The sequence below is a fragment of the Xenopus laevis genome, chromosome 9_10S (assembly GCF_017654675.1).
Source record: "Xenopus laevis strain J_2021 chromosome 9_10S, Xenopus_laevis_v10.1, whole genome shotgun sequence".
Taxonomy (NCBI): Eukaryota; Metazoa; Chordata; class Amphibia; order Anura; family Pipidae; genus Xenopus; species Xenopus laevis.
The window spans coordinates 100,653,811-100,759,080 of record NC_054388.1 but is presented as its reverse complement, the minus strand read 5'-3'; the positions used below and the strand labels follow the sequence as shown (position 1 = coordinate 100,759,080).

The window sequence follows — 105,270 nt, the reverse complement described above, 5'->3', positions numbered from 1 at the left end:
AGGGAATTTTCTAAGTAAAAAAATTCGAAATTCAAAGTAAGTTTTTTGGATACTTCGACCATCGAATAGGATACTTCGAATTCGATTTGAAGTAAAATCGTTCGAATATTCGACCGTTCGATAATCAAAATACTGTCAAAAAACTTCGATTTCAATACTTCACCAAATTTAACCTGCCCAAGTGCTATGTTAGCCTATGGGGACCTTCTAGAGCATTTTTCTAAGTTTTTGGAAGTCAAAGTAAAATCATTCAATCGATCGCTGAAATACTTCGAAACGATTTTACTTCGACCGCAGGATACCCAAATTCGCTGAAAAAACTTCGACTTCGATAGTCGAAGTATTTCAATTCGATGGTTCGAATTTCGAAGTATTTTTAACTTCGAAATTCGACCCTTGATAAATCTGCCCGTAAATGTGCTTGGTTCTGTTCATGTGGATTTGTAAGCAGTGTGCAGATCTCCCTGTGTCTCAGGCAGAGTGGAAGAGTCTTTATATATGTGGCAGTGAGGAAAGCTGAGGCTCCTCCCCCTAGAAGTGAGTTTCTCGGAACTCCGGGGGCCGCTTCTCTTGTGTTGAATGAACAGAGTTGCTTAAAGGAGAAGGAAACCCCCAGGGCGCTAAACCCCTCCCCCCCTCCCCTGTGCTGCCCCTCCTCCCCCCAGGCCTACCTGTCCCCCTGGGCAAATGCCCCTAACTTTTTACTCACCCCTCTGCGCAGGTCCTGTCCACGGAGTACGCAGTCGCCATCTTCTCCCACGCGCGTCTTCTTCCTGCTCTGATCGGCGTTTTCTGGCGCATGCGCAGTAGGAACAGGTACCGGTACGGCTCTACTGCACATGCGCCGAATGTCACGAAGTTTTCCGATTTCACTTCGTGAGCAGGAAGAAGACGCGCGTGGGAGAAGATGGCGACTGCGTACTCCGTGGACAGGACCTGCGCAGAGGGGTCAGTAAAAGTTAGGGGCATTTGCCCAGGGGGACAGGTAGGCCAGGGGGGAGGAGGGAGGGGGGCAGCACAGGGGAGGGGGGGAGGGGTTTAGCGCCCTGGGGGTTTCCTTCTCCTTTAAAGTCTCCTTCCTGTGACCAGGGTGGCTTCTCTGTACAAAGCCTCTCATGTGGCTGAGAAATGCACTTGGTTATGTGCCGCCAGCCTTTTCCACGTCTATATTAGCCATTCTCTTCAGGCCTCCTCCTATTCACTCTTTATTCTGAAATCCACACACAAGCTTGGTCTCTAATTTTACCAATCCTATAAACCTAAGCAGTGTGCAGCCATTACTGAGACTTGTAGAATTTATTCCCAAACCACACAAAATAAAGATCAGCTGAAGAATGTTACCGTCTGCGTCGTACCAGGGCGAACAAGCCACTGAAAGGGGTTGTTTACCTTTAAATGAACTTTTAGTATAATGTAGAGAGTGATATTCTGAGACCATTTGCTATTGGTTTTCATTTTTTATTATTTAAGGTTTTTGTTATTTCGCTTTTTATTCAGCAGCTCTCCAGTTTGCAATATCAACCATAATCCGGTCCAAATTATTCAGAGGCCTGACTAGAAAGACGACCAATAAAAAGTAACAATAACAATACATTTGTAACCTTACAGAGCATTTTTTAGATGAGGTCTTAGCAAATAATACAAAATGCCATTTGAAAAGTTGTATGGAGTTAGCCATTCTATAACATACTAAAAGTTAATGTTAAAGGTGAACCAGCGCTTTAAGCCAACATCTGCCTGAGTCAGAGCCTAGTTAATAAGGCCACAGAACCACTCCTTTCCATGTCCAGCTGGAGGACGGCTGATAACATAGCTATCCCCCTGCAGTCATGGAGCTTTATCTGTCCACGGCTATTGGAGGATGCTGGGAGTTGTAGTTAAAGGAAAACTATGCCCCCAAATGAACACTTAAGCAACAGATAGTTTATATCATATTAAGTGGCTTATTAAAGAATTTTACCAAACTGGAATATATATTTAAGTAAATATTGCCCTTTTACATCTCTTGCATTGATGGTCCTTGTGCTGCCTCAGAGATCAGCTGACCAGAAATACTGCAGCTCTAACTGTAACAGGAAGAAGTGTTGAAGCAAAAGACACAACTCTGTCTGTTATGTGGCTCATGTGACATAACATGTATGGTTTGTTTGTGTGAATAGTACGATCCCAGGGGGCGGCCCTTATTTTTAAAATGGCGATTTTTTTTTTTTATTCAGGATTACCCAATGGCACATACTACTAGAAAAGTATATTATGAAAATGGTTTATTTACATGAAGCAGGGTTTTACATATGAGCTGTTTTATGCGATATCTTTTTATAGAGACCTACATTGTTGAGGGGGTATAGTTTTCCTTTAACAACAGTTTATGGGCTGGAATATCAAATATGAATATTAATATCCTTGTTGTAATGCAGTAGCACCTGTTTAATTTCTCACAAACAAGTCCTTGCATGCCTTCCATCCTGCCTGCCATTCAGGTCTGCCCAGCTACCGAAGGAGGGTTGTCATTCTGACATGCCATTGCTGCCTTCCCAAAAGCTCCTGTCTTCATCTCATCCCCATAGGCAATGTGACATTGGCCAGTAGAGTGAAAGTATGAGGTCTGTGTCATATTTCACGCCATATATACCCAAATGGTTGTAACGTTTCAGTGGATTAAAGGAGAACTAAACCCCCCGCGATGTTAAGTCCCCGTTGGCCCCCCTCCCTGCCTCCCCCCTGCACAATCTTACCCCAGAATTCTGCCCCTTCTTGAAATAGCTCTGCTGCGCTCACTCTGCGTGTGCGGTCACTATTTCAAGAGGGGGCAGAATTCTGGGGTAAGACTGTGCAGGGGGGAGGCAGGGAAGGGGCCAGTGGGGACTTAACATTGCAGGTGGTTTAGTTCTCCTTTAAAGTGGCTATTCACCCTTAAATTAAATGTTAATATGATGTAGAGAGGGATACTCTGAGACAATTTGCAGTTGGGTTTCATTTTTTATTATTTGTGGTTTTTGTTTGTTATTTAGCTTTTTATTCCGCAGCTCTCCAGTTTGCAATTTAAGCAGTCTGGTTGCTAGTGTCCTAATTACCATAGGAACCATACATTGATTAGAATAAGAGACTGGAATGAGACTGGAATATGAATAGGAGAGGCCTGAATAGAAAGACGAGTAATTAAAAGTACCAATAACAATACATTTGTAGCCTAATGGCAGAGAAACACACTGCAATTCAGGGAGATTAGTCGCCCAGCGACAAATCTCCTCTTCTTCGGGGCAACTAATTTCCCTGAACTGCCTCGTCTGCCTTCCCGTTGGCTAGAATGTAAATCACCGGCGGGGCGGCACTCGGAGCAATTTGTTTTCCTCTTGAGGCAACACCGTACGACTTCGGAAAACGAAGCTCTCCGAATGCCATCCCACCGACGATTTACATTCTAGCCGGCGGGAGGCAGTTCTTAGTCGCCCTGAAGAAGAGGAGATTTGGTGACTAATCCCCCCCGAATCTGAGCGTGTGCCCTGACCTTGACATTGTCTAATCACTGATTGGTTGGCATTGGCAGTTTTGGGTGTTATCACTTCTTGCTATGAATAAGTCTTATTTCTAATTAAATTTCGGGCATTTACAAAGCTGGGGTAAGGAAGGATTATGTACCATGGCGTCTTTGTCAGGGCAGTAACAACAGCGCGCTGCCCCACACCAGAAAAATATTCGGTGGACCTGGTGCTCATAGGGACTCCTGTGTGCAAACCACTAAGGCGCGAGCACTTCAATTTAAAGAAAAAGATAGCGTGCCCGAGCCTGAATTCCGGGTTCCTTTTATAGACCCGCTGATGATGTCACAAAAGGGGCAGGGCAAGCACACGCGCGGCTATAAAAGTGGAAGTCACAAGCCAGCAGTATAAGGTGGCAGGCAGTGAGAGCAGGAAGAAGAGCTGGACCCGGACCCACCAGCCACCTGCAAAGGGGGGTCCGAGGTCGCACATCACTAGTATAAACCCATATGCTAAATATAAGGATATTTGCATCCGTCTGCTCTAATCCTGCTGCCCAGCCAATTAACTCCTATTTTTTTCCCCTACGTTTTGCCTGAGGTGTTTAAAGGAACAGTAACATGCAAAAATTAAACTGCTTTAAAGGAATGACAATATAATGTAGTGTTTCCCTGCACTGATAAAACTGGTTTGTTTGTGGTGTGTTTATAATTCATATAAAGAAGCTGCTGTGTAGCCATGGGGGCAGCCATTCAAGCACAGGATACCCAGTAGAAAACAGATAAGTAGTACTATAGTTTATATAAACAAGCTGCTGTGTAGCCATGGGGGCAGCCATTCAAGCACAGGATGCCCAGTAGATAACAGGTAAGCTCTGAAGAATCACATTGTATACTACAGAGCTTTATCTGTTGAGTATCCTGTGCCTTTTCACCTTTGAATGACTGCCCCCATGGCTACACAGCAGCATGTTTATATAAACTATAGTAGTGAAGCAAATACACCATTTTACCAGTGCAGAGCAACAGGACATGATATTTTCATTACTTTAAAACACTTTCTTTTTTGTTGTTACTGTTCCTTTAAAGGTAGAACAGGAAGTGATCATTACAAAGATAACTGGGGAAAGAATAGGTAGAGGGCAGGACCCTAAGGGCTGGGACACACTGGGCGATTTGGGGAGATTTAGTCACCTGGCGACTAATCGCCGTGACTTTCCACGACCAATCTTCCCCGAATGCCTCCCCTCGCTCTGCGCCTGGCTAAAATGAAAAAATGACCTGCGCTAATCACGCGGCGATTCGTTTTCCGAAGCCGCCTGAAGTTTCCTCGTGAGGCAACTTCGGGCGACTTCGGAAAACGAATTGCCGTGTGTGATCAGCGCCGGCGACTTTTCATTTTACCCAGGCGCAGAGTGAGGGGAGGCATTCGGGAGAAAAGTCGCTGCGATTAGTCGCCAGGCGACTAAATCTCCCCAAATCGCCCAGTGTGTCCCAGCCCTAAATGTACCCTATGTACACATCAAACGTACAAATGACATAGCAATACTGATCTATACAAGAGGAGAAAGGGCCCAGCTCATTAGACTTTACAATATGAAGCAAGAGCTTTGTATTTGGGCATGTTGTCCTGCCCTCTTGCATGGCTGGCATTGTGCCTTATTTTGGCCGCCTTACATGCTGGCACTGTGCCCTGTTTCCTTCCTGCCCGTAGGAATGTTGGCCCCTCTGCTCGGGGATTACAATAGAGATCCCAGTGGTTACAAAACTGGGTTCCTTCATATCTAAATTTATGGAAACAATGCTCATTTTCTTTCTTGTTTCGCTTACGCCCACTGGGTGTATTTATGTGTTTATGTATGTTAATTGGTTTATGTTGACTCAACTGTATAATTTTCATTTCTATGTCCCTATTCTGTCTGTCTGTTTTGACGTTTGTGATATACATTCTCGTGACTGCATCTTAATAATAATATTCTGCTTGTTTTATTGTAAAACTTCAATAAAGTTTGAAATACAAACACAGGCGGGCACTGACTCTATCCATGCTCCGTTTTCTATTCTGTCCCAGCAGTGGCGGGAGGGTGTGAGCGCACACTCGTTGCCGTGAAGCCGGATGGGGTACAGAGGAGACTGGTGGGAGAAATCATCAAGCGCTTTGAGCAGCGTGGCTTCACACTAGTGGGACTAAAACTACTCCAGGTAGATATACTTTCTAATTAGGGATGTGCCAAATCCAGGATTCTTCGGGATTCGGCCGAATTCTTGTGCATGGCCGGACCGAATCCTAATTTACATATATAGGGGGCGGGAATGGGAATCACGTGACTTTTTGTAAAGGAAGTAAAAAAAAAAGTTTTTTCCCCACCTTTTCCTTTCCTTTTCCATTAGCAAATTAGGGTTCAGTATTCGGCCGAATCTTTCACGAACCATTCAGAGATTCAGTGAATCCCATATAGTGTATTCTGTGCATCCCTATTTATTATGGAGAACAAAATGAGCCATGTGGGTCAAAGCCTTTGGGCTATGCATAATGCCGTGCAATGTAATTGGAAATAAGATATCCCACTCAAAATATTATTTATATAGAACCTTACTTTAATTTCTACATACCAGTGGTACCTGCCATTTTGCCTCTGTTGGATGAGGCATTCTCCATAGAAACAGGTAGCACCAAAAGTTGTCAATCTTCATGCTTACCTTTGTTTGAGCTGCTAATAGGACAGCTTTTCATATATGTGTACATGGAGACAGAATTTCCGTGTATTAATCAGCTGTTGGGTGGAGTTCCCCTTTACAGGGCCGCTGCAATCCACCTTTTCCCAGCAGAGTTGTGATTACTACAGGTGAATACTTGTGCAGGCACAGGTTTATGGAATCTGTTACTACAGGTTATTAAAGGCACAGTAACATCAACAAATGAAAGTGTTTTAAAGTAATGAAAATACAATGTACTAAAAAATATACTAAATGTACTAATGATAATAAAAAATATAATGCCCTGCACTAGTACATCTTGTGTGTTTGTTTCAGAAACTCTACTATAGTTTATATAAACAAGCTGCTGTGTTGCCTTGGGGGCAGCCATTCAAGCACAGGATACACAGTAGATAACAGATAAGTACTACTATAGTTTATATAAACAAGCTGCTGTGTAGCCTTGGGGGCAGCCATTCAAGCACAGGATACACAGTAGATAACAGATAAGTACTACTATAGTTTATATAAACAAGCTGCTGTGTAGCCACAGAATTCTGCTGGAGCAGCACTATTAACTGATTCATTTTGAAAAAAATTTTTAATGTTTTTATTGGTACACTTGAGATTGCATTATGTTGGGCTTCTGACACTCACTGCTTTTGTATCTTTCCATTGTAGGCCTCGGAGGGAATACTAGCAGAACATTACCATGACCTGCGCAGAAAGCCTTTCTACCCGGCTCTTCTGCGATACATGGCCGCTGGACCCGTGGTAGCCATGGTAAGAAAAAATATTTATCCTAACACATACCTGTAGTATGCAGTTGACACTCTTAATGTAAGAGAGGAACTTAATCTGTCTGCCAATTTGTTGCTCTTGAACTACATTACCTTTAATATGCACCACTTCAATCTGGTGCTTAAAGGATAAGCAAAATTAGACTCGCTGGAAGCCTGTGAGCAAAATGGCTAAACCCTTCCCTGAACTAACTGTCAAATGGGAGAGTCCCTGCCCTTAGATTGTAAGAACCACTGGAGCAGGAACTGATGTGAATGGTGTATAATCTCCGTTGTATAGAAGTGCTAGAGCATAATAAAAACATTACATGGGTGATTCAACTTTTAGTTAGTTTTTAGCATGCTATTTGAATGACTAATTCTAAGCAACTTTTCAATTGGCCTTCATTTTTTCTTAACATTTTTGAATTATTTGCCTTCTCCTTCTGACTTTCTTCAGCTCTCAAATGTGGGTCACTGACCCCATATAAAAACAAATGCTCCGTAAGGCTACTAATTTGCTGTCATTGCTACTTTTTATTACTCATCTTTCTATTCAGGCCTCTCCTATTCATATTTCAGTCTCTCATTCATATCAAAGCATGGTTGCTAGGGTCATTTGGACCCTAGCCACAAGATCGCTGAAATTGCATACTAGAGAGCTGCCCAATAAAAAGCTAAACAACTCAAAAACCACAATTAATGAAAAATGAAAACCGATTGCAAATTGTCTCACAATAGCACTCTCTACATCATACTAAGGGGCCAATTCACTAACTTCGAGTAAAGGATTCGAAGGTAAAAAACTTTGAATTTTCGAGTGTTTTTTTGGGCTACTTCGACCTTCGACTACGACTTCGAATCGAAGGATTCTAAGTAAAAATCGTTCGACCATTCGATAGTCGAAGTACTGTCTCTTTAAAAAAAACTTCGACCCCCTAGTTCACCATGTAAAAGCTACCGAAGTCAATGTTAGCCTATGGGGAAGGTCCCCATAGGCTTGGCTAACTTTTTTTGATCGAAGGATATTCCTTCGATCGTTGGATTAAAATCCTTCGAATGGTTCGATTCGAAGGATTTTATCGTTCGATTCGAAGGATTTTATCGTTCGATTCGAAGGATTTTATCGTTCGATTCGAAGGATTTTATCGTTCGATTCGAAGGATTTTATCGTTCGATTCGAAGGATTTTATCGTTCGTTCGAAGGAATTATCCTTCGATCGCTCGATCGAACTATCTGCGCTAAATCCTTCGACTTCGATATTCGAAGTCGAAGGATTTCAATTCCTAGTCGAATATCGAGGGTTAATTAAGCCTCGATATTCGACCCATAGTGAATCGCCCCTAAGAGTTGATTTAAAGGTGAACAACTCCTTTTAAGAATGTGCACTGAAGAAAGAAATTTAGCTTGCTTAGGGGAGTTCTTATCCATTGTTTTTCCACCAGTAGTCAAAATAACCTATTGGAAGAGAAATGGGACACCTGATAATGAATTCCTCCTGACGCATTTAATGTGGGCCTATCATGTAATTAAGAACATTAGATGAAAGTGGTAATAAGCTCTGCTAAGGCATCAATAATTATATACGTAGGTTCAAAGGCGCATGGTTAAACCTCCTACATGTTTTGTAGCATCAAGAAGCTTCTAGTTGTGATTCGGCAACACAGATCACCGTGTTCATTGTACAGACAGAGGATGCCCAAAATATGAAAACAAATCCAAAAGATGATAAATGTTACAGATAGGGGTGTGACCAAGAGGATGAGCGCTACAGCAAGACTTGCAATGTTCCAACCTGTCCTGGTCCTGCTACAGGACACCTCAGCCATTACCAGTTTCATCCTGTGCGCCGTTTGGGAAGTCATTATGCCCACGGGCAATGTTCTGCTCGCTAGAATGAATAACAATATTTAAAAAAAAAAAAAAAATTAAAGGGGAGTTACACAAAAACATAACTTAAAGGGATCCTGTCATCGGAAAACATGTTTTTTTCAAAACGCATCAGTTAATAGTGCTACTCCAGCAGAATTCTGCACTCAAATCCATTTCTCAAAAGAGCAAACAGATTTTTTTTATATTCAATTTTGAAATCTGACATGGGGCTAGACATTTTGTCAATTTCCCAGCTGCCCCTGGTCATGTGACTTGTGCCTGCACTTTAGGAGAGAAATGCTTTCTGGCAGGCTGCTGTTTTTCCTTCTCAATGTAACTGAATGTGTCTCAGTGGGACATGGGTTTTTACTATTGAGTGTTGTTCTTAGATCTACCAGGCAGCTGTTATCTTGTGTTAGGGAGCTGCTATCTGGTTACCTTCCCATTGTTCTTTTGTTTGGCTGCTGGGGGGAAAAAAGGAGAGGGGGTGATATCACTCTAACTTGCAGTACAGCAGTAAAGAGTGATTGAAGTTTATCAGAGTACAAGTCACATGACTTGGGGCAGCTGGGAAATTGACAATATGTCTAGCCCCATGTCAGATTTCAAAATTGAATATAAAAAAATCTGTTTGCTCTTTTGAGAAATGGATTTCAGTGCAGAATTCTGCTGGAGCAGCACTATTAACTGATTCATTTTGGAAAAAATTTTTTTTCCCATGACAATATCCCATTAAGCTTTTTGAAAAGTAAACATAATTTCAAGCAACTTTGCAATATACATCAATTGAAAATTCTTCCCTGCCTGGATTTCAAATGATGCAGAAAGAGAAGAACTGTTAAACAGCTGGATTTCAGCATAGACAATGGCATTTATTCACATAGACAAATACAAGAGTCCTCTGCACTCAACCCATTATCAATATATTAAAGGACATTGAAACATTTTGTGCCTTAAGCTATTAAAAATGCCTTACCCTTTAAACAAAACAGGGATTGTTTGTCCATATATTGCAATATATTTAAGCTGGACAACTACATCAAAGTCATCCCATATCTGGCCAGTCCTATGCTCAATTTTCATCTGATTCATTAAGAATTCCATTGCGTCATTATATATTTTACAAAGGGACTAAGTTTTAGTCATTTATTCATACTGTTTGAAGAAACAGGTAACTGTGATGAGTATAGTAGGGGTTCTTGTGTTATGTGAGCCTCTTTATCAAATTTTGGTTTGGAAGCCGGAGTTCCCCTTTAACTTTTTTTTTTTTTTTTACTGTTCGAAAGAAATGAAAGTGGGAGGAATGATTTCTGCACCCTCACCCACAATACATTGTGGTTGAGCACATGTAGAAAGAATTGCCACGAGCCTTTGCCTCTAACCTGATGTTTCAGGGGAAAAGGTTAGGGGGTTTGAGCTCTTTTCTTTATAGTCAAAAATATGGTTGACTCAGTACCTTGTTTTTTTTTTAATAAAAAAATATTTACAGTCAAATAAAAAGCTTTTTTATAATAGATCTAGGAGTGATCTGAAGAGCAGCTCATTGTGTGCCCCCAAAAACTCGATGCAGTTGTCGTTTCCTGCTGTGTACAGCCATATTGGGACACAGGCCTTTCCCTTGGGTGTCTCCACTCTTAAAGGAACAGTAACACCAAAGATTGAATGTTTTAAAGGAATGATTATATAATGTATTGTTCAAGCACAGGATACACAGTAGATAACAGATAAGTACTACTATAGTTTATATAAACAAGCTGCTGTGTAGCCATGGGGGCAGCCATTCAAGCACAGGATACACAGTAGATAACAGATAAGTACTACTATAGTTTTTATAAACAAGCTGCTGTGTAGCCATGGGGGCAGCCATTCAAGCACAGGATACACAGTAGATAACAGATAAGTACTACTATAGTTTATATAAACAAGCTGCTGTGTAGCCATGGGGGCAGCCATTCAAGCACAGGATACACAGTAGATAACAGATAAGTACTACTATAGTTTATATAAACAAGCTGCTGTGTAGCCATGGGGCAGCCATTCAAGCACAGGATACACAGTAGATAACAGATAAGTACTACTATAGTTTATATAAACAAGCTGCTGTGTAGCCATGGGGGCAGCCATTCAAGCTGGAAAAAGGAGACAAGGCTCAGGATACACAGCATACACAGCTGATAACAGATAAGCCCTGTAGTATACAATATGATTCTACCCACTACTACTATTTATCTTGTGCTTGAATGGCTGCCCCCATGGCTAAACAGCAGCTTTTATATAAACATAATATAATATTCTTTCTATTATTCTAAACCAAACACCCTAGTTTTACCAGTGCAGGGCAACACTACATTATTTAATCATCACTTAAAAACACGTTCATTTTTTGATGTTTCTGTTCCTTTAATTAGTGTAATTAGTCTTTTGGGTAATCTTAAGTAACTGGCTGGTGGGGGTGTGATCTTGCATTGTTCCTTTTTGCAGGTCTGGGAGGGACACAACGTGGTACAGACCTCTCGTGCGATGGTCGGAGATACTGACTCTTCCCAGGCCAAACCCGGCACTATCCGTGGGGACCTCAGTGTACATATAAGCAGGTGGGTTCTCCTAAAGTTCTTTGTACCACACTCAGTTATGTCTCCTTCTGACTCTTCTCTCTCTGCCCCTCAGGAACGTGATTCATGCCAGTGACTCTGTGGAAGGGGCCGAGCGGGAGATCAGCCTGTGGTTTCACAGTGGGGAGCTGATCAGCTGGGAGACCTCTGACCAAAGTCACTTGTTCCAGGGTTGATGCTGCTGTGAGTCCCCCCACCAGTGCAAAGAATCCTGCTGGGGGGGGGGGGGGGGCAAGCCTTTTGTAACTTCAATATAGGAAGGAGTGTTATTAACCTATTTTTTGTACCTACGTTTACTAATGAATCCAGTCCCGTGCCAAGAATCTACTCTCAGGATTAAGAACTTTATTTAATAGTTTAACAACGGTGCTACCACGGAGCATGTAAAGGAATCACCCCCTGCTGTATACTTACTTCAGACGACTGGCTGCTTCCCGTCCTATCCACCAGACAATATTGTATTGCACACTTAATGTTTCTTTTTGATCCAATGCCAGCTCTTCATTTAGGCATAATAAAGTGATGTTTGTACTGAAGGCACCCCATGGATTGTTACAAACTCCCAGCCAACTGTGCAGCTTATGCTGATGGAAATGTTTGTCTATATTGCAGGTGCTTTGCTAAATGAGTTATACCGTATATACTCGAGTATAAGCCGTCCCGAGTATAAGCCGAGGTACCTAATTTTACCTCCAAAAACTGGGAAAGCTTATTGACTCGAGTATAAGCCGAGGGTGAGAAATGCAGCAGCTTCTGGTAAGTTTCAATCTCGTTTTTGGATGACTATTCTTAGGCGCCGGCGACTATTCTTAGGCGCCGGCGACCGTTTTTGCGCTTGACCCGAGTAGAAGCCGAGGTAGAGTTTTTCAGCATATTTTGGGGGCTGAAAAACTCGGCTTATACTCAAGTATATGGTATATCTTGTATGGTGCCTTATAGCAGCCATATCCAAACTCCGGCCCGTGGGCCAGTTGCGGTCCATTTTAAATTTTAGACTGGCCTGCAGCCTTAAACAAGGATTTGCTCATTCAAGGGCAGGCCTGGATAACAATTGGCACCCAACTGCCAGAGGCTGTGCTGTGGATTAGGTGCTAGTTCTCACCAGAGGCTGCCACGGAGCTGAGCGCAACAGAATCATACTTATGGAATGCGAATTAGGCTGCTAGTGCCTCTGCCTGGCTGTAATCACCTGCAATTTAAAAGCGCAGCCACAGGAAGCGGGGACGCCGCTACAGTAGTACTGTATTTCAGTAAAAAAGTTGAGAGGTTAAAAGGTTAATAAGGTAAATAAATGAACATTAAATACTGTGTATTCTGTGGATATAATGTTCTAAAGAAGGCACAAGCAATTCATCATCTCCCAAACAGCATATTCCCAGGATGTTCCCTTGGCACAGATCTAGCCACTCCTCAGACTGTCACACACTCCCCCCATGTATTGTTTACCCACTGACTCCCGTAATTCACACCCATAAACCCTCCGGGACTGATCTCGATAAATCAGCAGGACTATATTTCTTCTGTGGACGCTGCACAACTGAAAATCTCATTTAATTTCCTACAGATCAGGAAAGAATGGAGTCACAGCCGTATTAGTGGTTGGCCCCGCACACATTTTCACCAATTCTGGCCCTCGTTGCAAAAAGTTTGGACACCCCTGCCTTATAGGGTTATTTTATATCAGACACGTTTAATTTTGCAACTGTTGCTGGGAGCTCGTGGGATTTGCAGTCAACGCAGTCGGTAACACTCTGTCTGTTCCTTCCTCTTAATGTAAAAATAGCCGTGTGCCAACGTCCTGTTTATATGATCAGCCCCAAGGACATAGCGTTGCATTTTGTATCTCTTGACTCGCGTCCTTCCATGAGAGTATTCCCTGTTCTTTCACGCACTCTGACCTTATGTCTCAATGTCCATCTGCTGAGGGAGTAGAACATTATCATATTATGTATACGCATTGACATTCTGTAAGACGACTTTTCTAAAGAGCAGGTCCTTGGGTTTCTTCGGTCAATGAGCCCCATTGTTGCAAACACGTACACTTGTGATCTCTGAGTTTTCTACAAGCACCTTGTATGACTTGTGGTGGTCGATGCCAAACAAAATGCCTTTTAGGGGAGAATGTCTGATTTCTTCTTGGGGGTCCAGCGTGAGTGTCAGATAGGGATGAGGATGACTTCGCTGTATCTGTCACATTGTTATAAGCCAAAGGGCAAATAACGTACCAGAAAATGGGGCTTTCAGCCAAGGTGCCCCATCTAGAGTGGGTGAAGTGCATTTGTGTGCAGAAACACATGAACTTTCTTCCCCCTTCTACTTGAGGGCCATGCCTGAAGAACTTCCTTAATTAGGATGGATCAAAATTAGTCCTAAAGGACCAGTTCAGCATGCTTTAAAGAGATATATAGTAGAGTAACACTTGGCCTTCTGCCCACTCTTATATTGGTAATGTCCGGAAGCGGGAAATAAAGTCTAAAAAAGAATAAGGCTAGAAATGCTGTATTTTGTATACTAAACATGAACTTACTGCACCACAAGCCTAATCAAACAAATGATTTATGATTTCAAAGTTGGCCACAGGGGGTCACCATCTTGTAACTTTGTTATACATCTTTGCAAGACCAAGACTGTGCACATGCTCAGTGTGGTCTGGGCTGCTTAGGGATCGTCATAGAGTATCAAAACAGCACAAGTCAAATAAAATCTGCCAGAAGCTGATACAGCAAAGACTGATTAATAATCAGAATATACAGACTGCACCGGGTCCTGTGTTGTCATGTAATCTAATGTGGATTTTATAGTTTTTGTATTGTTTTATACAAACTTTCTCCAACTCTGCAGAACCAGTGGCGGGCGGCAAAATAATCCTCCAAATAGAATCCCTGTTTATATGTCGCTACATGTTCTTTCTCCCTGCAGCTGGAGTTGGAAACAATAAACGGGATGTAAAGGCAAAAATAAAATCCAATACAAATCTCTACACAGTCGCCGACTGCTCTACACGGAAACAAACAAAGCTGCTTGAGTTCTGCATGTCTGGGAAGTAAGGCGGGGGCTCCCCCTGCTGTTCATAAGTATGATTGTTTCCCTGCAGAGCAGTTAGGGATCATCTGACAATTCCTATCCACAGCAGTAAATGAAGGGAGAATTTCACTGCATACAGATAGGATTCTTATAAAAACTATACTCATTTTTTAATTAAAGTATATTGGAGATTTTTCTTTTTCATTAAAGAAAGTAAAAATGGGATTTTATTTTTTGCCTTTACATGCCCTTTAAGTCTGTGTAGAGTGTTAAGTATTGAGGCAACGCTCACCTCATACTGCGAATGCAGGAACAAGAAGTCAGTGGTGGTAGGACACATCAGGTAAGTGGAGAGAAGTTATATACAATATGGCATAAGGCTGTGGCAGGTGATATAGTAGCTTTGTACCAGAAGAAGAATTAACCCTTTCCCTACCTCTTACTAAATACAAAGTCCTTCAGAGGTTAATGAGAAGCATGAAAATATAGACTCTGGTACGTTCATGTTGGTGCCATAACTTCCACATAAAGGAGTAAAATAACCTGGCTTTAGTATTCAGCTGGCCAATTCCTAATTACAGTAAAAGAACCCTGACAGACTTGATTCCTAAGGGTGGCCATACACTGCAAGATCCACTTGTTTGGCAAGGTCGCTAAATGAGCAAATCTTTCACCCGACAAAGCCAGCTTGGGTGGGCGATATTGTGCAAATAAGATAGTTTGTCCCTAGGGTATACAATCAAATTACAATGAAGGGGATACGGAAAGTCTGTGTGATGACCACATAGATGAGCCAATGTGTTCCTAGATCTGACAGAAAAATCAATATTGATTGGGAAGGCCTGTCAGACGACCCCAAACACGGGCAAATAAGCTTCCGAATTTCTCCAGGCGCTGAGCCCTGTGCTTGAAGGGCAAGTCAACCCCAAAATTAAAAAAGCCTAATAAAAGAAAACATAATTCTAAGTAGGAATGCGCCGAATCCAGGATTCAGCAGGATTCGGCCGAATCATTCTGCCCAACCGAATCTGAATCCTAACTTGCATATGCAAATGAGGGGCGGGAGGGAAATTGTGTGACTTTTTGTTAGAAAACAAGGAAGTAAAAATGCTTTCTGCTTCCCACCCCTAATTTGCATATGCAAATTCAGAATTCGGTATAAAGAATTGCTATTGAAAGCAGCAGTTGCTTAACTCCTGGTTGTTTTTAAAGGAGAAGTAAAGCCCAGCTAAAGAAGTAGGCTAGAATAGAAATGTCACAATATAAGGCTGATTAGTAATTAATACACATAATTACTACATGGCAGTACAGAAAACAGTGCAATTAACATCAGAATTTAATAATCAGCAAACCTGTAGCATCAGCTTATATTACAGGGGAAGCTCATTTTCTGCTGGATAATTAGAGACGAGCCCTAAGCTTAGCTTCTCAACAGCCAATCAGAGCCCACTGAGAATGTGAGTGTCACAGACACTTTCCAAGATGGTGACCCCCTGTGACAAGTTTGAAGTCCTGGATCATTGCTGCTATTGACAAGCTGAAACTTTAGGCTGGTGCAAGAAGTTCAGTTTATAAAATATGGCATTATTAGCCCTATTTGTTTTTAGGGTTTACTTCTCCTTTAAACAATACTGCAAAAGTATTAGTTCCCCAGCAAAGACTGGTCTGTGAATCAGCTGCATTGCCTTACATTGTTTCAACAGTCTGAGACAGAGAATAGAAATGGACAGACACTTCTTTCAATAGCAATAAACTCAGCTTATAAGCTATGTGGTGTTTGTATGTAATTGTATTTTTTATCGTAACAGATATGTTCACACCTCGATGAGGGGGACAGCAACAGAGTTCTTCGGCCGGCCCTCTTGCAGAACCACGGACCAACCAGTCCTGTATGCGACCGATGACCCAATAGAGCGTGACAGAAAGGCGTTGTGCGACTGTAGCTAACGAGAAACAGCTCCCTAGTAAGCACACCACACTGTACCGTGAATAATGTATCAGTCAGCTTGCCCGTCATGCACATACAGCCTTAAAACTGCCCACCAAGGAGTGAGCGCGGGGCTGGTATGTTACTGGCTTCCCGCTGACACACCTGGACGGTGCTGTGTGGACGGTGTGACAAGCCCCACAAATACCCTGACCACTGAAGGGGACTGAGTACCCCTCGCTCCGAGGGATTCCCTGGCTGGGTTTGACAATAAGAGGTGTGGAGACTAAGGGTGGCTTGCGATAGGACGGAGCTGCTCAGACGCTATGAAGGACAGCACACGTCTTCGGCTTGGGGCCGCGGACTGAACCCCGACTTCTCGGAGGTACGAGCAATCACGGCTACTACAGTGACACAGATGGTTGGCCCGCTGCCTGCCTTAAGGGGCGAAATCGTTAGGGTATATGTGCGATCCCTCTCATCGGGTAAGTGGTTTACTTGTCTTCAGTTGCGCCTCTCACATACTGGCTGTGCACAAACTCACGTAGGGATGCAGCACTTAGTGGAGAATTGTTTATTTTTCAGGCGCTAGCTTTGATACTCACAATGCTGGCCACTCCTGGGTTCCTGGGCACAAAGCACTAAGATGATCCACTGACACATTACCTGATACACTATGTCCAGCGCACTGACACATTGTACTGTCTTATACTTAACTCTATGATGTCACATCCTGATTGCTGGCGCCATTTTAGGGTTCAAAAGGGTTTGTTGTGTTTGGGGTTTCACTTCCTGATGACGGCTCGAGTTTAGGAGCCGAAACGTCGTAATAAAGCCTACTATTTTTGTTTTTCACTCAAAAGACCTGTGTGTGCGGTTCTTTTTGCGTATGGATTACTGTTTATAACCAGCACCCAGGCATTAACATATAGTGATTGGTGCACCAGCTTTGAACTATATATATATATATATATATATATATATATATATATATATATATATATATACATAACTTAAAGGGATACTGTCATGGGGAAAAAATTTTTTTTCCAAATGAATCAGTTAATAGTGCTGCTCCAGCAGAATTCTGCATATTGTCAATTTCCCAGCTACCCCAAGTCATGTGACTTGTGCTCTGATAAACTTCAATACTCTTTACTGCTGTACTGCAAGTTGGAGTGATATCACCCCCCTCCCTCCCCCCCCCAGCAGCCAAACAAAAGAACAATGGGAAGGTAACCAGATAGCAGCTCCCTAACACAAGATAACAGCTGCCTGGTAGATCTAAGAACAGCACTCAATAGTAAAATCCAGGTCCCACTGAGACACATTCAGTTACATTGAGAAGGAAAAACAGCAGCCTGCCAGAAAGCATTTCTCTCCTAAAGTGCAGGCACAAGTCACATGACCAGGGGCAGCTGGGAAATTGACAATATGTCTAGCCCCATGTCAGATTTCAAAATTAAATATAAAAAAAATCTGTTTGCTCTTTTGAGAAATGGATTTCAGTGCAGAATTCTGCTGGAGTAGCACTATTAACTGATGTGTTTTGATAAAAACATGTTTTCTGATGACAGGATCCCTTTAAAAAAACTGAATTTGTAATGAATGTGTATTACAAAGTTGCTTAAAAGTATGTTTTCTTTTATTAGGCAAAAAACTTTTTTTTTGGATTGACATTCCCATTAAGGAGACACCGGTCAATGAGAGGATGTCTTCAGACACAACTCTACCTCAGACACTCCATGCTGCTTTTTGTGCATTTATTGCCCTTTTATACGCTAATGCATCAATGTAAATGATGAACCAATGATGGTCCAAGAGCTGTCGTACAGTGTGGGTTTTAGTGGTGACATCTTGTGGTACTTGGCAGCAATGACAGCTGTTTGCTTCTTGACATGGTAGATGCACAATAAATATATACGAAAATATTCAGTGTGTGTATGGCTATAGACCGAGCTGACCAGATATCGGTCGGCTCGTTGATTGAGCAGGTCAAAAACTTTGATAGGCACCCAAACAACGGCCACTGTTACTGATGAATCGTCAGATAGAGGTAGAATTCCATTGTTTCTACCTGTATATCTGACGATTCAGCTCTAACATGTCTGTATTGAAAACAATCTTTCCTGCAGAAAATTAAGTCAGCTTATTGGGCAGTGTATGGGGCACTCCAACAATCTTCCCTGATCGATATCTGGCTGAAGTCTGGCAGATGTCAATCAGACAGGTTTATTGTCGATCCAACCACCTGTATTCTCATTGTGATCCAATTGTTGGGCCCTAGGGTCCACGATCGGATCATCCCAATATTGACCATCTCAAGGTGGGTGTGTCAGGGAGAGATCTGCTCATTTGGTGACCTCGCCAATGTCTTGAGTGTTGTTCTTAGATCTACCAGGCAGCTGTTATCTTGTGTTAGGGAGCTGTTATCTGGTTACCTTCCCATTGTTCTGTTGTTTGGCTGCTGGGGGGGAAGTGATATCACTCTAACTTGCAGTAAAGAGTGACTGTAGTTTATCAGAGCACAAGTCAAATGACTGGGGGCAGCTGGGAAACTGACAATATATCTAGCCCCATGTCAGATTTCACAATGAAATATAAAAAAATCAGTTTAAAACTGCTTTTTGGCAGGCTGTTGTTTTTCCTACTCAATGTAACTGAATGGGTCGCAGTGGGACCTGGATTTTACTATTGAGTGCTGTTCTTAGATCTACCAGGCAGCTCTTATCTTGTGTTAGGAAGCTGCTATCTAGTTACTTTCCCATTGTTCTGTTGTTAGGCTGCTGGGGAGGGGAAAGGAGTGTCGGGACTGGGCCTCAGGCACTTGTGGGCCCCGCCGGGCCAGATCTGCTTCCCAGTGGCGCGACCCCTCTTTGTCTGGGCAAAATCAAAATTTCACACTAATGTGGTGCGTGCGCACTGACGTACATACACATACCCGGCACCGGAGCGCCAGGGGGTGTCGGAGGGGGGCCCGGGGCCAATAGCCCTGGTGGGCCCCAAGCCCCCAGTCCGACCCTGGGGGAAAGGCAGGGGGGTGATATCACTCCAACTTGCAGTACAGCAGTAAAGAGTGACTGAAGTTTATAAGCGCACAAGTCACATGACTGGGGTCAGCTGGGAAACTGACAATATGTCTAGCCCCATGTCAGATTTCACAATTAAATATAAAAAGAAAATCTGTTTGCATTTTTGAGAAACGGATTTCAGTGCAGAATTCTGCTGGAGCAGCACTATTAACTGATGTGTTTTGAAAAAAAAACAAAACATTTTTTCCCATGAATGTAACCCTTTAAATTAGTGGTGTTTGGTTAAAGCTGGCCAGCTGTGCGTTTGTAATCTGTAATTATGTCAGAAGCTTGTTCTGAGAATTTCCTGTATAATTCAATTTTATTGTACTTGAAGCTTTTATACAATTGTTCATCAATTACTCCATTAAATGGGAACTAAAACAGAAGCAATGTATGCAGAAAGGTTCATGGGAGGGTTTAGAGATAGGGTGATTGGGTATAGGGGTATGCAAACCAACAAAACTCTACTTGTCCTAAATGTAAATTGAAAAAAAAATCTATTTTCCATTATATATGACAATGTCCTACGAAACTTGAAATTTATTTTAAGAAAAAACTGGGATCCATTATCCTGAAACCTTTTATCCAGAAAGCTCCGAATTATGGAAAGGCCCATAGACTCTTGTTTTCTAATGGTGGCACTGGCCTGACTTATCGAGTGGGGAGCTGGGAATTCGCTGCAGTTGTACGTATGGTGCCTGCATAGCTGAACTACACCCAAATGCTTCTATTGTACCCAGGGTCGCCAGCAGGGGGGGACAGGGGGGACAAATGGCCCGGACATGAAGGGGGGAAGTCTCGAACAGCCTAAATGTGGAAGTGCCGAAAAGCGGAACAGCCGAAGGACCCGAAGCCACGAAAACAGCCGAAACCGAAGTCACGCATCAGCGAAAAGACCCGAAGTCACGAAAGGAGCCGAAGTTGAAGTCCTGAAGCCACGAGTTCAATTCTACCGAATGCTAATTAGTGTTTTTTTTTGTTTTTTTTAATTCCCTGGCCACAAATGTATTATTTTAATATTCTATAGGCCCCTGCCACCAATGTTTTTCTAAAAAATATCTTTTGGGGCCCCAAATTTTTTTTAACTTGTAAGGGGGGCCCTGGCACCAATGTTTTTTTTTAAAAAAAATTTTGGCGCCCCAATTTTTTTTTAACTCTTAAGGGGGCCCTGCCGCCGATGATTTTTAATTTTTTTTTATATAGTTTCTGTGTTATTTGCCATTTTCATTGACTCCATCTAAAAAAAACAAATGCTCTGTAAGGTTATGAATATATTGTTATTGCTACTATTTATTTCTCTTCTTTCTATTCAGGCCTCTCCTATTCATATCCCAAATCCCAAATCAGTGCATGGTTGCTAGAGTGATTTGGACCCTAGCAACCAGAATGCTGAAATTGCAAACTGGAGAGATGCTGAAGAAAAAGCTAAATAACTCAAATGAAAACCAACTGCAAATTGTCTCAGAATATCACTCTCATTGTAAATATATATTATATTTGAGCAACTACGATACACATGCAATATACAGCCTCGCCACTAGGTGTCGGACTCCTCACTGAACAGGTGTCCCTTTCAATAGAATAAAGTGGCTCCTGCTCTAATTTAGATGATCCAATCCTGTGTCGTCATTGCTGCAAACAAACAACGCTAGATTGTGTTACCTGAGGGTCAAGTTGCAGGGTAGTGATTACCTTGTGTGTATCAGCCTTACACTGCATTCCGAGGATAATGTGACCTAGCTACCCATTCATGCATCACGTAGTGTTATACAGCACATACAGTATATCTGAGTATAATGTAAAGTATAAGCTCTACAGCCTACATTCTGTAGTCCAAACACTATCGCTTAAAGCAGTTGTACGTGTAGATAATGTACCATGTTGGTGAAACCCTCTCAGGTGGGCATTATGGCTAAAATTTTAATTTGTACACTGGCCACTGCTCTTTAGCCAGCCCAAGAGGGCCATCAGCTGTAAGACAATCGGCCCTTACTTCTGAAGCCAAGCCCATAGCCCCCCGCTTTTCTTATCTTGGTTAGGCTCTTTCCCTTTCTTGCACATGCTCAGTATTGTTAGTTTGCCTCATGTCTAGGGAGCAGGGAAAAATAACTGGTGATGCAGAAGGGGAGATTTCAGGGTCTTTTACACGGAAAACTGAAGTTGCACAATCAGGACCGCCACCAGAAATCTCAGGGCCCCATACGACAAAATTTCCTCGGCCCCCTGGGCTGCGCTCACCGCAAGCCCCACCTACAGGTCCGCCCTCCCCACCCCACAGGTCCACCCTCTCCAACACAGTAAAAAAACAAAAAAAATATTGGTGGCTAGGGTTCCCACATGTTAATAAAAAATAAAAAGATATTGGTGGTCAGGGCCCCCCATAAAAAAACATTTGTGGCCAGGGCCCCCCATAAAAAAATATTGGTGGCTAGGACCCCACATGAGAAAAAAATTGGTGGCCAGGCAGCCCCCCCCCCCACATTATAAGAAAATTGGTGGCTAGGGCTCCTTAAACGTCCATGCCTTCCCGAATTCAGCAGCTCTAAGAAAGATGGGGGGCCCGTGTAATCAATTAAGTGTGGCGTGGCCCAGGCCCCCCTTACCCTCGAGGCCCCCTACAACTCTCCCCCCTGTCCCCCCCTGAGGGCTGCCCTGTGCACAATTATGCTCACAGTTGTTACAATAATAAAAAACATTTATCAACGGTATTTACACTCCTTTGCAATTCTATATAGTAAAGCTACTTGATCCGTCCATCCCTTTTGTTCCAAATTTAGCACGGAGCACCTATTGACACAGGTAAACCTTGCAGGTGGAGCTAGTTCCAGGGTTCCCACAGCGGCCTGCCTCAATTGATGCAGCAAACTTGCACCTATAGCTCTGGGCAATGGTCATTGTATGCTCAATGTGATGCCAATCGGGCAGCAATATTTTATCAAGTTGGCAGCAAGAGTGTTACGTTTTTTATGCAGTAACCCCTAGTGAAAGCAGATACACGGAAGGAAAACACTGCATTGTGGGAAACAAAATATGGTGTCTCCATTCAAAAGCCTACTTTGCACTCTGCAATTGCTGGTCATTAATGGCCCCAGGTCAGACGTATAGGGCTAGGCCTACTAATACACATTAATGCAAAATAATTTATCCTCACTAGACACAGAATAGAGAGAACTAAACATAGAAGCATCAGGACCAGTGACCATAACTAGTGATTGGTGAAAAATCCGCCACGTAAAAAAAATGTGGTCGCGCATCAGAATAGTCAAATGTATAAACATTGTTGCGCGTCGAAATTATTCGGACGACCATTGACTTTAATGCATTTGGCCAAAATAGCTGAGCGTATAACAATTGTTGCGGTCGTAGAAATTGACGCATGTCAAAATAATTTTGATGCCCATTGACTTCAATTGCGCTTTGCAATTTTTTCGCTATTTCACAGGAAATTTGCACATTTTTCGGCGAAGCGAAATTGGACAAATTCGCCCATCACTAGCTGTAACTAGAGGAATGGGACCTGTTATCCAGAATGCTTGAGACAGTTATAGGAGGGCATGCAGTACAATTGCACTAAGCATTGTAATTAGCTTAACAAAGCAGTTATTTTATATTTTGAAATGATTTTCCCTAGGGCAAGCACACACTCTCAGTACATAGACCCCCTGATCTGAGTATGTACTGGCCTGGCTGTGCAACTGTATCTATGTTACAACTATGTTAGAACCAAAGCTGTTTGGTAGATGGGGGCACATCGCATGAATTAGCGCTGGGCTCAGGGGCCTCATTATGTAAGAATTTGTGTCCCTCTAGGGCCCTGATGCAATGGAAGCCTTCCGTGTGTGCGTTATAAACAAAGCTGCTCACTTGTCATTAGCTGCTGCTGTGTCTCAAACACACACACTGGGGGGAACTGCCTCTAAATACAGAGACTGCCTGCAGCACTGGTACTTATTATCCGCTTTACTGAGAACTCTCTGACGCACCTTCCATTCCCTGGTTAGTTATATTCCACCCTCCAGCTCTCTGGCAGCTGCAGCACCAGGGACACCACCACCTGGAACAGACGGGGGACTCAACTTGTGCAAAGGTCCAATTCACTGGCTGAAAGGGGGGTAGGCTTTCATGGCAGGGTTAGGGTGAATAATAATTTTAGAAAGTTAGTGTAACCTCAATAATTAAAGGTACACTGTGCCCGGGGGAGGCTGAGAGTACCTGGCCGAAAAGAATCCAAATTCTAATTTGCATATGCAAATTAGGGGCGGGGAGGGAAATTGCATGACTTTTTGTCAAAAAACAAGGAAGTAAAAAAAAATTTCCCCTTCCCACCCCTATTTTGCATATGCAAACTAGGATTTGGATTCGGTTCAGTATTCGGCCCAATCATTCATGAAGGATTCGGGGGTTCGACCGAATCCAAAATAGTGGATTCGGTGCATCCCTAGATTGTAGAGGGCTCAGTGGGTTCTTAATTATTGAGGTTCTCAGGGTGTAGGGCCCAGTGGGGCTCTTATTATTGAGATGATTGCGAGTGTAGAGAGTTCACTAATTATTGAGGGTTTTGTGATTGAAGAGGGCCCAGGGGGTTCTTAATTATTGAGGTTCTCAGGGTGTAGGGCCCAGTGAGGCTCTTATTATTGAGATGATTGCGAGTGTAGAGAGTTCACTAATTATTGAGGGTTTTGTGATTGAAGAGGGCCCAGGGGGGTCTTAATTATTGAGGGTCTCAGGAGGTAGGGCCCAGTGGGGCTCTTATTATTGAGCTGATTGCGAGTATAAAGAGTTCACTAATTATTGAGGGTTTTTTGAGTGTAGAGGGCCCAGTGGGGTCTTAATTATTGAGGGTTTTGTGGTAGGGATGCACCGAATCCAGGATTCGGTTCAGAATTCGGCCAGAATTCAGCCTTTTTCAGCAGGATTTGGATTCGGCCAAAACTAATCCGAATCCTAATTTGCATATGCAAATTAGGGGCGGGAGGGAAATTGCATGACTTTTTGTCAAAAAACATGGAAGTAAAAAAATGTTTTCCCCTTCCCACTCCTAATTTTCATATGCAAATTAGGATTTGGATTCGGTTCAGTATTCGGCCCAATCTTTCGAGAAGGATTCAGGGGTTCGACCAAATCCAAAATAGTGGATTCGGTGCATCCCTAGATTGAGGGTATAGTGGGGTCTTAATTATTGAGGGTCTCAGGATATAGGGCTCAGTGGGGCTTTTATTATTGAGATGATAGAGATAGAAAGTTTACTCATTATTGAGGGGCTGGGGAAAGTAGAGGGCCCAGTTAGGCTCTAATTTTAGAGGGACTAAGGAGTGTAGAGGGCCCAGTGGGGATCTAGTTACAGTATTAAGGGGTTTGGGAATGTAAAGGGTCCCGTGGGGCTCTAATAATTGATGGGGTTTGGGGATGTAAAGGGTCCAGTGGGGACCTAATTATTGAGGGGCACAGGTGTGTAGAGGCCCAGAGGGACTAATTGTTAGGGGGTTTGGGAGTGTAGAGAGCTTGGTTGTGCTCTATATATTGAGGGGTTTTGGGGGAAGGGACATTTTGGGGGGCCCAATTGTATCTAGTTGCACCACGGTCTCTTCAATCATCTCCCTTTATACATCACCTCCAAACAGAGCAACAGAACCTTCCTATCTGCACTGACTCCAAACACACAGGCTGGAAGTCAGAACAAACAGGTGTGTTTGTCACCAATGAGACCCAGGGCAGTGACGTGCTCAGTGCCTCCAAGGAAAAGCGCAATAATAACTGGGATGCTGTAAATATCCCTTAAACTGGAACGCCATTCTGCATAATGAAATTAAAAGCATCATTCTCAAAAACATTCCGGCATACACTTATAACAGAAATGCCAGTGGTTTTAAAAGTTATGTGCATACGCAATTGCGATTGAAAGCAGCAGTTGTTTGTCCCTTTCTGTTGTCTGCCAGCTGGCTTGTGCTACATTGTTTCTGGAATCAGAACCAGCAGTGCAGAGAATGAAAAATGACGTAATGTCTATTGAAAATGTACTTAGAATGATATTTACTTTCATTATGCAAAATCACAAACAAAAGCATTCCAGAAGCAAAAGTCTCATGCCGCATTGTCACGCTTCCTTCCTTTCTTTCTTTTTTTTTAAATTTCTGTTTTGCTCCCTTTTCCCCTTGAAGGTAAATCGGTAGAACAGTTCAGGGAAGCTGAAATACAGGTTTTTTTCTCACAAAAGCAGGCAGGTGCTGGAGCTGCACAGAGATTTTGCCGAATATGTAGCAGTGGGGAGAAATCGTTTTTAGTAGGGTTGCCAGGTTGGCGGTTTTGCAGCCAAATTGGGCTACTAATTTAAAGCCCAGGCCGGTTTTGAAAGTACTAACTAGCCAAGGTACGGATTTGGGCTACTTTTTGGGCCTTTGGCTGGTTTGTACTTTGGAAACCAGCCAAAGTTTTTTCCTGCCCTAATGAGCCGAGCCTGCGTCTCCCAATGCATGTTGGGTAATGTAGTTTTTGTTTAACAATTTGCCAAGTTTAATGTAAGACTACAATACCCAGCATGCAACGGGACTGACTTGCGTAGAAGTCGGGAGTTACCAGATTTTGGATGCTAACCCAGTCTCCCGTCCCTCTTAAGTATTCTAACAATTTCAGGTGACTTTCCTCAATTTCAGACAATTTTGGGGCAAAAATCTGCTGGCCGCCAAAATGTCTAGAGGTTGAGCTATTTTACCAATTTGTATTGAAATTATATAAGTATTACAGGGCCCCTATACCTCCTGGGCTACGTGCAACTGTTTTTTGTTTTATTTAGCTTTTTATTTATTTTATATTTTATTCCGCAGCTCTTGACTTTGCCGTTTCAGCAATCTGGTTGTTAGGATCCATATTCCCCTAGCAACCATTCATTGATTTGAATAAGTGACTGGAATATGAATAGGGGAGGCCTGACTAGAAAGAGTAGTAATAAAAAGTAGGCTATATTGTCCGGAAAAGGGCAAGAGTGAGTGGGTTTGTATAGTAAAGGCTGCTGTGTTTTACTGGGGCCAAGCAACTGGGATCAGGAGCAAAGATGAAACAAATTTCACCAAAGATTGCTCCATAATTGCCCCACTCAATATGTCTGACATAAGTTCTCTTCACAGGTTACTGTGCCCTCTCTGCGTGATACAGCTGCGTCATGACTCCTCCCCTTTCTGATTTCTCTCCCCACCCACCATTTGTGGTAATGACAGAGTTTGCAGGTTTCACACAAGTGTTCAGTCACATCCCCTCCCTGCACTTCACCAGCTCCTCGCCATCATGTCAGGGGACTGGAATGCATTTAAAAGGGAACTCCACCCTTAAATAAAAATCCTTTTTTTGGCATAATGAAAGAAATAAAACAGTGCCGAGAGCTGCAGTTGCAGGTTGTGCACCCCTGATTCAGCCACTGGTTTGGCCGGGTCTCACAGCTTCTCTCTATCTCATGTGATGGGGCCACATTAACCAGCTATAGAAGGAGGGTGTACTACAACTTCCAGCATCCCTGGGCTGGGAACTAGACCGACCCTTTGATGAATTAGTTCTACCGCCCCGCCCCTTCATTTTATCCCTCAGACCCTCGCAGCTCATCCCTCCTTGTTACCTTAGCCCCCTCCATCATTCCCACCATTTCCCAGCCCCTCCTTCTCCCTGTGTTTCAGATTCGTCTAACCCCCTTCTCTCGGCTCCTCCTATTTCTCCCAGCCTCCCCTGTACCAGGCTGCAGTTGGATGGAGAGTCCCCATATCAGCTACCGTTTCACCCCCGCTACTACCTAAATGCACTGATCCGCAGCGCCTTGGCATCGGCGCGGCCAGATCCATTAGCTACCGGGGAGGGGGGTTGCTGGCACTGCAGCCACATTAGAGAGGGACTGGCTGAGCCGGAGGATCTACACCTTGCAGTTGCACACGGATTGTCAGCAGCTTGGGATCCTGATGTGACCGCGGGATTCTACCCCCCGAGACCGCGCGGGGACCATGGCACTGTTTGGGCACAGCCTACTGAGGACATGACGGCAGCGCGGGTGTAAAGACCCAGCGGAGGTTTCTCTTTGCTTCTCCCCCTCCTCCCTCAGGGTCTGATGAGGATGGAAGGGGACCCTGATTTGACTGCCTGGTGGGAGATGAGGGGCAGAGTGGGAGCTGGGGATCGAGAGGGAGCTGGGGATAGAGTGGGAGCTGGGGATCGAGAGGGAGCTGGGGATAGAGTGGGTCAGGAGTACATTGAGATGATGGGAAAGGAAGGAAAGCAGCCCGGGCTGGTGGAACAGGATGAACAAGGCGGCAGAATCCCGGCAGCACCGCACCCTGTGCTTCTCTCCCAGTTCGGCCAATCCGTAAAGGCACCGGTGGGACATGTAGGCCCTGGGCACTACCAGCCGGCTTGTGCCAATGACATGTGGGCGGAGGATGGGCAGAGCCTTTGTACCTACCCTGCAGCCCCCCAGCTTACCCTGCCAGACATTTATTTGACTCCTATAATTAGTGCCCCCTCTTTGCCCCATTCAGAGAATTCCTGTGACCCCATTGGCCACCAGATGCCATCGCTGCACAGCTGCCCACAGCATGTCCTTAGTCTCTTCTCCCAGACAAGTCTAAATGACTTGGCACCAGAAGAACTATTGCCCCCATTTCAGTCTGCCTCCCCCAATAACATGGAATCTGTGCCCCAGTCTAATGGGATACCAGCCCCCCAGTCAGATCCAAGTTCCCTCATTCACCAGCTGGCGCTTATTATACCCAAAGAGAGTGATCTTGTGCCCCTAACCTCTGACATTCTGCCCACCCCCCGATCCAGTTCCCTAGAATATGACCAGTTGCCCCTTCTAGAATCCTCAGCTCTTAATAATGACTTGTCGCCCACCCACGGATCTTGTTTTTCCCTGGAGTCTGAGCCGGAGTCTGATTTCCCCCCCATCCCAGGATCCTATTTTTTTAAGACGCCTGACCAGTTGCCCCAATCTGAGACATGTCTGAAAACCGAAACGTTACATATGTCACCCTTGGATACAAGAATTTTTCAGCCTCCTCTGTCTAAATCCCCTGAAACTGACCACCTGTCATGGACTAATTCTTGTTTGCCCCCAGATGCTGACCAGATATTTTCAGATGAACCCTCCCATCTACAAAGCGACCAGTTTTCCCTTTCTGAAATGTGCTTGGCCTCTCCACACGATCAGCTTCCCGAATCCGTTTTGACCCCGTTGTCCCCGTCTGTATCCAGCTTGGTGACTGAAAGTGTTTATATGCCCCGGTCTGAAACCTGTTTGGCTCCTGAAAATGGTCAGGTCGTTACAACAAGTTCCCTTTTACCTTACGAGCCTGACCAATCGCTTTCATCCAAATCTTGTTTACCGCCAGAAATGAATCAGTGGCCGCCATGTGGCCCCCCTCAAGATGGCAACCAAGTGAACTTACCTGCTACCTGTTTACAGTACAAGCAATCTCTTTTACCTTGGGACTGGACTCCACACCAAGACCAACATTATGATAATGGTTTAGATTTGGGGTCTGGAAACTTAAGGCCATTTCCTCAAGAATCTGATGATCTGCCCTTTAATGATGCAGGAAATCAGTTTGCAATATTCCGATTGGATACTCCTCCTCAAGCTGATCAAGTGGCTGAATCTGACCATCCAACCATATCTGAAGGTCTGCTATCTCTGTCTGATGCTTTTGCACAATTGGAGGTGCCCCATCCCCAAAAGGAAAGCGAGCATTCCAGTGACCCCTATGACCCATTCCCCTTTATGATGAGGGATCCTTCATCTAGTAAGGAAGAGTTGGTCCATATTGAGAAAGAATCCCACTCAACTGAGCTTGTTCTTGATGCATGTGATCAGATCCCTTGTACTCTCCCAGGCTTTGGAGATGACCACATGTCCCTTATAAGGGGAAAGGATGAATTGACTAAAGATAAATGGAGGCAGCCGGCCCCTAGCAACGTTGAAGGCCTATTTCTTCAACATTCGAGTGGTAAACATTCTGAACATGACCATGGACTTCATAATGGTTGGAGTGACCAATCACAGTTCTATTATCTGGACTTGTTATTTGATACTGATAATTTGCCGGGTGAAGATGATTGTTGCCCCCTTAGTCGCACACATATATCCCCTCCTTCTTTTGACCTTGTCCACGATGACTTGTTGCCTTTAAGCAATTCCATTGGACATACAAATAATTCAGAAGTCCAGTGTTCCTCAGACTCTTATATTGAGACCAAACCCCCTCTTTCAGTTGAGACATCACCCGAAAAAACACCCCCCTTAGCTATACCTAATGAGCAAGAGCTTAAAACTTTGGACATTAAAGGCAATATTTTGGACCAGTCTACTGTTGGCTCATCCATTGAAATAGAAGGTTCTCTAGAAGAATTTCCCGGGGAATCTAACAAGCTGCCTTTGATTATTGTAACTGATCCCTTGCCTCTTGCTGAACAGGCCCCATCTCATAAAAAGGACCAGTTAAGAAGTTTCCCAGAGGCCTTACCCAATGAATCCTTTGAGTTGCCCCATTGTCAAAAAGACACACCCCTAGAATCGTCTCAGGTTCCTCTTTGCAGCGAAGCAATAGGACAATTACTGCTGGCTCGGTCAGACACCCCACCTGAAAGTATCCAGTTGCCTCTGTTGGAAGCCTCCTCCTCAGATTTACAGGACACAACATGTCAAATGCCTCTGTCTGAGACAGATGGGCCCTCCAAGGATACTCAGTTGCCCCTGTCTAGTCCCAGTCTTCAGTTGCCCCTGTCCCCTTCGGAGTCACCCCTAGAAAATGTCCACTTACCACCTTGTGATGACATGGGCACACACCTACCCCCGGCTAACCCCCAGGAGCCAGCCTCTGCCCCCACCCAGGGCAGTGATACAATTTTGGGATTAGCTCTGGAAACAGAACCTTCAGGCCTTGGAGATGAGCTGGCCCGTCTCCGTGCTGTGTTTGATGCTCTGGACAGGGATAAAGATGGCTTTGTGAAGATGGAGGATTTTGTGCAGTTTGCTACTGTCTATGGAGCAGAACAGGTGAGAAAGGAAGCTATTAATTCCATTATTATAATGTTTTTATACAGTGTTGCTGTTCCATGGAGCTGTATCAAAAAGAGAACGATAAGAGGAGAAAAAAAGCAGGGCAACGGTCCAAAGCAATTGTACAGAGGGTTCTGCTTTTGCAATACAATGGGCTATTTGTGCTAGGGAGTCAAACATATTGCCTTGCACACATGAGCTGTTTCTAATGAGTCACAACTGTAAATAGGGGTTTTAACCCCTTTGCGATTTATGCATTAAAGTATGTTATTCTCTGTTAGTATGGGACCTGTTAATCAGAAAGCTCAGGACTTAAGGTATAGAGGTCCAAACAACTTTTCTAAATCTCCCTCCTATTTCATTCTTTTCATTCAGATAGTTATTATGTTAAAGTTACATAAGAAATAGTTGTGTGTGTGTGTGTGTGTGTGTGTGTATATATATATATATATATATTATATATATATATATATATATATATATATATATTGTTGTAAATATAGCAATATACACTTTCTTATAAATCAATTTAAGTAATTTTTCAAAGTAATATCTTCCATGGAACAGAATGGTAATAATGCTTTTATGGATGTAGATCATAATGGGACAACATCACTAAAAGTAGACCTCGCATTAGTAAAGTGTGGACACTCCTGCCTTAAGTCTACTAAGAAAAATAATTTTAACATTCATTAAACCTAACAGGATTGTTTTGTAGCCTATAATGGTTGGTTATATCATAGTTGGGCTCAAGTACAAGGTGCTATTTTATTAATTTATAAAAATAAATGAATCTTTTTTTTTTTTAGAAATAATTAAAAAGAAGAAGAATTCTTTTGCTAAAATTGGAGATGGCCTTCATGTAATTCAGAGCTTTCTGGAAAATGGGTTTCCGGATAACAGATCCCATACCTGGGCATCCAATAAGATTAGCTAGTGCCCATAACCTAGTCAAAATGTTGGTTATACCCAAATTCACTTTGGGTGGCACTCTATTGAAACAGAAATCCTTTAAGGATTTCTCAAGCCATTTAAATCTGTTCCAAAAGATTTAACATTTGGGGTGGGGGGCACACTGACTATTGTACAATATTGGCATAAGGGGATTCTATCCGACCTTCAGTAAATGGAAGGCTTCAAGAACCAACAGACTTAGAATTCTGAAGCTGTTGTACTGGCAGATACTCTAGCTAGCTTCAGGAAAGTGCTGGGGCACATTTTTTTTTTTTGGAAGTGAGAAAATATTATTATTATTATTATTATTAACATGTATTTTTAGAGCGCCAACATATTGCGCAACTCTGTAAAATAAATGTGTTTATACAAAGAAATAGCATCAATTACATACATAGAATATACAGAGTGAAATACACAATGACCAGTACCGGTAGAAAAGGTGAGGCAGGCCCAGTGCAAAAGAGCTTACAATCTAAAGGGGAAAATACAAGGTTACTTAGTACAAAGATGATCTAGGGACAAATCTTTCTGACTGATAGGAGAAATTTGCTTTCCTCTGGCTCATGGTTTAACTTTTGACTTTTCTTAATTGAAACTACTATGTTATTTTACCAAAATATGTTTCCTTCCTCTCCACATAGGCGAGCAAGGATCAGGATGTGACTTGTTATTTCAGTGTTTGTGAAGGCAGGGCGAATGCTAAATCACCACCTTTTCCCTTTGGGTATCAATGTTCCGTGCATAATGCACAGCGGGATTGAGAGTAATGAGAGCCTACTGGGAGATGCTCTGGTTACACGGCTATTGTGTGGCGCTGCCAGGGAGAGGGCACTGATGCAATGCCACCCACTTTAAAAGGAACTCCAGTAGCCAAAATGTACTTCACCTATTTATAGCAGTCACCTAGGGTCATAATTACCCATAAATCTGTAATGGGAAAATACCAAAATATGAGATATTATTGGTGCTCCCTAGGCCTCAAATAGACAGACATGCAGTCTGGAGATTCAAGGAAATTCATCATATAAATTTCGATTAGGGCTGAAAAAAGCCTGTGAAAATATGATATAGTTTCCTCTTTATATACTTGCCCTCCCACACACCAACACTTATTTTTAGTCCCTACAAATGCCTTACGCCATGTTCTAAGAGGGAATTTCCATGTCTGTATGTGCCATCGCCTGCATGTACAGGTAGCCAGAATGCTTGAGACCTGGGACTTTCCAGATAACAGATAAAATAATTTGGATCTTCATACCTTATGAAGAAAATCTTGTAAACATTAAAAATAAAATAGCCTGGTTATTATATATATTATATCTTGGTTTGGATCAAGTACAAGGTACTGTTTTATTATTAGATGGGAAAAACCGGCACCTCCAATGGGAGCAGAAACCCGCAATTTTTTGATTGAAACTTACCAGAAGCTGCTGCATTTCTCACCCTCGGCTTATACTCGAGTCAAATAGCTTTCCCAGTTTTTGGAGGTAAAATTAGGTACCTCGGCTTATACTCGGGACGGCTTATACTAGAGTATATACGGTACCCTAAATTCCAGTGCTAGCAATTTTGACCGTATCCTTGCCTGAAATTCTGTTTGAGATAATTTATGGCCTTTTGAGTAGTGAAAAAAAACATGGAGATCAAAATACCCCAAATCTTTAAGTACATAAGCTGTGTGGCTACTTGGAATTCATTGTACTGCCATAGACTGGTGCTGCTAATATCTTTCCTGCGGTGGTATTTACTAACAGGGGTGCGGGTAATCCTACTTATAATATACCTAATTGAAAAAAACAAGTGGAGTTGATGAGCACAGATGTCAACTGTCCACTCGGTTGTCCTTTACTTTTTGTGGTTCCCGAAGGTTCGGACCTGGCACCACTTGTCTACTTGACCTACCCCCTTCACTCTGTGTAAATCCTACTATGTTATGACTTTAAATAACACCTTTGTGCAGATAATATTTAAACCTGCCGTTCTACTCACAAAGGTCATAGGATGCCCAACTGCCATATTCTTGTGGAATGTCCTTGTCCATCTTAAATATGACCTAAAGGCATTGGTCTACCTAACCTGGCCTCCCAACACAAACCATTATATTAACCAGTTCCAGGGGACACACTACTAACAGAGTAAGCAATGCGGCAGCTTTTTAAACTACTAAAGATTAGCCATGCAGCATGGGTATTTATCGATATCCAGTTTTTGCTGGCCAAGCACATGAAACACCACCTATTGACATTGCTGTAGGCTTTCTTATTACTATTACCAGTTGTATAGCTGTTATCCAGAATACTCGGGACCTGGGGTTTTCCGGATAATGGATCTTTCAGTAATTTGGATCTTTATACCATGTTAACATTAAATAAACCCAGTAGACTGGTTTGGTTTCCAATAATGATTAATTATATCTTACTTTGGATCAAGTACAAGCTACTGTTTTACTATTACAGAGAAAAAGGAAATCATTTTTAAAAAATTTGGATTATTTGATTATAATGGAGTCTATGGGAGACGGCAATTCGAATTCAGAGCTTTCTGGATAATGGGTTTCCAATATAACAGAACCCATACCTGTAGTACCTATACATGTAAACTGATTGATCCTCCCCATCAATTTGGTAAGTAGGAGTTCACCCTTTAAAGGGCAAAGCAACAGATTTTTTACCATTTTGTCTGGTGAAAAACGGTCTGACCCCCACCTTTTGCGTAACTGTGTATTTCAACTACATAGGCACTGGCACACTTGCCGCCACTATATTGGATTTTCTTCAGAACATTTGCATTGTTGTCTCATTAATGCATGTCATTGATGATGCCACAATTATCCAATATGATTGGAGCGCGCACAATCCTTTAGGATGTTGAACTGAGCATGCTCCATGCCTAGAGTAAGGGTGATTGTTTTTACTGGGCTGTGATAACAACCAGGCCCGGACTGGCAATCTGTAGATTCTGGTAAATGCCAGAGTGGCTGCTGTGAGATGCCATAGACACTCACTATTTATCAGACTGTTTGGGCCTCTCTTTGCTTGAAATCCAGAGCCTATTTGGAATTCCAGTCTAGACCTGATATCAGACAATGTATAAGATTAGAATCTGCCATGGTGGCAGCCATTCAGGCTATAATAGGGCTGTATGGCACACATTTACACAGCAGATACACATAAGCTACATATAATAGTTTATCAGTGCATAACTATCACACACACATCAGGAGACATTCAGCAGACTGGTCTCCTAACCCCATCCCAATGCAAGGCCTATCTCACCCTTTGCTCAGTACCAGGCCTGAGAACGGCTGGCAAGTCTTAAATATCCTCATTTCTCATGAATAATCTATTATTGCCCCCGTACTGCTCCACTGAGCATCGATGAGGCAGCTGCTATTCCTTAGTAACCAAAAATAGTTGTGCTGTGGCCATGAATTAAAACAGACTATAAATAAAGGAGCCGCGGATAGAAAAAAAGGGGGGAGTGTGATTATGGGATGTCAAAACACCTTGATCTCTTAGTTATTTTGTACCGAGGGAGAATAATCCCTGTAAAGCATATGGGAGTAGGGCATAAACCTAAGTGAAACCCAGTGAGGGAAACCATACAAATGACCTCACAAAACAAGTGGATTAGTGATAAGTGCGGGCCTGCCCGATATCCACAGGACCCACGGTTCGGTCCGACCTCACATCCCTCTTCGCGGGCGGGTCCGGGTCAAACTCTTCTTCCTGCTCTTCCCGCCACCTTACACTTACGGGTTCTGTTATTATAGCCACACAGTGCTCGCATCGCCCCTTTTGTGACATCATGGGTGGGGCAGCATGGGTCTATAAAAGGAACCCGGAAGTTGGGTGCGGGGGGAGAGAGGGCGGCTATCGGGCAGGTGTGGGTCGGGAAAAACATGCACATCACTAGAGTGGATCTTTGTCTGATTAGGCCTCAGTTGTGCTGGGCTAAAACAAGACAATCTGATGGTTTGGTCCCATGATCAGATCATACTTAAGACCTATAGTCATGTCCTGACAGGTCTGCAAAGGCCCTGTCTGACCTGATATTTCAACCTGCCCCATATATATCAGGCTGATTATCTGTCAGACCCAATACACTGGCCAGTAAGCAGCCAGCTTTGTCTGGAGAGGCTGAATTGGCAGCTGATATATATTTTTTTTTAAATCCACGAGATTTATTTATCAAAGGTCAAATTATAGAGTAATGTGAATTTTTTTTTAAACTCTAATATATTCGATCTTATTCAGTTGGAATGGTATGTTATTTATGAAAAAATGTGAACGTCTAAAAATCGATCGAATAGTCCCGACCCGAAAATTCTAATTGAATCGAGTTGATTTGCGACATTTTTTTTTCTCCCATTGAAGTGTATGGGGCGTCATTTTAGAGGCGAAACGTGGCAAATATTTGGCACATGGCTACTATTAACATCTTCAAATAGTTCAAGAGACCCCTGCCGTTGACTTCTACGTGAACTCGCCAGGTTTTAGGTGGAGAATAGTTGAATTATAGAACTGTTTCCAGGGTTGAGGTTTGAGAAATCTCAAATTCAAATTCGAGTTGGCGGTTTTAAATTCGGAAAAATACAAATTTACCATTCGAACCTTAGTAAGTGTGCCTCTAAATGTGTGACATTTTTCCACACTTGCTGCCCTTAAAAAGAACAGGAGGGAATGGATTGGCACTTTAACTCTTTATTTCCCAGCAGGGTGTTATTCTTGTTTCTTGCACAGTAACCGCAGCAGCACCTTGAGCAGAGGGATACGCGTTGTACTCATCCCTGTATCTCACAGCCTGGGTTGCCTGGATACAGTGCTGAGTGGGCTACAAACAGGATTTATTCCCCACCGCCCGTGTGACAGGAGCGGGTCAATGACAATATTCCTGACTCATCAATTCAACTCAGTTCCTTATTGCAGCAGTCATACTGTTTCTTTCACAGTTAGCTGTGTTTAATGCTTTGGGTGTCTGACCTGTTGTCTCCCAGCTATGGAGAACAAAGACGCCGCAGCTGTGGATGTTACCCTTTATAACTGAAAGGCGACAGTTTTGCTTTCTGTCACAGCTTTAATTGCAGCAAAATTAAGCTGTGTAATATATAAAATAATATAGAGCAGAGCCTTCCAAGAAAGTAAAGCACAGCACTCACTACTGTGCCTCCATTTTCCGTAATTCTCTTTTTGCTCCTTCCCGAACCAAGGCACGTTGGGAGTTGGAACTTAGCAGCAGCTGAAACAGAAACACAAAATGAAGATCCCTGTCAAAATTCAACTGCATTCAAAAATTCAAAGATATATTTCCAGTCAATTCTCAAATATTAAAAAAGTAGGCATACAGACCAACCGATACTCCGCCCATTCAACTGCAGACATTCCTACGGGAACGGAATACACATTATTTAACACATGAGAGCTTGTTTACAATTGCCCCTGCTGTGAGCACAAGAGCACTAGCAGGTGCAAAATTGTGCCCAGAGCAACAGTCTGTGCAAGTTATGAATTGAAAGCCCCTGCATGCCCCAGCCAAACTCACACCAGGGGCTCACAATCGCTGGCCAAATAAAGGTGCCATCGGAGTTTCATGACAACTGACATTTTGGAAACTTTAAAAAAACAGAATAAAAACACTGGGCCATCAACACTGAACAGTCAGAGGACATGTTGGTATTAGGGATGCACCAAATTCAGAATTCAGTTTTGGATTCGTCCCTCAAGGATCCAAGTGCCTGACTGAACTGAATATGAATCCTTAAAATCATGAAATTTTTTGTCACACAAACTGGAAACTGCAATTTTTCTTATGCTCAAGCAGCTCACGGTTCTTTTTGTCCCCTTTACCTTAAATTAGGCTTCAAATTGGTTCATGATTTGGCAAACCCATCATGAAAGATTCTGGATTTGGCTGAATCACAAAATAGTGGATTTGGTGCATCCCTAATTAAAGGAGAAGGAAAGTCATCTTGAACTTGGGGGGGGGGCAAATGTTAGGCACCCCCAAGTAATGTCCTGCAAGCAAAAACCTGCGGGAGCGGGTTGGCAGTTCTCAGGGTTCGCGGGTCAGGTTGCGGGTCTTCTCAGTAGCGAGTTTTACTCCTTTTTTTCTGATCACGCGTACTTCTAATGATATCACTTCCAGTTTACAATGACAGCACTTCCTGTTTCTTGATGGTCAGCCGGTCGGGTAGCGGGTCCAATCGGGTAAGTATGCGGGTTGCGGGGCGGGTTCAGGTTTAACAAATAGGTTCCGCGCAGGACTCTACCCCCAAGTGATTATATTTACCTGAAACCCTATCAGCAGAAAACTGCACCGGCTCGGGGTTCTTCCAGCGAGCACCACGGACCAATCCTCTTCCGGCTTCTTTCTTCAAATTTCCCGGGGCATACGCATGCACAGTCGAACGAAATAGCCGACTTTCGGCTGTTCGTTGTACTGCATGTGTGCAGCCGCGCAAAGACAGAGGAAGACGGAAGAAGTTCGTTCCGTGGTGCTCACTGGTATAACCCTGAGCCGGTGCAGTTTTCTGCTGATAGGAGCACCGGCCTGGGGTTTCAGGTAAGTCAATACAATCACTTGGGGGTGCCTAACATTTGGCACCCCCAAGTGCACCAAGCCTTTCCTTCTCCTTTAATATGGCTTTAGGCTATGGGCACACAGATCTGCACCATGCCCCTACTCCATTGATTTGAATCCAATCAGCCTGTGTGCAGTCACATACAGCTGGAGATCAGCCCAAATACTGACCCCAGCTTCAGCTCTTCTGAATGTGACCGCAAACAGGCTGATCAGATTCAAATTAATGGAGTAGGGGCATGGAGCAGATCTGCTTCTGCAAAAATACACAGGCTGACAACAACCAGAGCCAACAGCCTGTGTGCCCATAGCATAATAAAGATTGTTGCAGTTGACATAGTCTCACTCACTCCAGCCTGACTATTAACCACACACAGCTCTACCCAGAATGGCCGCCTTAGAATTGAGTGGGAAACATGTGAAGGTGGCAGTACTCCTTGGGATAATGGTGTTTTTCCATCAAATACAACCCAGACCTGTCCAGTGTGTATAATGACAGTAATGAATGAGATCCATTGGTCACTGGGACCTATCGGACTTTTCTCTGCGGGCAGTTTGTGGGTAAACAGGTAAATTGCCGGCGGAACTTGTCCACCCACTTCTTCTAAAGGAAAACAATGTTGATCCATCACCCACGGTGACATCAATTCTGGTTTACATGGTTCCTAGTTTTGGATAAGGTTAACCTCCTACAGACAGAGTTGGGCAGCAGTTCCGGGGAGAGCAGGTAGGTGCTTCCCAGTCTGGACACAGGTCCACCTGACCGGACACATGGGGTCCTCTACAGTGTCTGTCTCCATACTTTTCCAGACATTGCACATAACAGACAAAAGAAATACATAACATCCAAAGTGCCTGTTTGTTGTTGCCTGTGGAACGTTTGCAGATTTACTCCAGGAAAGCTGGGGGTAGAATTTTCCATGATCACACAAAGTTCTGCATACTTTACTGCCCATTTTAAGGCAACCCTTTCTGGAGCAATGTGTTCCCTGTTGTAAGGAAGGATTCCCGATCCACTCCTATTTCTGTGTGTATTGGTGGGGTGAAAAGGGGATTCCAAAATAGCAGGTGTACATTCTAAGAGTTTCAGGTGCTGATTTGCCTTAAAGTGTTCTGTACTTGGTGAATACAGCCCCTCTTTGTTTCATAGGAAATTCCTATGGGTATCAGGAGACCTTCTGACACTGGAGGAGTGAAAAGATCAGAAAGTACTTCAACTAGATTATACAGATGGAATAAAGACATTTAGAGCAATAAAGAGCAGCTGCACAGACATTGTTACAGGCTTTTGCGTGTGGGAGGGTGTGAGCCTGTGGGTGCAAGTCACATGGGATCGCTTATGTTACAGTGCCTCTGCACCCTTCCTCTGCATTAATGATGGGGGAATTCACTGTGAGCTTGCAAAGGGCTCTTGGTTAACCAGGCACCCTCGCCATACACAATGCCTTCAGAGAGGGTTTTTTTTGTTGCGGATAAGAAGAAAATTGGGCTAAAAAGCAAATATTTTAATTGTCATAAAGGAGGGGTGGGTATTCTTTGTGTTAGTGCTGCAGGCTGCCCCGTCCCATGCATTGCTCTGGTCCTGCCTACTAAGGCCAACCAGGGCCTCCACGATGAATCACACCCATACTATTTAGTAAGCAGGGCCCTCCCCTCCAGGGGGTCCCAGTTATTAACTCAATAGACACCTGGGCAGAGGGGCCAGCCAACAAGTGGAATCTCAATGAAAAAAATTACCCACTCATTTACACCCCATTCGGCTGAACTCTTCCCACTTCCCCACAAGAATCTCCATGACCAGTGAATACATCTCTTGGGGCCCCTCTGCCACAGAACCCTATCTGCTGACCCCCTGTACCACCCTGATGGCAGCCTTGGGTTTAAACCCCCAACCATTGGAAACTACTGGCCTAATAGCTACCTTTGTACCACAGCATTCCATCACAATGGACACAGAAACTCACTGCATCACTGAAGGATCTAGAGCACTTAATAAGATTAATTAACAATCGAATTAAGATAAGAAGACTCAGCCAGCTTAATGGCAGCCATACACTGTTTGATTTAAGGGCAGAGACACATGGTCAGATTCTGGGAGATTTAGTCGCCTGGCGACAAATCGCCTCTTCCTTGGGCGACTAATCTCCCCGAACTGCCTTCCCGCCTGCTAGAATCTAAATCGCAGGCGGGATGGCACTTGGATCGCTTCATTTTCTGAAGTCGCCCGAAATTGCCTTACGGGGAAACTTCAGGCGACATCTGTAAACAAGCGCTCCAATTGCCATCCCGCCGGTGATATTTCATTGTAGCCGGTGGGAAGGCAGTTCGGAGAGATTAGTTGCCCCCGAAGAAGAGATTTGTCGCCGGGCGATATCTCCCCGAATCTGACCAAGCTGGCCATAGACGCAAAGATCCAAAGCGCGCGGAGTGTCATCCCACCGGCGATTTAGATTCTAGCTGGCGGGAAAGCTTTTCTGGGTTATTAGTTGCCCGAAGAAGAGGTGATTTGTCACAGGGAGACTAAATCTCCCCGAATCTTAGCGTGTACCCTTACCCTTACAGATGAGGTGGAGATCATAATACAGTAGGGATTAACTGTGAAGGGTCATGTGCTTACATGCCTCCTCCTCGTCCTCCCGCAATTGCTCTGAAGAACCACAAGTTTCAAAAATGGAACAATGAATACATTCAGATTGATTGTATCACAGTATCTCTCTTTCATTCTGCACAAGTGAAATCAATCTTTTTAGCTAAATGTCTTAACTACTATGACTATTTTTTGTGCTTTGCAGGTGAAACACCTAACTGGTTACCTGGACCCAGCTGGGCTGGGGGTAATTAACTTCCGAGATTTCTATCGAGGCATCTCAGAGATCCAGAATGAAGGTGAGAACATAATCTAATAATGATTTGGCAACACTTTACAGCATGACTGCATTTTACTGGCAGGTGGATTTGTTCTTTTAAAATATATGTTAAAGAACTAAACACTCTGACAAATAGATCCCTTCCCCCCAACCATATTGCTTGGTCCATTCTAAAAGTCCAGGGGCCCCTGTACCAACTCTCTAAGTGCTGAGTTGTTCAGTATTGATGGACGCCATCTTTGGCCACGTCAAGTCTAGCATCTGCCTCCCTCAGAGCAATTGTAGGCCAGGAGCATGTGCAGTGGAAGTCAAGACCTTGACGATGGACATCGGATATTATATGACCGCTGCCAACCATTCCGACCAGCCCTGCAATTGGAGATTCAAAACGGGGATCATGGATTTTAATGTGCAGACAGCTGTGTGGTTGGCTGGGGGGCCCTTTTGAAAACATAGGGTCGTGGATTTAGTTATCCTTTAAATCCAGTAATTCACCATTTACTCCCTTGTATCTCAATCCCTTCCCCTTTTAAGTACCCTCATTTTAAGTTTTCCAGATTTGACATTTTCCCGGATTTTACATAATGTTTTCCTGGTCCCCTGAAAAAATGTAAAATGGGGGTTCTATTGTAATCATAATAATAATAATAATAATAATAATTTACTAGTAATGTAATGGGTAAACTGCATTAAATTATATTTCCATGACCTCAGGGCCCTGTTCCTGAGAGCTTGCAATCTATAGGAATTGATAGGTCAGCTGGTTTTCAACAGTCATATCTTTCTTAGTACTCAAATAATTTGCCCCACAAGGCATTGGGTTATAACAGAGAGCAACCATTCATCCAAGAGGGGTAATACATAAATCTTCATGTTACTGTAACCCTAGTCAGTGACTCCAGCTGTGGCTTGCAGCAGCTCATGTCATTTATAGGGATGTAGCGAACGTCGGAAAAAAAGTTCGCGAACATATTCGCGAACTTGCGCAAAAACGCGAGCGGTTCGCGAACGGTTCGCGAACCCCATAGACTTCAATGGGAAGGCGAACTTTAACATCTAGAAAAGACATTTCTGGCCAGAAAAATGATTTTAAAGTTGTTTAAAGGGTGCAACGACCTGGACAGTGGCATGCCAGAGGGGGATCAAGGGCAAAAATGTATCTGAAAAATCTGCCTGTGTGTGCTTGGAAGAGATAGTGTAGGGGGAGAGCTGTTAGTGATTTCAGGGACAGATGATAGTAAGTTTGCTGGCTAGTAATCTGCTTGATACTGCTCTGTATTGGAGGGACAGAAGTCTGCAGGGATTTGAGGGACATTTTAGCTTAGGTAGCTTTGCTGGCTAGTAATCTGCTGTTCTCTTTAAACAACTGCCATACGTTGACCTTGTAGGCATTGTTTGCCCAGTTTTTTTGGACGCAGCCACTGAAGCACAGTTGCCAGAAAAAATATGCCATATAAATGCTGAAAATAGTCATTTTTCGCCATACGTTGACCTTGTAGACATTGTTTGCCCAGTTTTTTTGGACGCAGCCACTGAAGCACAGTTGCCAGAAAAATTATGCCATATAAATGCTGAAAATATAAATTTTTTTGGTTGCAGCCACTGAAGCACAGAGGCCAGAAAAATTATGCCATATAAATGCAGAAAATATGCATTTTTTTGGTCGCAGCCACTGAAGCACAGTTGACAGAAAAATTATGCCATATAAATGCTGAAAATATAAACTTTTTTGGTTGCAGCCACTGAAGCACAGAGGCCAGAAAAATTATGCCATATAAATGCAGAAAACATGCATTTTTTTGGTCGCAGCCACTGAAGCACAGTTGACAGAAAAATTATGCCATATAAATGCTGAAAATATAAATTTTTTTGGTTGCAGCCACTGAAGCACAGAGGCCAGAAAAATTATGCCATATAAATGCAGAAAATATGCATTTTTTTGGTCGCAGCCACTGAAGCACAGTTGCCAGAAAAAATATGCCATATAAATGCTGAAAATAGTCATTTTTTGCCATATACGTTGAGTCAACGTATGGCAAAAAATGACTATTTTCAGCATTTATATGGCATATTTTTCTGGCCTCTGTGCTTCAGTGGCTGCGGCCAAAAAAACTGGGCAAACAATGCCTACAAGGTCAACGTCGTTGACCTTGTAGGCATTGTTTGCCCAGTTTTTTTGGCCGCAGCCACTGAAGCACAGAGGCCAGAAAAAATATGCCATATAAATGCTGAAAATAGTCATTTTTTTGGTCGCAGCCACTGAAGCACAGTTGCCAGAAAAATTATGCCATATAAATGCTGAAAATATAAATTTTTTTGGTTGCAGCCACTGAAGCACAGAGGCCAGAAAAATTATGCCATATAAATGCAGAAAATATGCATTTTTTTGGTTGCAGCCACTGAAGCACAGAGGCCAGAAAAATTATGCCATATAAATGCAGAAAATATGCATTTTTTTGGATGCAGCCACTGAAGCACAGTTGCCAGAAAAAATATGCCATATAAATGCTGAAAATAGTCATTTTTTGCCATACGTTGACCTTGTAGACATTGTTTGCCCAGTTTTTTTGGTTGCAGCCACTGAAGCACAGAGGCCAGAAAAAATTAAACCAGTAGGGTTTGCACCCTAGTTTGTAACGGTGGCGGAGGGAGGAGGAGGACGCTAAAGGACAGCTGTGTGTGGAGTCATGAGGCTTGAAGAGAAGGACAGCTGCATAGAAGTCAGAACAAGTCTTCCGGCGTGCAGTAACCCTCCGAGATCCACCCCTCATTCATTTTAATAAAGGTCAGGTAATCGACACTTTTGTGACCTAGGCGAGTTCTCTTCTCAGTTACAATCCCTCCTGCTGCACTGAAGGTCCTTTCTGAGAGCACACTTGAGGCTGGGCAAGACAAGAGGTTCATGGCAAATTGTGACAGCTCTGGCCACAGATCAAGCCTGCGCACCCAGTAGTCCAGGGGTTCATCGCTCCTCAGAGTGTCGATATCTGCAGTTAATGCCAGGTAGTCCGCTACCTGCCGGTCGAGGCGTTCTTTGAGGGTGGATCCAGAAGGGTTGTGGCGCTGCCTTGGACAGAAAAACATTTGCATGTCTGACGTTACAGACTGGCCAAAGGGCTTTGTCCTTGCAGGTGTGCTCGTGGCAGGATTACTGGCACCTCTGCCCCTGGAATGTTGATGAGTTCCTGAAGTGACATCACCCTTAAAAGCATTGTACAACATGTTTTGCAGGCTGGTTTGTAAATGCCGCATCTTTTCGGACTTGTGGTATGTTGGTAACATTTCTGACACTTTATGCTTGTACCGAGGGTCTAGTAGCGTTGCGACCCAGTACAGGTCCTTCTCCTTAAGCCTCTTGATACGGGGGTCCTTCAACAGGCATGACAGCATGAAAGACCCCATTCTCACAAGGTTGGATGCAGAGCTATCCATCTCCGCTTCCTCATTATCAAGGACTGCATCATCCACGGTCTCCTCCCCCCAGCCACGTACAAGACCAGGGGTCCCCAAAAGGTCACCACTAGCCCCCTGGGAAGCCTGCTCCTGTTGGTCCTCCTCCTCCTCCTCCACAAAGCCACCTTCCTCCTCTGACTCCACTTCTGGCACCTCTCCCTGCGTTGCAGCAGGTGCCTGGGTTCGTTCTGGTGATTCCGACCAGAAATCGTGCGCTTCCAGCTCCTCGTCACGCTGGTCTACAGCCTCATCTGTCACTCGTCGCACGGCACGCTCCAGGAAGAAAGCGAAGGGTATTAGGTCGCTGATGGTGCCTTCGGTGCGACTGACCATATTTGTCACCTCTTCAAAAGGTCGCATGAGCCTGCAGGCATCGCGCATAAGCACCCAGTAACGGGGGAAAAAAATCCCCAGCTGTGCAGATCCAGTCCTACCACCCAGTTCAAAAAGGTACTCGTTGACGGCCCTTTGTTGTTGCAGCAGACGTTCCAACATAAGGAGCGTTGAATTCCAGCGAGTCTGGCTGTCAGAAATCAAATGCCTGACTGGCATGTTGTAGCGCTGCTGAATGTCAGCAAGGCGTGCCATGGCTGTGTAGGAACGCCTGAAATGGGCCGACACCTTTCTGGACTGGGTGAGAACGTCCTGGAATCCTGGGTACTTGGAGACAAAACGTTGGACTATTAAATTTAACACATGTGCCATGCAGGGCACATGTGTTAAATTGCCTAGTCTCAACGCTGCCAACAGATTGCTTCCATTGTCACACACCACTTTTCCGATCTGCAGTTGGTGTGGGGTCAGCCACCGATCGGCCTGTGACTGCAGAGATGACAGGAGTACAGATCCGGTATGGTTTTTGCTTTCCAGGCACGTCATCCCCAAGACAGCGTGACAACGGCGTACCTGGCACGTCGAATAGCCTAGGGGGAGCTGGGGGTGCACAGGTGTGGAGGAGGAGAAGGAGGACCCAGCAGCAGAGTAAGAAGAAGAAGAAGACGAGGTAGAGAGCGATGGAGGAGTAGAGGTGGTGGCAGAACCGCGTGCAATCCGTGGCGGTGACACCAACTCCACTGTTGTTGTTGAGCTACCCATTCCCTGCTTCCCAGCCATTACCAAGTTCACCCAGTGGGCAGTGTAGGTGACATACCTGCCCTGACCATGCTTGGAGGACCATGCGTCAGTAGTCATATGGACCTTTGGCCCCACACTAAGTGACAGAGATGCGGTAACTTGGCTCTGCACATGTTGGTACAGGTGTGGTATTCCCTTTTTAGAAAAAAAATTGCGGCTGGGTACCTTCCACTGCGGTGTCCCAATTGCTACAAATTTGCGGAAGGCCTCAGAGTCCACCAGCTGGTATGGTAAAAGCTGGCGGGCTAAGAGTGCAGACAAGCCAGCTGTCAGACGCCGGGCAAGGGGGTGACAGTCAGACATTGGCTTCTTACGCTCAAACATGGCCTTCACAGAAACTTGGCTGGTGGCAGATGACTGGGAATGGGAACAGGTGGTCAAGGTGGAAGGCGGAGTGGAGGGTGGTTCAGACGGGTCAAGGAGAGCAGAGGTAGAGCAGTAAGATGCTGGACCAGAAGGAGTGTGGCTTTTAGTTTGCCTGTTGCCTTTGAGGTGTTGCTCCCAAAGTGCTTTGTGCTTGCCGCTCATGTGCCTTCGCATAGAAGTTGTACCTATGTGGCTGTTGGGCTTACCAAGGCTCAGTTTCTGACTGCACTCATTGCAAATTACAATGCTTTTGTCAGAGGCACACACATTAAAAAAATCCCACACTGCTGACTTTTTGGAAGTGTGCGATCTGGCAGTAACAGTAGAAGTTGGCGGAGTTGGCGGTATTGGCGGCAATGGCGGGTGCGTTGGCCGGCTGAACACAGGTGCCGATACATGTTGTTGCCCTGCTGATCCCTGCGGGCTGTCCTCCCTGCTTCTTCTAAGTCTTATTCTCCTACTGCCTCTCTGACTCTCCGTCTCTCCATCTGAACTACCCTCCTCTTGCTCTCTTCTACTAGGCACCCACAAAACATCAATCTCCTCATCATCATTCTCCTCAGATGCATCAATTTCTTCTGACACATCACAGAAGGAAGCAGCAGCGGGGACCTCCTCCTCATCACTCATTATGTCCATCTCTATCGTGTTCTCTGCCAGAATTAAATCTGGTGTAAGGTCCTCATCTCCTTCATCTTCTTCTGGCAATAATGGTTGCGCATTACTCAGTTCAAGAAACTCATTGGAAAATAACTCCTCTGACCCCAGTGAAGAAGGGGCACCGGTGGTGGAGGAAGTGTTACGTGGGGTGGCCATAGCAGTGGAGGATGAGGAGGATGTTGTGGTAAAGTTAGAAACGGTAGAGGATGGGGTGTGCTGTGTAAGCCAGTCAACTACCTCTTCAGCATTTTGGGAGTTCAGGGTCATTGGCTTTTTAAAACTGGGCAATTTGCTAGGGCCACAGGATTGCATAGCAGCACGGCCCCTAGCACGGCCTCTGCGTGGCGGCCTGCCTTTGCCTGGCATTATTTTTAAAAAAACAACAACAACAACAAAAACTCAGTTGGTTTTTCTGGAAACGATAATACACACAGCTAGATGGCGGGTTGAAGAAAACACTGTGCAAATAATGCCTACAAAGTCAACGTATACACTACTACAGCGGTGGATACGGATTACGTAAAATATATGAATGCTGCTTGAAAAAAAGTAACTCAAGTGGTTTTTCTAGAGACGATAATATTATCAATATTTAGACAAAATGTGAACAAGGTCACACAGCTCGATGGCGGGTTGAAGAAAACAGTGTGCAAATAATGCCTACAAGGTCAACGTATACACTACTACAGCGGTGGATACGGATTACGTAAAATATATGAATGCTGCTTGAAAAAAGTAACTCAAGTGGTTTTTCTAGAGACGATAATATTATCAATATTTAGACAAAATGTGAACAAGCTCACACAGCTCGATGGCGGGTTGAAGAAAACAGTGTGCAAATAATGCCTACAAGGTCAACGTATACACTACTACAGCGGTGGATACGGATTACGTAAAATATATGAATGCTGCTTGAAAAAAGTGACTCCGGTGTTTTTTCTGGAGACGGTAATATTATGGATATTTAGACAGAATGGGAACAAGGTCACACAGCTCGATGGCGGGTTGAAGAAAACAGTGTGCAAATAATGCCTACAAGGCCAACGTATACACTACTACAGCGGTGGATACGGATTACGTAAAATATATGAATGCTGCTTGAAAAAAGTGACTCCGGTGTTTTTTCTGGAGACGGTAATATTATGGATATTTAGACAGAATGGGAACAAGGTCACACAGCTCGATGGCGGGTTGAAGAAAACAGTGTGCAAATAATGCCTACAAGGTCAACGTATACACTACTACAGCGGTGGATACGGATTACGTAAAATATATGAATGCTGCTTGAAAAAAAGTAACTCAAGTGGTTTTTCTAGAGACGATAATATTATCAATATTTAGACAAAATGTGAACAAGCTCACACAGCTCGATGGCGGGTTGAAGAAAACACTCTGCAAATAATGCCTACAAGGCCAACGTATACACTACTACAGCGGTGGATACGGATTACGTAAAATATATGAATGCTGCTTGAAAAAAGTGACTCCGGTGTTTTTTCTGGAGACGGTAATATTATGGATATTTAGACAGAATGGGAACAAGGTCACACAGCTCGATGGCAGGTTGAAGAAAACAGTGTGCAAATAATGCCTACAAGGTCAACGTATACACTACTACAGCGGTGGATACGGATTACGTAAAATATATGAATGCTGCTTGAAAAAAGTAACTCAAGTGGTTTTTCTAGAGACGATAATATTATCAATATTTAGACAAAATGTGAACAAGCTCACACAGCTCGATGGCGGGTTGAAGAAAACACTGTGCAAATAATGCCTACAAGGCCAACGTATACACTACTACAGCGGTGGATACGGATTACGTAAAATATATGAATGCTGCTTGAAAAAGTGACTCCGGTGTTTTTTCTGGAGACGGTAATATTATGGATATTTAGACAGAATGGGAACAAGGTCACACAGCTCGATGGCGGGTTGAAGAAAACAGTGTGCAAATAATGCCTACAAGGCCAACGTATACACTACTACAGCGGTGGATACGGATTACGTAAAATATATGAATGCTGCTTGAAAAAAGTGACTCCGGTGTTTTTTCTGGAGACGGTAATATTATGGATATTTAGACAGAATGGGAACAAGGTCACACAGCTCGATGGCGGGTTGAAGAAAACAGTGTGCAAATAATGCCTACAAGGCCAACGTATACACTACTACAGCGGTGGATACGGATTACGTAAAATATATGAATGCTGCTTGAAAAAAGTGACTCCGGTGTTTTTTCTGGAGACGGTAATATTATGGATATTTAGACAGAATGTGAACAAGGTCACACAGCTAGATGGCGGGTTGAAGAAAACACTGTGCAAATAATGCCTACAAGGTCAACGTATACACTACTACAGCGGTGGATATGGATTACGTAAAATATATTATGGCTGCTTGAAAAAAGTCACTCCGGTGTTTTTTCTGGAGACGGTAATATTATGGATATTTAGACAGAATGTGAACAAGGTCACACAGCTAGATGGCGGGTTGAAGAAAACACTGTGCAAATAATGCCTACAAGGTCAACGTATACACTACTACAGCGGTGGATACGGATTACGTAAAATATATTATGGCTGCTTGAAAAAAGTCACTCCGGTGTTTTTTCTGGAGACGGTAATATTATGGATATTTAGACAGAATGTGAACAAGGTCACACAGCTAGGTGGCGGGTTGAAGAAAACACTGTGCAAATAATGCCTACAAGGTCAACGTATACACTACTACAGCGGTGGATACGGATTACGTAAAATATATTATGGCTGCTTGAAAAAAGTCACTCCGGTGTTTTTTCTGGAGACGGTAATATTATGGATATTTAGACAGAATGTGAACAAGGTCACACAGCTAGATGGCGGGTTGAAGAAAACACTGTGCAAATAATGCCTACAGGGCAAATAATGCCTAAAAGGTCAACTTATACACTACTACAGCGGTAGTAAAATAAAAAAAAGTAAAATAAAAAAAAATGAATATTAAAAAAAAAAAATTAAAGTTGGTGCTGCTGAACTACTAGGAGCAGCAGATTAGCACACCAGTCCCACTCCCCAACACTGCTAGACTAATAGCACTGGGCTCTTATAGTAGTAGTAGTAGTAGTAGTAGTAAAACAACAAAAAAATAAATAAAAGCAGTCCTTACAAGGACTACTGTTATTGCAGCAGTCAGCAGATGAGATCAGAAGCAGGACAGCTGCCCACTGCAGCTACATACAGAGCACTGCAGTAGAAGGTAGATTACTAGCCAGCAAAGCTACCTAAGCTTAAATGTCCCTCAAACCCCTGCAGACTTCTGTCCCTCCAATAACAGAGCAGTATCAAAACGATTACTAGCCAGCAAACTTTCAACTGTCCCTGAAATCACTAACAGGCAGCAGCTCTCTCCCTACACTATCTCTTCAGCACACACAGGCAGAGTGAAAAAACGCTGCAGGGCTTCGGTTTTTATAGGGAAGGGGAGTGGTCCAGGGGAGAGCTTCCTGATTGGCTGCCATGTACCTGCTGGTCTGGGGTGAGAGGGCAAAAAAAAGCGCCAACAATGGCGAACCCAAAATGGCGAACGTCGCGCGACGTTCGCGAACTTCCGGCGAGCGCGAACACCCGATGTTCGCGCGAACAAGTTCGCCGGCGAACAGTTCGCGACATCTCTAGTCATTTAGCCATTTTACTTCCATTTTGCCTGCCAGAGCACTTTGCATAGCATTTTGGTATAACAGCCGTTACTCCACTGGGAAGGCTTTTCACTACTAGAACATTGTTTGAGGGATTTGCTTCCATTCAGCTACAAGAGCGTTAGCGCTGATGTTGAACGATCATGCTTGTCTCAGCGTTCCAATTCTTCCCACAGGAGTTCAGTTGGGTTGAGATCATAATTCTGAGCAGGCAAGTATGGACCTGGCTTTGTTCATGGGGGCATTATAATTATAGTGCTGAAACAGTAAAAGGCAAAGCTGGGCCAGCACAGAAATCTGCCCAAGGCAAGCCTCACCCCCCCAACTCAATAACTTTTCCCTCATTCGCCCTCTATGGTCCTAGCGTCCCATCTCCACAGCTGTGCCCTCAGTACATGACCCTTCTGGCTACCCCTAGTTATGGCCATGGGAAAACACTTTTCACAGATTATTGCCAAGTAGGAAATGCAAAATATTCATTGTATGATTAAGGGCAGAGACACACGCTCAGATTCGGAGAGATTTAGTTGCCCGAAGAAGAGGCAACTTCGAACGACTTCGGAAAACAAAGTGCTCCAAGTGCCATCCCGCCAAAGATTCAGATTCTAGCCGGCGGGAGGTAGTTTGAGGAGATTAGTCGCCCTGAAGAAGAGGTGATTTATCGCCGGGCAACTAAATCTCCCCGAATCTGAGCGTGTCTCTGCCCTAAAGGGACTCTTAGCCCTGCTGTACTTAGGTTTGCCACCCAGCCGGTATTTTACCGGCCTAGCCGATAAAACACCTGCCGGGCAGCTGGGAAATTGACAAAATGTCTAGCCCCATGTCAGGTTTTAAAATTGAATATAAAAAAATCTGTTTGCTCTTTTGAGAAATGGATTTCAGTGCAGAATTCTACTGGAGCAGCACTATTAACTGATTCATTTTGAAAAAAAATTTTTTTCCCATGACAGTATCCTTTTAACAAAAGCCCTTGCCCTCCGGTGGAAAGTACCTTTTCTTAGCCCTTGCGCGATGTGGCCCTGCCCCTTTTGATGCACGACCCCCTGTGGCTCTTCCCCTTTTTCCATCACGCCCTGCCCCTTAAGTTCCCGCCCCCACCACTGCCCAGTAACATTTTTTTAAAAAGGTGGCAACCCTAGCTGCACTCCACTTTTCTCTGCTGGACTACAAATCCCAGAATAATTTAACCTATTGTCAAGCTTAAGGCATGCTGGGAGCTGTAGTCCAGAAACATCAGGGTTGTAATCCTAAAGGAATATTGCTCAATAAAACTTTTCCCCAGCTCTCCAGGGTAGCATTAAAATATAAAATAATCCTGCAATGAGCATCCCAGTTGACCTGTGTAAATCTGGCTCCATATTGTTTCTTATTGGAATTGGAATTAAGCACAGTTTCCCAGAACTAAACAAGTCTGTCCTTTACCTCCAAGTCTGATTCTAGTGTAATATAATTCCCCCCAAAATGACACTTATAAATGATGAGAGCAAGATGGCTGAGAATTAGCATTAGCATACCACCATAGTTCACCAGAATTACAGAAAAACTCAGTTTATTCCAAAAAAATCCTACGCGAGTGAATACAAAGCTAGGACATTTCCCTCTGAACTTTATTTTCACCCTTTATTAAATATATATTCCAAAGGGCTTTGCTAATAGACAAAATCACCCCCAGTCTGTAGCATCTGTTCGACATAAATCACGCTCTATCATGCACGGACCATATGTATTGTAGAATCGCTGCTTCTAATTATTAACCCTGATGCAGTCATAATTATCTATTAAGATTGATGCTGTTGATTTTGGGCAATTAGCTGTGAGTTTAGGCCAGTTCTATAAAGAGGGGAATACTGGATTCCTGTTTTGGGCCAATCCTGGGCCACACTCGATAGATAAAAGGGCAGTGGTCAAAGGGCAGGCAGTTAGATCCCATTCATAGTAGCAGTAGTGATGGGACAAGGATATGAAACATGACAGTTTCTTTAAAGGCCTTTAATGAAGCGTTATAAATACCTTCCAAACGATCCCGTTTATCCTGTCCCTTTTAGGCGGGGCCCGAAAATCTTTAATGAAAAGGCTTTTTTTCTTTGTGTATCTCAGCCTTTATGTGTTCTGTCATTTCTTGGCTGTCTGTATGAAGAACTGCAGCAATTGCAGTCATAATGCTGGCCCCAATCTGCCAGTTGCGAATCCTTATCTCATTACCGTAATTAGATCTAGTAAGAAGCTTTATAGACTGCCGGGAATGTTTATGCTTGTTATGTGCACGGAAAGTTTCTCTTTTAATTTCATTTTCTCAAATGGATGAATTAATAATATGAATTGTCTTCATTTGTCTGTCTGGGGATTAAGTATGTTGCTCGCGGGGTTAGATGGTTCTGCTCTTGTCTGCCATGTTCCCTGAATGCCCTGCGTCTTGTGCCGTACATCGCTTTTTTTGCACAGTGGAGGCAGATTATTAAGATACATTAATGGCAGTGATTTAACTTGCATTTTCTTGTTAAGAGAGACCTAAATTCAGCGTCAAACATCAAGGGGGTTGCATAGTTACGCAATGACTGACCATACATAGGATGATCACCTTATTTAGTGATTTTTGCTTAATTTGGCCACCCATGCACTGGGCCTGATTGGGCTGATCTGACCATTAGCCAAAGGAAATCCAGAGGGTGTGGGTTGCATCAGGCAACTGACAGAAAGGCTCAGTACATACTTAGCTGCCAGTTCAGTTTGAAGGGAGAAACAAGGTGCCCCAGAATAAATTATAGCCCATGACTAAGTGCCCCAAGTGGGTGCGAAATGCGTAGGGTGGATGGAGGTGCAAATATACACTTTTTAACTTACTTTCTGTGGTCCTATGGATCTGTCGAGTGCCGGTTGGCCCTGCTTCTTCTTCATACCTCTTCAGTGGTATGGTTGCCATCTGGCTGGTATTTGGCCAGTAAATACCCAGCTAAAACCATGGCTGTTATTGCAAATTTACATTACACAAAAGTTAATTTTGTGTAGTGAAGGTGGTCACCTAGCAGCACCTTCCTCTGTAGGCTGGTTAAAGTCCATTGGAAAGATGGCAACCCTAGTCAGCAGATTTCATTGGCCCATGTTTTGTGACCTTTAGGGGCATTATTTATCAAAGAGTGATAACAGAGCTGACCAGTTGTAATGTTACCCGAAAAATCTTATAAAAATGGATGCTAGTGGTGCAGAGGTTAGCGCAAAACCTGCAGGTTCAGACAGACTTACTAGTCGTGATGTGCAGGTTGACGCAGTGACCCGTGGGTTGACCACTGGTTGGGTGAGTTCAGGGTGAAATTTGGCAAACCATAGTGGGTTAGGGTTGGATGCGGGTCAGACTGGAGTAGTAAACTGTACTTCTTCACTTGTCCTGCCTTTTCTAGTGACAAAACCATCAGTGAGCCCATCCTTCTATGCTGTTATATCTAACATCATTATAGAGGAGGAATCTGTATAGGTTCTGAAGTTGCTTAACTTCAGGCTGAATTGTAGTAATGTGATGGCCGGGCTGATACCTGCGGGACACAGCGGTTTGGGCCGACTACTGCACAAAATGTTCGAGCTCTTCTCCTGCTCTCCCTGCCCGCGACCTAGCAGTTCCAGCGCCAGAATTTATAGACTCCCGCCCCGTTTGTGATGTCACTGCGGGCAGGTCTATAAATAGAGGACAGCAGCGGGCCCGGGCCGGTTGCGGTTTGGGAGGGGCACATCACTACTGAGTTGGATCCTGGTCAAGAAGGAGTGGGAGAGGAGAAGTGCATGCCTCCAATATTTGGATGTTGTATTTCAGTGTCTGGGAACAGGTTTATGGGAAAAAAGTTCCCCTCCCCACATATTCATCCTAGGCTTGGCCCCTCAAATGCCTACACAGAAAATATGGTCACCAGTAGCGATCCTAGAGGGGGGCAGGCCCTGGTGCGTGACGCGCAGCCGGGCCCCGCCCCCCTCCGTACGGCCGCATTTTCAGCGGCGAACGGACTGCCGTGGGGCCCTGAGGGGGTGCGGGCCCCGGCCCGCTCGCACCCCCTGCTCCCCAGGTAGTTCCACCACTGTTCACTTTCTATTATTCCAAGTACAGTTATGAGACCTGTTATCCAGAATGCTCGGGACCTGGGGTTTTCCGGATTAAGGATCTTTCCATAACTTCACACTTTGTCTACTAGAATGTGAACATTAAAAATAAATAAAAATAAAAAATAAGCCCAATTCTTTTGCTTCTAATACCGACTAATTATATCTTAGTTTTAATGGAATACCAAGTACTGATATTATTACAGAGAAAAAGTTGTTTTTAAAAATTCGGAGATGGCCTGCCAGTAATTCAGAACTTTCTGGATAACGGGTTTCCAGGTAACAGGTTTCCGGATAACGGATCCCATACCTGTACCAAGGGCTAATAAACCCATAGGTCTTTATTCCTCTTCCTGTTATCAGAATGGTATTCTGGGCATGTTTTGCTGCAGAGCTCACCCCCATTCCCTTTATGCCTAGAATACAAGCATTTTGTTGATGTACCTGGTGCATAAAAATGAGCCAAGCAGTTTAGCAGTGTGGAAGAGAGCAGATTAGTAATCAAGAGCAGTGCTATAGGATAAGTAGCTCTTATTTAGAGAATATAGGTGGAACAGAATAGATTTACAGTCTTATTAAAGGGGAACTATCACAAAAGTGAAAATGTAATATAAGCTTCAGCATACTGAAATAAGAAACTTTCTAAATACAATCAATTAAATATTCTGCATTCTGTTTCTGAAATAATCAAATTTATCTTCACTATCCCTCTCTCAGCATCTGTTTCTCTTCATTCTGTCTTCATGCAGCAATTGGGTGTCAGATATTGATTGACAGTTAGATCCAATATATCTTATAGGGGGGCTCCTTTTGCTTAGAAGATGTATTAGAGCTCACTCTATTAAAGTCACCAGACATCACGTCTCTCTACATGCAGGAATTGTGCAAAAGGCACTTATTTTGTTTGTACTGGAATCAGTTATTTGAGTGAGTTCTAACACATCTGCTAGGAAAGGGAGCCCATCCTCTAAGATATATTGGATCATTCATCTGACACCCAACTCTTGAATGAAGAGAAACAGATGCTGAGAGAGGAAAAGTGAATATAAACTCAATTATTTCAGAAACAATGCAGAATTTTTAAATGATTATATTTAGAAAGTTTCTTACTTCAGTATGAGGAAGTTTATATTACATTTTCAAGTTCTCTGCGTTTCAAGCCATCTATAGATATTGGGCAATTTTTATTATTCTATTTGCATTCTGGAATATCTCCTTGAGAGCTTTCGGTGTTTGTTTTGGGAGAAACTATGGATTCCAGAGAGGCTTCAGGAACCTCTGGGTGAAGTCAAAAATCAATTCTGAGGTTCCTGAAGCCCGTGTACAATCCATATTTTGAGGTGTTGTCTGTTTGACTCCATTGTGGTGCACCTTATTGACTTTGTGTTTCTTGAATGTGTGTTTATTGTAGGGATGCACCGAATCCACTATTTTGGACTCGGCCGAACACCCGAATCCTTAGTGAAAGATTCGGCCGAAGACCAAACCGAATCCAAGGGGTGGGAAGGGGAAACCTTTTTACTTCCTTGCTTTGTGACAAAAAGTCAAACAATTTCCCTCCCCGCCCCTAACTTGCATATGCTAATTAGGATTCCGATTCGGTTTGGCCGGGCTAAAGGATTCGTCCGAATTCAAATCCTGCTGAAAAAGGCCGAATCCCAAACCGAATCCTGGATTCAGTGCATCCCTAGTTTATAGGATAGTGGTTTCCAAACTATGGGGTAGTGGCCTTCCCAGTTGCGGTTAAGAGCCTCGACTGGGGGTGCCCAGACTAAAGGCCAGTTTAGAAAGATTAGGATAAAACGTTTTCTTCACTGGCTTAGAGGATAGATACATCTGGGGTGAAAATATGATCTGCTGCCTTCCACCCAAAAATCTGGCCTTTGTGTGCACTTAAAGTCTGATGCTGTACCTGTCAGTGCCGGTGTATCTAAGCCAGCAAAGAAAACGCACCATATGGCAGTAGTCGGGTAGAATGCCCTTGGGTACTCCTGAAAGCCCAACTTGAAGGTCATTAAAGCTGTAAATACATTATAAGAGACACTCGTTTGGCTAGGTCACCAAATGAGCATATCCTTACTTGATGTGGCCATCAGTGTGCTGAGCCAAATCACAATGACTTGATCTTCTGGCCTCCAGGCCAATGGTCAGATCATAATAGGGTCTATGGAGACACTTTATACAAGGTACACAATATTGGGCTTCATTCATTCCTACTCTACCTATATCATTCTACAGGTGTGGAACCTATTATCCAAAAAGCTTAGGACCTGGGGTTTTCTCAGAAAAGGGATCTTTCTGTAATTAAAGGGATTCTGTCAAGATTTATATGATGTAGTTTTCATTTCTAAATTACACTGTTTACACTGCAAATAATTCACCCTACAATATAAAATTTAATTCCTGAACCAGCAAGTGTATTTTTTTAGTTGTAATATTGATGTGTAGCTGCATCTCAGGTCATTTTGCCTGGTCATGTGCTTTCAGAAAGAGCCAGCACTTTAGGGTGGAACTGCTTTCTGGTAGGCTATATGACTATGAAGATTTTCATTCATCCAGGTCATGGTATATCTAGTATAGGTCAATCTAAAAACAACTGGACTTGCTGAGTAATCAATGAAGACGTTTCACTACTCATCCGAGCAGCTTCTTCAGTTCAACTGACTGGTGTGGGAAGAGGTGATTCATGTCAAGGTGGAGAAACCATCCCTGAACAGAGGTGGGGGCCTTCTTCTTCAGTTCAACTGACTGGTGTGGGAAATTCTCGACATATAAACTCTTCCACTAATCCATTTACAATGGCACATTGTAACTCTTCAAAGAGGTGACATCTGAAGAAACTCACAGAGGTGTTGATTCTGTGTAGTTACTGTGATAAGATTATCCAATGTGTCATGCAACTCCTAGATACAGGTGTTACTTGTGAGAGTTGCATGAATGGATGTGTGAAGTGTTCTGAATCCGCCGGGGTACAGATGTTAGAACAGCATTGTATGTAGCAGACAGGTGGTGTCGAAGGCCCCCACCTCTGTTCAGGGATGGTTTCTCCACCTTGACATGAATCACCTCTTCCCACACCAGTCAGTTTAACTGAAGAAGCTGCTCGGATGACTAGTGAAACGTCTTCATTGATTACTCAGCAAGTCCAGTTGTTTTTAGATTGACCTATACTAGATATTTCTGGTAGGCTGTTGTTTCTCCTACTCAATGTAACTGGATGTGTCTCAGTGGGACCTGGATTTTACTATTGAGTGCTGTTCTTAGATCTACCAGGCAGCTGTTATCTTGTGTTAGGGAGCTGCTATCTGGTTACCTTCCGATTATTCTGTTGTTAGGCTGCTGGGGGTGGGGGAGGGAGGAAAGCATACAGCAATAAAGAGTGACTGAAGCACAAGTCACATGACTGGGGGCAGCTGGGAAACTGACAATATGTCTAGCCCCATGTCACATTTGAAAATTTTATATAAAAAAAATATGTTTGCTCTTATGAGAAATGTATTTCAATGCAGAATTCTGCTGGAGCAGCACTATTAACTAATGCATTTGGAAAATAAAAAAAATTCCCATGACAGTATCCATTTAAGTCTTGCAAAATATCATTAAACATTCATTAACCTATAGGATTGTTTTGCCTCTAATGACAATTGGGATTGAGTACACATTAATGTTTTATTAATACGTTTTTTTCAAGCAATCTTTTTTTAAAATTTTAATTATTTGATTAAAATGGAGTCTATGGGAGATAACCTTCCCGTCATTCAGAGCTTTCTGCATAAGGGGTTTCCGGATAACGGCTCCCATACCTGTATCTGGCTTGGACAGTCTGTGGGTGTACTGTCATGGAGAAAAAATTGAACACTGGCCCCTAGGTGGCAGACTTAGAATGTTTAAGGGGGTAGTTATTAAACGTAGCATATACCTGATTTATATTATATGGGCGAAAGGGATCCGACACAGATGTAGACATTCATCTAGCTTGGACGTTAAATAAATCAGCAAATAGTTTCTATATTTGTATTATTATTCATGCTATGTGCAGGATTTATATCTAACATTTCTTTTCTGCCACCTACAAATCTGTCATATTGTACGCCAGCTGAGCACGCCAAATAACTGCCTCCTGCTGGCATTGGTTCATTAGTCCTGAATAGTGAGGCTGCGGCTCGCAGTGGGAATGAGACATTTGCAGCAGGAAATAAAATATTTGGTTGCGGGAGCTCACAAAAAAAAATCATTAATCAGCAATACATTGGGCGCAAGAACAATCCATTCATATAAAACATATTTTTAATATTTTATTCAGCATCAACTACAGTAGTGCATTAGAGGTTCTCTTTAAGTCCAGTGTCTGGGGTATAATCACATCACAGTGAGCCTTTTAAATGTCTCGCAGGGACTGGGCATATTTACCCTTGGTTGTTCAGGCAAACTTTTTGGCATACTTACATGCATCTCAGCAGACGCTGGAGGACAGCCAATCACGCGAGTACATCTTGCTAATGTCATATCAGGCCTTTTAATTTTTTACTGCAGAGAACAGGCTGTATTTTCCCTTTACCTGGGTCAGCAAATACAGATTTGGCAGATTGCTCTGGACCTGGGGTTTTCCAGACAATGAGTCTTTCCATAATTTGGATCTCCATATCTTTAAAGGACCAGTAACATCAAGTTTTTTTTTTTGTTTTTTTTAAAATTGTTGGTATACCACGAAAAAAAACCCACCAAGGGGCACATTTACCTTACTAAGCTCCAGTGAAGGATTCGAAGTAAAAAAACTTTGAATTTCAAAGTTTTTTTTTGGGTACTTCGACCATCGAATAGGCTACTTCAACCTTCGACTACAACTTTGAATCGAACGATTCGAACTAAAAATCGTTTGACTATTTGACCATTCGATAGTCGAAGAATTGTCATTAACCCTCGATATTCGACCCTTAGTAAATGGGCCTCCAAGACTAATTAAACTTTAACACATTTTTTTTTAAACTTTTATTAGCTAATTAACTTTATCGCACAGCCTTTATTAAGAAATAATTTACCGAAACTCCACTTGCGCTCCTCTTCAGAAAAGGCAATCCGCCGATCCATTGTGCGGCACTCAGTTTCTCCTCCCTGCCTTTCTTATAGGAGATAGCCAGGGAGGAGAAATCGAGCGCTGCACGATGGATTGTCACCTTTTCTGAAGAGTGTCGGTAAATAATTTCTTAATAAAGGCTGTGCAATTTTAAAGTTTAATTAGCCTTGGTGTTTTGTTTTTTTTGTGGTATACTAACGAATTCTTTTTAAAAAAATGTTGATTTTACTGGTCCTTGAAAAATTATTTATACTTTAATTAAATTCAGTAGGATTGTTTTCCACCAATATAGATTCATGCAACTTCGTTAACATCAAGTAGTGGTAAAGGTATTGTTTTATTATTACAGGTATGGGACCTGTTATCCAGAATGCTCTGGACCTGGGGTTTTCCAGATAATTTGGATCTTCATGCCTTAAGTCTACTATAAAATCATATAAACTTTAAATAAACCCAATAGGCTGATTTTGCTCCCAATGAGGATTAATTATATCTTAGTTGGGACCAAGTACAAGATACTGTTTTATTATTACAGAGAAAAGGGAAATACTTTTTAAAAAATTTGGATTATTTGGATAAAATGGGGCCAGTGGAAGATGGCTTTTCCGTAATTCTGGACTTTCTGGTTTCCGGATAACGGATCCCATACCTGTACAGAGAAAGGAAATCATTTTAAAAAATTAGAATTATTTGCTTATAGTGTAGTTGGAAATGGCCTTCCTGTAATTTGGAACTTTCTGGAAAACTGGTTTCTGGATATCAGATCCTATATATGTATCACATAGGCAAGTATAAAAGCATATAGGAATTATGTGCTGATCACAAAGGCCTATTATACAGAATAATTTGGGGGTGTCTGTGATTGAGCTCCGACATTATTTTTAGATGATCTTCTATGACCCCTTTTCAACAGCAACTCCCTGTGGTGATGTCAGAGGTGGGTGTAGGTTTATTCATCATGGCGGCTGGGTTGGGTTAAAGGGGTGGTTCATTTTTAAGTTAACTTTTAGTATGTTATAGAATGGCTGATTCCAAGCAGCTTTTCAATTGCCCTTCATTTTTTTTTTATAGTTTTTTAATTATTTGCCTTCTTCTTCTGACAATCTCCAACTTTCAAATGGGGGTCACTGACCCCATCCAAAAAAAACAAATACTCTGTAAGTCTACAAATGTATTGTTATTGCTACTTTTTATTACTCATCTTTCTATTCAGCCCCTTTCCTATTCATATTCCAGTCTCTTATATATATTGGTCCATGGTTGCTAGGGTAATTTGGACCCTAGCATCCAGATTGCTGAAATTGCAAACTGGAGAGCTGCTGAATAAAAAGCCAAATAACTCAAAAACCACAAATACTGAAAAAAAAAATTGCAAATTGTTTCAGACTATCGTTCTCTACAGCATACTAAGGGGCACATTTACTATGGGTCGAATATCGAGGGTTAATTAACCCTCGATATTCAACCGTCAAAGTAAAATCCTTCGACTTCAAATATCGAAGTTGAAGGATTTACCCCATTTCCTTTGATCGAAAATTCGAAGGATTTTAATCCATCGATCAAACTAAATTCCTTTGACCAAAAAAACCTTGGAAAGCAAAGGGGACCTTCCCCATAGGCTAACATTGATGCTCAGTAGGTTTTAGGTGGCGAAGTAGGGGGTCAAAGTTTTTTAAAAGAGACAGTACTTCGACTATCGAATGGTCAATTCAATGGGCGAAGTAGCCAAAAAAATACTTTGAAATTCAAAGTTTTTTTTATTCTAATCCTCGAATCCACTCGAATTTAGTAAATGTGCCCCTTAAAGTTATTTCAAAGGTGAACAACCGCTTTATGTTTGAAAGAGGGCTGGGCATAGTTTGTTGACCGCACTTCACTAGTGGCTTCCATAGCCGGGCATGCATGTGCATGGGTGATAGACTTCCTTTTTGGCACTGTCTGACAGACAGGAGCCATTGCCTCCTGCTTGTTCAACTGTCAGCCCTTCCCACAGGCAGTGCAGAATAGCAATACCTAATACACCTGACACTCTGGAGAACACAAAATGAAGACTTCGTATCACATTGAGGTGTCCATTTGCCAACTGATGTTTGCTTTCAATGATTAGATGCCGTCACACCTTTCTTTACAGCTCTAACACCCTTGCAAAATCCTTAATCCCTCGTGCAAATTGCAGGATTCGGATGAGTCTTTTCATCCTAGAAATAGCTAAACAGGAAACTGGCATTTAATACCAAACAGTAACCGTCATTGGCAGTTTGATCATTACTCAGAAGTTGGTAGAGCAGGATTTTGCCGGAAAACCATGTTTATTTAGTGAATATTAGCTGGCAGTTCTTTTCACGGGAGCTTGTCACTCTTGGCGTCTGTCCCGGGTATGCAATGCCACCTAAATACCGGTGCCCGAAAGCGTTCTCCAGGATATCATCAGGCTCTTTGTTATTAAATGCTCAGTAACCCAACACTATGCAAATCAGCTCCCCTACTGATTTCCTTATTTTACTTTACAGCAAATTTGCGGGGCAGCACCCAAGATTCATTTCAACAGCTGCTAAATATTCCTAAACTGGTCATATACAGGGGCCCTCTGCAATCTGATCAGGAGGGAAGGGGCGGGAGCAAAGATTGGATCAGACCAGTATGAACCACTTTTTTGGCCAAAGATCCTTTCTTTGCAAACTCGCAAAACTAGCATATGTACCCATGCATGGCCAGCTTTATTCTTAAAGGGTCACACTGGGCGTTTCGGGGAGATTTAGTCGCCTGGCGACTAAACGCCACATCTTTTCGGCGACCAATCTCCCCAAACGCCTTCCCTCACTCTTGCGCTGGCTAAAATGAAAAATCTTCGGCACACGCGGCGATTGGTCTTCCGAAGTCGCCCGTAGTTGCCTCACGAGCAACATGTTTTCCCATGACAGTTATTTATCAAGCTCCAAATGTATCCAGTATTTCTAATATCCAACTCCGATTTCCCGAATGGACCTTATCTATGAAGAAAAAAGCCAGAAGAAATAGGGTCAGGCAAACTTCGTAGCTTTCCCGAAAAACTCCAAATTGTTCGGAGTTTTGTGCAAAAACTAAGTTTTTTTCGTAGTTTTCTGAGTTTTTTGCGCAGAAACCACAAATCCAACAGATATCGGTACGGACATCAGCGCAGACACTGGGACCTTCCCCATTGACTTATACAGGACCTTGAGATGCTGCGGTTTCTGAGTTATTAGACCATCGGACTCGAAAACTATGAATTTTTCAAGGTTCAGATATTTGGAGCTTGTTAAATAACTCCCTTAGTGTGTTATATGGGTAATTGTAAGCAATTGTTCAATTGGTCTTCATTATTTATTTGTTATAGTTTTTTCATTATTTGTCTTCTTCTGACTCTGCAGCTTTCAAATGGGGGGATTACTGACCCTGTCTAAAAAACAATTGCTCTGTAAGACTACAATTGTGTTGTTAATGCTACTTTTTATACCTCCTCTTTCTGTTCAGGTCCTTTCCTATTCATATTCCAGTCTCTTATTCAAATTAATGCTTGGTTGCTAGGGGAATTTGTACCCTAGCAACCAGATGGCTGAAATTGCAAACAGGAGAGCTGCAGAATAAAAAGCTAAATAACTCAAAAACCACAAATAATAAAAAATGAAAACCAATTGCAAATTATCTCAGAATATCATTCATTATACATTATACTAACAGTTAACTCAAAGGTGAACAAACACACTCACTAATCATCTATTGTTTGGCTGCTAATTGACCACTATCAGAGCAGACCAAATTAGGATGATATGATCATTTGACCCCCAGGTTAACAGTTGGCTCAAAATGGGACTCCATGGAGACCCTTAAATTAGGCCCTTAGGAAAGGCTGCATCTCTTGTGTGTTGAGTATCTAACCTTAGTGAGATATCTACTATATCTAATCAGCAGCAGAATAATATCTGTCCCCTCTCCTACTCAAGGATAGCTTATTCCATCAGGCTCAGGTGCTTCTGTGTGCCATGAGCCTCATTCTGCAGCTTATAGGGGCCCCCCCATAACAGACCAATAAACTGCCGACAGAAGCAACCTGATAGGGTAGCCTGTCCCTTGCATTAATGCAATCCACCTGTCCAATGTAAAGGGCAGGCTGAGCAGCCATATTCAACAATTCTTTTTGGAAAACATCTGCAGAAAATACATCTCGCTGCCTATGAGCCTTAGGAGCTTTGCTTTGTTAAACAGGGTGGTTCATTTTCAGGTTAACTTTTAGTATGTCATAGAATGGCCAATTCTTAGCAGCTTTTCAATTGGCCTTCATTCTTGATTTTTTTATTAAGGTAATTCATTTGCTTCCTCCTCCATGGGGCAGCCCATAAAACAATTGCTCCGTGAGGCTTCATTTCTATTGTTATTGATACTTTTTAATACTTATATTTTGATTAGTGCCTCTCCAATACATCTTCCAGTCTCATTCAAACCACTGACTATGTACCAGCAAAAACCTAGAGAGAACCTAGATACAGTAGCTGCTAAACAAAAACCAATTCATTCAAAAGCCACAAAAAAAATGAAGACCAGTTGCAATTTGGCTCAGAATGCCACTGTCTTCACCATTCTACATGTTGATTTAAATGTGAACTACCCCTTACAGGATAGTGGATTCGGTGCAACCCTAATTCTAACAGCTGTCTTTAATGAAACTCAGGGATTCTGCTCAGCAGGGACAAAGATAAGAAATGTATCAACTAAATGTATCAATTAAGAACAGTTTAGAGGGTCGGCGACCCCCCCAGAGCTGCTTTAGAAGGTGAAAAATTACACTTTACACTTCAATATTAGAAAAACAGGCGCACATAGAAAATAGAAAGTAATTGGAAAAAGTCTTTATTTCTGGTGAACTATCTGAAAACAACTGAACTGAAAAAAGTGTTTAAAGGTGAGCACCCCGTCTAACGGGAAATAGTTTATTAAAATTAGATGCAGTAATAGTGGAACATTCACATGCAAATGTGTGCATTGTAGGGATGTACCAAATCCACTATTTTGGATTCGGCTGAACCCCCGAATCTTTTGTGAAGAACCAAATCTGAATCCTAATTTGCATATGCAAATTAGGAGGGAACATTTTTTACTTCCTTGTTTTGTGACAAAAAGTCATGCGATTTCCCTCCCACCCCTAATTTGCATATGTAAATTAGGATTCGGTTCAGCCGGGCAGAAGGATTTGGCCGAATCCTGCTGAAAAATGCCGAATCCTGGATTCTGTGCATCCCTAGTGCCAGGTCTGGATTGAGAACTGAAATAGGCCCTGGCATTTCAGGTACACAGAGGACGAATCAGCCCACACAGAGGCCCAAACAGCCCTCACCAGCCCACTAAACACTGACTTTCTATGCGACCTTATAGCAGCCCCTCTGGCATTTTCCAGAACCCACTGATTGCCACTCTGGGCCTGCCTAGTGCATTGGTATATAAAGGCCAACTAAAGCCTGACTTAGGGTTAGGAACAGCCTTATGATAGTGAAGGTCCATGCCTCCCCCGATTTTTCACTGTAGCTTCCAATCCTTCTTATATTACTAGACCTTCTGAAAGGAACATGCTCAGCAGCCCTGAGCTTTTTGTAGTGATTTCATGATTTCCCTTCCATCTACTGAATAATGTATATCCCCAATCACCAGCATTGATAGCTGATGCAGACTGCGCTTTTTTCCTATACAGTGATGTAAAGCACATTTTACCATCCCATAATGTGAAAAACAATGAAGTCTAACTGTGTGTGTGTCCTCTTCCCTAACAGATTTGGACATGCAGCTGTATGACATGGGATATCCCTCGGAGGAAGAGCCGGCTTGTTTGGTGGATTTTGATGATCTTGCGGCATTTGAGGTGAGTCCTGTGTCCATGGGAAGGCGACGACAGCCGTTGGCTTGGAGCTATCAAGAAGGCAGGATTTTATAGTAACATGGAATCTCCAGGCAGCGGAGTCAGCAGTGTGCAAATCTCATTTCATTCCCTCGGGTCGTCCTGCACTGTCACACCTTGTTTTACCTGTTCTTGGGAGAATCAGTCCATTAAGCCGGGGCAGAGTGCAGTGAGCCAAGCCACATGTTACCACTGACCTTTTCATGGTGTATGTAGTGGCGTCTGGGAATTTACTTGGTTCTCAGGTGTCACTTGCTCTCTATGTGCTCCCGGTTCTCTCCTGGGCATATAGGCACCAAATCACTGCAGTTGCCAAGAATTGCTCCTCAGGAAGCGTTTGTTATAAGGAAATAAGGCAGTAATGATTTGGGTTGGTGGCGCTACTCTGTGTTTAAAGGCGAAGGAAAGTCGGTATTTACTTGGGGGTGCCAAAAGTTAGGCACCCCCAAGTGATTGTATATACTTACCTGACTCCAAGTAGTATTACAGGGCTGTAGTTGAGTAATCTGTTTCAGCTGCCAGTGCAGATCTGCAGCACCCAATAGACTGTCCCCCCTACACTGGGCCAAAGTGCAGTTCAGCATGTAACAGAGGAAATTAATGGCATTACACATTATACTGTAAAGTGCAGCCAGCACAGGGTTCAAGGGGCATCGCCCTCCAATTCTCTAATACCCCTGCATTAATGTGATTTGTCAATCCTAGGATTAAAGGGCCTGCCTTTAACAATCAGTTGCTAATGTACAGACAGTGATTACATTTTCATGGAGATGGTTTAACTCACAAAAGTGTGTAATAATGGCTGGGAAAATAGAATTATTTAGTAGTGTTTACATCCATTTTCCATTCAGCCGCAACTCAAGTCTGTATGGATAATTTAAACATGATTTAATTCTGAGTATTACATGTTAATGGAAGTTGCCATATTGCATATAGATTTTAAAAAAGTCTACAGAAAAGGCCACATCTGAGGCAAACATTATGGCAGCTCCCTCCTCCATACAGTGCTAATATGCAGTGCACACGAGCTCTGATTTCATATTGCATTTACTGTTAAAGGGGTTTACCTTCAAACAACTCGTTGTTTTCAGATAGATCACCAGAAACAACGACTTTTTCCAATGACTTTCCATTTTCTATGTGTGACCGTTTTTCTAATATTGAAGTGTAAGGGCACACAGGCAGATTCGGGGAGATTTAGACGCCTGGCAACCAATCGCCTTTTCTTCGGGGCGACAATCTACCCAAACTGCCTTCCGACTGTTAAATGAAAAATCGCCTGCGGCAATGCACTCGCGGCACTTCGATTTCCGAAGTCGCCCAAAGTTTCCTCGTGAGGCAACTTCGGGAGACTTTGGAAATCGAAGCGCCGCGAGTGCCATTGCACTGGCATTTATTATATTATATTATATTATAGCAGGGGGAAGGCAGTTTGGTTAGATTGTCGCCCCGAAGAAGAGGCGATTAGTCGACAGGCGACTAAATCTCCCCAAATCTGCCTGTATACCCCTGCCCTAAAGTGTCATTTTTCACCTTCTGAAGCAGCTCTGGATGGGGGGGTCACCAACCCTATAAAACTGTTCTAAATTGATACATTTAGCAGAAGCTCTGGGTTTCATAACAGGCAGCTCTGCTTTGTGTGACAAGCAAAATTTTTTGGCATTTTTTAGCGTACTGCAGTGCTGTGTGCTTGTTACAACCAATCAGCAGTTAGCTTTCATCTGTCAGAGCAGCAGCATAATGAAAGCAGGTGTCTGACTGGCTGCAGCAGTTTAATTTCTATGTTAGTAAAACAACCTCTTAAAGGGGTTTTTCACCTTCAAACAACTAGTTGTTTTCAGATAGATCACTAAAAATAACGAAGTTTTCCAATTATGTGCCACCGTTTTTTCTAATATTGAAGAGTAAAGTGTAATTTTTCACCTTCTAAAGCAGCTTTGGGAGGGGGGGTCGCCGACCCTGTAAACTGTTCTAAATTGAAACATTTAGTTGATACATTTCTTATCTTTGTCCCTGCTGAGCAGAATCTCTGGGTTTCATTACAGGCAGCTGTTAGAATTGATATACAATAGTTACTGATACTCCAGAGATGCTGCTGAGAAATGGATCAACTAAATGTTGTAAAATTGTAACAGTTTAGAGTCTGCACCTGAATTACTGAGCTGCCAGACTCAAACACCAGAGACACGAACATTCAACTTAAAACTTATATTTTGGAAAAACATTAAAAAATAAATAATGGAAAGTAACTGCAAAAAGGTCTTTATTTCTGGGGAACAATCTGAAAACAACTGAATTTAAAAAAATGTTTGGAAGGCGAACAACCCCTGTAATCAATAGGTTCACAGACTCTTTTATTAATGAATCAGGAAGATTAGAGATAAACAGAAAAACACCACTTTTGGGAGGAAAGTTTCTTTGCAGGTTCAATGTACCAATTCTTCTTTGTCCATATGGATCCGTTATCTGCTGACATAGCACCTGATCTGAGTGTCCTCATTCATTTCTGCCATAAAGCAGGACAGAACTGCTGCTTTGTGAACGAGAGGAAGAAAACAAAAACCTAATTAAATTCCTTTCAGATAAAGTTCATTGTTACCTATGAGAGCACACCAGGCTGCTTTAAATGTAGTCCGTGTGGCTTGCCTCATACATGACAATGAAAACCATAGATATAAATAGATAAAGGAACTTACTCTGTTTCCTACCCTTGCACAAGAGGAGGGATCAAGAGAGTAGAACTGACAGTTGAGCCGCTGGGAGGAAAGCAATTGGACAGGTCACGATAAGAGACAGTCCCTTCCCAGAGATAATTTGCCATATAGAGCGGCGGTAGAAACAATGAGCAACCAAAAACAGGTATATTTTATACACAGCTTAGATATTTCTGATTGATATCAATCCTCAAACTATTTAAATACAAGCTATAAGCTTTCAGATGCCTGACTGGCACACGGAGCAAATACATGGTACAGGGGTGGGCAGAGGATGGCAGTGATGCTGGGTGCAAATAGTGGGTTGTGACACAGTGGATAAATTGGGGCAGGATAAGTAGACTTGGAGTGTTAGAGTGGTGCAGGGCAGAAATTCTGCACTGGCAGGTTATTGGTCCACTCACTATTTATTGGGCTGTTTGGGCCTCTGTGTACTTGACATGCCAGGGCCTATTTTAAATCTCAATCCAGGACTTGCCCTAGAGGTCACATGATCAGCATCCAAGATATACAGCTATGCAATAATAATAACAACTGTGGCTACAGCTGTAAGAATACAAAAAGCCAGCCCGTGGCCTCCCATATGCTGCCAAGCTACGATTCCCAGCTTCCCACTGGCAAACCAATAAAATTCTGTAGTTCAACAACATCTTGGGAGCCATGGGAAACACATTATTGTGGACTTGCTAGTTAGTGTTTTTTTTTTTAATGAACTTTTCATGTAATGTGTAGTATAATATAGACATAGTTGCGGTTGCTCTTTATTATGTTTTCTTTGAGGTTTTTTTTTTTTTTTTAATAATGTCTTTATTTGCACCAATTAAACATATCAACAAACAAACAAAATGGAATGCCATATAGTATTGTCATTTTACATAGGGTTACAAATAAAAAGGAAGTAGACCTACACACAAGGGTTTCCCCCGGCCTACTCCCACATTCCTCAATATATATTACAAAATAAACCACCCCATCTCTGTTGATCAATATCATTAAATATAAAAATTATATTGATCTTTGAGGTTTTTAAATACAATCACCTTTTGTTTGGATGCAATTACCTGGTTACCATGGTGCCCCTTACCCTGGCAAGCAAACAATGGTTTGAAGAGAAAGCTAGGTGATAAAAATAATGAATAATAAACAGCCTGCCTGAGCTGCCCAGGTATTGGGATTTGAGAAAAAAGGCAAATAATTTAAATATGTTCATTGTATCATAATATCTAAAATAGAATTCAGTCCTGTTGTGACCTGCAGTGTCAGACTATGGGGGTCCGGGGCTGTTACATCAGGGTCCTGAACACACCTGCTGGGGCCCTCAATCCCCCCCCCCATGCTAACTCCAGGGCCCCCCGCAGCCCTCCTCCATCGCCCTCCCCCCAGCCAGTGTGTGCCTGCTATAATGCTGTCAGTCAGGGAGGGGGGAAGTTTGGGAGCTTCAGGCAGGAGCACTTATCCGTATCTAGTTGATAAAGTTCTCTTTGCCCTGTTGCTTTGCCATTAAGAGACACACTTGGAGATTTAGTTGCCCAGCAAAAAATCGCCTCTTCTTCAGGCGACTAATCTCCCCAAACTGCCTTCCCGCTGGCTAGAATCTAAATCGCTGGTGGCATGGCACTTGGAGTGATTAGTTTTCCGAAGTCGCCAAAAATTGCCTCACGAGGAAACAAATCGATTTAGATTCTAGCTGGCAGGAAGGCATCACAGCGAGATTAGTCGCCCGAAGTAGAGGCGATTTGTCGCCTCTAATCTCCCTGAATCTCCATGTGCGTCTCTGCTCTTAAAGCTGTAGCTTATGGCTATTGGCTAGGCTATGTGCTTTTAATTCCCAGGAGCAGTCTCTATGTCTGGGAATTTTTATCTCCCCTGGTCTCCAAATGGACCATCTGCATAGAAAAATCATGACCAGAAATTCACTCTCACTCTGTAGCATAAAGGCGCTTAAAGGGACGTCATAGCCAGCAGTCAGTTGTTATAAATGGCACAACATTTACACCAGGTCTAGTAACCCATAGCAACCAGCAAGTCGTATTTATAATACACATCTTTTAAAGCAAGCATCTGATTGGTGCTGTGGGTTACTAGCTCTGGTGCAAGCATACCCTTTACTAAATGAAGCCATTTCAAGGTATTTCTTCTAGAGCAGGGATCCCCAACCTTTAGAACCCATGAGCAACATTGAGAAGTAAAAGGAGTTGGGGAGCAACACTAGCATGAAAAATGTTCTTTGGGTGCCAAATAAGGGCTGTGATTGGCCTTATAGTAGCCCCTATATGGATTGTCAACCAACATTGAGGCTCTGTTTGGCAGTACAACTAGTTTTTCTACAACCAAAACTTGCCTCCAAGCCTGGAATTTGAAAATAATCACCTGCTTTGAGGACACGGAGAGCAACATTCAAGGAGTTGGAGAGCAACATGTTGCTCACGAGCTACTGGTTGGGGACCACTGTTCTAGAGCAATACCTCTACAGCCATGAGCATTAAAGGGACAGTTCACCATAAACTTAGACTTAGTACGTTATAGTTCTAAACTTTTCAATAGCTTTTAAATGATTTGCCTTCCTCTTTCCTGCATTTTATTGCTTATCTCTCTATTCAGCCCTTCTCCTATTGATCTCCCAGTCATTCAAACAACTGCCTATGTGTTACGGTCAGGCGGTCCCTAGCAACCAGATAGCTGCTGAAATTTCAAACTGAACCGAAAAACTAAATAATTCAAAAACCACAAAATGAAGACCCATTGCAAATAGTTTCAGGATATCTGCATCATACTAATAGTTAATTTAAAGCCGAACTACCACTTGTCTGGCAGGGGTGGCACATTGTGCCCCTTTCTGTGTAATTCTGATATGCTGCCCAGTGATCAATGTAATAATGGCCTAATGTTGGCAGCCGCGCTCCATCTGTTGGTGCAGTAGAGCATTTGGCCCTGGGAATGTTGGAAGCTGCAGTTTAGCAACAATGAAATGTTCTAAATAAGCCCATCCAGCCTTATCCTTGGTTTAGTTTGTAAATACAGGCAAACTTTTTATTGTTAGCAGCTGTTCTGCAAAAGTTTTATGGTTCTCCCTGCTTTGGTTGGGAAGAGGTTAACAGAGTGTGCAGTATTGTTGCCAGTGTAGGCAGCAGCAGGAGCAAGGTGCTGTGCATGTGAGGGGTTAAGGGCAGGAGGAGTGTACCTGAGCTCCATGTGACACACAACAGGTCTGTCCCCTCCCAGCTCCAGGGAGACGCTGGAGGTCAGAAACAAAAGCCACTCTATATTCCCTGCTCTCACTCACTGGCTTCCTGGATTATTCCCCTTCCCGGCTTCCACCCAGTCTCACACTGAAGCTGCTTTCTCTCCCCAGCGCTGGCACAAGCGGGCGGCTGCTAGGCCTGTCAGGGGGGATGCCATGCAGTCCTGTAAGGATGGAATATCAGGTGAGTTTCAGGGAGCGTTTCGCTCGGGCGTGATTAACTGGGCAGGGAATACAGTAAGGAACACGCAGGTGTAATGTACTGTAGTGGGACCCAGGTGTAATGCAGCCCAGTGGCACAGGTGGGACGCAGGTTTAATGCAGCCCAGTGGCACAGGTGGGACGCAGGTTTAATGCAGTCCAGTGGCACAGGTGGGACGCAGATGAAATGCAGCCCAGTGGTACAGGTGGGACGCAGGTTTAATGCAGCCCAGTGGCACAGGTGGGACGCAGGTTTAATGCAGCCCAGTGGCACAGGTGGGACACAGATGTAATGCAACCCAGTGGCACAGGTGGGATGCAGGTGTAATGCAGCCCAGTGGCACAGGTGGGACACAGATGTAATGCAGCCCAGTGGCACAGGTGGGACGCAGGTGAAATGCAGCCCAGTGGCACAGGTGGGACACAGATGTAATGCAGCCCAGTGGCACAGGTGGGACGCAGGTGAAATGCAGCCCAGTGGCACAGGTGGGACACAGATGTAATGCAGCCCAGTGGCACAGGTGGGACGCAGGTTAAATGCAGCCCAGTGGCACAGGTGGGACGCAGGTTTAATGCAGCCCAGTTGCACAGGTGGGATGCAGATGTAATGCAGCCCAGTGGCACAGGTGGGACGCAGGTGAAATGCCACCCAGTGGCACAGGTGGGACACAGATGTAATGCAGCCCAATGGCACAGGTGGGACGCAGGTTTAATGCAGCCCAGTGGCACAGGTGGGACGCAGGTTTAATGCAGCCCAGTGGCACAGGTGGGACACAGATGTAATGCAACCCAGTGGCACAGTTGGGACGCAGGTGCAATGCAGCTCAGTTCCACAGGTGGAACGCAGGTGATGCAGCCCAGTGGCACAGGTGGGACACAGATGCAATGCAGCCCAGTGGCACAGGTGGGACGCAGGTGATGCAGCCCAGTGGCACAGGTGGAACGCAGGTGTAATGCAGCCCAGTGGCACAGGTGGGTAATTTAGTGTGTGACTCACTAGGTTGATGGATATCAGGGTATGCTGTGAATATATTACATGTCTGTATTGAACTGTACTTGGGATTCATATGTATTGCCACATATAAGGGCTCCTCTACCAACACTGTCCAAAATTTGGTTGCAAAACACCATTATTTTTTTTGCCAGAATGTATCAGTGTATTTTATGAATATGCTAATACAATACTCTAAATCACCTTTCAAACTAGAATTCCCAGCATTCACTGGAGCATTTCAGCAACACACATTGGTCCATAGGGTGGGCAGACCTGCCTTAGTAGGTGCTTATTGGTGTGTTTGCTCCAGGCTAGTAAATAATATGATTTCCTTGCCCTGCATTAGCTGAATAATGGGCTGCATGTACAGCGCTGTGTTTCTGGGTTTACATAGATGAGGAAAGCAGGCTAATGAGCCGTGGCTGACGAGCTGATTATTAGCTAAGCGTTCAGTTAATGTAGAAACCAGTGTGTTATTAAATGTCTCAACTAACAGGGAAGTGAGATAACCGTGTGATCACTAGTCATGTAAGGCTGCAGGATGTTGACTTACTAAGTGCCTTATTGCCCTGCTCTCTGTATGGCTCCTTTCTGCTTTGAGACATATCCAATGTAAGCTTGGGCATCAGCTTGCTCTCTTATACATGCATTGCCCAGGTGTAACCCGCTGTTTACTGAAAACTGATACTTGGCAGGGGCTGCATTATGTAGCCAGTAAGTAGGCCACTACAGCAGTGCAGGATCCCAGAAGCATTAGCCTATCGCAGTGATTCCCAACCAGTGGCTCCTGAGCAACATGCTGCCCACCAACCCCTTGGATGTTGATTTCAGTGGCCTCAAAGCAGGTGCATGTTTTTCAATTCAGGCTTGGAGGCAAGTTTTGGTTTAATAAAAAACAGGTGTACTGCCAAATAGAGCCTCCTGTAGGTTACCTGTCCACATAGGGGCCACTCACAGCCATTATTGGCATCCCCAGGGGATATGTTCATGCTTATGTTCCTCCCCAACTCTTTCTACATTTGAATGTGGCTCACTGGTAAAAAATAGTGGGGACCCCAGGCCTATTGGCTAACCGTATGCTGGATGTTAGCCTGCAGCAGCCTTTGATTGGCTGACCTGTTAGCCGTGTGCTGTGTAGAGCAGTGGCCCCCAACAGTAGCTCGTGAGTAACATATTGCTCTCCAACCTCTTGGATGTTGCTCCCAGTGGCCTCAAAGCAGGAGCTTATTTTTAAATTCTTGGCTTGGAGACAAGTTTTGGTTGTATAAAAACCAGGTGCACTGACAAACAGAGCCTCAATGTAGGTTGACAATCCACATAGGGGCTACTGAATACCCAATCAGAGCACTTATTTGGCACCCCAAGAACATTTTTCATGCTAGTGTTGCTCCTCAACTCCTTTTACTTCTGAATGTTGCTCACAGGTTCAAACGGTTGGGGAACGCTGGTATAGAGCATATAAATGCTATTCCTAAGCCCACTGCTGGGTGCGACTGGTGATCTCAAAGCCCTCCGTTGGTACAGTTGTACGCCCATGGCTTGCATTTGTCCTCATCCACTCACATTCCATTTCAAGCGCAGGTTTACCATTTCATGCCTTTGTAAAGGCACCCCAGGTGTTTATTCAGGGGTTTGGCAAGAGCCAATGGCGTATTTATGACGTTCTTCTGGGAATATTTATATCTTCTTTATATGTTATACATCACAGAAGGACCTGTAAATATGTGTGTGAATGGGACCATCAACAAAAGGGCCAATGGCGTATTTATGACGTTCTTCTGGGAATATTTATATCTTCTTTATATGTTTATACATCACAGAAGGACCTGTAAATATGTGTGTGAATGGGACCATCAACAAAAGGGTCACAGGTGTGGAAAGGTTTGGCAGTGAAGGAGTTAAAAGGAAGCCAAACCTCACATAGAGTCTCTTGCTCCTTGAGCTTTAATGCTTTTGTTATTCTAACAGCCATAGACTAGTATAAACTAACTTCTGATTGGTTGCTTGTAAATTCCTAGCCTGGGGTTCTGTTCTGCATACCTACAGCCGTCCTACTCTTGCTGAACTACACTTGCTGAACTACACTTGCTGAACTACAACTTTCTTTATTCATACACCTCCATTAATTACTATGCTGATAGCTGAGCTACAAATCCTATGAGCATCTGTCTGCCGTAGGCTCACTGCCATATTGTGGCTTGTTTGTTCTAAAACTGCAGGGCTGCCATTCCTTGAAGGGTCCAGAGCTTATCCTAGAGGGGCTAAGACTGAAAATGGTCAGTGCAGGGGAGAATGTCTGTTTCTTTTTTAAAGGGATTCTGTCGTGATTTTTATTATGTTGTTTTTATTTCTAAATAACACTGTTTACACTGCAAATAATTCACTCTACAATATAACATTTCATTCCTGAACCAGCAAGTGTATTTATTTTCATTTATAATATTGGTGTGTTGGCACCATCTCCAGTTATTTTGCCTGGTCATGTGATTTCAGAAAGAGCCAGCACCTTAGGATGGAACTGCTTTCTGTCAGGCTGTTGTTTCTCCTACTCAATGTAACTAAATGTGTCTCAGTGGGACCTGGATTTTACTATTGAGTGCTGTTCTTAGATCTACCAGGCAGCTGTTATCTTGTGTTAGGGAGCTGCTATCTGGTTAACTTCCCATTGTTCTGTTGTTAGGCTTCTGGGGGGAGGGGTGATATCACTCCAACTTGAAGTACAGCAGTAAAGAGAGACTGAAGTTTATCAGAGCACAAGTCACATGACGGGGGGCAGCTGGGAAACTGACAATATGTCTAGCCCCATGTCAGATTTCAAAATTTTGAAAAATGGATTTCAGTGCAGAATTCTGCTGGAGCAGCACTATTATTAACTGATGCTTTTTTCCCATGACAGTATCCCTTTCAGGTACCCCTATAAGTGATACCTCCTATCAGAGCCACTACAGCGCTGCGAAATATGCGCTATATAAATACATGTTAATAATAATAACCTGACTAATGCCCTCTTATGTCCTTCAGGTGACCGAGGTGACAGACAGCGCCTACGTGGGCTCAGAGAGTGCTTACAGCGAGTGTGAGACATTCACGGATGAGGACACTGGAGTGCTAGCTCCACATGAAGATCCTGAAACAGAGGGAGTTGGAGGGGTATCGAGGTTACCCCCACCTGCAACGTGAGTATTAGTGGGTGAATGACAGCAAGAGACCCCTCTGCAGGGGAGAAACATATCCTTAAGTTGCCTTAACCCAGGGATCCCCAACCTTTAGAATCCATGAGCAACATTCAGAAGTAAAATGAGTTGGGGAGCAACACTAGCATAAAAAATGTTCCTAGATGCCAAATAAGTACTCTGATTGGCCATTTGGTAGCGCCTATGTGGATTGTCAAGCGACATTGAGGCTCTGTTAGGCAAAACACCTGTTTTTATACAACTAAAACTTGCCTCCAAAGCTGGAATTCAAAAATAAGCTCCTGCTTTGAGGCCACTGGGAGCAATATCCAAGGGGTTGGAGAGCAACATGTTGCTCACGAGCTACTGGTTGGGGATCACTGCCTTAACCCCTACCATGGACCACTAATAACGTTACCTTGATGCAGTGAAGCACATTAGCCAGTATATGGCCACCTTTACTTGTGCAGAGGGTCAAAGGTATCACTTGCACTTTAGTAAATATAACCTGGTGCTTAGTGGTGTCACTTGTCACATGACTCATTGAATCTTTGCAATTCTAATATAATATAGTGAATAAATTACGCCCTATTGTAAAATATAGGGATATTATAAGTCACCGAGGAGTTCCATGACTATATAAAAGCACAAGGCCAAAGGCCTCACATTTTCCAACACTGGGTACTTTATTTATTATAATACACAAGTTTGTCATGTGACAAAAATGACATCACTACTCACCGTTTATAACTGATGACATCACTAGTCACCATTTAAAAGGATATAATTTACAAGAGTTTCATGGCTTTTGTGTATTATAAGTAAATAACTTACAATAAATAAACTATAAATAAGAATTCTAATTGTCTTATATCTTACAAAGAGGGCTGCATTATTCTCTATCCTCCCGTGCAGATTAAATCCTTTGTATTGAATTTGCTATGATGCCCTTTTGTATTTGATTTTACTTGCCCTTTAGTGATTTTTAAGGAGAAACATTAGATAGAGACTTAATCTTCCTCTTTGCATCTTGACATTCAGCCTTTCCCTTAGCAGCAGGGAGGGAGCTCATCTCTTCTGTGGGATCTATTGTGATGTGTCTCTTTGCTTCTGAAGCAAGAAAACTCTCTTCCTCCTCTTCTGCCTCAGATCGCAGGGAGTCAAAGCTACTCTCCAATCAGACGCTTTGATTTCCATGGTCAGGGTTTCGCCCCCATCATCTTGAGAGCAGGTGATACCAGGCTCTATTCTCTAGTGCTTACGGCAGGAATTAAATGTCCAGATATCAAGAAATCATCTAACAAATCGGGTTTTGCCGGTTTATCAGCTATTAGAAGCTTTTTGTTTAATGTGTGTCTATTGTAAAGGCATGAATCATACAGGGAAGTCGTGCAGGTGGGGGTTTGAAAGGTTTTTAGTTCGCTAAGAGGAATTAAGAAATATCACTTGTAGGCAATACTTGTTCTCTTCCAGAAGGCCATAGTCTATCTATAACGTGCATGGCTGATTGTGTGCACTGTATCATGGCACCTTAGGTGTCTGCTGCTTTAAAATGTGACTTGGTTCTGTTTAATCTTTACCAGATCAGTTTGTGTTTCCACTGAAACCTGCACCCAGTTAAAGGGGAACTAAAGTGTAAAATAGAATAATAGAAGAAATGCTGTATTTTGTATACTAAACATGAACTCACTGCACCACAAGCCTAATCAAACAAATGATTTATGTTTTCAAAGTTGGCCACAGGGGGTCACCATCTTGTAACTTTGTTAAATATCTTTGCAAGACCAAGACCGTGCACATGCTCAGTGTGGTCTGGGCATCAGTTGGGAGGTTAAGCTTAGGGATCGTCACAAATTATTAAAACAACACAAGTCAAATAATATCTGCCAGAAGCCGATACAGCAAGATTGATTAATAATCAGAATATACAGACTGCATTGGGTCCTGTGTTGTCATGTAATCTCATGTGGATTTTATATTTGTATTGTTTAATACAAACTTTCTCCAACTCTGCAGAACCAGTGGCTGCAGCAAAATAATCCTAATGAGAATCCCATCTGTTTAAATCTGGCTCCATGATCTTTGTCCTTGCAGACGTAGTTGGAAACATTAAAGGGGATGTAAAGGCAAAAATACAAATCTCTACACAGTTGCCGACTGCTCTACAGGGAAACAAAGAAAGCTGCTTGAGTTCTGTACGGCTGGGGAAGTAAGGTGAGGGGTTGCCCCATGCTGTTTGAAAGTATGATCGTTTCCCTGCAGAGCAGTTAGAGACCGTCTGAGGTTTTCTATCTGCAGCTGTCAGAGCAAGTAAATGAAGGGAGAATTTCACTGCATACAGTCAGGTTTCTTATAAAAACGGTACACATTTTTCAATTAAATTATGTTGGAGATAGGTGCTGACGTTCTGCGTGTGACGTCACTTCCGCATTCTTCCTCAGCCCCCTTACCCCTCAACTCCATCACCTGATTTCCTATTGAAATTTTTATATTTCAGTACGAGGAAGCTTATATTAAATTTTCATTTTTGCGATTGTTCCCCTTTAAGGAAGCAGAAGAGACAGGGACTAGTTTACTAACTTGCCAAAGGCAGTAAACCCATAGCAACCAGTAAGACACTTGCTTCCAGTATTCTCCCTGCAGTAGACTGAAGCTAATTGCTGTGTGCTTTGCCCACCGTTAATATCTCCCAGGGTGGAGTTCAAGACATCAGCCCTGAAGTTTCTGACTGCCGAATGGGTTGTCTCCTGCTAATGTTTTTTTCCAGGAGCCCTGAAACGTTGCCATTATGGCCGCTACTGCGTGCATGCAGTTTATGAAGGACAGACTCCTTTATTGTGTTTGGCCAAGGTAGTACCCAGTCAGCACAAACCCTGATAAGGGATTCACTAAGTGCTGAGTGTTGTGTATGAGCAGCTCCAGGGTTATCTTGTCTTGTCAACATGACACAATCCAGAGAACATCTATAGGGCGCGCCAATAAAGGGGCTATTTTTAAAGATAATGTCATTTTTTAGCACCATGTAAAAGCAACACCATATATTTCTTCATTTATCCTATATGTCTCCTTTAAAAATCCCAAAGAAATGAATGGAGAGTGTCGGAATTTCACTCTAGAGGACTGTGGCGACCTCTAACTTGACTCTTTGATAAATGTACCCCTAGATCCCCTTCTATACCTTCTTACGCTTCTGTTTCGCCCCTCACTCACAGGCCCCTTGTTTCTCTTTCCTCAGGCCAGAGGGTTTGGAGCTGTCTCTGTGTGACATTTCGGCTGTCACAGTAACGAGCCAAGAGGAGCAGTTTGAGGATTTTGGGGAAGGAGCTGAACCGGACCTGTTCAGTAATCACTGCGATGAAGAAGAGAATAACTTCACCCCAGCACCTAATGTCACCCAACGGCTTTCACCTAGGTGAGTTTCTATTTGCCCCTCCCATCAGCCTGTGGTGGGTGGAGTCAGTACGGAGCAGTGCGTGTGTTTATGGGTTAATGCTGTGACCAGTAAGAAATCTCTATTAGGGTTCCAGCATTGCCTCTGTGCTATTACCCTATAGCAGGGGTGCCCAAAAGGTAGTACAAAATCACCTTTAGTTGGTGATCAGTAGATCTCAAGACAATTTTAACAAACAGCTTCTGTTAAGGTTACATAACATAAATAGTAAATAGCAATCTAAATTTTCTTATAAATCAATATAATATTTAAGTAATATTTTCCATGGAATAGAATGCTCACATTGATATTATGGATGTAGATCATAATGGGACATCACAAAAAAGTAGACTCCTCATTAGTAAAGAATGAGCACTTCTGCCCTATAGGATTAATGTTTGATACTCGGCAGCTTCATAGCTTAAAGCAGGGATCCCCAACCTTTTGAACCTGTGAGCAACATTCAGAAGTAAAAGGAGTTGAGGAGCAACACTAACATGAAACATGTTCTTGGGGTGCCAAATAAGTGCTGTGATTGGCCATTTAGTAGCCCCTATGTGGATTGTCAACCTACATTGAGACTCTGTTTGGTAGTAAACCTGGTTTTTATACAACCAAAACTTGCCTCCAAGCCTGGAATTCATAAATAAGCTCCTGCTTTGAGGCCACTGAGAGCAACATCCAAGGGAATGGAGAGCAACATGTTGCTCACAAGCTACTGGTTGAGGATCACTGGCTTAAAGGCAAAGTATCACTCCGGTATCTCAGAGATGAGACTTCATGTAAAACCCCGTCACTGTATAACTGTCTGACTTCAATATCTTCTGATGGACCATATTTGCGTCTCCATAGTGGCGCTTCCCTGTCGGAACGACAGCTCCTGGCGCCTCCTTCATGCTCCTCTCTGGGTGGCTTATACTGCAGCCAATGCCACAAACATGTCAACCGCCTGGAAGACCTGTCCACCCGCCTCCGCTACCTGGAAATGGACAGGTGACACTGCATGCCCTTTTTTTCCACTGGGGACGGGGAGAGACATTAAGTACGTGGCAAAGTCATCCAAATTAACCTTCTCATTTGCAAAGCATTCTGGGATCGCACCTTCAGGTCATTATGGTTTGTGATTTTACTGTATTGTGATTCATCAAGTACTATGGCCATGTACAGTCTCTCCCTGTCCCGGCCCTGCATGCTGGGTCACATGTATAATGTACAGTGTGAGTTCTGTTGTGCTTGCTCTTATATATAACAACGCTCTGGTGCCTTGGGTTCTGGTGTGGGGATTTTCAGTCGTGTTGTTCCCCATATATAGGCACTGCTTGGTCTTAAAGGAGAAGTAAAGCCTAACTAAAGAAGTACCTGAAAATGTTCTACATTATGTTTTGGGCTTCTGTACCAGCCCAAGGCAACCACAGCCCTTTAGCAGTAAAGATCTGTGTCTCCAAAGATGCCCCAGTAGCTCCCCATCTTCTTTTCTGCTGATTCACTGCACATGCTCTGTGCTGCTGTCACTTACTGAGCTTAGGGAGCCACTCACAATATACAGTACACATAGAATAGAAATGTCACAATATAAGGCTGATTAGTAATTAATACAGATAATTACTACATGGCAGCACAGAAACCAGTGCAATTAGCATCAGAATTTAATAATCAGCCCTGTAGCATCAGCTTATATTACAGGGGAACCTCATTTTCTGCTGGATAATTAGTGACGAGCCCTAAGCTTAGCTTCTCAACAGCCAATCAGAGCCCACTGAGCATGTGAGTGTCACAGACACTTTCCAAGATGGTGACCCCCTGTGACAAGTTTCAAGTCCTGGATCATTGCTGCTATTGACAAGCTAAAACTTCAGTCTTGTGCAATTAAAGCAAAATATGGCTTTTTTGGCCATATTCATTTTTAGGGTTTAGTTCTCCTTTAAGCTGTCTCACCTGTCATAACTGAGGGGTTTTATGCTGTGCAGTATACTGAAATATAGGTATGGGATCTGGTACTGGAAACCTGTTATCCAAAAAGCTCTGAATTACAAAATTTTATATATATATATATATATATATATATATATATATATATATATATATATATATATATATATATATATATATATATATATATATATATTAAAAGGACTCTGTTTTATCCAAAAAATCCAAATTTTTAAAAATCATTTCCTTTTTCTCTGTAATAATAAAACAGTAGCTTGCACTTGGTCCCAGCTAAGATATAATTAATCCTTATTGGAAGCAAAACCAGCCTATTGGGTTTATTTAATGTTTACATGATTTTCTAGTAGACTTAAGGTGCGAATATGATTTTGTAGTCATTTTCTTATTGATAGACAGGTCCCACCTATCTCTGACAAGTAGTTTACATTATAATTAACATTTTGTGGCAAGGTGCAGCGTCACCACATTTTTTTTTTCTCCCAGAATGCACCATGCTACCCCTAAATTGTGCCTGGCACCTTTAGGTACAACTTGGGATTGCAAAGGTTGATCTGTGTGTGTGATGCTGTGAGGCCTACTGGAGCTCCTCTACCTGTGCTGTTTAGGATTCCCAGAAGACTGTATTTAACACCTGCTCAGGACAGGCATTCAGTATGGGCTCCTGTGCAACTGTCAGCTCTAGTACTACCAGGGGTAGTGGTGCATACAGGAAAGGCAGGCAGCCTCTGGGCATGGACTTGGGCATCTCCTGGAACACTCTAACTTGTGCATCATTTAGAACATACATGGTGTGGAGTTCCAGGAGACAAAAGGCATAAGGAGCCCTTTCAAAAAAGGGGATCAGCTCCTAGGGCAATGGAGAGACCAGAAACAAAATTCAGTGTAGTGTGTTCAAACGGAACTCTTTTTATTTGTGATTCCTCAATAACACCTTCCTCCTCCCTTGAGTGTCACACCACTGGTTAATTAAAGCAGCCTTCGCCCGTTTGGCAGAAATGCCTACTTACAAGAACACAAATGGGGTTAACGCATGTAGTATTTCACAAGTGTGGATTCTCCTCGTGGTATACCTTTAAGCTCCAAAGAGGAAACATAGAAATCCCACAGCGTAAAACTCATTTATTTATAAAAATATTTAAAAGGTTTGTTTTGCACTCACATTTGTTTTGAATTCCGTCACATAGAATAAAAAGTCTTTATGGAGCTGAACAGCTTTTTTGTGAACAGCTGGGAGACTGTGAAAGGATCGGAAGGAATAGTTAGCACTAAAGGACAAACTAACTTTTCTTTTTCCCTCTTTTTACGAAGGAGCCCTTTACTTATGTCTGCTGATGGTCTGCCAGTGCTGTACTCAAAGGGAATCTAATTGAAAATGTAATGTAAGCTTCAGGATACAGAAATAAGAAACTTTCTCAAAACACTTCTGTACTGTTTCAATCAAGTTTATCGTCACTATTCCTCTCTCAGCATCTGTTTCTCTTTATTCTCTCTTCATTCAGCAGTTGGGTGTCAGATGAATGATCCAATATATCTTATAGGAGGGCTCCTTTTTCCTAGAAGATATATTACAGCTCACCAGACATGTCTCTCTACATGCAGGATTTGTACAAAAGGCAGTTATTTTGTTAGATTTTGTTTGTACTGGAATCAGTAATTTGAGTGAGCTCTAATACATCTGCTAGGAAAGGAAGCCCCTCTATAAGATATATTGGATCATTCATCTGACACCCAACTGCTGCATGAAGACTGAATGAAGAGAAACAGATGCTGAGAGAGGAATACTCAATATAAACTTGATTATTTCAGAAACCATGAAGAATATTTAATTGATTGTATTTAGAACGTTTCTTATTTCAGTATAAGGAAGCTTATATTAAATTGTAATTTTTTAAATAGTTCCCCTTTAAAGAGCTAGACACAACTCTTTTGGGATTGAGTGCTACTGGTTCTCTAGCTCTCTTGCAGTTGACGCTAACCCTGGATAAATGAGGCCCTGTATCTTCCCATAGATATATGTGTCCATTCCCCACTCCTAGAATATAATACAGCCTTAGTGCAGGATCACCCCATTCTTTTTCCATTTAGCTTTTTTTGTCATATTCTGCCGTTTGTGAGGGCAGTGGAAATATTATTTGGCAAAAGATGGCCGGTGACAGGTTTATTGCAATATTTTGTTCAGTTTTGAGATCCATGGACTGTACCAGAGAGCATGGGGGGGGGTGCTATAATATTGGCTTCACTTGTTTCCTGTCTTGTTCCTGGGGAAGGAAGCATCCATGCATCCCCAGTTTATCTACTTGTCATTATTAAACCTACGCAGATCAGCCGCTACCTTCATTAGAGTCAGGGTTACACTTTAGGGCTTATGATATTTCCCCTTTACTGACTGCCTGCCTGTGCTTTCACTATTCTCGTCTGATGAGGTGGAGGGCTCACTAACCCCTGTGCTTCTGGGTGATGCAGTTTCATAAATCCGGACTGTTGTTGTGCTAACGTCTTTGTAGCCGGTGCCGTCAGCTTGAGGCAGATGGGAGATGTAGTTCAGCAACAGGCAGCAGAAGCTAAATATTTGTAGTCTTACATCTCCCACTGCCACATCCTGAATCTGTATTCATTCACTCCCCCTACTGCTACTTTCACTTATTCACTTGCTTATATGTCTTTTCCCCAGCCCAGACAAAAGGCCTTCGAGCAGAAAAGAAGCTCGGTGAGTATTTCCTGCATGTTTTATATAAACAGACTAATTCTCTGGCCATCAGAAAGCTCTACAGCCCTGGACGATTAAGTGGAGCTCTCTGGTTGGGCAGGTCTTCGTTCTGCAGTATTTGAGGAGTTAATGGTCGTTTTTTTTTGTGGTTTTTTAGGAGGTTACAACACAACAATTTCCTAGAGGAGGACTCTGCCGAGCAGCAGTTTTCCGACATGGCTTGTGATGAGACAGATCTCACAGACAAGGTATCTGGGGAAGGCAATAGCCCTTAAATATTAAAGGGGAGCTGCACCAAAATAGATGTCTTTCTAAGAAACTGTCCAATATACATTCATTACATCTTTTCAATTGTTGTTAAGGTATTTGTAAATGCAATCGCAACTGAAAGCTGCATCTGGATGGCTGTGTGTATATTCTCTGCACTGCTGGTTCTGACTCCTATAGTACCCTAAACACAGAAAGCGACAGAAACTGTTTTCAATAGCAATTACATTTACACGTAACCCGTAATGTGCATTAGAATAACAATCTTTCATTATGGAGCTCCGCTCTAGTGACTGGTTTAAGGATTTGTGGAAATGGTTAAATATGGATTTGGCGCACTCGGATCTCTTATGGGTGGTATCATTTTTCCATTGAATAGACAAAATTGCTTTGTCCGTCTGCAGCTTTTAATGCGGTTAAAAAAAATCTGCCCGCTCACATATATCTGACTAATCCTGTACCAGCCACAAGACTTTGGAATGTGAAATATGTGCTTGCCAAGAAACTCCATTGGTTGGGCCCCTGAGCTGGAGAGATGTGGGGAACGTCCCGGCCCCACTTGTGCCGCAGGTGAATCTACAGAACAGAAGTCCCAGGAGTTATAGAATAAGGGGTACAATAAACCTATGTATGAAGTAAAGTGCAGAGAAAGTCATTGGACCGAGTATCTGCAAGCTGGAGAGGGTGCAAGCAGAAGACTTTATAGTACAGTTGTCCCCTTTTATCAAAACCTCAACTTACGTCTTGTATTCCCTTTACAGGTTCTGTTTTTGGAGCAGCGAATCAGCGAGCTTGAGCGAGACGCAGCCACCACCAGCGAACAGCAGAATCGACTTCGACAAGAGAACCTCCAGTTGTTACACAGGTAATTGATGGAGATCTGTAGCCATGTGGTTGTTGAGGTGGCCATACATGGTAAGATCTGTAGACCTGGGGCTTTGTGATTAGCTTGGTCACCACAACTGATCAGATTTTCAATCCTGCCCAATGGATATCTATTAGATCATGGGTTTCAATCCCTGAGATTGGTTGGGCACTACACAAGGTGTAATGGTTTTCACTTGCTCGCTGTTGAACTGACTTACCATATTGTAACCTTATGCTCAAGTTGTGGGTGTAGCACGATGTGTGTTCTGATCAATTTATTAAAGGGATACTGTCAAAAAACATCAATTAATAGTGTTGCTTCAGCAGAATTCTGCACTGAAATCCATTTCTCTAAAGAGCAAACAATATTTTTCTGTCAGTTTCATAGCTGCTTTGAGTCATGTGACTTGTGCTCTGATAAACTTCAGTCACTCTTTACTGCTGTATTCTTCCCCCCCTTCCCAGCCACCTAACAACAGAACAATGGGAAGGTAACGAGATAGCAGCTCAAGATAACAGCTGCCTGGACGATCTAAGAACAACACTCAATAGTAAAATCCAGGTCCCGCTGCGACACATTCATTTACATTGAGTAGGAGAAACAACAGCCTGCCAGAAAGCAGTTCCATCCTAAAGTGCTGGCTCTTTCTGAAAGCGCATGACCAGGCAAAATTTCCTGAGATGCACCTACACACCAATATTACAGATAAAAAAAATACACTTGCTGGATCAGGAATTAGATTTTATATTGTAGAGTGAATTATTTGGAGTGTAATTTAGAAATAAAAACGACATCATAAAATTATGACAGAATCCCTTTAATGAGTACACTTTATAAAATCTGTGCAGACAAATGCTTCTTGGTGGGTGTCTCTGCACTAGGGATGCACCGTATCAACTATTTTGGATTCGGCCGAATCCTACGTGAAAGATTCGGCTGAATACTGAACCGAATCCGAACCCTAATGTGCATATGCAAATTAGGGGTGGGAAGGGGGATATATATTTTTTTACTTCCTTGTTTTCTGATAAGTCACATGATTTCCCTCCCCACCCCTAATTTTGCATATGCAAATCCTGGATTCGGTGCATCCCTACTCTGCACAGGGGCTGCAACTGAGCATAGAGGGAGCACTTACTGGGTATCAATGATGTACCCTAACAACAAGCCATTGGTTAGTTTTGATGGTGCACCTGTTGTTGAGGGGAAATATCTGATTAGTTGCCGTTCTATAGAAAAATTAACTCAAGCCCCCTGCCTTGTAGGGCGAATGCTCTAGAGGAGCAGCTTAAAGATCAGGAGCTGCAATCTGACGAGGTACAAAGCGAAGAAATCCGAAAACACCGAGACGAGCTCCGCAAAATGGAGCGAGATAACGGCTACCAGCTCAGCAGCCTTAAAGCCAGGTACGACATAGGTACCAGCGTCCCACAGGAGCTGCATCTGAGATCCCTAGTCTAGAACCTCAAGTAACATAGTAGTTTAGGTTGAAAAAAGACACAAGCCCATCAAGTCTGTGTTTTTTGCAGAGTGCAAGAACTGGAGAATGAGAATTCAGAGCTGCACTCTCAGGTACCAGATATAAAGGCAACAGTCCAACGACTGGAAGAGGTATGCAAGTCTGTTCTTTCCTTCTCTAATTCATTCCCCCCTGCCATCGCTTTGCTGTGTATAACAAGAAGCACCCCTGCGCTGATTTCTTTTGGCTTTGCCCATAGGAGAAGCAGAAGCTGCAGGATGAGGTTGAAGTCCTACAGGGCCAGGTGAAGGAGCAGTGTGAAATGAACCAGAAACTGAGCGGACAGCTGAGCAAGGAAAAGCATAATCAGCAGTCTCATATGGAGAGGTGCCAAGAGGTGAGCAGGGGGGCTTGTTTGACTCCAGCACAGTATAATTAGCGTTCAATAGCTTCTTTGGGATTTGCTCCTGACTAATGAAAAGTCAGCATTTATTAAGAAGCAGAATATTTTACATTGCTGTATTACTACATTACTGGCCATGTCAGCTGAGCCAAAAAACTGACCTTTCCGCTCTGCTCAATATCTGACAGATCTTCACTAGATTTGTAGTAACAGTTGGAAACACTCACAAACGCAGCATAACTGCAATTAGGCTTTTTATTCCATTACCACACAACATGTTTCGGGCACCTGGCCCTTTCTCAAGTGTGAGATCTTCACTAGACCCCCCTCCCCTTATGATCCTCTGTTTGGGCAAAGGGTCATTTTGGTTGTCAAACTGCGTAGGAATCAGTATAGTGGGGTAAACACTGCACGTTCTCACTACCCCAATTATGGTAAAAACAAGGCCTTACTTTTCCAGATAAGTGTGTTTCTTCCTAGTCGTCTTGTTATCTGTTCCTCGCAAACTGCCGGTAATTTTAGCAAAGTGAAATAAAAAAATACTTTACTGTCTTTGACAAGCAACATTTTTTGGCATCATTTTTTAGCGTACTGCAGTGCTGTGTGCCAATCAGCAGTTAGCTTTCATCTGTCAGTGCAGCTAGAATAATGTAAGCAGGTGTCTGACTGGCTGCAGCAGTGGGGCAGTTTCATTTCTATCTTAGTTAAACAACCTCTTAAGGTGGCCATAGACGAAAAGATCCGCTCGTTTGGCGACATCGCCAAACGAGCCGATCGTTCCCCGATATGCCACTAACAGGCATGGCTATATAGGGGGTAATCTGAACGTTCTGCCCTATGGCCGAACGATCAGATTACGATGAGAGCGCAATGGGCTCCCGCGGGATCGGTCGGAACAAAATCAAACCTGACCAAACGACCGATCTCCGCCTGGACGGAAAATGTTGGGACTCTCCACACATGGTCTGAAAATCGTATGAATCCTCGATTTGTACGATAGGATCTTTAAAAGGGTTGTTCACCTCAGTGTCGGACTGGGGGTCCTGGGCCCACTGGGACTGCTGCCTCAGGGGCCCCCACACAGTGTCGGACTGGGACACCAGGGGCCCACCCAAAAACCTTAGACCAGGGGCCCACTCTCAGTACTATTTTTCTTCCTCTCCTCACTCAATCTCTATTCTCCTAGTCTCTTTTCTTTACATACTATAATCTATTAATCTATCTATTTAGCTGCTGCTTCTTCTTCTCATTAAAATTGATAATGACCATGAAATAGGCCAAATTTTTAGAAGCATGAGGGCCCACTGACACCTGGGCCCACCGGGAGTTTTCCTGGTATCCCGATGGGCCAGTCCGACACTGGTTCACCTTCACACAACTAGTTGTTTTCAGATAGATCAGCAAAAATAATGACTTTTTCCAATTTCTTTCTATTTTGTATGTTTTTTTTAATATTGAAGTGTAAAGTGTCATTTTTCACTTACTAAAGCAGCTCTGGGAGGGGGGGGGGTCGACAACCCTGTAAACTGTTCTAAACTGATACATTTAGTTGATACATTTCTTATCTTTGTCCCTGCTGAGTAGAATCTCTGGGTTTCATTACAGGCAGCTGTTAGAATTGATGCAATAGTTGCTAATATTCCAGAGATGCTGCTGAGAAACGGATCAACTAAATGTTGCAAAATTGTAACAGTTCAGCGTCTGCGCCTGAATTACTGAGCTGCCAGACTCAAACACCACAGACAGGGACATTCAACTTTAAACTTCGATTTTGGAAAACCAGTAAAAAAAATAAAATTATGGAAAGTAATTGAAAAAAGTCTTTATTTCTGGAGAACAATCTGAAAACAACTGAACTGAAAAAAGTGTTTGGAAGGTGAACAACCCCGCTAGGTACCTTATTAAAATAACTGCCATAAGCCATCTTTATTTCCTAATGAATGCCAGAGTTGCATGTGTATAAATGGAGCACAACTTATTTCTTCATTATTCTAGCGCACAGTTCTGTGTATTGCCTGGGAGTCTGCTGCCCCCTTGCTTCTTTCACAAGTAGTGCAGCCTGTCATACTTATTGTATTATGGGGGTGCTAGTGGAAAGGCTGTTCTGTGGCTGATACAGAGGTGTTCAAGGGTTTGACACCCGCACCTCCGGCCTTCTACCTTGGAATTATTGAGCTTTGACTCTTTTTGGGTTTGTGAGCATAGTAGCCCAAAACATAATGTACAAAATTTCTAGCTACTTCTTAAGTTACGCTTTAGTTTAACAGTGTGTTACCATGAACACATCCCTGGTTGGGACCTGTGTTACCACTACACTATGACTGAATTCCCATAATACATTGGCGGAACTACTGGGGGAGCGAGCGGGCCAGGGCCCGCACCCCCTCAGGGCCCCCCGGCAGTCCGTTCCGCCGCTGAAAATGTAGCCGTACGGAGGGGGGCGGGGCCCGGCTGCGCATAACGCACCAGGGCCCGTCCCCCTCTAGGATCGCAACTGCCATAATATTAGGGTACCCAGTATAGAGACCTGTCCCTGCAACCTAGAGGCCTTATGCTAGCATTTCAAGTACACAATGATACATGTATTCTACAGATATAGCCCCTGCCCAGAGCCTGGCCACCCCAAAACATATTCTTGTGTCCATGCCTGGTTGGCGGAATACGTCCCGCTGCGACACATTCAGTTTCATTGAGTAGGAGAAACAACAGCCTGCCAGAAAGCAGTTCCGTCCTAAAGTGCTGGCTCTTTCTGAAAGCACATGACCAGGCAAAATGACCTGAGATGCACCTACACACCAATATTACAACTAAAAAAATACACTTGCTGGTTCAGGAATGACCTTTTATATTGTAGAGTGAATTATTTGCAGTGTAATTTAGAAATAAACACTACATCATAAAAATGATGACAGAATCCCTTTAAGGTAATGCAATTCCCTTGTGTAATGATGCTTTGCAGGCGAGGCTATCACCAGGCTTTGTAGTTCTTGGGTAACTACATCCTCCTTTACCCTTTTTAAATCTGGCGGCTGATTGGGTGTCTTGGGAGATTGTTGTTCTAGGTTGGCTGATTACCCTTGTGTGTGGGGGTATTTCTCACATGACCATATCATTGTATTTTAGGTGATTGAGGAGCTTCGGCGAGAACTGGAGCAAATGCAGCTGGTGCGTCTGGATATGGAGCACAGACTGGGGTTGGGCAACAGCGCCGCCCTGCAGGAATACAACAGCCGAACACGGGAGGCGGAGCTAGAGCATGAAGTGCGGAGGCTTAAGCAGGTATTGCACCCTATTAAGGTTATAAAGTTCTGGAGGAGCACAGTGGGTGATGCTTATGTTACTCTGAGGGGAATGTTGCTTTCAGGGAGCTGAAGGTTAAGAAGTTTGTTCTTGCCTGAGACTGTTTGCTTCCCACGGCATTTGCACATCTTCTCATCTTTTCTCTGTGTCTAAAGTGGGCCATGGGGAATTGGCGAGATTCGCAGCTCCTTGCACGCTTTTTTCTTTCTCACGACTTTTATTCCGCAGGAGCAACGAGCCCTGAAGGAACAAAACGAAGAGCTTAATGGACAGATCATAAACCTCAGCATCCAAGGAGCCAAAAACCTATTCTCCACAACGTTCTCAGACTCATTAGCAGCTGAAATTAGCAATGTCTCCAGGGACGAGGTAAGGAGAAGGATCGGCTGGAGTTGGTTGGTTATAGAACACAAGGGGACTCTTTGTTGGGAGGTGGGGATTCCTTGTGGTTCAGGGAGTATCAATATGGGGCATTAAAGAGAGACACTATTCCTGCAGGGGAATACCTATACGTGTTTGCATTTTTTGTTGTATGTACAAGAATTGTATAGTTCTTACCCCCCACCAAAATCCTCCCTAAACTTGCAGGCATTGCCCCTCTCCACAATGTGCTTTAATGTAACAAAAAAAAACCTTTAAAAAATACTGACCCTTAAATGCAGAGAAACGCAGCAGAGCCATCTTCCATCTTTTCATTTAGTCTTTGGGTCTCTTTGCCGACATAAAGCCTGGGGCGCATGCGCAGTTGGGACAAGCCAGGAATCCACTTCAACTGAGCATGTGCAAATTGGACTCGAAGACTACAGTATATGAAGAGCCAGGAAAGATGGCGACCGGGAGCTCTGCTGCACTTCTCTGCATCTAAGGGTCAGAACTTTTAAAAAAAGGTTTTTTTTACACTAAAGTACATTTAGGGGGCTTTTGGTAGTGGGGGGTTTAGTTCTCCTTTAAAGGGGAACCACTGCCAACTATCTAAATAGTATTTCTGTCCCACGTGAAAGGTGCTAGGTCTGTGTAATATAAATCTTACCACCCAGCTATGTCTGTGTTCTCATTTCAGATGAGTTCTGGTGGCCTTGGGGTAGTAAAAAAAAAATCCCCAAATCATAAGGTGTTGCATTAAAGGGCATGTAAAGGCAAAAAACATAAAATTCAGTGAAAAATGGAAAGAGGATCGCACAGACACCAAATGTGTTGCAGGTGGGGAACTTCCCCTATTTCGGGAACGAAGGGAGGGTTAATCCCCCCCCGAAACGTTGATGCACAGGTGGTCACAATAAAAAATAGGGGAAGTTCCCCACCTGCAACACATTTGGTGTCTGTGCGATTCTCTTTCCATTTTTCACTGAATGTTATGACGTGTGCTGACCGTCTTGAGAATTCTGCACCACCTAAGCAGGAACATCAAAGGAAAGGTGAGAGGTGCGGCTATTTGCACATACAAAAAACATAAAATCCCATTTTTACTTTAATGAAAAAGAAAACTATCTCCAATATACTTTAATTAAAAAATATGTACCGTTTTTATAACAAACCTGACTGTATGCAGTGAAATTCTCCCTTCATTTTCTGCTGTGGTTAGGAATTGTCAGACAGTCCCTAACTTCTCTGCAGGGAAACAATCATACTTATGAACAGCAGGGGGAGCCCCCGCCTTACTTCCCAGCCATGCAGAACTCAAGCAGCTTTGTTTGTTTCTCTGTAGAGCAGTCGGCGACTGTGTAGAGATTGGTATTGGATTTTATTTTTACCTTTACATCCCCTTTACTGTTTCCAACTCCAGCTGCAGGGACAAAGATCATTGAGAGAGATTTAAACAGATAAACTGGGATTCTATTTGGAGGATTATTTTGCTGCAGCCACTGGTTCTACAAAGTTGGAGAAAGTTTGTATTAAACAATACAAAAACTATAAAATCCACATTAGATTACATAAACCACAGGACCCAGTTCAGTCTGCATATTCTGATTATTAATCAGTCTCTAGCCTTATTCTATTTTAGACTTTACTTCCCCTTTAAAAACTTGTTTTTCAAGATTTAGTTCTCCTTTAAAGTTTACATTCATGGTGCTTCTCCTTTAGAAGCAGTTGGTAAAAGGAAGGGCAGGTTGTGGTGCTAAGGATTTCTACACTTTGCGCTAGGGATGCACCAAATCCACTATTTTGGATTCGGCCGAATACTGAACCGAATCCTAAATTGCATATGCAAATTAGGGGTGGGAAGGGGAAAACATTTTTTACTTCCTTGTTTTGTAACAAAAAGTCACAGAATTTCCCTCCCTGCCCCTAATTTGCATATGCACATTAGGATTCGGTTCGGCCGGGCAGAAGGATTTGGCCGAATCAGAATACTGCTGAAAAAGACTGAATCCTGGATTCGGCGTATCCCTACTTTGCTCACCCTGTCTCTTTTTTTGTAGCTTATGGAAGCAATTCAGAAGCAGGAAGAGATCAACCTTCGCCTGCAGGACTACATCGACCGCATCATTGTAGCTATCATGGAGACCAACCCAGCCATCTTGGAAGTGAAGTAAGGGCAAGTAGCACAGGGAGACACAAGTAGCGTATGGTGCATAGAGAAACAGAGAGTGCAAGGAACCATAGATCAGGAAGCCACACGTAGGACAGGGACACAATGAAATGTCAGAGAGCACAATAAGAATCATTGAGAGTGGGGAGCACAAGAAGACATGGGCTAGACTCACAGATCAAGGAGCGCAGGCAGCACAACCAGGTCCTGAAGAACTGACATTTCTTTGTATTGCAAAGTTCGATTGTGAGATTCATCAAAAGAAATTGTAACTTTTAAATTAGTAAAAGTAAATAAACATTTACTTGGACATGAGACACAAAAAACCTAATGCGTTTTGTGCCTGCTGGGGCACTTACTCAAATTTTTAGTAATTTAGTAGTTACAATTTCTTTTGAAGAATCTCACAATCGAGCTTTGTTGTATATTCCAGTGCACGTGGACTGGAGTGAACGAGTTCTTCTCTTTTTTCACTCGTTTTTGTTATTGCATTTTTACATATACTTGTTTTGGCAATAGCATATTTGCACCATTCCTTTACATCTTTCTTTGTATTGCAGAATACATTAGCATCATCAGCTCTGTTGTTATAGAGCAGGAACGATCCTGCCCATGATCCCTAAACCAGAGGAGGCAGGTCCGGAGCCCTGGACAAATGCCGACCCCAGCTCCAAAGCTTTGACATGGCAGGCTCTGGTTGAGAGAAGATGTTTGACCTTCTTGTCATGCTTCCAAGACTTTCAGTTGTATGAAAATTGCACATGCAGAACCTGCAACTCACTGCTCTTCACGGTGGATGAGACGAAAACCTCAAGTGTTGTCTCAAAGCCTAAGCCTTGGCTCCAGAACTCACTGAGACCCATTGTGCCATCGCTATTGTATGCACTACCCACGGAGCAGCACACATGAGTAGTACTATGCACAATGCAAGCGGGAATCCTGCACACAGAAGAGAGTTTACATATCAGTAGTACTATATCCCATGAGCAGGCAGGTAATAAGTACTGTACCGTGGTATTACAGCTGTGCACATATAACATGACTTCTAAACACTACTGGGGTGATGTAATAATCTGCTCCAGGTCTGGTAACCCTTAGCAGCCAATCAGGCTTTCAAATAGGTGAGCTACTTGATTGGTTGTTCTGGTTTGTACGCCTGGTGGAAGCGACTTCTGTTACATCACCCCATCTTTGACCAGGGGAACTGGCAGTTTATAGCTGACGTATCATTGCTGCTTTAAGGACTCTGGTAGCAGTACTTAATATAGAGAAATTGCTGTATTCCATAGAGCAAATGCACACAGGGGGTGCACACGGTGAGACACTGTATCAGTGCCTAGCATAGCTTCCAGCAACCTCCCACAGCACATTCCTCTTGTCTCTGTTGTACCCTGCACTTTCTTGTAATGACTAGTATTTTGTCCACCATCTCCAAGCTTAAACTGATCAGCAGAGGCATCTGCTCGTGAAGGATTCACTGTATATACAAAGTGCAGAATACATCTATATTTATATCTCTCCCATAAACAACACGCAGCGGCAGTTTCAGCACGATATATATATATCTATATATGTTGCACACACTGATGAGATTGGCCAATTCAGAAAAGTGCCTTGTAATTGGCCAATCGCGACCCATTTGTTGTTAGCCATATCAATAGTGTTATTAAGAAATAATATATGACTATACATATATTTAATATTTGTATGTGATATTTATAAAGGCTACAGAACAAGGTTTGTAGCCTGATTGGCCCGTATTTACTTGCCTACCTAACCAAGGAGACTACTAGGCCTACCTAACCTAGAAGCTGATTGGCTTTCCGGTGCGTTGGGAATGAAAAAAGCCAGGATTTTATCAGTCAAAGTTACACCCAAAGAATGGAAGTTGGGCCACAACCTTGTTTTAAATGATTATTTTTTAGTTTATACTTGTGAGCAAATACAGTAAAAGTCTACACCCCTTTTTAAGCTGCCTAGCTGAGATGTTGGGAGTTCCAGAACCGAACATTAGACTGATGCTCTAGAACCGGCCCCTCCTTGCTCTAAGGCTATAAGTTATGGTCTATGCAGGGATAGTGTATGTGCCCGTCCCAAAGGCTTGAACTCTTTGGTGCTGCATCTGATGCCTCATAAAGCCTGTGCTGGCACTGAGAGGGTTAAAATGAGTTTAACCTGCTGGAGTCTTGTCTATCTGTTCCTTCATTCCCTTTCTTTGTCTCTTTTTATACGCAGACTAATTCTGATTTTTAGAGGCTTTTCCAGAATGTTTCTACACATATATGTATATAAGTACATAGCAGATAATATATATATATATATATATATATATATAAGTATTGGCAGATCTGTAAATATACAGGGTATGAATGAAGGACAGGGCCAGGTCCTCCTGAAAAATATACTCCTATGGTGTAAAGGGATTTATTGTGTAAAATAGTCTCGGCTTTATCTAGAGCGGTGTGTGTGTGGCCCAAAGCGGCCACCGTAAGTCTTCTGTGGCGTTAGTGCGCAGGGCAGACGGGTCCTATAGTGGACATTGTGTAGGTGCTTTCAGATCACAGAACTAAGACATCAACATTAACGTGCGGTAGAACCACTTCTGGTAGTTTCGTCTTTATCTGAATCGTGACAATAGCCATAAGGACTTTGTATTGGAAACATAGAGTATAATACACCACTTGGCAGTTTAGTTACGATTGGCAGTTTAGTTACGATTGCAGTTCTATTGCAACCAATGAAGAATCTGTGAGCACTGGTCCAACTACAGTACTTAACTTCCTTGATTGGCTAAGTGGTTTAAAGGAGAACTAAACATCAACAAAAGAATCACGTTAGAAATCCAGCGCGTTTTGGACTACTGTACTAGCCCAAGGCCACCACAACCCTTTAGCATTGCCTTCAAAGATACCCTCAAAAATCCCCATCTTCTTTACTGGCCATTCGTAGCACATGCTCTGGGCTGCTGAGTTTGTACCCAATCATAATATACAGTACAGGTAAGGGATCTGTTATCAGGAAACCCATTATCCAGAAAGGTCTGAATTACAGAAAGGCCATCTCCCATAGATTCCATTTTATCAAAATAATCCAGATTTTTTTAAATAATAAACAATAATAAATTTCCTTTTTCTCTGTAATAATAAAACAGTAGCTTGTACTTGATCCCAATTAAGATATAATTAATTCTTAAACAAAACCAGCTAATTGGGTTTATTTAATGTTTACATGATTTTCTAGAAGACAAAAGGTATGAAGATCAGAATTACAGAAAGATCTCTCATCCGGAAAATCCAAGGTCCCAAGCATTCATTATAACAGGACCTATACCTACATATATATATATATATATATATATATATATATATATATATATATATATATATATATATATATATATATATATATATATATATATATATATATATATATATATATGAAATATACAACATATTTAGGATGATAACTTGAATTCACATTACATAGCAATATAGAAACAGGTTATTAATGAATTATGTTCTATAACCTGATTTTCTGCTTGATGATTTGTGATTGGCTGTAAACTGTAAACCAGAGCACACTGAGCATGTGCAGTGTCAGTGACACACAAAAGGTGGATTAACTATTCCAGGATGGGGAGCTGCTGTGGACAACTTTGAAGGCCTGGATCATTACAGTTGCAGGGAAGCTGAACCTCTGGTTTGGTACAGTAATTTTAGTATATAAAATACAGCATTTCTTGTTTGGGTTTAGTTGTCCTTGAAGCTTTTATTTCCAATATATATATATATATATTTGGAGCTCACCATAAGAGAAGGAGCAGGATCTACCTTTTGACCGGGTATCCCTCTGGTTTCATTATAATCCATGACCGCTTCTCCAGTGTTAGGATTGTAAAGTCTATTCTGTCCGGCATTGGATCAGAACCTACACGGAACACAGCCGTTTTGATTTGGCTACAAGCACACTCTCATCAGGCGCTTCTACTGTGTTGTACCCCCCTGGAGGTGGCAATATACAGAGTTAGAGCATGAAAGTGGATTATCTGTATAAAGAATGGATTATTTGTTTTAATTTAAACTCTCTTCAAATTGTTTGCCTTTTTTTTTCCCCTTGTATATTTTTTTCTGAGGAATAAAAATGGTCAACTGAAATAATATTGTCTCACTCATATTTTCAGTGGGTGGATCTATACTGTATCTATACAGTTTTGTTTAGAATAATAGCAGTCCGACATCACTAACCTGATCAATCACTGTTTTTGGTAGAAATTGTATTTCTACTAAATAATCTACTAGTCGGTGTAGTAGAGTAATAGAAACCCAACAGACCCAACAGTCTGCTGATTCTGTCATTGAATCATTAATTGAGGCTTGTTCCAAATAATAGCAGTGTTCCAAATAATAATAGATTGTTCCAAATAATAGCAGTGTTCCAAATAATAATAGATTGTTCCAAATAATAGCAGGGTGGAGTTCAATAAGTGACGTCATTCATTCTATGAAATAACAAGTTTAAAAGATGTGGAAGAAAACAGAAAATGACCATTGGAATAGATAGAAGAATAACCAAATTGGCAAAGCCAATGATCAGCTCCAGGAAGATCAAAGAAGGTGTAAAGTTACCTGTGATACTGTTACAATTAGAAGACGCCGATGTGAAGCCAAACTATCGGCAAGAAGCCCCTGCAAAGTCCCATTGTTGGAAGAAAAAAAAGACGCTGAAGAGCTTACAATTTGCCAAAGAACACATAGACTGGCCTAAAGAGAAATGGTGCAACATTTTGTGGACTGATGAAAGCAAGATTGTTCTTTTTGGGTCCAGGGGCCACAGACAGTATTTCAGACGAGCCCCAAACACTGAATTCAAGTCACAGTACAGAGTGAAGCCAGTGAAGCTGGAGGCACAAGCATCATGATATGGGGATGTTTCTCATACTATGGTGTTGGGCCTATTTATCTCATACCAGGGATCATGGATCAGTTTCATTAAATCAAAATACATGAAGAGATCATGTTGCCTTATGCCGAAGAGAAAATGTCCTTGAAATGGGGGTTCAACAATACAAAGACCCCAAACACACAAGTAAACCAGCAACATCTTGGTTCCAGACCAACAAGATTGACATTATTAATTCAATAGAAAACTTGTGGGGTGACATCAAAAATGGTGTTTGTGAGGCAAAAGCAAGAAATGCAGAAGAATTGTGGAATGTAACAGGTTGTTGGAAGTTGGTGGACTCCATGTAACACAGATGTGCAGCAGTTCTCAGAGACACTGATTATACAACTAAATATTCACTGATTCAAAGGAAAACTAAATCTTGAAACGTTTCAGTTTATACAGTAAATGAGTGTATAAAGAAGAATGCAGACGCTGCTATTTTTTGGAACAGCCTAATATTCCCTTTTCTTCACTTTCTGTAAAGGAATAACACAAATTTGATCACTTTATCTTCATGTTTTGATTCGGAATAAAAAATGTGCAGGGTTCCCAATGTATTTGCATGCATGGAAATAAAAGCTATTACAAGGTTTGTGTGATATCCATTATCTGGAAGCCCGTTATCCAGAAAGCGCCAAATTACAGAAATGCCTGCTCTCATATACCCATTTTATCCAAATATTCCAATTTGTTATAAAAATGATTTTCTTTCTCTCTGTAATAGTACCTTGTATTTTATCCAAACTAACATACAATTAATACTTATTGGAAACAAAATCAGTCTGTACTTAATGTTTACATATTTCCTAGTATGAAGATTCAAATTACAGTCAGGAAGATCAGGAAAACTCCAGGTCCTGGGCATTGTGGATAACAGGTTGCATACCTGTATATAGAAACCAGTGGATTCTGCATCAATGCATCTATTTCTATGACAGGTGTAACCTTACTTTCTGCTTATGTTCTCGTAATTTCCCACGACCCCTAAGCTTATCTTCTCAACAGCAGCCCAGAACACACTGAGCATGTGCAGTGCCACTGACACTCAAAAGAAGATCCAAGATGGAGAGCTCCCTTGGATAAAGGACTAGATCGTTATTGCTATAGGTCTGCTAAACCTAAAGCAGGTTCAGTATATAACATACATTGCTAGCCGTATTCTTTTTTAGGCTTTAATTCTCCTTTAAGTAGTGCCTTAAAATACTTGGCTCTATTTGCTTTAGTTATATCCGTTATTTAAACTTGCTAAACCAGTATTTGCAGTCTCTCTGTCGTCACTCTAAATGATCACATGAAATTTCTTTTTTCCGAACTTCATTATATTGGTTCTATTTCTTGCTGCAGAATGGGGTGTGGCAAGTTAGATAAAGTGATTTTTACTTCTTGTTTCTGTACAAGATACTTTTTTTCCTAGCTGCCAGCCCCTCATGGACTGACAGAAAGGACAGGTAGGGACATAGACAGAAAGAAAGAAAGGTAGGGGAGATAACCCTAGGGTGTCTAAGTCCTCCCCATTTTTAATAAATATTTGGCTGGGTCCACCTATCTGCTACAGCTGATTCACAATTATTTTATTTATTTTGTATTTTCATATCTCTGCAATGTTTTGTTCTGCATTTCTCCAGAAAATGAGAGTGGGCCTTAAAGGAACAGTTCAGTGCAAAAAAATAAAAACCGGGCAAATAGATCGGCTGTGCAAAGTAAAAATTTTTTTTATATAGTTAGTTAGCCCAAAATGTAATGTATAAAGGCTGGAGTGACTGGATGTGTAACATAATAGTCAGAACACTACTTCCTGCTTTTCAGCTCTCTAACTCTGAGTTAGTCAGTGACTTGAAGGGGGGCCACATGGTAAATTTCTGTTCAGTGAGTTTGTAATTGATCCTCAGCATTCAGCTCAGATTCAAAAGCAACAGTTATGACCAATGTTGCCCCCCCCCTCAAGTCACTGATTAGTTATTGTTTGGTAACCAATCAGTGGAAACCAAGAGAGCTGAAAAGCAGGAAGTAGTGTTCTGGCTATTATGTTATTATGAGACATCCAGTCACTCCAGCCTTTATACATTACATTACATGAACAATTCCTTTAAGAGAAAAATGAGGACATTGCCCCTTAGTACTTTAGCATAGTTTCACATATGAGTGCTTTTAGTTGTGCTGGGACCAGGATGCCCTAATCCAGGGGTGTCCAAACTTTTTGCAATGAGGGTCAGATTTGGTGAGGTGAAAATGTGTGGGGGCCGACCATTCTGCCTGACATTCTTTGAACCATTAACATCATTTAACTCATTTCAGAAAGCGGACATTCCCCCACGAATTCGCGCCTGCCAAATAAATTCACCCATCACTATTTTTAACACCTTCAGTACACAGGCAAAAGTATAGACCAAGTGGCAGATCATTTCACTAATGTGCTCAAATATTAATGCTACGGCTACGCGATTCCTTATCGCACTATGCGATCATGATGGAGGCTGCGGGCTGGTGTAAATTTGAAAACGGCCCGCAATTGGCCTGCAGGCTGGACTTTAGGACATGCCTGCCCTAATCTGTCCTGAATCCAGGAGGGTTACAACAGAGGAAGCAGATCCTGCGGCTGCAGGGACGCCCAGAAGATATTAAAGAAGAAGAAAAGTCTTCTTGCACTTGGGGTGCCAAATGTTAGGTACCCCCAAGTGATTGTATTTACTTACCTGAAACCCCGGGCAGAAAACTGCACTGGCTCGGGGTTATACCAGTGAGCACCACGGAGCCATCCTCTTCCAGCTTCCTCTTCATATTTTCCAGGGCAGACGCATGTGCAGTTAAACAACTTTTTAGTTTAAGTTCAGCTTTTCGTTCTACTGTGCATGCAGTAGATGGAAAAGGAATGCTCCGTGGTGCTCACTGGTATAACCCCGGGCCGGTACAGTTTTCTGCTGGTAAGAGCACCGGCCCGGGGGTTTCAGGTAAGTAAATGGAATCACTTGGCACCCCCAAGTGCACAATAACATTTGGCACCCCCAAGTGCACAAAGACTTTCCTTCTCCTTTAATGAGCAACATCTATTAGTAAAGCAGCACAACCTCTGGATATAGTGGGGGGTCCTAAAATGAGTTTGCTGTGGTGCCCTGTAACCTCTAGTTATGCCACTGCCTGAATCAGTCTGAGTTTTGAAGCAAAATCTACCCAGCAGTAAAATGTTTCTTTAGTGACTGTAGGGGGAACCGTCCAGTCTGGCCTTGTGCATCAACAGGATTAGTTCTCCATTAATCCAAGGATCAGCTGTAGTGGAACAGTCTGAAATCTTTCAACGCGTAGCAAAGACAAACATCATCAAAAATGAATGGGATGGGGGATACATTTCACCTGTTTACAGCTCTGCACAACACCTAAACACGCAGGGCATTTATTCCACGGTGACTGTACATACCCTGTGTGCCATCAGCCTTAGCTTGTCCTATGTGACAGCCACAAGTACCAGGTGTTAACTTCTGTGCCATATAAAGAATAATATTAATTATAAGCAGGATTAAGGGAAGCTTGTGTGCACATGCAGGGCCGCCATCAGGGGGGCACAGGGGGTACAAGTGTACCGGGCCTGGGCCTGAAGGGGGGCCCGGAAGTGCTGAACTTTTTGAAAGAGCTGGGCCCCCCCTTGACAGCGCCGAAGTCTTGCCACCTCCTCCCGAAGTCACGCAAACAGCCGAAGTTGAAGTCCTGAAGCGAAAAGACCCGAAGTCATGAAAACAGCCAAAATTGAAGTCCTGAAGCTGCGAAAAGACACTAAGTTACAAAAACAGCTGGAATTGAAGTCCTGAAGTGGCAAAAAGACCCCAAGTCACGAAAACAATCAAAATTGAAGCGGCGAAAAGACCAAAGTCACAAAAGGAGGCAAAGTTGAAGTCCTGAAGCCACGAGTTCAATTCTACTGAACACCAATGTGTGTTTTTTTTATTTTTTTAATCCCCTGGCCACCAATGTATTATTTTAATACTTTATAGGCCCCTGCCACCAATGTTTAAAAAATATTCTTTGGGGCCCCAATTTTTTTTAACTTGTAAGAGGGCCCTGGCGCTAATGCTTTTTAAAAAAATGTTCTTAGGGCCCCAATTTCTTTTAACTTATAGGGGGCCCTGGTCCCCAATAGCTTTTTATAAGTTGTGTGTGGGGTTACCTTTTTTAGCACTGATGTCTGTGTGATCTTTTAACTGTGACGTGGAGTGGGCAGGATCTGGGGCGGGGCCCCCAAAAATTCTGTTGTACGGGGCCCCGTGATTTCTAATTGTGGCCCTTTGCACATAGAAAAGCAGGGCCCCTTGAAAAAAAATGAATTGGCGGTAGGATCTGCCATACAATTTGCAACTGCTGAAGCATTCTCCATAGCCTGTTAAAGCACTGGCAGCCCCAGTGGATTACACGGAATAATCTCAAGACATTCAAGCACAGGATACACAGTAGATAACAGATAAGTACTACTATAGTTTATATAAACAAGCTGCTGTGTAGCCATTGGGGCAGCCATTCAAGCACAGGATACACAGCAGATAACAGATAAGTACTACTATAGTTTATATAAACAAGCTGCTGTGTAGCCATGGGGGCAGCCATTGAAGCACAGGATACACAGTAGATAACAGATAAGTACTACTATAGTTTATATAAACAAGCTGCTGTGTAGCCATGGGGGCAGCCATTCAAGCACAGGATACACAGTAGATAACAGATAAGTACTACTATAGTTTATATAAACAAGCTGCTGTGTAGCCATGGGGGCAGCCATTCAGGCACAGGATACACGGTAGATAACAGATAAGTACTACTATAGTCTATATAAACAAGCTGCTGTGTAGCCATGGGGGCAGCCATTGGTGGACTTTGAAAAATCAATGTTTTTTTTGGGAAAACTTTGAATCGAATTCGGTCGAATATGCCCCTTCGTTGATAAATTTCTCAGCAGCATCTCTGGAATATTCACAACTATTGCATCAATTCTAAAAGCTGCCTGTAATGAAACCCAGAGATTCTGCTCAGCAGGGACAAAGACACTAAAGACACAGGGGCTTATTTACTATTATCTACTGTATCCCTCGCCCCCCTCTCCCATTCTTTGCAAATGAGGCCAGTGGACTTTATTTCATACAGGGGCAGATACAAAAGTGAAGGGAGCCCAAAGCAATACCCCAGCTGCCATTCACCTCCCCTCCCGACCAATGCCCCCAAATCCTGCCCCTGTGCACAACTCTCATTATTTGTCATAGTGTAACTCATAGCTGTATTACCCCAAAAGGCCACTAGATGTCTTTCTTATCAAGAAGAAATAGACAATAGATTGCAATTGGTTTTCAGTTTTTATCATTTGTTGTTTTTGAGTTATTTCGCTTTTGCAATTTCAGCCGTCTGTTTGCTAGGGTCCAAATTACCATAGCAACCATGTATTGGTTTAATTAAGAGACAGGAATACGAAGAGGAGACAGCCAGAAAAGAAAGGTGAATAATAAAAAATAGTAATAACAAAATATTTTAAGCCTTACGGAGCATTTATTTTTAGATGGGGTCAGTGACCCCCTAATTTGAAAGCTGGAAAGAGTTGGAAGAAGAAGGAGGCAAATAATTCAAAAACAATAAAAAAATGAAGACCAAATAAAAAGTTGCTTAGAATTAGCCATTCTATAACAATAAAAGTTAACTTAAAGGTAAACCGCCTCTTTAATAAGTCTGTTAGAACGTGGTCAACATGTTGTCTACTGTTCAGAATGGTTAATAAAGGAGAAGAAAGTACTTTGGCAGGGAGCCTATATACATGGCTACTTAATGGCTGCTTATCTACACTTTCACAACCCTCCCTTCCCCTCGCTGCCTTTCATAAATCAAGAAAAGTAAAAAGCAATCACATCCAATAAAATATTTATAGGCTGTAAATTTTGCTTTCAGATTGAAAATCTAGTTGTAAACTTTCTGTTACAGGGGTGGGATCTAATATCCGGAAACCTGTTAGCCAGAAAGCGCCCACATATGGCATTGTCTGACCATGGTGTCAGCTTGCATGCTTATCTTATTGGCTGATTGATTTCATCATTTGTTACCCAGTGTTCCTCTAGTTAAATATTGCAAAACTGTCATATGCAGCAGTTGTAAAAGTCATTAGAAGCCAATCCGTGAGCACTGCACAATAATTGCACAAGTATTACTTGCACAGTGTGGCCCTATCTAATGCAGCTACCTCTAGTCAGGAGCATAAGTGCCCAGTGCCCAGAATCCTAGAGCAAAAAACCCCAAAAAACGGATGAGTGCACAGTATTGAACACAGTTAGGGGCAGATTTATCAAGGGTCGAATTTCGAAGTGATAAATACTTCGAAATTCGACCATCTAATGGCTTTATTTCGACTTCGAATATCGAAGTCGAAGTTTTTTTTCACCGAATTTGACCATTTTGCGGTCAAAGAAAAATCGTTGAAATACTTCGAATAGCACGATTCAAAGGATTTCATCCATCGATCGAACGTCCCCATAGGCTAACATAGCACTTCGGCATGTTTAATTTGGCGAAGTATTGAAGTCGACAGTACTTTGATTATCGAATGGTCGAATATTCGAACGATTTTACGTCGAATCAAATTCGAAGTCGTACTATCCTATTCGATGGTCGAAGTATCCAAAAAATTACTTCGAAATTTTTTACTTAGAAAATTCCCTCTAATTCACTTCGACCCTTGATAAATCTGCCCCTTAGTGTACAGGGATTGGAGTCTAAGGACGTGGGGCAAAACCGGGTAATTCCTGACAAAATCAGGCGTGATGTCAGCTATGCAACTGCAGGGTAAGCTCCTGCCTATCATGGGCATAGACAGAAGCACAATTGGATAAGCCATCTTGCCACCTTTTCCAGAAAAAAATACCGGCCTTCCTATATATTTATAATTTTTCCCTAATAATAACATTGGGATCAACCATCATTTTTACAGGCCAGGCTGGTAAAATACTGGCCAGATGGCAACCATAATCTTGACATTAGGCGTGGCCGGTAAAAATAATGGTTGATCCCAACGTTATTAATAGGGAAAAAAGATAAATATACTGTATAGAAAGGGCAGTATTTTTTTCCAGAAAAGGTGGCAACCCTTCTTGACCCCATTTGATTTAGTTGGCAGCAGGCCTGGACTGAGATTCAGAATAGGCCCTGGCATTTCAGGTACACAGAGGCCCAAACAGGCCACACAGCAGCCCAAACAGCCTCCCACCAGCCCAAAATATAGTGACTGTCTATGGAAACTTATAGCAGCCCCTCTGGCATTTGCCAGAACCCACAGATTGCCAGTCTGGGCCTGGTTGGCAGGGCCCCATTTCTGAAGTGGGAAGGTGATTTACAATGATTTCCTGGGGGAAGGGCCCTGCTAATTAAAAAAAAGGGGTCCCATGATTCTAATGGTGGTGGCCCTGGCTAACTCAACCCTTCAGACCAACTCAGGAGCTTACAGGCCTGTGTATGGCAGAAATCTATTGGGCAAGCTCATCGCTGTATTTATGCCTGGCGGCACCCTAGTTGCTGCAGTTTACAGCGCCACCCGAGTTTGCGGAAGTGACTTCATTTCAGCTATATTTGATGTCACTTCCGCCATGAGTGATATCACATCTGCTAGAATTTGTTGGCTGACCTCTCACCCCCCAGCTCCGCTTAGGGTTGCCACCTGGCCGGTATCTTACCGGCCTGGTCAGTAAAAATTATAGTTGATCCCAATGTTATTAATAGGGAAAAAAGATAAATATATAGGAAGAATTATTTTTTTCCAGAAAAGGTGGCAACCCTAGCTCCGCTGCCAGATTTATGAGGGTAGTCTCTGGTGGTGGCTGGGGAGGTTTT

At 42.9% G+C, this 105,270-nt stretch overlaps 2 protein-coding genes across 4 annotated transcripts in view; both read left to right on the top strand.

The window, feature by feature from the left end:
* Positions 1 to 11,979, top strand: part of nme4.S (NME/NM23 nucleoside diphosphate kinase 4 S homeolog) — a 16,927-nt gene extending 4,948 nt beyond the window's left edge. Inside the window, 4 exon segments of one of the 2 annotated variants that reach the window (NM_001095218.1) lie at positions 5,553 to 5,680; positions 6,857 to 6,958; positions 11,309 to 11,421; positions 11,495 to 11,979. In NM_001095218.1, coding sequence (NP_001088687.1) covers positions 5,553 to 5,680; positions 6,857 to 6,958; positions 11,309 to 11,421; positions 11,495 to 11,615 — 464 coding nt within the window. In that variant the 3' untranslated portion in view covers positions 11,616 to 11,979. 2 annotated transcript variants of the gene reach the window in all.
* Positions 11,980 to 27,069: 15,090 nt separating this feature from the next.
* rab11fip3.S (RAB11 family interacting protein 3 (class II) S homeolog) lies at positions 27,070 to 95,554 on the top strand. Of its 2 annotated transcripts, XM_018239231.2 has the most exons (16): positions 27,071 to 30,490; positions 40,822 to 40,915; positions 65,123 to 65,211; positions 75,419 to 75,573; positions 78,806 to 78,982; positions 79,853 to 79,993; positions 83,622 to 83,657; positions 83,815 to 83,905; positions 84,686 to 84,789; positions 86,058 to 86,198; positions 86,322 to 86,403; positions 86,511 to 86,648; positions 89,778 to 89,933; positions 90,183 to 90,323; positions 92,375 to 92,484; positions 93,045 to 95,554. In XM_018239231.2, exons 1-16 carry the CDS (start codon positions 27,548 to 27,550, stop codon positions 93,052 to 93,054), a joined length of 4,608 nt encoding a protein of 1,535 aa, XP_018094720.1. In that variant the 5' UTR covers positions 27,071 to 27,547; the 3' UTR covers positions 93,055 to 95,554. The 2 variants fall into 2 exon arrangements, with proteins under 2 accessions (XP_018094722.1, XP_018094720.1); XM_018239233.2 differs by lacking the exon at positions 79,853 to 79,993 and having other exon boundaries at positions 27,070 to 30,490.
* The last annotated feature ends 9,716 nt before the right edge of the window (positions 95,555 to 105,270 follow it).

Bases quoted from the DNA above. Each gene is read 5' to 3' on its own strand.
- rab11fip3.S (XM_018239231.2), top strand. From the start codon at position 27,548: ATGAGGATGGAAGGGGACCCTGATTTGACTGCCTGGTGGGAGATGAGG. The intron at 79,994-83,621 runs GTGACACTGCAT...TCTTTTCCCCAG, and splicing joins CGCTACCTGGAAATGGACAG to CCCAGACAAAAGGCCTTCGA. The intron at 86,199-86,321 runs GTACGACATAGG...TGTTTTTTGCAG, and splicing joins CTCAGCAGCCTTAAAGCCAG to AGTGCAAGAACTGGAGAATG.